General features: G+C 43.9%; 1 protein-coding gene across 4 annotated transcripts; it reads right to left on the reverse strand.

Annotated features, from left to right (window-relative positions):
- Positions 1-266: 266 nt before the first annotated feature.
- On the reverse strand, positions 267-66,441 carry NR3C1 (nuclear receptor subfamily 3 group C member 1). Of its 4 annotated transcripts, none has more exons than XR_014618858.1 (9): positions 66,292-66,441; positions 63,122-64,311; positions 26,624-26,787; positions 22,744-22,860; positions 18,235-18,513; positions 15,433-15,577; positions 8,579-8,709; positions 3,051-3,272; positions 267-2,586 (listed from the first exon to the last, which is right to left on the reverse strand). XR_014618858.1 is itself a non-coding variant. In XM_084295398.1 (9 exons), exons 2-9 carry the CDS (start codon positions 64,306-64,308, stop codon positions 4,507-4,509), a joined length of 2,334 nt encoding a protein of 777 aa, XP_084151524.1. In that variant the 5' UTR covers positions 64,309-64,311; positions 66,292-66,441; the 3' UTR covers positions 3,735-4,506. The 4 variants fall into 4 exon arrangements, 3 of the variants coding, with proteins under 3 accessions (XP_084151526.1, XP_084151524.1, XP_084151525.1); XM_084295398.1 differs by lacking the exons at positions 267-2,586; positions 3,051-3,272 and adding exons at positions 3,735-4,659; positions 5,577-5,734; XM_084295399.1 differs by lacking the exons at positions 267-2,586; positions 3,051-3,272; positions 66,292-66,441 and adding exons at positions 3,735-4,659; positions 5,577-5,734; positions 65,303-65,377.
- Positions 66,442-144,179: the final 77,738 nt, after the last annotated feature.

Below are 144,179 nucleotides of genomic sequence, written 5' to 3' on the forward strand. Positions count from 1 at the left end.
GTTATGAATTCAATGGCAAATTGGGCAAAATTTGGTAAATGTCAGTAATGAATTCTGATTAAAATGTTAATCTGAACTTAATTACCAGAAACTCTCTAACTACAGAACTTAACTACAGCAGCAATTAGCTTTAGTATAAATAATTTTTGCATGTGATGTGCATAATGAACACAACAGAGATGAACTGATTCAGTCATCAGAAGCAATCTTTGTCAGGTACACAGCAAAAACTCTACAAAAGCATTTTGGAGCCATTTAATGAAAAAAGCAGAATTTTATTATATGGTTTCTGTCCATTATTCGGCATTGCTGTAAATGGCTCACATTTACTGCAACTTCTGTACAGATGTGTGGCTTTGTATTACCAGAACAGCAAATTTAAATGAAAAAATAAATGTTCAACAATTCCACACAAGCTTTTACAGTCCAACATTTCACTGAGTAGGTGAAAACTACAGACTTGTTACTACAGAATTATTCAGCATGAATAAAAAACTACAACTTTTATTTTTAAACAGGAGTCACTGGTTTAATTTTTATGTTGTTTAAAATTACTGTGATAAAAATAATGATTTTTTAATAATGCCATACACCGGTATGATATAGGATTTGTCCCCATTATATATCTTTTGTTTAATATACAAAATAGAGTAATGACACACTGTTGACTCTATGCTGTTATGCACGTTAGTTTGGAGGTGGGGGATATTTTCATACACACAGCCTTTCATCAGAAAACAAATGCCTCGCTGTTTTAAAGAGGCTCTATTCCTTTCCTGAAAATTTGGTTCCTATGTAACATCGATGGCTCAGCAACACCTGGTTGCAGACTGGACTAAGGATAGAGCTTAACTAGCATATAATACATACAATCTTTTAAAAAAAACTCACTCTGAAGGTATGACCCTGAAGTCCTCACCCATTGAAGTATGACTATGGGAAACAGGACTTAGCTGACATTCATCCAGGCACTTCCTCCTATTTTTGACCTTTCTTTGTGAAAATGGCAAGGTCATTCCTAAGCTTAAATTGGCACCGATTCCCAGCCTCCCTCCCTCCCTTCTTTCCAGTTGCAAAGCTCCTAATAAAATCTGAGATTTCTGGCATTTTTGCTTTGGGTGATAACCACGCTGCGCAAAATCTACAGTTTATCCCTCTCCAACCCCATTCCCTGGCTTGTCCTATGTAAGGCCATTCCTATCGTTTTTCATGTGCAATGTACACCACGCAGCACGTATGTGTCCTGACCTGCCCACGGGTGTCCCTCGGTCAGATGCATGCACTATGTGATAAGGCACTGAAGAGACAGAAGTCACAATTCTCCCTGCTTTATCCAGAGTGCAGATACTACCCAGTGCTACAAGGACTACTGATACACACAACATGTACTTCTCACTGCTTACTAAAGCACTATACATATTTTTAATTGTGAAGTTTAAAACTTAACAGCATGTACAGCATGAACGCTTTCTTCTAACATCACAGTTTCCTTTTTTTTCCTTAAACCCATAAACTAAAAATGAATATACAGGCACAGAGACCAAAAGGGGCAGAGAGCCTCTCTTCTCCTATGTTCTGCATTTCTCTCAAGATGATAATTTGTTCACGGTCACCGTAGTTACTTTTCTGCTGGCAAAGAAAAAACAAAAAGGTATCTTTGCGTATACAAATGCTAAAACCAGCGTTTGCACATGTGCACGTGCCCGCACACCCACGCCTGCACACGCACAAACTCACGCTTCCACACAAGCTCCAATTGAGCTCCCCGGGGATTAAAGTTTCTAGACATTCTCCAAGTAAGAAGAGTTTTCCTTTTAACTAAAGAACCCATCTGAAACCAAATAGTATGAAACTCCTATCTGTATCTCAAACAGGTCACGTAAGTATTTCCATTGAGTTGGGCTGAAAGGTATAATTGAAGTATTGAAGTTTACCTTAACTGTTACAAAATGTACATACTCTTTACAGATCATTCAAAGAGAAGAGAATGATTACTTTTTTTTTTTTATTAAAGATGATATTTTACTCCAAAGTACTGAATATAGTATCTTTTTAATAGGTATAACATTCAAAAAGATTTAAGAAAGGATGAAAATTTAGTTTCCTATTTCACTTGGAAACAAACTTTTGTTGAACAATAGAAATGTACTAGTGTATTGTGAACAACCTATGCTCTATATTTACATATTGCTGGTACCTGTATGCATATTATTGCCCAATTTTTCAAGCTGTTTTTGCTGTGGTACGTGAGGCTGTATATGAAATTAACCCCGTATGTTCAGAGGTGTATGTATGTAGGCGCACAGACGCATCTTTACGGCTTACATTTTTTGCAGCGGAGGTCTGATTTAGCAATGAAACATGAATGGTAACCAAACATACAGATAGGAGTCTTCCATCCAAGGTCCAACTTGAATTTTTACACAGTGATTTGATAAATGTAAATCCAACCCTAACAACATCCACTGAACACAGGTTTTCCTTCTGAACTGAGTATTTCTTTGGATACTAAATGTCAACGCCTTCAGTACTGCCTCCAGACAAACCACAACTTGTACGGGTTACCATTCAGCGTATTTGTGACCCCTACAAAAAATATAATTACATGTATCATGATAAAGCAATCTGTCATCTAAAAATCATCCTTATTATACACTATACAAGCTATTTTACAATCATTTAATAAATTGCTTTTAAAGCTGCAGTAGCCCTTCCCTTCTTTTCTCAGATCAGCGAATATACCGATTATACATATTTGAAACTATAACTAAATATAAAAATATATTAGGTTTTGTATTTTATCAGATGATTTTTCTCATTTCTATTACACAAATAATCTGGCCACTTTGAGTAAAAATCAAATTTTAGAGTGGCTTAGTAAATATTTAAATTTTGAGATACAGAAAATTGTTAAGGTGCACATAGAAAAGGCTACTACAGCTTCTAAACGTTTTAAAATATAGCTATCAATGGCAACAAGGAGAAATTCACAAGACCTATGGTAAATTTATGGCACGCTAGTAATTTGATATGAATGGATGCAGCCTTACAAAGACAAAGTTCGACGTACAACTCTAAGACCACGAAATCAGTAGCGGAGTTTTCCTGCTCTCCAGGAAAGAAGATGGACCAGTTCAGTGACAGGTGAAGATGTGAAAATGGGTCTCTAACCACACGAGTTTGGAGTCTGTATATCCGGAGTTACAGTCAGTCAGCGCAGCTGCTCTGCTTTATGCTGCATGAAGGTAAACATCTCACTGAAGAAAGCAGTTCTAGAATCGATACAATAAAAACAGAACAAAACCAAACCACTGGGCATAATTACATGTCTGCCTCTTAAGTCACTGATAGTTTTCCATATATACCTGTATGATGATAGGTTTAAGTGTATAGAAAATGTGAGTTTCTCCGCACAGAAGTAAACTTTTCTTAAGCTATGCATATTTTCCTGAAAATTTCCTGATGGGCAGTCAGGACTGATCTTCTTGGCATCAATGCAGCCCATGACTCTTATAGTTATGGCTGTTGCATTATATGCAAAAAATCAGGCTTTTTTTTTTTATATATAAAATAACCTGCTCATTTACATCCAGTTAGGACTGGGTTGATTTTCTATGAATCTGCATATCCAACGCTTTTGCACATATACCAAAAGTATTTGTTTCATTCGCATCTATTGAAATTAGATTTTAGAGTGTTCTCCCACCCACCCTGGCCCTTAAAAAATGCCAAATTTTTATGGTCACTTTGACAGTTGAAAGCTATTAGGTTAGAAAAGCCCAACCCATTTTCACATGAATATACTCAAGGATTAATGTCTAGAGGTCATTTAGGAAAGCTACGAGCTGCCCCACCTTAAAAAACCAGCTGTACAATAGGCATCTTGAAGTATTACAAAAAAATTATGTAAGAAAAAATGAACAAGCCTAGTTCACGGTATATAAAGTTAAAGGAAATTGCTAAAACCAGACAGTAATAGCTATAAAAGGCACAACTTCCCTTTTCTGATATACACTTGTAAACTTTCTTCGGGTTACATGCATAAACCAAAATGCTACCTTAACTTTAAAAAAAAAAAAAAAAAAAAAAAGAAAATCCAAAACGCTTTACTAAAAAAAGAAAAAAAAAAAAAAAAAAAGCCTAGAAAATTGTCTCCAGCCAACTGCAGAAATTAATTAGCAGAATGTTCATAACACAGCCTCAGATCTTGTCACCGGTGGTTTTGATGCATCCATTGATGTTGCACAGGGGGAGAAATATAATTTCTGACAAATAAGATTTATTTTTCTTTCTTTTCTCCCCAGTTACGTATCAAATGTGAGAAATCCGCTGCTTCTATAGCCTAAATCTTGGCCCTCTGTAAACCACATGTAGTGCATAATTACAAAAAGAAACACCGCTGCAAGGACAAAATTAACAAGTCTGATAGGTTTTTTCTTTACAAAAAAAGCAAAAAAAAGCTATCATTTGACGTTTTCTTAAGGCAACCCTTTTGTATTAAGGCAGTCACTTTTGATGAAATAAAAGCTTCTTGATATTTCCATTTGAGTATTTTGGTATCTGATTGCTGATGATTTCTGCCAACATTTCTGGGAACTCAATACTCATGGATTTATCCAAAAATGTCTGGAAGCAAAAGCTCAGAAGATTTTCAACCACCTACGAGTGATAAAGCAAAGAATTACTTTCACACGAATGCATACAGAAGCACTATTAACCTACATCCTTCCTTCTTGCTATCTGCTGCCAGCGTGGTATCTGTTCCGCCACATGCCCCAAGTACTCCTCACGCTTGCAGATAACGCTTGCAGTGCGGGGCAGGCAAGTTCACTTATCCTCAGCTTAATTACTAAGTCTTGTAAATGCCATTCTAATACACAACAAGTGAATAGATCGTGCAAGGTCTTTACTAACACTGAAGACATTTTGTATCAATTCCCATTTTAGCATATAAATGACATATATTTGGATATCTAAACATCATCTTTCGAGGTGTTAGGTAAACTAATAGGAAAAAAAATTGATGTTTTCAAGTTTCCTTTACCTTATCCAGCTTAAACATTACTTGGATTACTTTGTACTATGCACAGTTCAGAGTACATGCTGCAAAAGGGAACAGCCTGAATTCTGAAATTCCTTGCAAAAGCAGACCATTACTAAAATAGCACTAATGCATTATTTTAATGTAATTTCAAACACTTCCCTAGATTCCTGAATAGCCTGCTTTGAGCTAATCCTGCTTTTAAACATTAACATAAATATCTCCCCTACTATTCCAAAATAACTTAAAATTCCAGAGTTTCTCCATTTTAAAGCAACAACATCTTTAAAAACTACATTTTAAATTAAAGTTATATAAATTATAGAATTAATTGCCACGGAGTCCACTGCAAAAGTGCTCTGAAAGCACAAAGTTCACCTTTTTCCATTAGGCTAGTTAGACAGCGGGAGAGCAGGACCACCTCCATCCTCCCAGTCCCCATATTTATTGTTTAAATGAAACATGTACAGGAGATTCCTGCCATACACCCAGACTATTTATCTGGAACTTTTACAGCATTCATTTGAGAACTTACATCATGCATAGAGTCCAACAGTTTAGTCAGTTGATAAAATCGCTGCCAGTTCTGGCTCGAGTTCCCTTCTCTTTTCACTATGGCCTTTCCCAGCTCTTTTATGTATGTCATACGAATTTCTTCAAACAAAGATTGGCTCTTCAGGCCTTCCTTAGGAACTGTAACATTGACATGAACCTTTAAGATATATAATACCTATGAACTGCATCATTATTTAAGCTACATTACATTAGATACACAAAAATGACCAAACGAAAAAGGACTAAGTTTTCATTTAAGAAATGAAATGGCAGCTGAGAGACGAGGAAAAAAAATAGAGGCAACTGAGACAGATGACTTGTTGAACAAACAGCACAAGACTGCTGGCAAAAGAAAATAGTAATATAAAATAACACAGGTAACCTGAAAACAAGTAAAGAGAAGAGAACCAGAGTAGAGAAGTAACACCACCAGGGCCTGGAACAGCCCTGACAAAGAAGCACTGGGGCTGGGGATTCCTGTTCTCACCGTGTGGGAAGCTGTGGGAACCAAGGAGTGGATTCAGTCAATTCAAGTCAAGGTTAAGCCCCCGTTCCTACGTGCTCCTACTCCTACGTGCTCCTACTGTGCAGGTCTTTCTATAGGCAAGGACAAGCAAACTCCAAATGCATCAGGATGCATCAGGCGCAGGGACTCGAGTGGCCCTCAAAGTGCTGGCTTTGAAGGCTTTGATCACCTTGGTGAAGTGAATGAAAAGAGCTACAGGGAGAGGAGGAAACAGAGACAAAGCAGACTGAAAGGAAAAGGGGAGAAAAGAGTGGAAAGAGGCCACTAAAGCAGAATCCCTTCCTCAGAAACTATGACCCTCACTGCACTGTCAGCATCTGTTCAACGTTACTCTGAAGTATTCTATCTGCCCGGCCAACACAGAAGATGACAACGTGTCACTGCCAACAGTTCCTTCACTAATTTATATGGAAAAGGTCTGCGAGGTACATTGGTGTATGAGCTGTGTGTCTACACCTGCACGGAATTCCTGTTTTACTCCTCTTCCTCTTCTCTTGAGAAACACGTACAGTAAACAAAAATCAAAATTGTGAAGTCATGGATTTAAAAAGCTACAAATTTCAGCTGTTCAACTTTCAGAAGTGCCGCAGTGTACCCCTTACACAACATGTGTACTTGGGAAGAAATGTGAGAACGCATTGTCCTTCAACGTAAATACAACAAAGAAGCCTTCTGCTGGTCAATGCCAGCTCTCGTCATACATTACTTGTGAATGGGCTCGATTCTGCTAACGTAGCTCCCTTCCCATTTCTGACATGGAAATTCCTTTAAGGAAATTTCCAATTCCTGTAGGAAAGTTGGCCTGCCTTACATCCAAAACACTTGAGGAATTTTTGGGAGAGATTTTAAGAACTGCTTTAAATCTTCCGTTTGAGCGAAGTTTCAAGCTCTTACAAAACCCACAGCAGCACTGTGAAAAGTTTCTTTTCAAAAGAACCTTTGTCCCAGCTCGGGGCTTGGCACGCGGAGCTTGGCCGGGTCGCTGCCAGGCCGCTGAGGTGAAGGGCCCGGGAGCGCTGCTGCCGGCTCCAGCAGCACAGGAGGTGCTAACGCGGCACCTCGCTTCCACACACACCACGCTGCTGCCCAGTTAGCACCCAGGGGCTCCCAGCACATAGGGGGTTGGTTACTGGATCCTCCTGCTTTCAGGAGGTAAAAGCCCAGAGCTACCAATGCTTTGTGTACAAGAATTAATGCCTATTACTCCTTGTAAACGTCCTTTATATGTTTCTGTAAATACAAACATTCCTTATAAAGACAAGGAACATTTGAGCCCTTGGTGCTATTCAAGCTCCTAAAAATATATACTTTTAATCACGTAAAAGCATTGTGCTGAAAAATCTTTTCTTGCATTGTTGCTTTTACTGGATGCTTTCAAGGCACACTCCCATACCTGTCATTATATTCAAAAAATAAATTATTATTATTATTTTTTTAATTCTGTCTAACAGAAGAAGTGAAGGCTCCAGGATAACTACAATCATCACCTCAAATGAAGCTTTCTCAGCCCTCTGGCTGAGCAGTCCCCATGCAGTGCAGAGAGGCACACAGCTTCAGCTGTTCAGACAGCCTGAAGCGTGCAAGACACAGTCGTCGGCTCATGCCTACCCCTATGCACACACATAAGAGTCTCAGCACTGAGGTCTTTGGATTGCAGCTGAGCCAGGGTTAAAGCTGAGGCTCATCAGGGAGTCACAACAATACAGTGCATGAAGAGGAGAAAGAATCACCAGGTACTAATGAATATGAACACAAAGTAGAAATAACACTATAAAAATATTTACATAGTGCTTCTATTAGAAGCTTTTCTGTATGGTCTAGGAAGGGACTATTTTGGTGCTTGACTTTGACCTCTCATGCAATACAGTCAAAACAATTTTTACTTGTTTTCACTATAGCTCATCTGACTGAAAGGCATATAAAAGCACCATGCAGTACATTATATAAATGGCTTAGATATCTATCATAAATCCACCATTTACTTTTTAGATACAGGTACAAAGTTGCATTTCACAATTATTGTAATATAAAACGTACTTGTATTTAACAATTTTTAAATACCTTCTGGGACAGTTCAGTAACTTTTTTTGGGAGGAATCTGCTTCACTGGATCAGAACTTGCTCATAGGTTTATTTAGTTATTTTTAAATGAGCATGAAGTCATAGCTTTGCCCACTTCTTTGCATCCCGGACTGCTCAGCTAGTCTCTGGTTTAGGCCTCTCTGTTGGAGTTGCAAAGCTTTGAATACCATCTATAATACCTTAGCATGAATGTCTTGTATTTGCTAGAAGCAGAACTTTCTTCAGTAACCCTATAAGGTGAGGTGCCAAGCAGAACATTTTGATTTTAATTTGCTATCAGATACCTGACATGGTATAAAACTAAACACACACATTTCATGGCACTGGCAAGTGAAACTTACACTGTCCACATAGGTATTTAACTATTCACCTACTTGTAGAGAGGAGAAGCAACGTTTTCATACAGAGATACTCTTCGTAGGAGACTTGAAGCCGTGATAGCTCTCGGGCAACCATAAGCATATGTTTGCATTGTTCGTACATACAGGGTAGATTCATTCTCTGCCTGAGAAATAAGCAGAAAAAAAATAGATTTAGAATTTTGAGATGCCTACACACTGAACTAAGTTTCTCCATGCTTCATTCAAAAGTGGTGGGGGTTGCAGCTGCAGATGCCAAGCTAAGTACTTTTATCTGTCTTATAGCAAAAGAATCTTCAGTTTTCTCCAGGGAACTCTCGTGAGTGAGAGGTGCTCCAGCCCCTCGAGCATCTCTGTGGCCCTTCTTCTGGACACGATCTAACAGATCAACGTCCTTCAACATCTCCTGTTCAATACTACAATCTAAATAAAGAAACAAACAAAACGGAATCCAAGTATATTGAATCCAAGTATAAGAAAAAAATGCTTTTGAAATTATTTCCTCCAAAGTTGCTATCATTTTTCAGTTCTCCTTTCCTTATCCCTGCAAGAGCTGGTACATATAATAAAATGTGTAACAGAACCTTACAAGCATGCTGGAAAGCATCTTAAGAAACCCTAAGTCAAAACAAGAAACATGTACCTTTCTCAAGGGGCAAAAAACTAAGAATAATAAGAATTCAGAATGGTTTTCAAAAAGAGAGAAATACAAGCCATTTACACCATATTAAAACCAAGCATAAGTCTAGAATACCCGTCATTTCCAGAGGAAGGCAAGCTGCTGAACCGTGCCTTTGGAAAGGTGGCAGGACTGCTTGCAGCAGTACCTCACGGAGCAGTACCCATAGCTCCACACACGTACGTACATCCCTGGCCTCAAACACCCGCATTGTGTGGGGCTTCAACAACCAAGGAGGCACAGCGAGGGCACAAAGCGCTCACAAGACAACGCATGAGGCAGGAGTGGTCAGTTGTAGGGTACTTGACACAAGGCCACGAGCTTACAGCAGTTGGCTGTTTGGAAACGATCTGCTAACCCCTTTGGGTTGTATCAGAGGGCATCTCACATATTTCCAGTTGGGTAATTCAAACACATTCCATGTCAGGGCTCAGCAGTTTTCCTCATGTAAAAGTATTACCATTTCTAGGCAAAAGGTTAAAATAAATATTTTGAAATGGGTCAGCCTGTCATTTATTTCCATCTGCTGTAAACATAATCATCGCCGCAAGTCTGAGAATCTATATGACGACATTTTGGGCAGATTTTTGGTAATAACAAACCTATGCAAGTGGCATTCCTCAAAAAATGAGAGCAAAACACAGCACGCCTGCCTGCGGGCAGGTCTGAGCCCGAGCACCCGGGGGGCTGCCTGCGGGGACAGAGGGAGGAGGCCTCAGAGACCCCCCTCAGACCCCGACACCCCCCGTACATCCCCTGCCCAGGCCGCATCTGGCACAGAACCGCCCCGACTGCGTGCTCTTCAGGCAAAGCTCTGACCACCGCCAGCCCTGGTCATCCAGAGAGACTGAGGTCTGAAAGCCATACCCCCAAAACAATCCCAGAAACCCCTGATGGAGGGAGCAGAGAATGTGCTGAGGCCTGGGGGGACACAAGACAACTCAGCCAGGGAGAGAGCGCTGCGCCAGACAGCACAACGGGTCAACATATGTGGACAGCAGCCCTTGAAAAAAAAGTAGAGACTCAAGCAGCTGGCTAATGGCAGATTATCATTTCGGTAGTGATCCTGCCCCAGTGACTGCAAACCTAGGCTGATTTGAAACGCTAATCTTTGAAAGTATCTAATCTTCCCCTGCGTTTGTAAATAGAAAAGAACACGCAAGTCGGGCATTAGGTTTAGGATGAATGAGACCCATGTAATTTACACTTGGCGTCCATATGCATGTGTGTGGGATGTGTGTTGATAAAAGCATGTAGTTTTCAACACTGCTGAATCATTCAGTACAGCCCAGTCTATAGAGGGAAAAATGAGCAAATGAGCTGCTGGTATTCTGAAAAATCGGACAATACAGATTTCACAGAATTCGTTACAAAAGAAATGTTCAAAAAATTCTGGGAATAAGAGAACTGATTAAACTTTGCTTATAAAACCGTAATTAATGGTTATTTTCTTTCTGTTCAAATAAGGCAAATACAGGTATTTGGTATGGCATGTAATTTTATAAGGACAAATGTGATCAAGAGTTGACCTCAAATCTAAGAACAGCAAAGAGCTAAGATGACGTGTGATGTAAACATAATCAAATTCCTAAAACATGTAACTTTCAAAAACTTCTTTCTAAAGCTAGGCCACAATGAAAAGACATTTGCTACTTGATGAACGCAACTGTGCATTCCTCACTGTAAGTGCACGTACATGTGACACGAGTGGAGGCTTTGAGCTGACAGAGTCCTAGTGCCAACTGCACTCAAAGTGTGTTCTGAGTCACAGGGCATGGAAAACATTTACACACAGCTACAAAATCGCAGGTTTTTACAGTCTCCAAATACTCTGCGATGGCCTGAAGCCTAGGATTTATTGAGCTGCCAAGCTTTTCAACAACTTGTATCAAGGTTTTATATATATAAAATATAATACATAATACATAGAAACTGCCATCTTGTATAAACACAGCTAAAAGAAACACTTTTCCTGTTTTGAAACATAAAATGTGAGTTCACTGGCTATTCACACACGAATGCATTGAAGCATATTGTTTCTACCCAGAAATGAAGTACAGAAATGCGAATTTAAACTATTTTCCAAAGTCTTAAACTAACTTAAAATACATTTTTGCCCCCTGCCTCAAGAGCCCAGTAACATTTTTCCCACCTTATCTATTGGGAGATGAAAGCCTGTCAATGGCTGCTTTGTAGTGCTTTCCCTGTGCAGAGCTGGGGAAGGAAATGCCAATTTTACACCCCGGAGGCCTAAGGTGCACCTATGGGATTCAGCAGCAGCTTTTCTACTGACTGAAGTGGGAGGCGGAGGCAGCAGTCACTGCCACCCAACAGATGGGTTGTCCAGAAAGGAACACCAAATGCTTCCCCTTCTCCTGCCCTGCTTTACCAGCACCAGCTCAGGCGTCCTTTATCCCATTCCCTCCGTCACTGCTAACACTGGAACTGGCCGGGTCAGCCACTGCCACCCTCCCTGCCTCCTCTGATGGGCATCTGCGAGCTGGAGTTGAGGAAAGAGGGCGGCTTTCATCTCAAGGCTCTGATTAACTGGAATAGTGACGACTTCAGACAGATCAGAGGAAGGAAGGATGACAAACTGACTTACAGTCTTGCAGAAATGACAGCTGCATCATCAGAAGCTCATCTTTTCTGTTTTCTTTTTCGGTTTTGCAAACATGCATATTAAAAGCTTCATTGTACAGGTTCAAGCATAAGTGCATGAAATGGAAACATTGCTACAGACACATGCGGTGAACCCTTCTGCACACAGCAAATGCTATAGGAATTATTTTTGGGGTGAAATGCAGGCTAGGTATATTAAAACGGTAATTACAGATTTAAATATGCACAATTCCATATACTCAGTGAGATATTTATTAGTTATAGCATAATGTGATACTTTTTTGGTAGTGTGAACTCAAATTATTCAACAATTAAAAACTCATTCATGTTGTTGCTATTCTGCAAGGCTGAAATGATGCAGGTCTGCAAGAGGCCTCAGGTCAGGCCTGAAGTTGTTGCCAACTTCTCAGCTTCTTTATACTTCCAGTTAAGAAAAAGAAGTACATCATCAATTTTAGGGATGAAGCTACAGACCACCTCTTGGGAATTACTCTATTCAAATAAAACACAAATACAGACATCATTTTGTTCTAACCCTCAACTGAAACAATGCTTTGAAACTGGAATTAATAGATATGAAGCCAGAACAAATTCCCAAAATGCAGAAGTGTCATTTGCAGATCTTGAAAATTACAAGTTTGAACAACTTATACTTTATCTGCATGCACAGATCTGAAGCTACTGAGCACAAAGCAAAGGTGTGATACAGACACCTTCAGTTAACTGTGAAAATGACCTTGATACTAAATTTCAAGAAAAAAAAAAAGATTCTGATGCATCTGTTACACACAACACCTATGCCTAACTGTATTTATTACAACCGAGCTTTAAAAGGAGAACTTGCTTCCCAGTTATTCCAGGCAATTCACCACAATACTGTTAAATACTACGATTGCTTTTAGCTTTATCAAACAATAGAGCTGTTTTGACTTTTAGAGGATGCTACTTTGCCTACTTCAGTTAAGATGCTCAATGGGTTTTAACAAACATCTAATTCTTACATCACATGGAGCTATCTTATTCCTCTACCTTGGACCTGCTTCTAGAATATCTGAAATAGCTAAAAAAGAGCTTAGAGGCTTGGAGGGCAGCAAGGGGGTGGGCTGTGTGAAAGATGACTGTGATGCATCTCAGAAAACAGCACTGAGTAAATTCCTGCGTGGTTTTTAGGAAATGTTATGTACCAAAGTACTATTTTTTCAATGATGTATTAAGCAGAAAGAGTGGACATACCTGCTCTGTGCATTTTTTTTTCTTGCTGTACATGATGTCCCTCTTGCCCTACCCACTGGTTTAGATTTTAGCATCAGTCATGCTTCCCCCATGGCACTATCCTTCTGGATTTCCCACAGGTACTGTGCTTCTCCAACTTCTTGTAACTCATGTAGTGTTTTTATGTATTATTCATTAATTGTCATGTTTAACTCAGAGGTGGCTGTATTTTATTGAGGAGTAGTACATAAAAAGTTATGACCAGAGAGAGTTTTATGGGCAACCTGTAGCACACTGGAGGAAGACTTAGAAGAAACTGCAGTTCTCTTAGTCAACATATTTTATTGAAAACAAATGTCATTTTAATAAACAGTTCATGTAACAGAACTGTAACTCAAATAAAATTGAGAATTAACACTGACTGTAATAGGATTATCCTTGCCTTTTTTTTTTTTTTTTTTTTATTTTAGAGTATTGGCACATACTTAAGTGTAAAGCTCTGTGGTTTTGACCAATTGATAAAACCACAGGAGATCTGACTTGTAGCAAATTAGATGCTATCATGCTTAATAGTGAGAATATTAATTATTTTAATTGATTCCACCACGTGGAAGCTATTTTATTTCAGAGATATGTTGATCAAAGTTAGTAGAATATAAGCACACAGATGGGCATACATTGCCCTCCTGCCTTTTTTTTTTTTTAAATATATAATTATTGTAAGGAAATTATTTAAGCTTGTAAATATTTATTCAGGCTTGTATATGAAAAATACATTAAAGTGAATAAATGAAAACAAAGAAGTAGTCTGAAATATAAATGGCTAATCACAAAGAAAACGCAAAGATTACTTTTCTCTTTTTCTTTTAAATGGAAAAAAGATTCAGGAGCTCATGTATTGAAGTACAATAGGAACAAAAATATTATGACTACTGCCTCAAAACATGCCAAAGGGGCTAGCATTACCTGCAAAGACAGGAAAATTGAGACATGACTAACACCTTGTCACCTGCATCTCTCTTCAAATTACTGTCAGTGAAATTGTCATGGTGATGAAGTTTTGTGATTGTATGAGCCAAAGGTTCTGCGTAGTTGAACTTAATAGTTTGTCCCCACCAATGGACAATATCATTTCACGAAAAAAGAATGGCAAATCCATAGTAACAGCATCATATTAATTGGAACCGGCAGATGGGCAAACTAGAATTTGAATGGCTCTGACCAGCAACCTCTAAGATTTAGATCTACAAAACAGTTTCAGCAATCAATTCAGAGTACAGACTAAATGTCTCAACAAACTTTATAGATACTGCTAGCATCACTGGAATTGCAAGACCTAAAGACCACTTGGAAAGTTTATTACAAACTGCTCAGACAGAGTTCTGCCTGTTGAAGAAACTGCTGTTTAAAAAAAAAAAAAAAGAGTCAAAGGACACAATTGCTGAAATGGCTTCAAAGTAAAAACACAGCAAGAAAGTCCATCAGGACCAATGCCAGAGCACGTCCTAATGAGAGAGGGTGTGAGACAGAGCATTTGGTCTCCAGACTGAAAGACATAACCTAACCTGATCTGCTGTGCTGCTACACCTTTGGAAAGTAATATAACTGTGCATATTTCTGCACTAAGTGTTTATACCCACTGCAACTCAAATTAAGCCTCCTATCCATCACCTCCACAGTCCTGAATTCCCTTTCAGTCCTCTACAACACAATTACCACACAACACCACTTTGAAAAACACAAGAAAGACAATGTTCAGTGTGAAAAAAAAAGATATCCAATTATTCTAGCAAATTCATTTTTTCTTGAAGACTGCTACCAAAGTTCAAAAACAAAATAAAACACACAAGTTTTTCCATTTGCAACCACGTCTTTTCAGTCAAATTTTAAGCAGGCTCAGATATAAATGTTTAGCTGTTCAATAATTCAGTGGAACTAAAAGGACCATACTATTACTTTTATGCAACGAGCATACAGCACATTATGCAATTTGCAGAACTTATCTCTCCAACCCAGATAAATGTTCGGCTTCAACTTTGTTGGCTTGACTGAAATGAATGACTGTAAGGAATGGTGCAGAGACAGGCACAATATGGAACATTTCTGTACAAACATCTCCCACAAATATTCTGTATACAAATAAACTTAATATCTAAAAGACTGCTCTTTCATTTGACCTATTTAAAAACTAAGCAATCTGCTGTAAGAAAACAATGCTGCAAATGGCAAATTGATTTGTGATCTCTGCAACAGCTTGCTACCCAGTGATTCACCTCTCACGTACAAAACACAGAATGACTGCGTGGATTCTAGTATTCCCCGATAAACGTAGAAAAATGACTCATGTCTTACTTACTCATTAATAATCAGATCTGGTGCAAAGCACAAGAGATTTCCATTTGATTGTTTGTATGATCGCCATCCTAAAGCAAAAGCCATTAGGAACATCCATGAGTACTGCAGAAGGGTCATTTGGTCATCCAGATGTAGATTTCTGAAACCTGGAAAAAAAAAGTTGAGGTGTGATAGTATTTGTAGCAAGAAAGAAAAAATAAAAAATAAAAAATAAAAATAAAAAAACAAATAAGTAACTCTGAAAAGGACGATGCTTATCATCAATATGACTTCTGTACTACCAATGCAGATTCCTACTTATAAAAGTGCATTTCATAATGATTTTTTTAAATGTGATGATGTAACCTGAAATATAACCTGAAACAATGAGAAAATTGCTTGCCATATTCCAATTACCTGATTCAGCCAAGTATTTCTGTATTTTAGATTACATTTTTGGTGGAAGAAAAAAAAATAGAATAAAAGAGGTTCCTTATGTGAAAATCTTGTTGAAGGAAAAAAAATGCACTTTAAAAGGGGTGCAAACACCATTTTCCAACTTCCAAGGTTACATTCAAATATTTGCACATGTAGAAATTAAGCACTGCAACTGCAGGACTCAGATTACAGCTTCTGGGCAATATGACTACATATGCACCTCCAGAGGTTGAACAGAACACTTCAGCACAAGTCAGGCTTGAGCTTGTTTACATATACCTGTTGACCATGCATAACAAACATATCGTAGAACAACAGACAAAAGACTAACAGGAAGAGTTAACTCTTACATTATATATTATATTATTTACATTACATTATTATAATATATATTACATTATATATTATATTATATAACCTTACATTATATATTATACTGGCATCTACATCTATATTTCTTCAAAATAAATTCTCAGCACCCATCTACCAAATGCACGCACACTGCAACTACTGGATTCTTGCAGCCATGTTGTCAGCTACTTTCTGGATGGAGAGAGTACTGGATGGACAATTTTTGATTGGTACTACAGGTGCGAGAAGGGGATGGAATATTACAAAAAGAAAAATCAGAATATGTGCAAGAGCTTATCTGAGACAGATGGTCAAAGATAAATTACAGAAGACAAAAATATCTAATATTCTCTACAATTCATTGGGCGATCTTGTAGAGTTAATGGCACATTTTTTTTTTTAATTTCTGAGAGTAGTGCAAGAAACAACAAATGGTTTAACTTTAAATTTTGTTCTTATTCAACAACAGTTGTACATTGAGCTTACAAAATATATATCACATTAGAAGCAGTTAATGATGGTAGCTAATCTTTTAAAAATACATAGAATGAATAGAGCCAATTAAGATAATGAGGAAGTGTGTAAAATGTGAGAATTAGTCCCTTAAAAGGGCTTAAAAACGTAGGCAGCTTTCTTTTTGTAGTGTTAGTTCCTATCAGATTGCGCCTACATTTAACGAGAAAATATTGTGCCACAGTGAATCATTACTAAAGTCTGAACTCAAGATGATTTTATTTAATTTCATTAGGCATCTGACATCTAAAGAGCTCATTACAGTGCTGTTTCGTGGATATGTTTAAATAGATAGCATTCAATAGATTATTATATAACAAAACTTGTATGCCTAAACAGCTTCAAATAAAAGCTTCTGGTTTTGGAGAGCACAGTAACTACTATTTACACTACATCTAAAATACAAGCAAAGTATTTCTAAGTTATTTCAAACTTACTGGGTCAAATATTGAAACCTTCACTCAAAACCTCCTTGGGAAAAGATTGTTTTGAAAAAATCAATTAAAGGATTTAGCCATCAGTGCTAGATTACTTTTAGTCTTTTTGATGGGATATCAGTAGAAGTACATACAAATTAAACACTCTCATGACAAAACACCTTAGTAATAAAAAAGAAGAGAATAAGAATGTGGTAAAAATAGTTCCTATCAACATAATTACTAAACAGAAGCTTGGAATGTTCATAAAGAACATATGTTCTAACCTGAAGGGTTGGTCTTATTAGTGGAACCATTCAGAAGAGTTTATGAACACAGACAAATATTTTATAAAAATTGTATTTGAATTCGTATTTCAGAATACCAAAGGGTCTCCTACAGCCTTGTCCCAGCAGAAAGTGCGAATGTGAACTTGTCCTAATGAAGACCTCTGCAAAAGGTGCAAGTCCCCATCACAGAAAGCCTTAACAGAGAAACAATTATCTCCTGTCACACCTCTGCTGGTCATACATGTTTGAGTTTGGTCTTCCTTTCCTACTCTTAATTCATTTCCTCTCCACTGAAAGAGAGACCAGTACATAAAACACACTGAAATTTCATTATAAGACCTTTTTAATTCTGGCAGACCTCTTGTATGTTATTGCATTCTTAGGCAATGTAAGCATTGAAGAAGTCTTGTTTGCCTTTTTTTTTTTTTTTTTTAAACAGGTGGTTAATAGTATTGACAAGAAGTAAGAAAAATATTTTCTTCTGTCAGAAAGAAACAGATCTTCAGCTTTCCTTGTGGCCCTGACTTGTCCCCAAAACATACTATGGGATGCTACACGTTATGTCCAAGGCTGAGACATTTCTTTCTTCTGTAAAGCAACTGCTAACTGTGTCTTCAGGTGGGAGCCAAAATAACAAGAACACTTCCAAGTTTCCTAGTGTAATTATGTAGCTATAATGCTTGAGAGAAAATGAATGTTTTGGCTTCCTCTCATAAAAGTTTATTTATGAGGGCTCTGAAGTATACCAAACATGAAGACAGATACTCAAATACAATAAAAAGGCTGCACTTTGCAATTAACGCCCATGTCTCTTACCTGGTATCGCCTTTGCCCACTTCACTGCAGCTACAACTTGCCGCCCTCCCAACATGTTGAGAGTTGACAGGATGCGCCAGCTTGAGTCAGGCAGAGTGCTGTCGTAGCCTGAATACAGAACTTCGGGTTCGATCACTTCCAGCAGGGAAACGAGGGTTGGGGTCAGCTGTGGCAGTGAGGCAGGAACTATGCTCTTGTTTCCAGGAGTCTCAGAAGCATCCCTCGTTCCCGACACATTAGCCTGCTGGATTCCTTTTATCTTCTTCTTTGTTTTTCGAGCTAGGAAAGTTTTGGATGTCACAGGTTAGATAATGGAAAGTAGCCACACACCGACAAAGCGTAACAAAGGAAATGACACTTTTTCCTGCACTTGTAGATCACGCACTTGAAACTTTTCAAGCATTTTTTTCATAAAATTGTAAATAATTTCACTTCAATGCTGATCAAACTAATAAAAAATATTTTATTTTACATTTCATAAAAGTCACATTTATGTTAATGTTTCAACATGCTAAATGATGTCTGCAGGGAGCACAAACACCTGCACCTAGAATTTGTATTACATGCGACAGTTCGATAAGACTTGATGAGACAGAACAACACCTGCTTAGAAAATTCTTGCAGGAGTGGGCTCTTTGTAATTTCCTTACATTAAAGTATAGAAACCATGCAGAAGGAAGGAAAAATACATTTAATGGGTAAAGTTACTCAATCTCTTGAGCCAGGGAAAATATCTTTTTTTTTTTGGACAACTTTTTTTTTTTTTTTTTGGAAGTGCTGGGCAGGAGTAGATTTTTCTTTTGTCAGCTTCCCTGAATATAAATCATTGCTGCATAATTAAACCATAAAATTCATATACCAAATAAATAAAACATTACACAGAGATGTTAACTGTAAACTGGAAGCTGAAGCACCAATTTTATTAGCATATTGTCAATAATGGAGTCTCCTACTAGGCTTTCAGCCCTCCTGGACGTAGCCTGCTAGAACTGAACACGCTATTTAACCGAGACCAGAATGAAACCCAATTCTGCTCCTCCATCTCCACTGGTTGATTGATTTCTGTGCTGCAGCTTCAGAGATAAACCAGTAGCACGTAAACGCATCATGTAAAGTGGTTTCACTTTCAGAGTTTGTACTGATATAGCCAGAATCTTTGATCATCAGAAATTTACCAACTCTGTAGCTTAGCAAAATACAGTATCCCCCTCCCGACCCTGTTTCTCCCACTGGCTAGGACAGAATCTTCAGAATCTTAACTGGCAAAGGTAACAAATTCTCTATGTACTTTGCATAAACCAATTTTTTTTCAGAGGCTTAGATACTGGCCACACCTGCTAAAGTGTTCATGGCGGAATAGCACACCCACTTTTGTGGAGCAAAGAGCTTCTTTTTCTTTTAGTAGTGTACACTCCCCCCTCCATTATCCTTGTTCTCAAAACCAAATGAACTGCTTTGACTTAAATTTACATGCAGATCCCCACAGCTTAACGCTGACACCTGGTATGGAATATTTCCAGCCCAGTAAGTCTGGTAAAACTATCATCAAAAGAAATATCTGACAAGATGAAGTGTTACACAAGAATTTGATTAAGTTAAATCTATACCTTAAGAGTACAAATCTTACACCTTAAGAGTCCCTTAACAAATGCTGAGGAGGAGCAAACAGTTGTGACCCATGAAAGCACCAGTGATACTGTGGGAACAGAAGAAAAGTCCTGGAGGCAAAGCTTCACGCTTAAAAAGAACGTGAAAGAACAGGAGACCTTCAGGGAAATATTATCTGAAATGCTGGCACTACCATGCGTCGTCTTCAAAACGAAGAAGACAGAAAGGAACACGAATTGCCAAGACTTTAACTATAAAATGCAGTATGAAAGGCCAAAAAAGATTTTGAGATGACTTAATATGGGCATAAAAACTAACAATAAATCTTTTCTCTCCAAACACATCAGAAAGAGAAAAGGTGCCAAAGAATGTCTAGGATCAATTAATGAGGAAAGTAGGAAACGAAAATTCAAAGAGATAAAGACTGTAAGACAAAATACCATTATTCTACCTTATAAATCTCTGGTACCTGCAGCTTGATAATTGCACATTTTTCCAATCCCCCCAACTCAAAAAAAAAAAGTAACAAAAAAAATCCCCAAAAAGGAGATAAGTAATGTCAAAACTATGACTGATAAAGCAAATTAGATTAGAAAATGATTAAATAACATGTTTTTGGTGCATAAGGATCCATTTTAATTATTGCTTCCTCTTGTACTGAGACAAAAAAGTTACCATGCAGTATTTTATTATTAAATAAGGTACTTTTCCACCCAATACTTAACAGTGAAATTCACTGCTACAGTTTGCTACAGGTACTAGAAATCTCTGCATATTCAAACCACGATAGGTTAGACAAATTCATGGAACAAACATGACATAGTAATTCCTGAACTACAATCCTGAAACAGTGAAAATAAAGGATTTTTTTTTTCAGTCTGTTCTGTTCTCCATACTGCCTTTCAGCTTTCTCTTCTACCAGTTCTTTTGTACTACCAATTCACCACCTGTTCAGATATACCTGATATATTATTCTTTCCACGGTTCTTTCTTTCTCGCTGCTTCACACTACCTTGGGTTCTAACATTTTTGCTTTGCTGAGTTTCTAGATTTCTTTTCTCTCCACCACGAAAGCAACTTTTTTGTCCTTTTCCAACAACCCATATAACAATATCCATCCTCCAGAAAGTCATTGCTCTCTAGGATTCTGTGCCAGAACTCAGGCAAGCAAACTATAGTTGGAAGGGATCCAAACGACACGCAGAGAAGTGGTAAGCATCTGAGATGTCATTCAATTTTGCCTTTTCTCACCAAAGAAAATCAACTCAAATAACATCTACTTGAGCCTTTCTTGGACAGCTGCACTGAAGTCTTCTTTAACAAGAGTTCACAAATTCATGTAGGAATGGAAAGGCTTGCCGTTAGAGTAATATGCACGATAAGGTGTTTTATTCACATAGATAAACGTATGAATATAACATATGTATTTTGAAAACAACTATGAAGACAAAAATGAGAGAAAAAGGTGTTCTTTTCTACCTCAAAAAAATTGTGCTTTTCTGGGCTATTCTGAGCTCCCTTTCTGAGCTCCCTCACTTGCTACCTGCCGTGCCAACCCAGCAGCAAGGCACCTTCCTTCCTTCCCGCCCCAGCACCAGCAGTAGGTAAGCCAATTACCCTGCTGTTAGCTCCGAAGTGCATGGTTCAGCCCGCTGGCAGTGTCTGCAGGGGCAAATCCCTCTCCAGCACAACACTCATTGACTACCTTGTTTCTTTCAAGGTAATTTCAGGACCCACTGTTGCAGATTTCGGCTGTTAAGCCGCATACACCCTTCCTGCACACAGATCACAACAGTATGGAAACACACAGAACTACAGTCTCCTTCCCCCGAAGGATGGGATTTACTTGTGAGCAATAGGAGGGGAAGCTTTTCAAACTGTGTTGGGTTCTTTGCTTTGAGGGCAGGGGCACATAGAGCCACCTGCAGGGCAGAAAAATTGGTGATTCTCTCATCGCCTGAGAGAAGTAGAAGAGGCAGTAAAGATGAGCTAACAGACTAATCCGAGCACTATCCATCTCTAATACAATTCAGCATTTACATTTTATTGAAGGATATTTTCACTGAAACCAGGACTCTTGTTCATACTTGTATCTGACAAATACATATTTGACATTTTTATTTTATCTGACAATTCTGATGACACAAGTATCACCCTGATAACTACGCTAGTAAATACTGAATTAATCTCTACAGCTCAAGGAAAAAATATCAAACATAAAATGTAGCTGACACCAATAAAAATGTTTTATGCCTTTTTACAGCTGCTACTAAATCTCTGGTTGATGTGGTCTTCAGTTTCTCATCAGCTATCCAGGACTTAGCAGAGGACAAATATGTACTAGTACATTTGTATTTATTTATTATACTATCTTCTCTGGAGAGCTTCTGACAGACATTTAAGAACAAGAATCCACAGCATAAATAAATATAATTTCCTTTTCTCCAGTTTGAGGATGCAAGTCCCGCTCCAATTTTAGATCTATGTCTGGGCATTCCCTCCCATTTGCGGTTTTCAGCATCAAGTCACTTTCCTAAGTAAGAATAAGCAGGCATGACACTTCCCTACAAGACCTCCGTTAGAGTTCTGCTGTCTCAGATTCACTGAAAAAGCAACAAGATCTATGTGCTGACAGGAATAAAAAATAACCCGGTTTTGTGTGCATGACTCACTTCTGCTGAACATACTGAGAGATAGAGCAACTGACTAAGGATAGGAAAGCACAGGAGAAATTTTAGCGATAAAAAACCCCTTACTTTTCATTAAAAAGCTCATACACACCATAAAATGCAGTACTTTATACATATTAAAGTGCTTCTCAAATGCTTTAGCTTCATAAACAGCATGACCTTTATTGCCCAGGACTCTAAAATAAGAAATGGATTTGAACACTGAAGTTACCTTCAAGGTTCATGCCAGCTTGAAGACATTTCCGGTAGCGGCACGCTGGACAGTTTTTCCTCCGGATTTTGTCAATAATACAATCATTTCTTCCAGCACACAGATAGTTGTGCTGCCCTGCAGTCACAAAAACAAAGAAAATCACCACAAGGCCCACAAATAGAATAGTAGATAAGATATATAATAATAGATAAGATATATAATAATAGAAAAGTCATTCGTTCTTTCTGTAACATTAAGGATATAGGGACTATACAACATCTTTACTTGCTGTACTTCATTTATTGCAAAAATCAGATCAGTATCCATATGACTTCCAATACCTACACATCTAGCAGACTTCTAATAGACAGCAATGCCAGTACATTTAGGAAGAAATCCTATTTTCCATTTGCTAACACTAGGAAATTCTATTTGTAAAGCTATTTTTTCCTCTTACATGTCTCCAAGCTATGAGAAAGCTCTAAGCTTCTATCGCATGTTTACAGTTTCCCTAAATGACTTCACACAAGACATAAATAACATTCATAAACTCATTTGGAAAGTATACAGTTCATCATATCTACAGATACCTAGAAATAGCTTTCATCATTTTAGGAGTCAAGAAGCTTCCCTTCCTTCTTGTTTAGAGTCTGAAGTGGACAAACTAAGTTTACCGACATCTTTATGGACTCAGATTCAGAAAAAAATTGATCCTAGAAATATGGCAACCTGAAATACATAAATTAAAATAAGCGTATTTCTTTGCTGTTATTGTTGCTTTGATTTCCCAAGGAAGCCCTGAATATTTTTCTGCATGAACACCCCTATTTTTTTTTTTTTTTCATTTAAGCAGAAGATGAAGCCTTACTAAGCCTTGTATAATCTTTGTGTTCTGCAATAAGTTAGTAAATAGACACAATTCATGGTTCTGCTTACCATTACTGGCATACTGATATATATAAAATACATATAAACATATACATGCACACACACAAACTGAGGACCAAAGAATATTTGTACTCTCGTAGAGTATAACTTCATGTCTCAAAGGTGTTCAACTGAGATCATGATTTCACATGGTAAATAATGTTCCTTCATGTGTAGATATTCCAAAGCCATCCCATTTTTTTCCTAACAAAGAGCTTCATCTCCATGAAAGTATATATATATATATATATATATATATATATTTACTACTTAGCCATTATTGCCTTTTTTCAGATGAAAGCTACATTATTTCTTTGCATTACATTATATTAAAGCTTTCTTTCCACATGAACATTTTGTGAAAAACGAGGAGAAGCTGATTTCACCTTCTGCTTCAATTAGTCTGAATGCTGCCCAAAAGACATGCCAGTTATACAAAAGGATGCATTAAAAACAGGCAAAGATACTTAACAAACAATATGCTGGTAAAAAAAAAAATCTGGTGGTGAGCAAACAGAGATCCTTCCAAGGGAATTTGCTGCAGATATGAGCATTTTACAGAGCCCTGACAACACCACTGTTCAGTGTTGTACTGCCCCCAGCACAAGTATGCCCTTGGGCTGCGAAAGGCTGTGAAAACAGGGAGACTGAAAGATTCTTGGGAACAGGCTGGGAATTAAAAAGGCTGAAGAAGTAGCACAATCTGGAGCACAACAGGAGGCAGAGGTGTCGGAGGGAATCTGAGCAGGGGGAAGGTGTGAGGATCTGAAGCAGGATGAAGGAACGGAGGTGGGGAGGAGAGATGAAGATCTGGGTTGGCAGCAGGGTGTGGGTAGCACGTTGGGAGGCGAGGAGGGTTGGTGCTGGGACTGGAGAAACTGAAGCATGAGGGCTCTGAAGCACCATGAAAATAAGCACCAGAACAAGATAGCTTTTGCTATCCTGGCTTCCTGAAGAAAGGATCCTTGTTTGTGTGAAGACCTGGTATAAATACATAGTAATTGTCCCATCTTCATCCTTCCTTTTTTCCTCTAGTTCTACTAGAAATACACTTTATATTGATTTTCTAGATGCTGATACTTTCTGTTTCTGTAACTATTTCCATCACAGCATACAGGCGTGCTGACAAAGGTAAGAAGAAAGGTTTTGAGGCTAAAGGCTTGATACCAGTGCACAAAGTTTGCTTATCTGTACACTAACAGATGCCTGGCAGACATTAATGAAAAGGATATTGCTGAAACAAATTCTTTCTACATAAATTCTTTATAAGAAAAATACCTTTTAAAAATATATATGTGCATTTGCTCCTTAAAGCGAATATTAAAACTCATACATATATATACTAAAAGAGTTCCTGAAAACGTCCATATCTAATCTTGTATATTAAGGTTGGGAAAATCTTTGGAAAAAATAAAAAACAAAAGCGAAGGTAAACCTTGAGGAATTGCAGTTTTACAACTGCAACCCTGCTTTAGCTATTTACTAGTAATACAGCTGAGACAAGATGTGACAAGGTCACGTCACTGATCAAATAAATTACCGAACTGATTTCTTCATGTATCAGTACTGCCATAACCTGTTTAAGCTTCAGGACGGCAAGACTGTCACTCTGACACATATTCAGCTGCCACATAATACTTCTTCTGGGGGATATCCAGTGACCTTATTTTAATCCAAGTTACAGATTTGGAGCCTGGCTGCAGATGGGAGCACAGCTCCAGACAGAACTAGCTGAGAGTCAAGGACAGCCAAAGCAGCTCTGAATTTCAAAGACAGCTCCGTGCTTTGTACTCGCTGGTATGGTCTCATTACACTTGGGAAACAGCTCCAGCTTGCCACAGAACCGACATCCTTTCCCATGATGAGTAGCAAAACTGCCACACAAACTTGACTTCTCTGACCCTTCAGAGAGGCTCTGCATTTCCCTGCAGTTTCCTATTGCATCATTAAGTTCCCTATTGCTTTGGATGAGTTGGGAACTCAGAGAAATACTTCTTCTGCAGGACCGAGTGCCAATACATCTTTGTCAAACACAGCCCGCACTCTGCTCAAGTGAAATCAAACATGCAAAAATGTTAGCAAAAAATGGTAGTCTGAGTCACTGCAAAATAACCAGCTAATGACTGCATGAAAAAGGCACGAGACAGGAAACCCTGTAAGAGGCTGCAACTGAGAGTTACATAACTTCACCATACAGGAATTGCCATCTTTTCTGCGAGACTGAGAATATAGTCTGCAATTTTGCCTTCTCTCTCTGACACTGAAGTGAAGAGTCCGGCACTGAGGTACAACCTAGTTCGTTACCTAATGTCTGCGTACACAGTCCAACCATCAGAGATGATTTATTCTGCTATACCCCTACAGATTCAACATGTAGTTTTTCATCACCTCTATTTTCTTCCTGTGGTTACAGAGAAATCCGAACCCACACAAATGTCTGTTAGTTACCTCTGTATATATCACACATGACACGTAAGTAACACTCGGTATCGGTGATAGTTCTACAGTTTTTCCTACCATAACCTTGCATAGGAGAGATCAAATCTCACATACAGCATTATACACAAAACAGCTAATATGAAACTCAAAATCAAAAACTTTATGAATTTAATGCACAGACATGTATCTGTGCATAAATAGGACAAATAAACAAAAACAACAGTGAAAGAAAGGAAACAAACAAAAAGCTAAGATAACAATACGTCCTTTTACACTGGGAGTGAATGGGAGCATTTTATAGATGTAAATAGTATCTATGCTTCAGATAATCACACTATTATCAATGTTACTACGAAAAGGACAGTGATATAATGGATGGGGTTTTCCAGCAGGAGTCTAACAACAACAAGGATACCAGAAAGATTATCTAGCCTGGTTTTGGCCACTCTAATACGTAATTGGATTTTATATTTTTAAACAGGAAATTAATAACATCACTTACCATAGATCATATAATCAAAACATGTCTTACCTTCCACAGCTCTTTTGAAGAACACTTTGCAGCTGCCACAAGTAAGCACACCGTAATGACACCCAGAGGCCTCATCGGAGCACACAAGACAAAGCTTGGGAGGTGGTCCCGTAGTTGCTGAGGTTGTGGATGGAGAAGAGCTTACATCTGATCTTATTCCAGGGCTAGAAAAAAAGGTGTCAAAATGCTTATACTGAAGATCTGTGCAATACTGGCAAATATAATATTCATAACAGCAAGAAATGGATTGTCCTTATCTTCAAACACAGCTCTCCACACAAACTTCACTAGCCTTGGAAACAGTTAACCACTGATTTTTGCAATGCGTAAGTAAAGCTGTAAGGATTTTTTTACTGCCTGTTTGACTACATCAAGATTACTTCCCTTGCCCATCTCCGAAGCCAAGTTTCCTGCGCAGTGATCCCAGTCTATAAAATTGACTCAAAGTACACTCCTATTCCATACTGTTTTCATTATGGTTACACTCCCCATAGTCTGCTTTAAGTCCTACAAGAGCTTCCTCTCCACTAGTTTTCTACCAGGACACTCTATACAAGAAACTGTGCAAATTAAGTCGTATTTATATATATTTATAGTAATAAATGATCCTTTCACCCCAGCATATTAGGAAAATAATATATATTCTTAATTTCAGGATCTGGTTTTCCTATATAAGCACACAGGCCATCTCCAAATGAAGGGGTAGTTCGTTAACAAAAGATCATCGTTACAACAATAAACAGCCCATCATAATCACCTTCACACTGCTTCTGATCGTGGGGGCTGAACCGACCATGGTCCTGCCAAGGTTCAGAGGCTAATCTTATCCAGCATGAGCCAGCAATACAGACAAGGCCCAACACCTTTCTTGTTTCGGGCTGCCACAACATCGTACAACCCATAAGGTGTTAAGGCCCATTTTGTTGAGTTTGTTTTCACAAAACTGTAACACATTTAACTGAAATTTCTATATTGTATGCTTAAAGTGATTTTAGAATTTTCTCCAATAGGGTTCTGGCCACATTTGTTTTATGCTGTTGGTGCCTTTACTCAGAAGCATGTTCCCTAGTGTGGACTTAAAATTTCAGTGTGAGCTGGCTTGTAAATAGGAAATGCCTTTTCCTCTCCCCAAGGAAACCTGAATAGATCTGGTCACACATTTAAAGAAAAGATACAGCTCTCAGACATTCACAAAAAAATGTAAATTCCAGCCCAAATTAAAGCACTCCAACGCTTTGATGTCCCCAGCAGCCTCGCAGTGCCTCACTGCCTGCAGCACACGCACCGGGCAGGAGCAAGCAGCAGGAATGCAACCACCCAAACACAGAGGGGTGAAATGCCAAACCAGAACAAGCACATCTACAGAGTTCATGCTCTGGTGGAAACAGAACCAGATGGCAGAGAAAAGGGAAAATTGCTTAAGGAAAGAAAGCGAACCCACCAAAATCCAACCAAACCAAAGGGTCCGAGGCATACAGGGGGCAGGTGGCCCGAGTCTAAGCCAGGTCAGAGGGGGAGAGCAAAAGCAGAAGCTGGTCGGGAACACAGCAGCAGCCAGGACATGCTGGAGTAACCAGTACAGAGGCTGATGGACAGAAATCGGGCTAAACAAGAGGATTAAGGCTGCAACAAGGGTGGAGTGAAGGCTTCAGTAAGGAAGGTTGGCAGTGGGAATGAAGTAGAACCAGCCAACCTTGAGGAAAAGGGTAGAAAAACGCCCTCCCAGGAAGTAACAGCTCTTCCCAGAACTGGGAGAAGAACTCAGATCTGTCACGAGTCCTTTGCTTTCAGAAATTTGTGAATTGCAGCAACACTTCCTCTGCTACATTACTGTACAAGGATGCTGGCAACTGTCATCACCATCATTAAGTAGTCTGTCAACTCAAGCGACACTCATCAATAGATTATAATCCTCTTTATGACCCATATGATGGCTTTTCTATGTTATCTAATTCATTTGGCTTTTCTTAAAGAATAGAAAACTGTAATAAAATATTTAGGTTGCACAATTAAGCTTCAACATTCAAGTACTGGCAGAATGTAATTCATCCCAGTTACGTTTGTTTGATGTCCTTACAAACACACACATTTAATTACACACCCATCCTAATTTTTACTCAGCACGCCTGCTTCCCTCAGCACAGAGGCACTCTAGGAACGAGTAACGTAACGATGGAAGCAGCCATTTGCAAGGCCCCGCTCCTCAGAGGAGGAAACTGGACAGAAGCTACTGGTCACAGGTCTGCAGGAAAAGAAAACTCACGGGTAGGAAGCTGAGGACTCAAATCTATTTCTCCATCTTCTTACTAAGCTGCGTGTGTGCTGGTATTGGATTAATACAAAGCAAAGTTTCTCGTAACAGGCAGTTGACGTGTTCCCTGCCTTCCTAATGGACAGCCCGAGCATCTTTCCATGTGTAGTTTTTGAAGACAACTAATTTAGACACAAAAAAATAAATTCTTCATACCTTGTGAACTTATGACAAAAGCATTTTCAAGAGAACATTAATCAACTGTTACAGAAACTACATTAGTGTCAAACATTCTGATTTTTTTCACCCCCCTTTAATGTTTAATAGGGCTCATTTTTTGTACAAGTATCATAGAAAATGTAATGTGATAAAGGAAACAGATGATACAACAAAACTAAAAATAAATTATTACACATTGATTAATAAAGCAGTAGCCAGCAATCTAATCTGGGCTCCTGGCATATCTTTTCAAGTTGGCACTATCAGATAAGGGCAGTATTTACTAATGGTGTGGAAATCTGCCAGACACCGACTGTCCCTTGGTTGTGCAAAACAGAACTTTGCTTGCCTGAAGCACAGCGAACAGGGTGGATTGCGGCCCTAAGGACTAGTGCGAGAGCTTTACAGATCAGATCGCCAGCCAAAGTGAACATTTACTAACCAGAATAGCCCTGTACCTAAAACAAACTGGTTTGAGGTTTAATATCAATCTTTTACATACAGAGTTATAGGATGAAGTAGTAAAAGACAAATAACTACTTCCGAAGTGGTTGTGTCTCTCTGCCCAAGACACGGGAGAAATTCCATCCCAATACAAGGTAACAGTAAGTTGTCTTTTTGTTATTTGCAGAAATGTTTTAAGACTCAACAAAAGCCTAATGAACTACCATTCTTAAATAAATATATAAAAAAAAAAACAGCCCAAATGAGAGAGGAAAAACTTTCCAGATTTTAATGGTTCCAAAATTCATAAAAACTTTAATTAAATGTTATTTTGGGAGGCAAGTTGTTAGTTGGTTAAGGTACTGAGCTCCACTCTCGTGTACTTTCAGAAGTTACTTGTACCTAAGCTAGTTTTATTTGTTTGTATTTATAGGTACATTTGTTGATCGTCTCCCATCAAGGGGACACACGGAGGGAAAATGAGAAGACGCGAGGAGCAGAAGTCACAGCTACATAAACTAGCCCTGCAGCAATCACCTTGTTTAACTAAGGCCATTTCTCTGTTAATCATTCACCACAGACTTTCAAACCCAGCTCAAGGTTCAAACTTTATTGAAGACGGGTGTGGTGAAGTTAACGGCAGCGTGAGGTTTTTGTTCAGCAGCTCCTCTTCCACCGCTGGGCACTGGTCTCACCGTGCCGGGGCTCCCTGCGGCCAGGTGGGCGCAGCGCTGGCAGGAGCAGCACGGAGCAGGGCAGAAATGCAAACAACAACAACCTCCTGGCACGGTTATCAGAGCCGGGACACCAGATAGGGGCGGTCATGGAACTGACAGCCCGTAATGAATGGGAAAAGTTTGAGCAGAAAGACGCGACGGAAAGCTACCGGTCTTCTGAAGAAACCTTCCTTCAGTGCACTTGGTCATTAGTGGTGAAAACATTTGCTTTTTTCCCCCATTTCTGCTTTCTTCTGTCTTTGCTGTGAATATAAAATCTCCCAGGTACCACATAGAATATACACTCCTATACATATTAAACATGCTAAAACTCTGTAATCCCATTTTAAAAACATGTCACCTTCCTGTTACCGTACATGGTTAAACAAAAGAAATCTCCAGTGAGACGGTGAAGAAAGGAATACTTCCAACAACTAAAATGGTGAATCACGTAAAATCAACAGTTTACAACCCTCTACCAGTGAAAGAAAGCTTCAGACCATCCCCTTCGCCACGTTCTGCCCCAAACCTGTGGCTGTGTGTTGGCGGCAGAGGCGCAGGGCACGGCGGCAGCACCAGCACCAGCGCCACAAACACGGGCACTGCAGCAGGAGGCAGAGCCTCGTCACAAGATGCCTCCTGGCAGCCTTTTCAGCCCCTCCGGACACGGCCGAGTCTGGGCACGTACCCTCACCTCCGGGACAGGGCAGCACGGACGGCGGTGGGCAGCTGTAAAGGGCACGTTCTTTTTTAAAGATGCCATGAAGTTATCGCAAATGGCACGTTACGTGCAATGAGAGAAGCGCTCTGTAAACAGCTTAAAGACCCAATATATTTGAGGGAAGCAGCCGTAAGGTACACAACAGGAGAAGGAACATCTCAGGAAAGCTGCGGGGCTGCTAGGCAAAGCAGCAGCTGTCAGCTCAGCAGTTTTCACCTTCAAAAAAAAAAAAAAACCACCACCAAAAAAAACAAACAACGCCCCCCCAACAACCCTACCCTGAAGAGAAGTTGAGAGGAAACAGATAACAGGAGTGTTTTTGAGGCACACAGACAGCCAAGCTCCTGCCTGGTGCTATTAGAAATTACAAAACCAGAACACCTGCAACTACAGCCTCTAAAACCTCTGTGAACATTTTATTCATGTCCAATTGTCAGCCATTAGGAAAAAAATGGAAGAAATATGTCAAGAATGGAAGAAAGCAGCTGAATGACTGAGGTATTTAAGTTTAAAGCAGTGTAAGTAAGACTGTTTTGTTCTTTCTCCTCATCTAATACTCCACACACGAGTTGCATTCGCTACACAATAAATCCAGACCACAAAGCAATGGGTGCTCTGAGCCTTGGTTCTCCAGAAGAAGTCAACTTCTTATTTAAATAGCATATGCTTAATAGCAAGTTGCTTATCCATGTAAGTAGCACCACCAAATAACAGTAAGGAAACAATTTTCAATGTCACTGCCATCTGGGCCTCTTTCTTATCTTCCAGCAATGAGAACAATGTAAACATTCGGCTGCATACACCAACTGATTACATTTTTTGAATTGCTTACTTATTTCTTTATTAACTAGAGAATTGCTAATTATTTTTGATACCCTCTTAAGCAGGAAAACAGTTTTCAGAGCAGGCAGAAAAGAACTGTTAAACAACTCTACTGACACTACCAGTCCACATTATTAAAAGTGCATTTGCCAACTGAAAATAATTTCAAAAACATATATATATATATATATATTTTTTACCTTTTTAAAAAATAATAAATACTTTACTTACAAAAATACCACGTTGCTGCTGATTTTCATTTCCTAACTCCCAGGGCGTAGTACTAGATTGTACAGAGCTTGCACGATCAAAGGAAGAAGGCAGGGGTCCCGTCCACACCGCCCATGCTATTGCCATCCCTCGCACCATCGGCTGGAGAGCCTCCACAAAACAGTCGGGCTCAGGAGACTGCCCTGCCCAGCCCAGGTCTCTGTGGCAAAGCAGGGACAGCCTCCCCACCACAGCCCTCCAGAGCACCACAGGTCACAATGGTCTCTTCTGTCTCACCTAACTTACTCGTTTAAGTTTAGAGACTGAAAATTGGTATGAAATCATAAAAACCAGTGATTTCCTTCCAGGCTGTCTGCAGTCTCTACCTAGATATACGTCCTTTGCTTCATCTGGCAACCGCTGAGTGTGCACAAAGCTCAAATGCTGTCCGTGGATATTAAATTCATTTTACCTCCAAGTCAAAGGCATCACGGTGTGCTGATCCACACATTCCCTTGACCGCCTTGCTGTGTACACACACAAACCACTCTCCCATAACATTCATGCGGAACCTACATATTCGTAAGCTTTCCTTCCCATCGTGTATTTAAAAAAAAAAAGCAACTGATCTGCTCTGGTAGAAGTAGTGCACGTTGCCAACGATGCCATAATAAATTAAAACCCACTACAGATTACAGTATTTACCCAAAGTCTGTGAATAAAAGCATCCAGTATTACTGTTTTATAGCCCCTTTGAAAGCCAAGATGATTAACACAATTTCCTTTATCACTCACTCAGATAAAAACCGTATCACGAGTTGATAAACCAGGAAAACAGATTTTGAACTTACGGTCTGCTTTTGTGTACCTGCCTGCGACACAACCCACTGCCAAGACTGCACCAAGGCGAAGGCTGGTCGAGAGAAGGCCGTGTAAAAGCTGCCTCAGGACCAAACGCTGCAGCTCGCTGCATTATTTTCTAACCACGTCAGTGATATCACCATGCCTCCTCCATGCTACATCTGCATATGTTTTATAGCCAACTCATAATGGGGTACTGGGACTATAATTCACAAAGAAATTAAGATATGAGATGTACCTAAAGCAGCAAAATCTTACAGTTACCCTCTATGTTCACAGAACCGCGTACATTTTGCTGTTCCCTGTACCACAGCTGATACAGACTGCGTGATTCACTGCTCTGTATAAAGTTGTCTCAAACACTGTAAACAGTTTTGCTCATGTTTCCAACAACTCTCATACATCTTAACAAGGACATTAACCAAGTATCAAGACTGAGTTCCAACCAACAAAGTGGACTCGGGTCCCACTGAGGAAAGACTTTACATTTTCCGCTATGAAAGATTTTTTTCAAAGTAGCAGGTGTGGCTTTACTCATAACTCAGCCCGGATCCCCTCCTGCAGGGCTACATGAACCACCCGGCATTTCGATCTCTGCACAGTCCAGAGGTCTTGCAGAGAGCCTGACTTGCAAACCTGAACTCTGTTTGCAGTAAATACATGAAGAAATAGCATTTGTTTGATTAGAAAAACCAGCACACACACAGTCTGCCGACACAGTAATGCTACCTTCTCCCGTGCTGTCTCAAGCACGTCTCACGGCCCAGGAGCTCTCCTGGCAGCTCTCGGGCACAGGCAATGCCCACGGCTGGCACCACAGCAGGGGACAGCTGCTGGAAAAGTGACACAGACAGCTCACCACCACGCTCTAGCTGACAAAATCAGGCACTAGATATATTAATTTATATGTATATAGCAGAGCTTCAATGACAGAAGTGCACTGTTAGGAGGAGGCTTCTTGGGGAGCCTGTTTGCCAGCATTTCCGAGGCAGCAGTGACCATCACTGAGCATCCCTGCTCCGTTTCCTATAAAGTGCACTTAAATAAAGAGCAACCCTAAGAGCAGAGGCAAATGCCAACTGCATATGAACAGAAGATCTTCTGTGCAGATTCCCGATACAGCACAAGGGAAATAAAACAAGCACAGTCAGATAGCACAGGCTCCCGATGGGCATTGGGCTGTTTAATCTCCGTAACGACCCCACGATATTTCCCCTGGTCTGGGGACGCCGATCCCCCCGCAGGTGGCTGGGTGCTGCCCCTCAGCAGCCGGGTGCTCACGGGGTGCCGCCACTTGCCCCAAAGCCATCGCCTCCCCTCGCTCCGAAATGGCGTCTGCTACCATTTTAGAGCTCACACAGGAGTGAGAAAGAAACACTAACGCAAGTGAGTGACGTGATTTTTTTTTTTTTGGATACTCTCCAGAACGTAAAGGTTTCAAGGGCACAGGCAAAGCTTTCTTGGAATGGATAAATGGTAATTGATGTTGCAGCTGCAACCTTAGCTAGAGCTCACGGGATTTCAAATGTACTGTAGCCTTAAAGTATTTATGGCCAGAATATGATAATTAAATTACACGTTCAAAACTTTCACATTTATTACTGTGCACTACTAAAGCAGCCAAGACGTCCTGCCTTCAAGGGTAGGACTTAATTTCTATATGAATGAATTTATACATATTTTCCAAAAATGTTGACGTATTTTGTTTTTATTGCTTTCATTGTTCTTTCATTATTTCCTTAAATAAAGAGGCAGTAAAAAACAGTAAAACAGAAGCCAGTACCTTTAGATTTAAATAAAACCTTTACATAAGAATATGGAATCAAATCCTAACACACCATCCTAAGTCTTTATGCTTAGCTGGATAACAAAATACGCGTTACATCTTTGTATAGTTTTATAGACGGTTGTAGATCCTCTGAAAACTTCGTTTTCAAGGATTCTGTCTTGCAGAAACATCCAACTTTATACACACACACGCACACTATGTTTAGAAACTAAGGTGCAAGCAGGTGGCTCTGCAGAAGGGGACTGTGCTTGGAAAGACCGCAGGACTAATATGCAGCAAGTAGAAGAAAGCTCGAAAATCTACTTGGAATTTGCTTTATAAAAATGCATTCTGATTTTAAACACAATATGGAATTGTTTCTAGTCCACTTGATCTCTGAATGCAGCAAGCTCTGGTTCTGAGCTCCACAGCCACAGAGAGATGTTTTACCTCTGTGACACTTCCTTGGAAGCAGTTCAGTTTTCAATATTAAAACGCCAAACCTTGCAAACAAACCAAAAGTCAGTGTACCCGCCAAAGAAGTATTATCTGAACAGACGTCCTTTAACATACTAATTTCAGTGCCGGTACACAGAATTCAACAAGACAGGATTCTTGCACAGAGATATTTTGGTTTTAGACCAGACCAACGAGCTTGACTCTATCACGTTTTAGCTTATCCTACATAGTCACAATATATCTGAAAACGTATTTCACTCAACGTATCTCTAAAAAGTAATTTACTCCAGAGGAATCGAACTGAAAATATTGAGCAGGGCTTGTTCCACTAATGACCTCATATGAGCTATGCATATATTGCTCAAGTTTTCTTAATGTGAGCACTTCTGTCAGTCACAGGGCTGTAGTCACAAGCTGCCAAAATGATGCTGCTAGGAAAAAAGGCAAGACATCTGGAAAGCTGACTGTAACGTACATGGAAAAATATTAATGGCACTGTATGAAACGCAGCAAAAGGCTGAACTGAGCTTCAAGAGTCACGGACCAGATATTTTAAAAGCTGCAAGATAATACTTCCATAGTATCAATTGATTCATAAAGCTATAAATAAATTTGGACTGATCATTAGAAGGTTCGTTTGTGCTATTTTAGGAAAAAAACAACAAGACTTTTGGTGCCAGTACAGCCCTTTAATAGTAATCCTGACACCAACTTTGAGTGTGTACACACACTGTTATTCACCACAGTTTGTGCGTTTAACAGCACTGCATAATTATTTTCTGCTTTGCTGAAAGAACAAACAACAAACACAAATGAATTAGAAACAAAACCTGAACTTTTCTAAGAAAGGAAAAACGGAAATAAGGCAAGTGAAGCAGAAAGGAATTTTTCTTCATTAATTCTTTCTACAGAAATTAAAGAAAGCAATTTAAAAGTAGAGCTGATACCAAAAGAACATCAGGACAGTACATTTTTCAGGGCATAGACTACATTTCCTTGCCAGTCTGTATGAACCATTGCACAATGTGTCTTTACGCTTGGCATAGACTTTCAGACTCTTTTGTCAACAAAAATAATACATTTACATGCAGACCAGCTTATTATGGAGCATTAACCAATGTGTTACATTCTGGGCTCTGCTTCAGTGAAAATATATGAAGAAGAGGGACAGGGCTGCGTGCCAATTTTAGGTTTTGGCCTCAGTCCATTTGATGTGGATCCAGGATGACTTGGTTGACTGTTGAGTCATAGGTTGTTCAACTGACATTATTTTACATTTGACTAGTTATTGTTCTTTAAACTTTGAACAGGAGTCCAGAAGCTCAAAAAACGCCAGTGAAACAAACAAACAAAAAAAAGGAAAAAAGCCGAGCTTAAACAAGATTCTTGAGGAAGAAAAATGCTCTCCTTAAATGCTCTATGTTTAGCAAAGACAGCCTAAAAATAAACACACCAAACATTCATCTCACAATTAAAAAAAACAAAACTTGTTATATTACAAAATACCTGTAATGCCCAGTGTGAACCTTAGAATTACCAAAACTGTTCAATTACCAAAACTGCCCCTACTAACATAAAAACGGGAAAGAGAAGCAAACTTTTTTCTCTCCAATAAAATAAAGATCAGTGAGTAAAATAAGTACTGTATTTTTAACAGACGTAACAATAATATTGGTTTCCATTTAAAAAACATAAATGGGTTTCATATGGATGTAATCAGAAATGAATGCCTTATATAAGAAGCATTGCATGAAACAATAGAAATCTTTAGCGAATGCTGATTCCTCCCTTATTTTCAGTATTCTTCTACTCCATTTTACCCCAATCTCAGATAGCAGGTATGTTTTCAGTAGGTTTTGATCCCCTGTGAAGAAAATAATTTTATATACAAATTCAACGCTTTAATAGTTTTCAAAAAATTGGTCTGCAGCTAAAGAAACAGGAAGAACCTCAGTCTCTTGTTATTAAGAAATGCAATGCAGCATGAACAGACTGCCTCTGCTACAATAATCAGGGTATGAGGCTATCAGCTCTTGTAACTTCCAAGAGCATGAAAAAACGAGCATTAAAAACATGGTATCTTGGGTGCTCTGCTGCATGACAAAAATACTTCTGACGACTTTCAGATCTTACAGCTGAGGATGACTGAGATGTCCTTCACAGTGCTGAAGGCCAGAACTGAAGCTCAGTGCCAGCAGAGCAGTAAGAATTGTGTCTGGTGCTGGCCCAGGTGTGTGGACCCTGTTACACACAGTCACAAGCAGTAACTTCACTTGAAAGGGTAAAGATCCTTTTGTACCACATTAGAGAGAGAACAGAAATTCAGGTAGGAAAGGTAAGGAACAAACTGAAAAATTGTTGTGACTTAAAAATCAGAAAGTTGCTGAAGGGCAAAACGCGGCGCTGTCATGCTGCTGAGCTCCCTGAGGGAAAGGCCGAGCCCTCCCACTCCACAAACACTGCCAAGAAGTTTTCTTTCATATTTAAGGCTTCGGTTTTGATGCATTTTACTCTTCATCTCCAGACCTGTAAGTCCACGTGACAGCTTAAAAGCAATCAAACGTGTCCAAAAGGTATTTTCCAAAGCCTTATACGCTTTTTAATGCCTTTAATAGGATAATTTTATTTCATTTCAGCTGGCCTGGGACACCTTTGATGCAGAGAATACATACAAAAGCACTCTTCCCCTCACAGGAACAGGAAGGAAGGTATGTGCTAAATTTGCTTGCTGAAGCAGAATCGGCCATCTCAACTTTTGTTAACGTTTTCAGGAGGACAAGCAACAAGTACCACCATAGACCGGTAAGATGTGCATAGCTGTTGTATGCCACTTTCATGGCACTTTCAGGTCAACTTTTTATTGGAGTGTCGGAATAGCGCTATAATTACTTTTGTCAACACTGTTAAGCAATTACAGATATAATTTCTGCTATAGGATGCATACTCCGTAGGTTATTACCTGCTGTTAATCCCACTTGGCATCCGTCTCACACTTGGACTACCAAGCTACCTCACCGTGTCTCTCCTGTTGCACACTCCTGGACTTCAAAAGTATTTCTTGACCTGGATTTTGTATTTTTATGTTTTTGCCAGTACTTTTAGGTCTTGCCTTCTGTCTCTCTCCTGGATTTCTCATTTTATTTTATCCACATTCATATTATTTTATCCACATTCCTAAGTCCTCTTCCTCTACCCCTCCCCTTCAGATGAAGGAAACTATTCCTTCCCTGTTTAACCTCACATGGTTTCCTGGCCACATTGTTCATCTATGCCTCTTTGTGTATTTTCTCTTCCTGAGCAGCACTGGCAACTCCTCCCAATTTAAGCTCCATCTGTGAATTTCATTAGCAGGCTGTTTACCTCGCTCACATAGCCATCCCTAAGGTGACTAGTAAGGTAATCCTAGGGGCTGTACGGATCTACCGCCTCAGTCTCTCTTCTCTGTCTTAAGCACAGCTCTTACGATAATTTATTATTCCAAGTTTGAAATGGTGGGAATGCCAACATTCTTTTGGAAAATTATTTAAAACCTTCCTGGTGGGAAGCCTTTTTTTCCCCCCCTTTCCTGAATTTCAGAGGTCATTACAATTTCATGCACTCTTATAAAGGTTCTAATGACAACTACAAACCAAGTGTTTACAGCACATCTATCCATCGTCATCGCTAACTTTCACTAACAATTTAGTCACCCTGATTTGGCAGAATTGGTCACGGCATCTCAAAGAGAAGAATTTAACTGACTGTAACGAAGCGTGGTCATTGTTCAAGATTTACTTCATGTACTACGTATTTCCCAGACCAAAATCCGGCAGAGCCAAAGACACAGGCTGGGGAGCACAAAAGGCAGGTTTGCCTGCCAGTTCCTTCAAGCATTTTTTTTTAAACCTGTCAGATGAACAGTCAATCAATCCTCTTTTAAAAATATTTATGTAAAGTGAAGGGGGAAGTAATAATACAAAAAAAAAAACACAACAGCCACGTCAATCAGACACGATTGAGAAGACCCTATTTTGGTACAAGGACCGTTTATTTAAGTCCTAGCTTCAGAATCAGTTTTTATAGCAGCGAGTACTACAGAAGCAAAATAAACTTGCACTAAGAGTCCCATGGTACAGAATCCATAAAGTGCAGACAGCTGTGCACGCAGGAAGGAGCTTTCTCCTCCAGAGAATTTACTGGTTTAGTTTTAGACAGCTGAGCACACCTCCTAAGAAAAAGCCCATGGACACATAGACATTTCCTGCTCTGATGGACAGTCTGGCAGCAGGCAGCGCCCTTCAAACAGTGTATACTGATGCCCTTTCCTGAGGTAAAGTTAAAAAATAAAAATAAAAAATAATGCATCAAGCTCCTTGTGCTACGACCAAGAGCACTCCCTACAAAGACCAAATTCCTTTCCTTATTAATAGCTGAAGTTTAGCAGGTAAAAGAAACTGAAAGGAAACACCTAAAACTCAAGAAACTGCGTCTGTAGCTGAAAATTACAGTAAGTACTTTTTTCCACGAAGGCAGTGTTCAAAACTTAAATTGTTTCAGCTGCAGCACCTCCTACCACCGCTCAACATCAGCGGTCTGAGCATGGCTGTAGTGTAAGCCAAGTCTGTAACGAACCCAACCAGACAGACTGCGGGGTTAATAAAGAAGAGATTCTGACATTCAAAAACTTTTTTTTTTTTTTTTTTCCAAATAAGTACATAACAGTGCTTTTATCTGGAACACTACATTCTAACCTTAAATAAGCATCCGCCACATGGCAGTAACAATAGGTTGTACTGCAACGGCCTCTCCCAGGGCCATTGATCCAATGGTTCAGCAAACCTCAAGCTGCGAATGATTCTCTCTCATACAAAAGCTTTTTAACCCTTGCTACGATTTTCTCAAATGCATAGACAGCAATTAATTACCTAAACAGCTTTATGATCCAGGAAGGTGGTTAGCCTCTGCTTATTTTTAGATGGACACCGAAGCTGCAGAAGCACATCAGCTTCAGACCCGTGCACACAAGCGGGGTTCCAACCCCGCAGGGCAAGGCAGGCCCAGCCCGGTTCCTCCCCCCTCCGAAATCCTCCAAAGCATTTCTCTTTGTTAGTTCTGATTCTCCATGGCCTCTGATGCCATGTGATTACTGCGGAGCTGGACTTGAGCAGTAAATATCTGGACCATCAAAGGCTTACATTATTGCTCGATTGTGCTAAAATCTGTTGGAGTGCAGTCTCTGAAGCAGCGACCACGTCCAACACTCTGCACAGCCCCTACTTGCATGTTTCATGTGAGAAACATTAAACAAAGGTCAAATTGATAAACAAGAAAGTTTGCTAAGAGGAACAAACTGAACATTGATTCCACACTTAACTCTTTGTTTCAGGAAGATCTCCTTAGGGCCTGTGCTCAGGCACGTGTTTGAGGCACTGCTGATGGTCCCACCACTACCACACCGCCAGGCAGCGGGCAGGGACCCTGCTGCACTCGCCCTCCCTGCGATGAAAGGAGCCTTCCCTTTCGTAGGATCATCCCATAGCATGCAAGAGTTTTTGGTTTTTACCTTGCCTAAGGAAGTTTCCTCTATCTAATATGTTAGTGACAATGTAATAGCGGGATCCAGCTGAGAGGGATAAACCAGACGTTAGTCAGAGCAGTGTCTGAATCCTGCAGAACAGAGGAGGTGTTGGTGTTGCAGTGTTTCCAACTGCGGATTTGTAACTGAGATGAAATCAACAAATTAACCACCGCTACTGAAAACAAACAAACAAAAAAAGTAAGAATGTATCCTAGGAATAAAATAAAAATAAAAAAACAGGGTCAAGTTTACATCCAAATTAATTTCACCAAACTTGAAGACTACACGAGGTACTAACTTTAGAAGCAAAGGTACAATGCCCACCTACCTAGTCGATACCATGAAACACTTAACACAGGAATAATTCGATTCTTAACACCAAAGAATAATTCGATCCCATTTCTCTCCTCAGTGTCTGAAGTGGAAAACTGAACTTCTGATAATTTATGCTGCTAAATTTGACATGTTAGCACACCTAAATTTCAATGCGGTTAACTAAGGTCTGAATTTAAATTTTACACAAACTGATATGAAGGAAATATTTAAAGTGTATATATATATGTGTGTGTGTGTGTATATCTATATCTATATATAAAGTTTAAGTTTTATCATCTCATTTCTGATGTTCAGTGGATTATCATTATAGTTTTTCCTACCTGTAGCGTAGACCTTCCTCTTAAACCCTATTCTAATGTTTGAGAAATAAGAATTGATTCTCCATGATTTTCACCTTTTCTTGTTCTACAGCTGGGGACTCTCTAGTCCCAGAACAAAAATAAAGACAGCACCATAATGTAGTAATTGTCTTTAACTGGTACCACTAAAACAATGACAACAAAAACACACTGGCTTCCGTTATTTAAACCACTTCTGTATTTTGGATGCTCCCGTGTTTCAAGAAGCCTGGAATAATCACAGCTTTAACCATTCTACTGCAACAATCCACCCAGAAATACCGAATGCAGTCTGTACAAACCTAAATGTCTGGAGTTTTAATCTTGCTTGTAGATGGCCTGAGTGAGGCCAAGAACTGGAGATAAGCAGGCCAGCCTTTTCAAGGAGAAAATGATAAGTGTTTCCCTGTATTGCTTATTCTTGCAATTTTAATCAAGTCTTGCACCATCTGGCATTTTTCCTTTAGTGCTGCTTGTGAGCTTGCAATTGTAGGAACCTCTCTTTTCCGAGAAAAATCTGCTCTGAGATGAAGAAGATACGCGCTGAAGAGTTAAAAAAGCAAAGCAAGTCCACTCGAGTGTTTTTCAGCATCTCATGATTATGCTGAGCCACAAACCAGGGCATCAGTAGTATTTATAAGCTTTAAAAGTAAAACTTGAAGTACTTGAAGTTGTTTGATGAAGGAGAAAACAAATCCCACAGCACTTCCCACTGTGAGGGAAGAGTGTACCCAGAGATGGATGGGGTGTGCTGTTAGCAGCCCCCGACCAGACAGCGTGCGTGCAAAGTCATGGACATGTGCACAAACCCTGCACGGCCATGCAGCCATTTTCCAAACTCGATGCATTATGAGACTGTAAAGCGTTCATGGGAGTGAAAGCACCACTGAGATTACAGATTGCAAAGCCTGGCAGAGGACTAACTATAGCCTTACCAACATACACTAATGTCCATGCTCTGATTTAGCTCAGTACCTGAAATTCCTTTCCCAAGTTCTCATACTTCAGCACCAGCAGACTCCTTACCGTAGCTGACAGTCACTGAGAGCATTGTGAACTCAAATAATGCAATTCATTCCTTTCAGACAGACTTTTTCAGATTTTTTTTTTTTTTAATTAAGCCAACAACTAAATAACATAATTATAGAAATATTGTAGGGAATGTCATTTACACAAACCAAGGCCTTTAAAGGGCCACAGAAACCGCTAAGGCATCTTAAGTTGATCACGGAGATAGGGAATGGACTGGATATGCATTGAAGTGTTGAGGTGTTAGTATGGAACATTTATATGGGAAAGCATTTAAAATAATAAGAAATACTTTCTGTAAAATCTTCTCTTTCAAAAGCAGCCTTTACATTTCAGTCCTGAATTATGACATCAAAATGAAGTTTTCACACACGAGTTTAAAGGAGAGCTTCTTCCACACCTTTTCTGTGTAGAAAATAAGCATTTTCCTTCACATTTATTTGAGGTAACTAGAAACTAAGAAGGCTCCCATTACCAACCCTTAGTCCTCTAAAAATGTATGCTGTTTTGATTTTCCAAAGTAAGGAAGAGACCCAATATTCTGTAGACTTTTTAGAGCCTTGCAAGAAACTCAGGAAACGCATCCACTTGTTAACATTGAGAATTTCCTCCCCTCGCCGCTGTTCCTGGAACAAGCGCTGTCTGTTCACGCTCAGCCCCATCACGCCCGAGAAGGCAAAACAAGCCCAGCAGCTGCCAGAAGCCTGGCTGCAATTACACGGCAGCATTACCTGCATGTAGACAGGCTTTCTTAAAGAGATATACATTATGCAGATCACAAAAGAGATAAAATTAAGTTGGAAACAGGGTTCTATAGAATAAATAAGTAAATTAACCACACTAATATCCACGTTGCTGTTTCAACTGTATTGCCAAGACGCTCTCTGATCTGCTTTTGACCTCAAATTAAAGGCCAAGACTAGAGATTATATCTAAGACTGCTGTTTAAGAAACAATTACTGTAAATTCCTCATAAAAGAAGATTTTCTTTAACATCCAAATAGTCAAAACTCCTTGGAATATATACAACATTCGGTGAAAGGATACCATTGAAAATCACCTGCACATACATCTATCCCGACTGAAGCTGGGCTGAATAACATACACTTCGTGTTAGGCCCTTTGAAAGCATTCTGGGATTCTTCCCTGTTCTAAGAGCCACAGCCATGAACCCCAATCCACAAGTGGAATTTCCTAGCAAAAAGTATTCTTTTTTTTTAAATTATTATTTTTTTAAGGAATATATGATCATACTTTGAGCAGGGAAGGAAAGAGATGCAGCAGCAAAGCAGCAAATTTCCTGGCAAATCTCTAGTATTACTACACAGGCAAGAAGATCAATTGCAGACATTCATTCAGTCTGATTATTCTCCCACTTACAGCATAGACATATTTAACTGAACATTACATAAATTAGATCACTTAAATATTGGAAGAAATAAGAAGCGACACAAGTGCAAAACGCCAGGTTGCTCTGGCCAGATGCGTCCTGGCACCCAGACCACATTAACTTGTTGAGTACTTTTCCCCTACCTTGTAGTTCAAAACATGTTGGAAATCCTGCTGTGAAAGGTAATTCTCAAAGAGTTACGCTCTCAACTTCAGGAAGACTAAAAGATAGGAGCCACAGCATCAGCCTGGATGCCATGAGGATGCTGAGGAGACAGACACCAGCAACCAAGTGCACCCTGCACACGACAAGCCCCCAGCTATGTGCCTCTCCTACGTACAGAGCTCTCGCAGAGTCTGTGTGCACTGTGAGCACCTCCACAAACGGGTCAAACACAGGTTGCACAAACAAGGAATGGCTCAAGGACGGAAAGGAAATGCACATAAAGCTGCTGCACAGGTCCAAAGATGAACCTCAAGACATGCCACCTCTTGGCCCCCAACTGCAATGCTGTTTCTTAAAGGCTTCTAAGCAAACGTCAAAAGCTTTCCTCCAAAATCCGTTAGTCCTAATATCCGATTACCTCTCCTATCTTTCCCGAATTGTAATATTTAGGCCAGGAAAGATATATAATTGGAGGAAAAAAAAAAAAAAAAAAAAAAAGGGTGTTTTTTCTTTTTGTATTTGAAAGGAAAGGAAAGAACCAAACAACCAAGTAAAAAGGCCGTCTTCTGAGGCTGAATGCAAGTCACAAGTTCCAGGGCAGCTGGAGGCCAGCTGGCACGGAGCCTATTTACAGTAAGTTGTTTACTTGTTGTCTGACCAGTGACAGCTATAAAGAGCGAACCCACGAATCCAAACAAGAACCATGTTTTCTGTTGAGAGGAAAGGAAGAACAAAGTGGGCAATAATCAAAATATTCACCACTGATAGCAACAATTGACATGCTGCTTATTTAAATAACAGTGGGTATGAAATACTGCCCTCCTGTATGTACCTGCAAATCTAACCAGATGCACAGCTGCATTTGGGACACTGTGAAACACACTTGCATGTAGTCCCGGTAGTTGCCTGCTGGTGACATTATGTAAAAAAGGCTCAAGAAGATGAGAACAAAGTAGAATAGAAGAGTTCAGTTGGACAGGACCAAAGACCATCTGCTCCAACTGCACGGCCACGGCAGGGCTGACGGCGAGCTGAGGCATATTATGAAGGGTAAGGGCAGGTGAATTCCAAGGCACCCGTTCTGCCAACTGCAGACCAAGCAGCCACTATCGAACAACACAGGCTCGTGGCAGAGCAGGGCAGTTATCAGCAGAGGGCACTCAGGCAGGTGCAGTCACAGCTTGTTCCAAGACATCGCTTACGATAAAGGGAGGAATGGGGAAGGCTCTGCTGTGACCAGCGCTGCCTCTATGCCCCAATGCAGAAAAACAGGCGTTCGGGCTAGAAGCAGAGGATGCAGCACAGCTTCAGCTGGGCTCAGCAACAAAGGAGGCGCTGGGAGGCACCCAGACACCGGGACACCATCCCCTCTGTGCTGGTGTGGAGCCCCGGGCACAACCCATGGGGACAGGGCTGCAGGGCCCGTGCCTGTCCAGATGCTCAGGATTTGTGTTCGGACATGAATAAGTGAAAAAGTTGACTGGGTGAAACCTGTGTTGTCCAAACGGCTCAATATAGCGCTAACTTTCTGAAGTAACGATTGTTCCAACGTTTGAAGGTTTGGGGATGGTCCTGCACTGAGAACTTACTTCAACTCACAGAGAACTCACAAGCTCCCGGGCCGAACAAAAAGGAAATCACGTGTAATTCCTGTTGGTTTTTAAATGCCAGTTTCTCTTTTTCTCCTCTCTTTCTTTCTTTCTCCTTTCCATGCTCCTTCTCTTCCATATCTTTGTATTTTAACTTGATTTAAAAAAAAAAAAAAAAAAAAAGGCTGCTAGATACCTGACTCTGGCTCTTACCTCCTAGTGTTTTTTTTCCACTATCTGAAATTCTACCAGTACGTTAATTCAGGTTAAAAAACCAACCACACCAACCACAAACTGCTTAGTTTTCAAACCCCTTCACCTCCAAATTTATGAGAAACATTTTTATCTTCTTTATGTACTTGTGAAAACTAGATATAATTCATCTCAATTTCCATTCGTCTTTCTCAGCAATACCAAGAAGATGAAAAAACAAAACCTCAGTTATCTTTTAAGTAAGACTAGGCTCATCGACAGTAAAGTATAAGATACCACTGTGTACTGAAGAGCAATATGCTTTTGTGTGTGTGCACACAAATTTTTACATTTTTCTGCACATTTGTTTATTCATGTGAACTATTTTTATGTCAACAGCTTCCAGAAGCATTAAAACAAACAAACAAAACAGGCCAACTAAATAAAGTAACCCCCCATCTGAGGACATCACATATACACTGAGTGATTTTGTCTTCACTGCATTTCCAGCAAGAAAAAAATAGAAGTGGAGATTTGATTAAACCAGAGATTCAAACCAAAAGGTGTCAATTGCAATGAGTGTTGGAAAATTATAACCAAATATTTGATTCATATATTTGGGATGTAGGCTGGTAACATTTGTAACAACCCCCAAATGTCAACAGTTTCAGGATATACAGACTTTTTTTTTTTTTTTTTTTTGAAGCGCAGTGCTGCAGAAGTATTAATACAAACAGATGACAGACACCTGCAGGAGGAGGCAAGTGGTAACATTCCCCAGTTCACAATCATCCCACTCAGCAACATAAACTGAAAATAACGTTGACAAAGTAACACGAGCACCTGCCATCAGAAAGTTGAAAAAAATCCAAATGCACAGACCAAGAGAGAGGACTGCATGAAGAGCCTCAGGTAGTTCGGGGACATAGGAAAGACAGAACAGCTCTTCCTTGAGCACCCTGAGTTGTACAGAATACTGACTGAGCTCTAGAAATAAGAGCAAGAGATCAAAGCAGTGGATAGAGCCTCATCTCACAGTCATGAGAAGTTCTTCAACACCCATGCTGGCAAAGCCAGTCATTCTCAGGTTAACACCAACGGCTACCAGCGCGCTGCCTGGTCGCCAGCTTGTATTACTCAAGCTTCTCACGTGAGGTGTAAGGGTAAGGCAAAGCAATTCATACCTCGCACTATCTGCGGGATGACTCTTTAGGATTAGGAAGAATTAGAAAAAATGCTCTGAAAAGAAACACAAAGGATTCCAAACATCATTCCCTGCACATACATCAAAAACATTACTTGCTAAAATCACGATTCTGGCAAAATAATTAAAGATCTATTAATTTCCCACAATAAAGAAAGTGACCCAACTTATAGCAGAACACGTGAAGAGGTATTTGGCCAACCCTCTCCAATGGGTGATGGGCAGAGGCGACTGCTGGGTCCCACGGCACGGGGCTGCTGCTCACCTGCTGGACACACTGACTGCACCTCCCAGCCAAAAACCAAACTGCTGTCCAAACACACAACTGTTACAACTGAAAAGATTATAAGCTCTTTCCCAATATCCAACTCTCTCACTTTAACATAAAAACACCTCAGATTAAATGCATCTTTGAAACTAGAAATCTAGAAGCACCAGGAAGCATTGCCAACAAAGAAATAGCAAAATCACGTGCTATATAAAGGAGCGATTAAAAATATAAGATCACTGAATTCTATGCTTTGATATTAGAAAATAAATATAAATAATATTACCGGGATGGCTAAAATATTGTTAATTTATTTTTCTTGTATGACAATATTTGTATTTGTAGAAAGTATTACTAAATATTAAATTTAGATTTATGAAATTTGTATTTATTCCATTAAATTCATATTTATTCTATTAGAATAAATGCACTGCTGTTATGCTGAAGAGAAAGCGGCGAGGTAAGCGAACAGAACTCCAGTTTTTGCAAAAATAGGGATGGCCCTGACTGCTTCGGCTGTGCGTCTGCGGTAGGCAGCACAGAAATAAAAACATCTTCAGCGCTGCTACAGCAACCTGAAGTACGTGTGAATGAGGACAGCCGGGAGAGCTGGGGAAAATTTTTGAAAATACATATGACAGAATAAACTATCTTTATAACAGAAGATTTTTATTTCTTAGACGTCCTTGAAACTATGACTATCATATGAAGAAAGTGAAGGATAGCTTTCAAGTATGTAGAAACCTCCCTAGGCAGCATTTTGAATAGCCTGCTTTACTATAATTATCTTATTTGTAACAGTAAGGGTAAAATGAAGCATGAAAGTTAACATGCGAGGGTAGATGCATAAATGCACACACACACGAAGATACCATTATTAACAACGGGATGAAGAGCCCTGTGCAGGACAACTCCTTACCACCACCACACATTTCCCCAGTCCTTAGCACTACCGTATGGTGCACACTCTTTGCTTATAATTTTTTCCTCCATTTTGTCTGTTTGGCTTCTTGACTTTGGAGACTGCTTCTTTAGCACTGGAGGCAAACATCTGACACAAACACAGGTGTTCTGGTAATAAATTAAAAAATTACCACCCACCCCCCTCAGGCAGAAGCTACTCACACAGCCCTCGGGCTGAGCGCACCAAGGCTTTGTGAAGCAGCACAAGGCAGAGGTCATTCTCTTTATCCTTCCTGATAACACAAAACCTTATTTACTTTTTCAGCTGCTGTTGCACACCGAGCTGATGATTTCACAAAAACTCCAGACCCCCTTCCCTGAGCTGCAGCTGCCAGCTCCAAGCTCTGATTTTTTTTTTTTTTAATTAAGCAACGCATAGGCAATTTACCCTAGACTCATGGTCCCAGCTTTTCTCACACAGAGGCTCCCCCTTCCACTTTCCCGTGTGTTCACTATATTTTAAGAGAGCTTTCCAGTGTGGCACTGGGCTACCCAAAATAGCTCCGTATCAGCTTAGCCCAGAGCCCTCCCTCCCGTTCCCTTTTCAGGTCCCGTCTCAGCACTGACCCCAAGGGAATGAGGCAGTTGAGTTTTTCATCCTGTATAACAAACACTAAATCCTTTTGCTTCCTATTCTTTAACCAGTTCTCAATTCTCCACAAGGACCAGTCTTCCAATTCCATGCCAACTTGAGGTGCTGTTTGTATTTTTCCTTTTTAACTAGCCTTTGGCAAGAAAAACATGTCCAAGGCTCCAAAGGAAAAAAAAAATAATTTAGATTTTATTTTAAAGGTCACCCAGGCCTGGTGACTTGTTAACATCTCACACATCCCTCTGGTCACACACCTCGTGTGTATTTACCTCCGACACAGCCAGCTCCTCCGCTGCCCGTGCGTGAGGGCAGGCCCGCACCCCGCCACCAGCCTCCTCACGTGCCTCACTGCCCCACCAGCACCAGACACACCTGCAGAGCTCGCCAGCTCTTCCAGCACCTCTGCAAGGCACTCAAGTTCTTTATTTTTTATTTTTTAAATCACCTCTCACCTTCCTTTTTACATTTTTACCCTCCATGTTTTATGGGATTTCTGTTCAACACACCTGGGCAAGCTGCTCCCTGTTTTAAAACCCTGACTTGTTTTTTGTTGTTTTAAACTAAGACTTGCTTGGCCTGCATCAGCCTCACCCAGCTTCACGACCAGGAACCTTTCCAGCTAATTCCTAGCACCGCTGCAAACCAAGCCCTGAAGCGCACCGGCTCTCTGCATCCCACCCAACCCTTCAGCACATCTGGCACAAGCTGCTTGAAACGGCAGCGTGGAGTCACAAAGCTAGGGACAAAATATCAGGGCCTGGCTGTGAAACAGCCATATCGGCCAGAAACCTCCCTGGAAATACACGCTATTCGATGTGTCCGAGGGCCCTCCCACAGTCTATAGGCTGTTAGCTTTACAATCCCATAAATATATTGAAATAGTTTATGGTTTAGTTGCATCGTGTTTCTAACAACGTGACGGCAAATCATCATAGCTGAACCACCAATGTGATTTTAAACACTGTCTAGAGGAAGCTACCTTACAACCGGCAGCCAGGCAGGCATCATTCAGCGTGTTTAGAACAGATATCCCAAAGTCACTAACACTCATGTGGAACCCAGCCACCTTTTTCATCTGTAAAAGTTTAAGCTCTACAGAGATCTTCTGAATACACAACCAAACCCCAAAATCTTATCCTATCCTGCAGCAGAACATCATCCTGTGACAGCGGTTTCAATCAAAGAATGAGAACAAGCACCATGCGAGCAAGCACCATAACTCTTTCAGACAACCTTCAAAGTCATTATTTCATCTTCTAACGCACAGATAAGGAAGTATGTGATCTTCATAAAAGCAAAATCATTACAGACAGACTTGAGTAAGAAAGACACAAGTGAAGAAAAAAACTTTGTTAAACTTATTTCCTTCCTTTAATATAGAGCCTAGAAAGAGACTGATGCAAAAAAGAAGCTTAAGGAACAGACTAAAAGAATATGCATCTCCCTCAATACAGAAGCATTAAGGCTTTGGGAAATAAACTTTTCTGATTGTTGACACAGAAAGTTTTAGACCTTGTTGATGAAAAATAGCATTATAGCTTACCATTACTTCTATCAAGTTTTAGGGCTTCCCTCATTAGGTACGTGTTCTGATTCATTTTTTAATTAGAATGGAAGCTTTGAGATGTCCATATCTTGAAATGTGTTGCACACAGGAAGGCAGAGTTAGTAACACTTATAAATCCTTGGAAAGATTCAAAGAGCTGAATGTTGCATTTCCTTTATAGCTCTTCCTCAGTTTATAGTCTTGGGTCAACCAGGAATAGAAACTGAAGTCACTTCCTCCCTCCTTAATAGCATGTTGTGCAAGTTAGCCATGTAGTTTTTCTCTGACAGTTGGAACACAGTAAGTGACACAAACAAGTGCACTATTAACAATGCTCCAACCTTGTGGTTGTTATTCATTAAAATCTCAGATGTCCCAACCTATAACATGTTAAAAGAATCTTTAAAGTGATAAAATAGGTCCACGCTCACCTGACGAACCAGTTGCTCTTGTTTGAAAGTAGTCAGATATCTGGTATGACTAAGAATGCAATCTTGTAAGCATCCCAATATTAACTGCTCACTTAAAAAAAAAAATAAAAAATTGCATGCTTTGTTACTCAAAATAAGGAACTCTGAACATTCAGGTTTTCGTGTTTTTTTTTTTTTTTTTTTTTTTTTTTTTTGTAGTATTTGCATTTTATACCAGAAGTTTTAGCACTGAATTTCACTTTTATTAAATCACACACTTAAGCTGCAAATAAGCTGCCATTTCATTTGAACAGACCTGTCTTCTCTAACTATGGAAAGCTAATTCATTACAAAACTTGCTGGATCAGTTTTATTAAAATTGAAGGTGTCAGAATAGCTTCCTTGTCAGTTCAGAAAACAGCAGATGTGTGGGGCTTAGTAGAAATACGTGTTCAGGAAGGACAGAATTCATTAAAGTACATGAAATCAACATCAAGAGACTTTGCAACAGAGCAGGACTCAGATTTAAAAATGGTTAGTTCCCACAGAATTCAATGGGGCCAAACGACCTCTAAGAAGCCTTGCCTGGACTGTAACAAAATAGAAGAGGTTAGAAAAAATGCTTTTCCTGAAAGATGCTAGCATTGAAGTAGCAGCTCTTTGGCTACAGAGAGCACAAGGCAGACTGTATTTGTGATACAGGATCTCTTCACGTTCATTTTTCTTTTAAGCCTTAAGCTTATCAGGATTGTTTGGCCAAAGCAAATAACACAAAATATATTACAAAGTCTTCCCTTCCCTCTAAAAAGGGATTACACAATTTACAAAATAAATTGGTAAAAAAGACATCCTACCATTCTTTACGAATTAGATTTTAATCTATGTTTGTTTGGAAATCTGAGTAAGGTAGCAAAAGCCAGCTTGCTTAATTTATTTTCCGAGTACAACTTACAGCCTTCTACTTTTTCTTTAGTATTTTATTCCATTTTGAACCACTCTTCTCATAGCAAGTATCTCTTCAACACAGTAATTTACCATATTCACAAGACCTAATCCTGCAGAGCTAAATAAAAACACAGTAACAGCTCTTTTTGACATAAAAAGTAATTAAAAATGGTGCAACCCTTCAACATCATCGTAGTTCTTTTCGTAAGAGATCTACCAGACTCGATCACTGAAATAAACAACCGAAAATAGCACAATAAAAATAATTCACTAATGTATCTTTGGAACTTCCTTATCAAAAATACTGTAAATATATTGAAGTTACAATTTGAGAAGAGTATGGTTTCTTGCATTCCCGAGAAAACTTTTATACAGAGGTGAAGGTTTCTAATGGTACCTATGGTTAAAAAAAAAAAAAAAAAAAAAAAAGCTAACAAGGTATTTTAGAAGCACGCAATGTATATTTCCTCTTCCTCTGGTTATTTGTTTGTGCACTTACGGTGTTCGCACTACCTGGCTTCCAGGAGATGCTGATCTTTGCCTTCCAAACCGGACCCTGCCCCAGCCTCCCAGTGCCTCACCCGCCTGCTCCTCAGCCCCAGTGAGCGTCTCCCCAGCTACTCGTCCCCCAGCCCTGTGGGTCCTGCCCTTCCAGCAAAATGGGGTGGGACCCACATGGGGCATCTTCATCAAAGTACCCCCAGCTGCTGCGGTCTGATCACAGCTGGGTACAGCAGGAAAATGGTGGGGGAGGCAGCAAGCAGCTCTAACAGGTTCCCAGCAGTATGGAAATCCCTAGAAACCTTGCAAATACTTGAGCCAAAGGTTTCCTCAAGAAAACCCTAACTACCCAGAAACCCAAGATATAGATTTTTTTTTTTTTTTAAATACGTATATAAAAAAAAAAAGGCAGGTTTCAGAAAGCCATCCCCAACAAACCTGCAAAAAACAGTATTTGAAGTCTGTTCAATTACAGGCTTAAAGGATTTGTTTTGGGAGGGAGAATGTTTACATTTCTGAATGAACAAACCCTCCAAAAAGAGTAGCTAGAATTTCACATTACTCCAATATTTCCACCATATTTATTTCCTCAAATGAAAGAATTATTAGATTGCTGCATTTGGAATCTAGACTGAAAGCAAACTGATAGGAGGTAACAGCGAAGTTCAAAACAACAACAACATTCTTCCAGGGGCTTACAGAGAATTTTGCCACTCAGTATAATATAGATGCAGACAGACTAGATAACGATTTGAGATCTAAGGAGACTGCATTAGCTCAATCCCCCTTTCACTGGTAACCAATACTTCTTTAGGCTTCCGAGCCTCACTAGAAGCGGGACTTCAGCATGAACAGACATGAACAGAAAAAACAGAAACCTCATTATTTTGCTGCATTTAAAGACCGGAGGCAGCACAAAAGCAAGCACAACACAAGTGTCATTAGCATAGCCAAGGAAGGGTGAGAACAAATCCACTCTTTTGCAAAGAATATTGAAGAAGAGTACGCGGATTTAAAGTTAGCCCGGGTGACATTCTGTAGCTACAAGCTTAATTAGTTGGTTTTCATAACCACAGTAACTCCTTCTGCAGAGCACTGCCTGATCACTGAGTATTTTCATTTTCGTTTCTGCAGGAAGTTTGATAAACCATGAACATTACAATTCCAGCAAAAGGAACTGAGAGAGACAAGGCATTCATATCAACTATGGGGAGAAATTAATGCCATCGACATGTTTGATTGTCTATTTTCCCACTACTAGGTGTGCTCATTGCTCACCTGCTAATTTGATCTTCATTTTAAGTCAAGTTTTCCCAACTGATGCATGTGAATAAAAAGAGCTATTTATAAGGAATTCTATCATTCAGAAAGAATCTGAATTGGTCATTTCATATGCAGTCTGCTATTATTTCTCCAAATATTTATTGTCTTACTGCAATTCCACATTCCCTCACCCATCTCCAGTATCTATAAGCTTTTCTGGATATCAAATTCGGAATCTGTAATTTAAAAAAGCATTTAAGGGTCTATTCTCAGTTAAAACATGAAGTAGATTAGAATATAAGACAATATAAAGCATTTTATGAAAAACAGTCTTAAGAGAAATTCATACCTAGCACAAGATTAACAGAAAATCAACAGGCAAAAAAAAAAAAAGGAAAAAAAGAAAACAACATCCAAGAATAAAGTAAAAGTAATTAAAAAAAAATACTACAGTAGAGAAAGCACAGCTAGGCAGCATGCAAACTGAAATCAGGACATGAAACTATACAATGTGCAATTATCTGTTTTTTTTCTTTTAAATTTACATCTATGAACTGCATTCTTGCATAGCAAATCCACACACATGCATGCAGCACATGCATGTTTTCAGCTCTGATTTGTTAAAAACATTGAGTCAATGGCTTAAAAAAGTTCTGTTAGCTTTCTGGAGCAATAAAGCTATTTTTTTTTTTAAAAAGTGAGAAAAAAACTGCATGGGTACACAGAAGTACTTAACGTGCTCATGGCATAGACATGTTGATTTAAAGCACATTGTTAACAACCTGCAACTTCTGATGGCATAAAAACCTACCGAAAATGGGAGAACTCCGTATCTCTTTTGTGACAGCACACTTACAGATGTATCCATACACCCCTCATTTTTACGTGTTATATCCCCTGTATTTTACGTGTATACCACACAGCCCCTCACGGACACAGCATTACCTGACAGCCAGCCTTCTTCGAAGCCACACCAAGCATCCCTTCCCACACCAAGCATCCTTTTCTCCCCAAGCCTTGGTGAATGCATTACAGATACTTATGAACTGCTGAGGAGCACGGTATGGAACCGGGCTCCAACACAGACTACCGAAGTACAGCAGCACACTGCCTTTAATTCGCCATGACAAACACCGCAAGTGTGGCTCTGACTGGCAGAGAGGCTCCACCATGGAGTAATTGGCATCTGCGCTGCGTAACGTGTTCTACCAGCATCGTTCTGGCAGCAGCTCCTCTTCTGCAGAAATCTGTACTGCAACAGTAACAGACCGTATTACCATGCCATTAGACATTATCACACATACACACCAGGCTGTGTCAAGCAGGTTCTTCAAGTAATAACAAAAATAAACCGCATCAGCTGCTCTTTTCTGTCACAGCCACCAAACTCCCAGCTAATGAGCCAACTCTGCACTGAGGAGCAACCCTTCAAAGCTCGCAAGAAATTCAGGAGGGTCACAGAACTTCAGGTTTGCGCTCTCAAAAGCAGCTTACGATGGCACATGAAGGTTTGGAACACCCAAGGATGTGCCAATGCCACGAGCCCAAGGGCACCAACGCTGCCCGAGTGCAACGAGGAGCGTCCTGCTCCCCTCACACAGACCCCGCAGGTGCTGGGAGCGCCACGCGAAGGCTGGAGGAGTCTGATGCAAGACCAAGAACTCCTTTGCTGAAGATTTTACAGAATTTCACATGGGCCATGCCATTTGCCTGCCCCAATCACCCTGCCAGAGATGCAGGCGTGCACAGGGAAGCCAGGCTCCTGGTGAACAGCAAGGTTATCGCCTTTCAGCCTCCTCCAGCAGCACTTCCAGGAAGCCGAGGCACGCAAGCAAATACTGTGAGAAAGGTACGCACACGCAAAGAAACAACGCTTCCCCCCGTCCTCTGCCAGAAAAAAAAAAAAAAGAAAAAAGAAGTTTCTAATATAACGCAGAAGTCTACCACAACAGAGCCTTTAGGTAAGGAGAGCTCCAAAACTAGAGCCCTGAGCATTACTTAAAACTTGTTACCTAAAACAAAAGTAACCAGAAATGTGAAGTATCTGAGTAAAGCTGAGTAAATTGCACTCGGCTGCTAAGAAGTTCCATATTAAATCTTCTGTGACCATGATGCACGAACGCAATCACCATTTCCAGCTGTTTCCTGACACACGGGGTAACCGTGCAAATTACTGCAAATTGTATGGAGAGCGTACTACTGGAGAAACCCGCTGTGGAACTCGGTTTCTTCACTAAATTACAGCAGCACTGAACTCAATTCAAGAATGGCATTATTATTATTTTGGAACTTGTTTCTCAAATGCAGCTTGACCTCTGACATTTCGGGAGAATTGAGATCTTTGAACAGAAAGTAGAACTTGCACATTACATCACGCCTCCAAAAACACGGCAGCAGCTCACTAGACATTCAGATTTACAGTGCACCGGGATTTAACTTTCCAGGAAGACTTAACATGGAGTGTGAATCCATAGGTACAGATGGAATCGTGAGCTTTAATTATAACAAATTGATACGGGCTATATTAAGAAAGCAGTTGGCTGGTACAGAAATGTACTCTGCAAGATGTCAAGATGGATTTGATAGAGGAGCACTGCTTCCTCCAGAAATTCCCCCAGTTGTAGTGACTATTGATTTAAGGAGCCATTAATATTACACTCCCCGTGATACCCTGGATAAGCAGCGTGGCGTACTGGGATCTAAACTTAATTCTCACTTCCAAGAGCAGCCAGAAAATCCTGACATCAGCTACGCTGCCAAACTCAGCCCCACGTGCAGGAGCTCACGAGGCCGCGGTTACCCCGAGCTCTGCTGCGCTCCGGGACCTCGGAGCCCAAGTGACAGAGACGGCGGCACAGGCCAGCAAGGCAGAGGGATGTGCTTTTGTCACTGTGTGAACACGATCCTATTTCCCGCGATGCAGTACAGAGCTTTAACACACGAAGATGTTGTTTCAGCCAGGGAAAGAAGTCTGGCAGAAAGTTTCTCGGTAGAGTTAGCACCAGCTGAATCAGCTACGGGCATAGGAAGCTGGTCCAAAACGTGACACCTTCACAGCAAAGATGAGGCAAGAAGAAAAGCCTCTGGGAGAGAGTAATTGGACTAAATTGAGCTCCCAGCCCAGCTGCTTCTGGACGAACACTCGCTCACCCCAGCTCGCCGTGCCACACAGCCTCCCGCTGCTGCCGCGGTTCCACTCAGCCTCCTGCCCGTGGGCACAGCAACTTGATTGCTCCGTTTCATTTCTGTCCCAAGGACAGCTGAACCTAGCTGACGCGAAGTCAGCGACAAGGCAACGAGCTGAAAGGAATTACTGTAATTTTGTGTGCGTGTCACCTACTGCAGCCATCCCGGTTCACTTCCATCCCATGGAGATGGGGCTACCAACCCGCAGTGTCTTTGCATAATTTCCCGAACCCAGCATACAGAATGGGATTAACTCCTGGCCTACGAGTATCTTGGTTATTTAGGCAAATACTGTATTATAAATGGGTTTCACACTACGTGAATCAGTCAGAAAACCTGTCGTGAGTACTCCACATAATCTGTGTACCTAATGATGCAATGCTTCAACACTTCAGCAAATTATGAGATTAAATTCATGTATACTGACAGTGTCTGGGAGACAAAGTCTATAAAAATCAAAGAGCTTAACACAACAAACTCTCTGGATCTGTTGTACAAAGTACTGTATGGTTACACATTCTTCCCAGCTGTTATCCAGCTCCACACCTAACTGTTCTTAGAAACACAGAAACAAATCTAAGTTGATTTTTTTATGAATGCATTTTAAAGTTAATTTCTCTATGCTGGAGACTACACACCATCAGATATTTTAATAACACAAAAACAAGGTAATTGTAAAGCTCTTGGGTTGAGAACAGGATTTCATTAATACTTTTTTTTTTTTTTTAAATCTCAACAATGACAACTTTGGAACGCTTTGCAGAACGAATGAATTATGTTATCCCAGCACATCAGTGGCACAGTATCTGCTTAGTCAGCCTTAATGTACCCTTTAGGGAAAAAAAAAATAAAATACAATTAGATCTAGTAATATTCCAGAAACAAGGGGCTTGTGAGGGGAAAAGCTACTAACAAGAGACACACATTCATTTTCTCCCAGGCCAGTGTCCGAGTGCTGAGTCCTTGCCCCCTCCTGTAAGCTGGTGGGCAAGCCCCTGATCTATTGCCCAGCGGCACAAGGACAGACACTGCTCCGGCCAGGAGGTCTAACAAAGCGCCCTAAGAGAACTGCTCACATCACACCTCAGACTAACGTGCCAGCACTGAATCTTGCATTTGCTCCAAAAAGCATTCTGAAAAAATCCAGAAGCCACTGATTACTGAAAAAAAAAAAAAAAAAAAAAAAAAAAGTAACAGCTTATTTCGATGCCTAGCATACCATAGGTAAAAGGCTAATGGAATTAAAAGATGATCTCTTACTCCACTGAGCTTTGTGCATCAATGAAGAACAGGTAAAGAAGCGTTGCGAAAATGTTTGCAACCAGCATACCCGGCGATTCAAACTGGTCAAATAACCCAGCCTCCATCCTCCCGAACCACATCGGACGAACGAGGCCACGAAGGAGCTGCGAAGGCAGCCCCCTTCAGCCCAGACACGCTGGGACCAGCACCGCCTTTCCCACCACCTTTTGGACCAACTGCAGAGCTCTCATTGCTGGAACAGCCCCACCAACTCAGCTGGCTTAAGCAAACGCACCAGGGAACAACTCTGGTGAACCCAGGCACTGAATCTGGGAAGGGAATGGGAGCAGCAGCCTCTCTTGTGTTTGAGGTGTAGCAAACAGGAACAGTCAAACTGTGGCGTGCGCATCGCATCGCTCAGCCAGCGCTGCCAGCTGCTCCTCCAGGATCTTCACTACTCAAAGTTAGGAAGCATTTCAAAAAAAAATTAAAGGAAGCCCCCCAGCAGCCCACCTGGTATGTGGTGGCGGTAAAAGGGAAGCCCAGGAAGAGAGAGGAGGACTTGGCAAGCCTTTACAACACACAGCTAGCTCCAGTTTGCAGTTACAGCTACGCACGGAACGGCTCGCCCCTCTGACTGCCCAGTTACTGTATTATTTTCAACAATACAGTAACTGGGCAGTAACAGCCAAAGTAAGAAGGGATGTTTGCAGCCCCAGCACAGTTCCCCCCTCTGTGTAAAGCCCTGATCTTTAACACAGTAAATAGATGACGCAGGACTTGGTGAGGCGTCTATTTCACATCGATGAGAAGATTCATCAGGAGCTGCCTTAAACTACAGCCTTGCTTTTACTGCCCGCCTTTGAGTACAGTGGGGTTCAACTACTGTTTAAGATACGTAACACACAAATATGCAACGGAAAACAAAAATCAACTTGTGTTTCACAAGCTGGAACTGGGACTGAAACCAAGGTCATTATAGGGGGTGTAAATTAGTAGAAGTTACCAATTTGGGCTGGACTCACAGAAGCCTACTCAGCTACCAGCCAGCTGAATGGATCATTTTAAATGGGAAGAAGTGGATTATATCTGATGTGAGCTATGGTTTATCTAGCTACCTTCACTCTCACAGCACCTTTCACCATATGCTGCGGGACACCCCTAACTCAGGCCCTCCTGACAGAACAGGTAACCTCCTCGCTGCGCATTTCCAGAACGCAAAGCCTGACCCCAGAGTTACACTAGGCTGACAAATCACAACACAGGCTAACAAACCCTGGAGCAAGCCCTCCAAATAACGAGTCCGGGTTTTGTGTCAAAATAAAATGATGAAGTACGGCACGCTTCAGAATGTGCCATACATTGCACACTGCTGAGTCAGACAACATTTAAAGCACCGCGCTCGGCCGCGCCAAGCCACCGGCCTTGGCCGAAAGCCAGCCCGAAACAATGAGGTAAGACAAACGGACAACTGACCTTTGCCATCTCTAGCAAGCGATCCCTGCTTTCCCCTTCCTTCGAGTAAAATGTCCGAGCCCAAAGCGGCTCCCAGCTAGGCAGCTGTGACCCACCAGCTCTCCTGGCTGCAGCCGACCAGCAGAGCTTCCCCCCAAAAAAGACTCTCCTCCTCTTCCATGGCTTCTCGCAGCTCTCGCCCTTCCTTAAACCTCCTTAATGATCCTTATCCCCCACAAGCTGGAGCACTAGGAATGATTTCAAATGTAATACTAGAAGCCGTAACGCTGCCAGTGGGGCCCAGTTTTTGTAAATTCTGGCTGTAGGCTAAGAAAGAAAAAAAAATCCGCGCTGCTGCATGGCTTCTCCTCGTCTTCCACTCCCCCCCCCAACAAGCCACATCTCCAGGAAGTCAGAGGAATAAAAAAGCTGAGTGGTATATGCATTAAATCCATTACTGCAGAGTCCTGCGAGCATGTGGCGCTAAAATCATTCCCCGAAATTTAACAGATTTCACTGGCATTTATGCAGTAAACCACCAGTAATCCCAGGTTAGAGCCAGACACCATCAAAACCTCAAATTCTTCAGCGAGGCATTTACCAAAACCTTGTGGCTTGCTTTGCTCCTCTTTCAGATACTGACCCATTTCTTCTATCAAAGCAAACCTACGGCAAATTCTCGCCATCGGCCTCCTTTCCTGATCCTCCTGTCCACTGATCCCTTGACCTGCTGCCTTCTCATCGATCCAGATCTTCCTTGGGCAGCAGGGACCTCGCCAAAGCCACCCCTGGGAGCCAGCCCCGAGCCTGTCCTGCTGCTCAGGCTCCTGCACACCCGCACGGGCACCGAAGCCTCGCCACGGCCCCGAGGTGCCGCCGGCAGCACCGGGACTTCTGCCGATTCATTCATTTGGAGCAAAGTTCTAAAGTTTGCGTTCTGTGGGCTATCTGCGTTAACTTCAGGATACTTTCCACTTCTCGTGGTGAAACCGATCGTTTTTTTCAGCCCTGACGATCACGTACCTCATTAGAGAGGGCTTGCTGTGCTCTCCTCAGGAAAAAAAAATCACTTAAAAATTGCATGGCAAATTTCAGACTGCACATCTATAAAGAGATGTTACACGCTTTCCTTTAAAGCAGGAAAGGTAAACACTACCTGAACACCAGGAGAGAACTGTAGCTTTTCACCCACACATTTAGTACCTAATTAACATTTCTGAACAGTAAATAAGACCACCAGCACTAGGAAATGCTTCCTACCGGAAACTGAAGTTTAGCAATCCCAGCCCTCATCTCACAGAATCAGTACCATAAAGAAAAAAAAAAACAAAACAACCCCAAAAAACCAACCACAGGAACCCTGCAAGATAGCTCTTCCTTTGTTTCTGGAACAAGCAGTGAGCATGCCAATTTCGTTAAGTCTTCTGTAGGCGAAATAAACAAATCTACCCTGTATCAACTACAGCTAAGTCAGCTTAGACCAAATATTTCTGACACAGTTTAGGAAGAAAGAATTCCTGTTTCAAACCCTAGACTTCACTAGCATCTCAAAGTTATTTTAAAAAGAAGATGGGGTTGCCCCTATCATAAGGAAAAAAAAAAAAAGCGAAAGCAAACAATGTTGGTTTTAGAATTGGATTTGTAGTTTTAATCTATTCATAAAAAAATCAGTGGGAAATTAGAACAGCTTCCATGAACTCTGGAAACAAAGCATTTTTAAGCAAAACTCAACCTGAGCCCCCCCAATCCTTTTACACATTCCTCAAATTGAGGAAAAATAATCCATTATCTTAAATAAGACAAAAGCAAGCTTTAAATACGAAACAGCCTTGCAGGAAGCAGGAACCTGCAGAGGAACGCTGTCAGTACCACGCCGCGGTCGGGGCAGACCTGAGCCTTCAGATGCTCCTTCCTTCTGCCACGGCAGGAGCTGCACCGCGGGTCGCTGCGGGCTCTCGATAGCGCCTGCTATCAGTGCCTAGGCAGCTCCAATAAAAACACATTGAGCACACTCCCCAAAATTGCTTCATAAAAGCACCGATAACATCTAGCACTGCTGTCCTTTTTACTCTAGGATCAGATATATTCTGTACACATTAGGAGCTTGAGTGGGTTTTTCATCACAAGACTATCAGAAACAAAGCATGTAAAGCTGCTGTTTATGAAATTCCCCAAAGCCTGACAAACATTTGTGTGTAAACCGTTCAAATATGACTGCGCTCGGTTCTAAATAGTTCTGTAAAATAAAAACAATGCATGAACTTTACAAAAATTCTCAGAAGTGCTGTTTCCATTCTGTACGTGGGATCTGCTCTGACATTCATCTCCCAACCCCAGAAATAGTTGTTCTTGCTTTGATACGGATTTTGTAATGATTGTCATTAAAGATAAATATATGGGAAAAACACACACAAACATAAAACCAATGAAAAACAACATGGAAGGCGGACTGGTTATGCAAAAGGTAAGTACAAAGGATTTCTACTGTCAAAATAAGTGATAAGGCACATTCAATATTCATACATCAAAATGGGATTTCTCCATAAACTCTGATTGTCCTTCCTGGTTTCCCTACCTTACAGCTTGCTCTAAATACGTCACCAAAGCAAAACACGTCTCAGCTACAAAAATCAAAAACTACTCCAGAAATTTAGAATGAAAGCAAATTAAAAGTTGTCTTCCTGAAGCGCCCAAGGAATGCTCATATATCTCATTTCAGCCGTGGGAAACCAGAGCTAGCAACGTGCAAGGAGACGGGCAGTTAACACTCTGGGGATCGATTGTCAGTGGGACAATAAAAAAAGAAAGTTAAAACAGATACTTCATTAAAAGCCTACAATTACTGGTTTTATGCATTTGGGCTTCAAGAGCCATTTTCTAACACTTCACTGAATCACACCACAAAACTCTTCCTCAATCGAGACCGAACACCGTGCTTGTGCAAGGCTATGTTAAACACGGAATAGCCAAGAAAAACACACCACTAGGCGTTCGGGCTGAAATCAGAACCTGTCCTCCGACTGCGAGAGGAGACACAAACAGCTACCCATTGAGAAAGCTGCCACTGCTGTGTTTACTCCAGAACGGCAAAGTCTTGCACTTCAATATCCGTGCTATTGAATCAGCTGGAGAAAACCCTACTACAAACACACACTCGCCGGATCCCTCAGAACACCCTCCCCCTAGAAAGCCACCCATAAGCAAGCCCTCCTCCCGCTCTCCGTAAGAGTTAAATTTCAGGTATGTTTAAATCTTACTGCAAATACTCTTATCTCTTTAAATGCAGTTATTAAACGAACTGCTGAGTATTTCCTACTTGGAATCTTGTTGTCCATGTAAGGTAAATGCAATACCAAGCAAAGCTAAAACTCTACTTCAGCTTAAATGTAATTCTAGAAATTTACCCAGCAACCAAGTTATTTTTGTGCTTAACATTTAAGTAACACTAGGGGGGAAAAAGAACACCACAGTGATTTATCCTCTAACCCTTGAGAATGAAGTAGCTTTTGTATACACTTAAATACTTCCCTCTATACTGCCTTGTGCGTGGATCCTTCCACCACGTATTCAATTTTCCCCTTAGGACACATTTTAGATTTATTTTTATTTTTTAAAGCCTGTCAGCTCCCCTCCTCATTTCCTCCCTTTCACACCCGGAGTCGAGCACCCGGTGCAAATTGCTGCCGAGCAATGTAAGAACCACACATCGGTGATCCTCCATCAGGCAGCCGCACGCAACGCATGACAAAGCGACGATCGACGCGGAGGGGGAAAAAAAAATGGGAAAGCCAGCTTGCATGCAGTTGTGCTAAACATACTTGTAACATTTTAATAAAGAGAAACAAAAACTAATTACCTTGAATAGCCATTAGAGAAAGCAGGTCTGCCAGAAAGGTTGAGCGTTCCCAAAGGAGCTAAAGTCTCATCCCCTGATCCCTGGCACCTATTCCAATTTTCTGAACCGGCAGGAAGAGATGGAATGATATTAAAAATTGGTTTCTGATCCTGCTGCTGAGAGAGCGATGCAGTATTTAAATCATAGTGATACATTTGTCCCCCAGAGGTACTGACACCATGGATAGATATGGCAGAGACTTTAGTACCCAGCAGATTAGACCCAGAGAAATTTGCCTGACAATAAATTGGGCCCATGTTTTCCTGCTTTATGCCAGGAGTACAGAGTTCAATGAAGTCTTCCTTTTCCGTTTTCACTTGAGGCATTGGCATTTTGGAACTGGGTAAAAGGTCACCACGGTCATTAATTTTAGGTTTAGTGTCAGACAAAATAGGAGGCTTGCAGTCTTCCCCCAAATTTCCTTCCAGGAGAAACGCATCGTCTGCGGATATCGGGGACAGCAAGCCACCGTCATCGAGCAACGGGTCAAGCCTCCACGGGCTCCCATTTGGCTCTTTGCCAGGCGATACTGGTGGCAATTCTAAGTCCTGGAGAATATCCAGGGTGCTTTGGTCTTCAGAGAATAATTTCAAGTTGCCACCATTAGAGCCAACCTGGCTTTGGACTGACGCTCCCGGCTCTAAGGGGACGCTGCGGCCAGCCATGCCGGGGAAATCCGGCTCCAGCGGCACCTCAGAAGATGCTGCTCCCTTTGCGTCCTCTGCCAGGCTCGAGGACTTGTTCAAGCTTGCAATACTTTCTTCCAGGAGCCTGAAGTCCGTTTCTCCAGAAGAGATGCCAATTTGGCCCTGCTGCGAAAATCCAAGGTCATTTCCCATCACTTTTGCATCTGTTTCACCCATATACAGTCCCATGGAGAGTGACACTGCCTTGGAGAGGTCTGGCTGAGGCACATTGTTTACTAATCCTTTTGAAAAATCAGCCAGAGCAGGTTGCTGATTGGAATCTGACTGAGAAGACACAGGGAGAGGAGATGTAGATACAGGGGCTTGCACAGGAGCTCCACCCCTGAAGGGTGGATGAAAGTCCATCACAATCCCTCCTTTGGTACTGATGAGCACATTTTTCCAAGTTTCGTCTTGATCTGACGAGTTAAGCAATTCTTTGGAATCCATTACTTTCAACATTAGCTATAAAAAGATAACAAGCATTCAAAGTTAGCACACGAAGGATATTTTAATAACAGAATTAAAAAAAGTCCAAATCATTAGCCCAGTGACCCTCGTTTAACTACTTGGAGAACGCGAGCGCAGCAAGTCAAGTTACAAACGGATGTGTGCCACATCTTTCCCAAACCCACTGGTTTTGGTTTTTGTTCATAGCTGAGTGGTAACATGATTTTTTTTTTTTTATATAAAGCTTTGCTAAGCCCGGATGGAGCAGTAAGTCTGCCTGCACACAACTCAGAATCGGACTGCAACGTAGGACAGCTTTCTGAACACCCTCTCGAGCTCTGTTAGCCACCTTAGCAAGCAAGGAAGTGTACGAGTTGTTGAAGTACCCAATCCACAAATTTCAGAAGGTAACTTCCCCTCGTATGTAATGCTTCTCAAGCAGGGAAGGAGCGAAGCTATCTACCACGTTTACGAGCTGGTTTCCCCTCTCCCTGCAGGTCCTGATGCATCGCTCACGGCAGGCAGAAGCAGCCCCTAACCCAGCTCTGTATCTACCAGCCAGCCAAAATCCAAACAATTTGCTATTTTCCAGTAGCTCCACAACCTCCACACCTCAAAACCCTGCCTAAGTCCGGCTCAAAACGCAGCTTGTGAGCCTCGAAACGAAGTCAATGCGGTTCTGTAAACAAGTCCACGTTTATAAATAAAACCCAACCCAAACTAAAGCAGGATTTTTATCACCTCCACAAACTTTAGGAGCTCGTCACCCCTCCCCGAAAGACATCTAGCGCCGGAGACAAACCCCGTCGGTTTCATCTGCTTGTGTTTACTACATTTATTTCCAGCAGGGAGCACAAATATTTGGGGAAGGGCTGTAAATTCGTATGCAAACTTTCCGTGCCGCTCGCCCGCTGCCTGCAGCCGGCTGCGAGGGGCCGCCAGGAGGGGAGGGGGCAGCCCCAGGACCCCCCCCCCGGCCCCGGGGGGGGGCACCCCAGGAGCTCACCTCGTCCTGGCGGCCGCCCCGCTCCGCTCCGCCGAAAGCCGCAGCTTTCCGTGCGCCAAGGCGAAGGCTGCGAGAGGCACAAAGTCTCCGCGTGGAAAAAAAAAAAAAAAAAAAGAAAAAAAAAAGAAAAAAAATATTTTAAGGTGGCCCCGGCTGCAGCCGGCCCGGGGGGAACTTCCCCAGGCGCGACCCGCCCGGAGGCCCCGAGCAGGGGGGGGTCTCTCTGCCCCTATTCCCGTCCTAGGGCAGGGGCTGCGCCCCCCGACAGCCGCCCCCGAGCCCGGCCCGCACCGCGCGGCGCAAAACGGGCCCGAGGCCGCCGGCCCCAGCCCCGAGCCGAGCCGCGGCCATCGGGGAGGATCTGGGGGGGGGGCTGGGGGCCGGCCCCTGGCAGCCGGGGGGCCTGGGGGGGGGCTGCGGTGCCCTCGGGCAGGGGCGGTGGGGCCGAGGCTCCCCCCCAAAAGGGACAGGGACAGCGACAGCGGCGGCCCCGCAGGGCTGGGAGCTCCGTCGGGGGCACGGGTCCCCCTCGAGGTGTGCGTGTGTGGGGGGGGACACCCGCAAAGGGAGCCGCCAGACGCCCCAAAGCACACGGCGGCGGGGGCTGCCCCGCGCAGCAGCCTGCTGGCAGCAATGTGTCGGGACCTGTTGAGCCGTGGCGCTGGCACACCCACTTCTGCAAACCCGGCACAGCCCACGGCTGCCTGCGCGCCCCGCAGCGGGCTCCAAATCCCCCCCCCATTCCCCCTGCACCCTCCCGTCGGGGCCGCTCGGCGGGCGGGGGTCGCGCAGCCCCAGCCCTAGCCCCCGACCCCAACCCCTCCGCTTCCCCCCCCCAGCTCAGCCTCGGGGGGGCTCCCGCCGAGCCCCCTCTGCCGGCACCCCCCTGCCCGCCGCGCTGCCCTCGGGGGGCTGCACCCTCGACGCCCCCCCCCCAAACCTCCCCCTCCCGCGGGACCCCCCCCCCCTCCGCCGCCGCCCCTCCTTACCTCGTCCAGGGGGGGGCGCTGGGGCTCCTTCAGCCGCCCACTGCCATCGCGGCCCCGCGGCCGGGGGCGGCCTGGGGGAGCCGTGGGGCGGCAGGAAGGGTGGAAGGGGCGCGGGCGGAGGAAGTAAACAGCCGCCCCTCCTGGAGCCGCGGCGGCGGGCGCCCGCTTCCCCCCCCCCCCCTTCCTCCTCCCACCGGCCCGAGCCCCTGCCCGAGTCCCCGCCCCTCCCTCCCTCTCCCTCTCTCCCTCCCCCCCCCCCTTCCTCCTTCTCTCCCTCTCTCCCTCCGCCGCGGCGCCCCCTCCGCTAATTAGCGCTAATTGCCGCCGCAGACTTTGCTCCCTCGCTGCCCGCCCCTTCTGTCCCTTTTTCCTTCCCTTCCCTCCCTCCCCTGCCCGCCCGGCGCGGCTCTGCCCCAGCCCCAGCCACAAAATGGAGGACGGCGGCGGCCTCGTCCCCTCCCCCTCCCGCCGCCCGCCTCCCCCCCGACGTGCGGCGGCTCCGGAGGCGGCGGGCACATGGAGGCTGGGCGGCAGCGCCCGCTCCGTTCCGCTCCGCTCCCTGCCCCTCCGGGCTCAGCACGGCCCGGCCCGGCTCGGCTCCGCGCCCCTCACCGCGGGGCAGCGCCCGCCGGGCTCAAGCGAGGGGGAACGGTGCGACCTGTTGGCTGAGGACGGCAACTGCAGCCGCCGCTCGGGCTCCCAGGGGCCGCCCGCACGCCCCGTCCCGTCCCGTCCCGTCCCGTCCCGTCCCCCCCGACGGCCGCCTCCAGCCCCGTGCTGCCGGCGGGGCCGCCCCGCTTCTCGCCCCCCTGCACTGCCCCAACTGCCCTGAGCCGGGGGGGAGGCCGTGATCTGGAGGTGGCTCCCCCCGAGGGCTGAGGGGCTCAGGAGGGGTCCCCCCGGCCCGGCTCCCCCCGGCCCCACCGCGCAGCCGGCCGCGGGTCTCGCCCCCGGGCCGCGCTCACCTGCACTGAGCCGGGCGGGGAGAGAGGAGCGGGGGGGAACGGGCCGGGGGGGCGCCGAAAGACGGCGAAAAGTCATGGGAAAGGCGCCTTCCAGGTCAAAAAAGCGCTCGAGATGCGGGCAGGGGCTGGGGTGGAAGGGGTGAGCCCGAGCCCGTGGCCGTCGGAAGGGATTGAAGGGCTTGAAGCCCCCGGAGTAGCCCAGGGCACAGGGCAGGAGGCACTGTCCCGCTGCGAGCACTGAAGGCACAGCTGTGTCCCTCGGGCAGAGTGCCTCAACCTCACCAATCACGGTAGCATCTCCCTAAGAGGCTCCCAGATTGTGCCAGTTTGAGAGAAGCAGCTAGGCATTCCGCAGATCCGGAGCTGGATTTAGATGCAGAGGCATCAGGAGGATGAAGCGCTGGGGGTGCAACATCCGCAGCGGTTCAGTCTGCTCGCTGGTGGGACAACGCTGCCTCACCACTCACTCATTCCTGACAGATTCCTGGACAAGAAAAGCCCAGAAATTGTCACTGAGGAAGTGGTCCAGGAGTTAAAAATACCGATGAAATAAAACAGCAAAGTAGAAAATTCTGCTGCCTTGGAGAAGTGGGGAAAGCTCAGAGGGAACAGGTTGCGCTTTCAGGGCAGAAGTGAGCCTCGCGTTTTTGGCTTTCCCTGGAACTGGAAAAAAAATAGGTGATGGAGGGGAAGGGTGGTGGTTGCCCTTTTATGTTTGTATCGATTGTTCTGATTAAGAACAGTTAAATGAGCTTGGAGATGATGACCAGATAATGCTTGTACCAGAAGTGTGTTGACAGGCTGTTAGCATCTAGAAATAGTTAGTATTGTACCCAATAAATCACTTTGCATAATACAGGTTACGTTAATGAGATAGGTTTTTGTCTTTCCAGCTATTTAAATCCAAATTTGGGTATTCTTGTACCAGGAAGGGAAAGAAAAGGCCAAGTAAAAGCAATGTTTCAAAAGCACAATTATTCTGCCCTTCATTTTTAACTAATGAGCTTTTTTTTTTTAGTGCAACACTGACTTTTGGAAGATACTGATATATGTTACGTGATCTGCAAAATAAATGCACACTGTGTTAATATTTTAATAATTTATGTTGTACATCTGAAAAATGGTTCTAAAAATCTAGATATTCCTCTGCAATCCCCCTTAATCTAATGGATTTTTGAAAGGGATATTTAAAATAGCACTCAGAACTGTCTTGTGCTTTTTGAATGATGCAATGAATTTACAGCTAACAGGAAACACTTCTTCCCATTCAAGGGAAATAGAGAAGTCAGACTACTCACAAAGGCTACAGAATCTTTGCTACCAGGTACAGGAATGTTGCGGGGGACTTCTGTATGAAACAAAGGCAAGAATGTGTCCTAAAGCATGAAATCCTAACATGCTTCTGTGACTATACCTTGCAAATTCACTTCAATTTATTGCTCTGTGAACATTCTACCATAGAAACTGCCTGGCATTTGGCACCCCTCCTACCCAGTGAAACTTTGCTAAACTCAAGTCTAGGGTATGTATGGCAGGACATCAGCCTGCGTAGGAGAGCTGTAACGCCGCAGTATGCTAGCTTCACTCTCAACTTTCTGTAGACTCAGGGAACTTGTTTACCAAAGCTGTTTATTTCTAAGACATTTAGATGAAACATCTGTTTATAAACATGCTCAGATGCTTGATTAAAACTGTTTTTGCATGGTAATGAGTAGGACATTCCTTCTCTGATGAATAGCTCTGTATCTTAATATCATCTTTTATCCAAAAGGGCATGATTTTAGTTTGCTAAACAGAATTTATCTACCAGCATCACACGGTGACATTGTACAAGAGTGCAAAACAGTGAGCAAACAGAGCATCCTACAGGCTTTTCGTGAAGGGAATGCTAAAGCAGACCAGAGTGCGATATATGCAGAAATGGAATTTGGTCAGGGTAGAATGATTTACATTTTTACTCTCATGAAGGATGATTTTTATTTGTTGGTAAGCACAGCAGCACTCATTACAAGGTCATCGTTGGTAACACTCACAGTAAGCCGTATAGCTGCAGCCACGTTTGAATACAGTCAGGTTTGTTCATTGTCTTCACTTGGCTACTATACACGAGAATTCTTACTTTTACATTTGTTCCCTTTAAATACCTTGTATTGAACTGAGCAGAAGAAAAATCTCAGGTATTTTCTGTTTCTAGTACATAAAGCTGGGAAGGGAACAGTGCTGATCCTCGCTACTTTCAGCTACAAAGTGCTACTGCAGGTAACTAGCGCAAAGCCCGCGGGATCGAGGGGTAGCACTGCCCAACCTGCCCGCCTGGCCCTGGCCAAGGCATTCTGGCCTCGTGCGAGTAATGCTGTCCGACTGAACAACCTGAACATACCTTCTCCTTTTCTTTTCCTTCAAACAGAAAAGTTCCCTCAGGTATTCCTACATGAATAAACATGATATAAAACCACTGTCCAGGAGTAACATGGTACCTTGTACGTAACTCAAAAATGCATTCTGCGATGACACTCAGATAAACCCCATCCTTGTTAGTACTAGTCCTCTTCTAAACATACATTTTTTGCAATATAACAACCATTATAATATCACTGTGGCTATTTTACAAATGTTAAATAACTAAAAAAATAAAATTGAAATTCAGTTAAATAACTAAAGAGTTCAAATACAGGAGGTTTTTATGTCTATCTCAGGACATGTAATAATTTTGTATGAATAAGTATTCTATGTAAAAAATATATTTGGAAAACTGAGAGAAGAATTATTGCTAAACAAGTTTTGATTTGAGGAAGATCTAATAAATATCTGGAAAAAAACAGGATCAAAAGAAGGATTGAAATGTATTTTCTGCAACTGAATTTTTCTGACAATAAAAATTTTGGCTGTAAATCAGTGTATAACTTTGAAAGAGACTGAGCAAGGAGGGCTCCAAGCCTGGTGAGCATCCAGCATACCCAGTAGTTCTGTGGAGCCACAGGCAGAGAAGAGTGATACTGAGTTGTCAAATCATAGTTTTTAAAAATATACAAATGGCTGTACATTCCTATGCCACAGTATAATAATACTGCAAAGGTAATAACTTTCAACCTTAACAAATACTAAACACAGACATTAAAATATCTATCTGTAGCCATTATTAAATCATTAAAAAATAATTATGACTCTTACGGAGAAGATCAAGCAATTGATGGAAATCAAGAACCAACTTCAGATCTGCATACAGCATACCAGACCAAATGTCAGAAAGAAACGTCTGAAGCACTGAAGAGAGCTGCCTTGGTTTGCTGGATGCAGACATAAATCTGTCTGTCTGGGCGTTAGTGTGGACAGTGCAGGGAACCCTAAGACAAGGAGGTGATGCCACATGTGACTTTGAAGTGAGCTTGCAAAATGTAATCCACAGGAAGCACATAGGTGAAAAACTGGTTTGCAGTCACACAGGGGGTAAAAAAATAACCCACTCTAAACTCAAGGAAACAACTTTAAAATGATCGCACACAAGGAATTTTAAAATATGGGGAAAATTCTCCAGTTACAGACTGCTGACAAGCCCAATAGGAATGGAGCTGACACATGGGTCCCAGTTGGCAAACATATATCGGCCACTAAGGATCTGTACTAAATCACTTTTAGTGCCAGAAACAGACTAGAAAAAGAAAAAAAAAAAATGAAGTTTTTCCAGATGAAGTGATGTGCTCACGAAATACAATAGCAACAACTTTCTCTGTAACCTTCAAGAAAATAGTGTCTGAAATGGTGCTTGCAATTAATGGAGATCAAGTTCAATTGGTTGGATCTACTTTACATTGGCAGCACAGAGAAGTTTGCAGGCTAAGTGATTGATTTGCCAGTATTTCAGTTAAAGTACTGAAATGGACACAAATGATGCCTTTGATCTCTGAAGCAATCAATAAAGATAAGCTAAAGTTAAAAAAAAAAAAATGCCGAAGAACAAGAGCTACGATATCAAAGGCACTGCAGAATGGAAAGAATTTGGTCAAACCATGAACATGGTATCACCACTGACCAAAAGTCACATTAATGGAATAAAATCTTACTAAATAAATATTTGCAGAGATACCAGGAATTGGAAGATGATTATTCAGAATTATACAGAATAAAGAATTTGCACTTTTGTAATAAATACAATGTGAAGTCCACAAATAACAAAACATAAACTCCTTAACCTTGCTCCAAAGTACCAAAAACAAAGGTTGCATTGCCTTTTCCTATGAAATGCTAATTCTGCATCTGTGCATCTGACAGCTCATGCAATGCCACAGTTTTATAGGAAGACCTTTTCCTCCCTTTGCAATCTGTTGTCTCTACAAAAAGGCAGTGACGTGCCTAGTATCTCAGGCTCTGCGCAAATGCAGATCCTTTGAGATGGTGGTTGTCTCATAAGGAGGTCAGTTTTGTTTCCTATCAGCTTGTAAGCAATGTTGTTTAGTTCTTGAACATACATCAAAGTCATTCAGCCAGTGACTGCAGTCTGTCAATAGTTTCCCAGCTAAGCCAGAAAGGAAAACCATGTTCCCCAGCTGCGGTTTCCACAGGCAGAGGATCACGTTTCCTTACGAATAGGCAGTGAGCAGCATCCTCATGACTGCGGATTTATTTGTCTGAACGGACTCCTGGGCCCAAACTCAATCTAAGTGTGCATTTGCTATTAACTTTAGTAGGTCACAGACTGAGGCACCGAGGGTCTGTGCCATGCCCTCCTTCATCCTCTGCAGGTTAATAGCTCATTGTATTTTTTTTAATTTCTATGTGTTTTTTCCTGACTTTATTCCCTGTGCTGGTCCTTATTCTGTTCTGCTGTACTGCTGTATTTTATGCCTTGATTTCCCGTTGGGCCCTTCACTTCTACATGAACCGCTGTTTTAGCTCCTCCACCATGCCATTTGGGGATCCTTCCTTTTTACACGTATGGGTTGGCTCCACCAGGATCTCTTTATCCTCCCCTTCTCTCCCGAGCACTCAGAGAACAGAATGCTTCCCCCTTCCTCCTCCCACGGCTGGACTCAGATGTGTCCTGCCCCAGACCACCCTCAGCTTCCACCCCTGCTGGCTTTAACGGCGATGTCCTGTGGCACAGGGCTCTGCCAGATTCTGAAGGCAGGCGTTAGCACACCTGGGCTGGTTCAGGCTGGCAAGCGTGTTAACCTGTTACCTGGGAAGAGGGAACACTAAAAGGCTGCATGTGTGCTGACAATTGCAGGGGTATTAAGCATTCAGTTCTGACGTGCAGAACTTTAATCAGGAAGGTGAAGTCTTTTGGCCCTTCTTAGGCTCATGCCTAAACAGAGAAAAAAAAAACAAAAAACAAAAAACAAACAAACATAAAAGTCAGTGGAAAGAGAAAAGAGCACAGAGTAAAACTTTGTGCATATGAAATTGAATGAAATTGAATTCATTGAAATGAAACACACCTCCAAGCTCATTATATCAATACGCACTGAGGAAAACTGAAGTCTGCACCCAACTGATAAAGCCATCCACAGGGTTAAATCTCTTTCTGGCACAATCTGATACCAACTCGCTCTAGTTCCATCAGCAGAGCTTGGGCCTCGGTGTTTACTGAAGCCATAAGAACAATCCAAGTGCTGAATCCCCCTGCCCCGGGTCGATACTGACAAAACATTGAGAGCTGCTTTCGTCTGCAGCTGTTTTGTGTAAAAATGAAATCTCAACTGCAAGTGGAAATTAATCTGAGAAGGTTATGGTCTTACTGAGCCTTTCTAAATGCTAGGATGTGGATCCATAACGGTTGCAATACTAAAATGCTGCGACCAACAGACAATAGAAACACCGTTCAGAAATTGGGGGAGAATTAATTGGGTTAATTGAGGAGGAGGAGCACTTTGAGACAGGCATTAGGGGTGAAGTCATATGTAAGCGCACACAAATAACTTTGTTGTTTTTAAGTTTTGCCGAAACATCTGGCAACAACATGCAAGGAAGAGGAAACTTTTGTTTTATGCATCAAGACCTCTCTATGAAGAAAAGAAAACTTTAGCTAATTACAGGATGCCTGCAAGAAAAGAACCACCTTTGATTTCCACCAATATTTTTTCCTGCAGCACAATGCCTGGTAAGAATCAGCAGCAAGTGACAGAGATCCCAGTGCAGCCCGGGACATGTGGCGGTACCACTGCCCCTCATCCAAGGCACACGAAGGTGGCCTGGGCTCGTCGTGCCATGGAGGCCCAGACACCGCTCGGAACAGCACAGAGCAGAGCCTGGGTGCAGAAATTTGCACGCTCATTGTGTGCTTGTAGTCCCACGGGGCAAAAATACTAACAAAAGGACAGCAGGGAGTGCAGGGATGGGAACATTGCCTTGCTGCTCCCTGAGCGCAGGAGGCACTCAGTGCCGTACTCTGCAGTGCTGGAGTGTGTGTAGTGCCTCGTAGCACAGAGACCGGGGTGCTGTGCAGTCCTCCTGGCTCAGCTGTGGCTTTGTCCAGCTACCTAGAGAGGCAGCTCTTGCTGCAGGATGGAGGCCTGCCCTTGCTCACTGGTCTGGTGAGAAGTCCGGGAATTGCCATGTTTGAAGAGTTAGTCAAGTGCAAATGATAACGAAAATAGGATTTGATTTTCCATTTATGTGCTCCTGTTGGGGACTGGAATGCTGTAGTAGTAATGGTGCCACAAAGGGGCAAATTAATGAACACTTCCAAAGCAGCCATGGCACTAACGTGCTGAGAGTCTGAGCAAATGTGGCAGTGCGTTTCCGTGTCATTCCGACACGGCAGACACATTGCGGGAGTACAGAACACAGCAGATGATACTTGTTTTCTTTTGTTTTAAAGCAAGTCATACCTTCCCATGTTAGCAATTACAAATCATGTTCTATAAATCTGGGGCTTGTTAGCAGTAAAACAGAATTATATACAACTGGGTTTACTACAAAAAGAAATTCGGGATTCCAGACTGCAAGTTTAAAGCTCAGACTCATAAGTAAAAAATGTAAGTAAAGGTATAAGCAAAAGAGAAGTGTTACCACTAAAAATGTTTTATGAAATGTCAGATACCTCTTAAAACATCTGTCTTTACTGCAAGAGATATGACACCTCCTTCAATTGAAAACATAATTCTGATTTCTGCCACATTCAGTACCGCAGATGGGTACAAATTTAGAGTCTGATCCAAGCCCAGGAGTCAATGGGAAGGAACCTGTGAATCGCAGTGCATGCTATGTATGAAGAAAAATTTTAAATCTTTTCTTAAATATCACACACCTGACATGGAGGAATTCATAGGGATTAAGTAAAGAGATGGGACATGAAAATTTGGTGCACAGTCTTGATCTTTTAATTACTTTTAGAAAAAGTGTTCATAGATGTCTGTCCTTATATTTCATGTTCCATCTTACTTATACCCTGTTGATTTTTTTTTTTGTTTGTTTTTGTTACAGTATTTGCATGAGTATAACCTTTAAAGGACTTCAGTTTTAAACAGGCTTCTTCTGTGATGTTAGCTGGGAGAGTAATAAAAAGCTAAGGTTATTTGCTTGCTAAGATTATGCTTGGCATCAGTCTGACATCACAGCAAGTGGTGCCAAAATTGCAGTTCCAGAAATAAAGATAAATTAAAAGAATTTAATTTTATATTGAGAGGTACAATGAGTTGAAGGACAACCTAAATGTTATGGTAGTGCAACACCCTTTAAGACACGTGCTTATTTTGTCACATGTTTCTACATCACCAGGAGCTTCCAGCCCCTGGCTCATATGTGGATCCCAAACCTTTCAGGAAAGCAGACAGCTCTATCACAGTTTCATATGAAATACTCTAAGGAATAGTGCCTCTCCTGCTTTTTATTCAGAAGCAGCCTGCAGCCAGCCACCTCCAGCCCCTCTGCCTCCCCAGGCAGGTGTTGGGGCACAAACCCCTCAGCTTGCAGCGAGTCACACACCTCTGCTTCGGGGCCCTGGGCAGCGCGGGGCACAGCCATGGGGCTGGGGTAGCCGCACCGTTGGGTTTCTGCTCCTTCGAGGTCTCTTTCTAAAATTGGCAATACTTTGGTTTTGTGTTGCATCACAGCTTAATTACATGCTGGGTGAAACAAATGCTTTCTTTTGTTTCTTTTAGGCTGCAATTTAATGCCACTGACTCTGGTACCACTAGAAAGAGCAGATAATTGTTGCCTATCTGCCTGATAGATCTCAGCTCTCTTATCTTGTAGGCCTCCCACTGCCACCCCTCCTCTCATCTGAGGTTTCCCTTCTTTACAGACTCTCAGCAGCTGTTTTCATGCTTTACTTATAATTCGTGACCTTTTCTATTCCTTCCTCAGTTTTAACGTACACTTCCCAAGATGGGCAGCCAGAACTGCGTACACCATGCAAGATCCAGTAATGCAGGGATGCTCTCTGGCTTGTTTTCTCCTCCTTCCCTAACAGTTCCCAACTCACTGGTAGCCTGTTCCTGACAGCCAGCAGCGAGTTTGTGTTTCTGCAGAACTTTGTATCTCCAATAACCCTTTTTTCCTGGGTGCCAATACCTACTTTACAGCTTGTTGCACACATCCATATACATTTCTTACTGCATTTTGTGCTTCCTTATGTGTATTACTTATAATTTACTGGCAGTAAGTTCAGCTGGCTATTCTTATCATCTAGTCATTCTTTGTGGTGAGACACTCCTGCAGCTCTTTTCAGATAGATTTCGGTTTTGCAACTTTGAATAATTTATCATCACCAGCCAACTTTGTCACCTCCTGCCACCTCCTCCTCTTTTCCAAGCCATTTATGAATACCTAGAATGGCACAGGTCCTGTACAGATCCCTGTGGGACTCCACTAATAATCTCCTTTTGCTTTGAAATAATCTATTTCTGCCTACCTTTTTCTTCTGTATTTTAAGCACTTTTTGACCCTTTAGAGAATCTTCTAATTTTCCCTTGATAGCTCAATTTATCTGACATGAATGCTGTACCAAAGTAGCAAGAAGCAGGGAGTACAGGAATGGATTTGACCTTTTATTAAAAAAATAAGCAGCAAATGAAACCCACAGGCCCAGTTCTGCTGGATGGAACACCTGGGAGAAGCTGGAGTAACTTTGGGAAATGACCAGAGCCATGCTGAGAGGAGGAAGAGCCTGAGATCCCTGCACACAAATGACGGCAATTCTCAGCTGACTACACAGTTTGAACAGGAGGGTTTGGCCAAGCAGGCTTGCTTGCAGGATTAAAACTCCCAAATTTGCAAACTCCTATGCAGGAGTGTGTTAGTGAAAGAATTTGGGTTAGAAACACAGCTGTAGAATTTGACTCTCCTGATCAGTGCAAAACATTCTAGAAAATGTATCTCCTTTGAAAAAAAAAAAAAAAAGTTTTTATCAGTTTTTCAGGTATTGTGTGAAACTACTCATTAGTGTGCAGGTAATAGCCAGACACACCCCTTCTGTCACAACAGAAGAGCTTGTGTGATGGTAAAAGTTCTGCAAATGTGGTGATTTATGAGGCTTACCACAGACGAGGAGAAGCTGGCGCTTATTACTAGCTATGAATTATTATAAACATTTCTGGCAGCGAGTTGGTGAGCGTGCCTATGCTTCCTACGCACTCCAGGCAGAGCTGGTGCAGCTCCCAGCCCACTTGCAGCCACAGCCCAGCACCACCAGGTCTGCACGTCCTTCATTTCGGGGAGCTGCAGCCCACGGGGTGCTTTGAAGGATCACACAGAGAGCCACCTACATCACTGCTCTACCAGAGGCGATCAGACGCGAACCAAACACTTGCATCCCATGTTGTCTTGTGGTGCTCTTGCATGGGCTCGTTAGCTGGCAGCCCTGCCATGTCACCTGCACACGGAGGGAGCGCTCATAAAGCTCTCAGCATGCGTTTGGCTTGTCTGGGAAGGGAAACGCTAGCTGCCTTATGGTTCTGATCAGGGCCAGTTGGGATGTGACAAATTTCTGGAGTGCAAAGTAAAACAAACCAGAGAGCGAATAACAACAGAGAGGAGAATAAAAACAAAACAAAATCAAAATGGATACAACTGAACATGCTTTCAAATGAGAGCTTCCAGAAGATTGCAGGACAGTAGGATCAAAGTATGGCATAACTATCAAACTGTTTTCTTAAACCTAAACATACTTGGCCCTTGCAGCACACTATTATTAGATACAGATTGTGCATATGTGTGTGTAGGAGGAGCTTGGGCTTTTCCTGCAGCTGCGCTGAGCCTCGCAGGGCTGTGCAGCAGTTCTGTGCAGTCGGTGGCAGGCCCGGCTGGGCACCGGCACGGAGTGCTGCGGGGCTCCGCGCCTCCTCCCCGACACCAGCCCCACCGGAGAGCTGCTGGAGCCACGCAAGACAAAGGGCTACAGGGAAGTGGGAAAGGGAAGAGAAGATGAGCAGAGCAGGGGAGTGCTACCGAGTGAACACACGTGGCTGAGAAATATGGAGCCCCTTCTGTCACAGCGCTGCTCCTGGAGACGTGGGGTGGGAACAGCAGCAGCTGAGCAGCGGTGCCAGTGCCCGTGGCCCCCAGGGGACAGCACGGGTGGGTGCCCTCTGGCCACAACAGTTCAGGGAAGGAGAGAGGGAGAAATTTGCCCCCTGCCTTCTTCCTTCAGATGTATGACTCAAGAACTGCCCTGTTGGTCACACGGCTTTCAATTTAAATGCTGGAGGAATATGCTGAGTGGTTAAGGCTGAAGGGAAGAGGCTTGGTGCCTCAGCTCTGCCTTCTGAAACCTGGCATTGCCTCGTAAGGCTGATGTAACTCCTAGTCTGTAACTGTGAAGCTCTTTGTGATCGGCAGAAGGTAGAGACTAGAGAAAGAAATTAATAAAACAATAAATACTAATCTTAGAATGACTTTAAGCCACCCTTAAAGAGGAAGGAAAGAGCAGATTACGCACCGTAACTTATATATAGACTCCTGTGAAATTACAGGAATTGTCAGAGGTTAACATATTGCCCCCAAAGGCTCTTCTGTGCTTATGCAGAAAGTTGTATTTATCCTCGTCCATTACTGGAGTAACAAGGCACAAGGCTTGAAACGATTGCAAACGAAAGAAAACGGCATTACGATATGGTCTCCTCGCCAAAACACTGCCTGGTACAGCTAAACATGCGGCCCTGTGAGCGCTGAGATAAAGAGATGGGAAAACCAGAGGCCTGAAGGCAGCCGATGCCACCACCGCTCCATCTGCGGGTGGTGGAAGCTGGCCGCGTGCCCTCCTCCCCGTGCCGCCTGCCCGACCTCGCTCGGCTCCGCCGCAGGGCAGCGATCGACGGACGGGTGCCCTTCGGTGGCTCACTGACATTCGTGCAATGTGGAACCGGGTTTGAGAGTATGCATTCCTCTCCTCACCCAGAATGAAAGTGAAACTCGGCGAGTTATTTCGGTCCTCGCCAAACCCGAAGCGTGGCAGAGGGACCGGCTGTGCCTCCAGGCTGATGGCAGCACAGCGAGCGGGTCCCTTGCTAGGATGCTTGGCCACAGGAGGCATCTCCCCGAAGGGACTGGTGACTATTTTTATTGAGAGACCTTTCTAAATAACTGAAAAAGAAAACAGGAAACCGCAGCACTGTGGACTGGAGCCCGAAGTGTTCTCACACATCTGCTGTTACTGGGGCGGCCACCATTAGGCAATGGAAACTAATGGGGATGCTCGTGAGAAGACGGAGTAAGTGCATTTAATCACTGCGTCCTTTTACCTGTACCGCTACCGGTCAAGTGGGACGATCCCTCAAATTCATGACACTCACATAGGACAGTCCATGGGAGCTAACATTTCAGGTAACGTTCCCAATTAGTCATTAAGAAATAGCCTTATTATAGTGAATGGCAGGTAAGAGCTAGAGCGTACCCAGGGCAAATTGCCTGGGCAAGGGACAGAAATTATGGGTTATATTAACCAGAAAAGCAATTTGCCGTCAGTGCCTTCACAGTGCATTGTATACCCTTGGCATTTTATAAACAGTTAATAATAACTGGTCAGGAGAAGAGTAACACAAATCAATGTACAAATTCAATTAGGAAGAGAAAATAAAAATATTATGTGAATTACTAAGCAAACCTGATACAGTTTAGCCTTGAGTTCAACATTTGTTAGGTTTGGATGAGAAGTTCTAATCAGATTTAAAGGAGGCTTCAAAAAATTAGTAGCAGATGTGAATGAAACAGATAATGATTTTCATTCTTGATTATGTGACCAAGGTTATAGATAGTGGGGAGGGCGTTCAGTGAAAATAATTTGGCTGGTGTGCTTGCAGCTTTTCTGGTAAAGATTAATACCTTACAGCTTTCTCTCATTTACCAAGGTGAAGAGTGATCAATTCTCAGTTGATCTAAACATAGATATAAAAATTGACAGCCTCAATTTCCTACTACTTTCCTCAAAATTTAATCAGTAAGGATGATGTGGTTTGCTTCTGTTGAAGGACAAAATATCTTCTGTGGAGGGAAGCGATACTAGGGTTATCCTTCAATATGAGAGGATGCTAAATCTTCAATCTGGTACACGAAGACCTGCATCTTGTTTAGGTGGCCAGTAAAGCAAACTCACGGCCATGTAAAGGGCATAAGAAAGGGAGAAAACACAGGCCAGAGTCACAGACAGGGCCGATCGCTGTGTTTTGCTGACATGGAGCCGCACACGCTGAGGGTTTGAAGTTTTAAGCTACCTTCGAACCCACAGTGCCGGGCTCAGGGAGCCACGCACGGCACCAGGACCTGCTCTGCAGCCCCAGCTTTCCTGCTGCAAGGATCTGTCATAACTGCAGAAAAGAAAAATTAAAGAAACCAAATGTAAACAACAAGAACATGTACAGCAGAGTGCACAGAGCCTTGGGGGAATCTGGGAACTGTCAGCTGGCGCCTGGTTTCAAAACCGGGGCCCAGAGTTAAATGAGTTTCTGAAACTATTTCAATCTGCATGTAAAAGAAGAGGAATTTGTTGATTGTTGCGTTTTCCTATAGGCACAACTGACAGTGACAATCGGGCACACTGGTAAGACACCATCGCATATTTTCTGATGCTCCTCCCCAACCCAAAACAAGAAAAAAGTGATCATGAAAAACCTTTGTGAGACCATGAAATGGTGGAGGAACCACGATGAAGGAGACTGGTGAATTTCAGAGAATTATAGTATCATTTCTGAGCATCTACATAGTCCTTAGTGAGCATCATTAGTTTATTGTGGTTTAAATAATTAATCTGGAACAGGACTGCTACTTCTTATCCTCTTTTGAAGAAGTCTCTCGTGATACACTTAGATACATGAACGTGTAAAAGCCTGTGAGCCCTGCATGGCGCTGAGGAATTCATGTCCGGAAATGGTCTCACATTGACAGGATGAGACTGACCCCTGCATTTTCAAACCGCTTTATATGATTTTACTAACTGCAGATTTTCAGATGCTCTGTGATTTTCTGAATGCTCCAAACTACAAGAGAACTTTTGAATATTGGTACATAATTCAGATCATCATTTATAACATGGCCAAGCTAATAAGTTGGAGCACAAGTGATATAACTTTCTTTTCCCCTGCAGTTTCAGATTTACTTAGTTGCATTTAGGACCTTTAAGCATTGGAGTGAAGAGAGAATACAGAGACAAATATGTTGTTTGTTTTCCCAGTGCCAGATAGATGGATTCAATTTTCAGATTCCTTAAACTGCCAACATTGAAAAGTTGTAAAAAAAAAAAAAAAAAAAAAGAAAAGAAAAGAAAAGAAAAAGAGGGGGGAAGCATTTGTTTTAAAGATCTGTCATGGTTTCTATAAACTGCACAGAATTTTTTTGTCATTTATAACAAAATTGATGTCACATGTACATTCTATCACTCGCATCTGATGATGTTACTTTAGTGAGAAGTTCAAATACGGTTAAAAGAAGTGCATATAGATTTTTTCTTCTTTTTTTTTTTTTTTCCCAACCACCTTCATTTTCACCACAGGGGCAGCTCTACCCCAGACCTGGGGATTTTGTTAAAAGGCCCCTTCGTATTCATGTTGCTCCTCAGTACAGTGGGACTCTGGAGGCTCAGCAGACACCCACGGGGTATCAGTGCTAGGGGGTTTGAGGACTGCCTCGTGGCGGGGCTGGGCAGCTGCTGGGATGTTCCCAGGGCAGGGGCAGCCTGGCTCCAGCAGTGCTGAGCTCCCTGCAGTCTGCCCTCACCTCAACCAGTGCCGTCTGACAACGGGGACGGAGCCCTGCATGTTAACATGTTACGTCTAAAAAGAGGCAATTTTTTCCCTTCGGCACTGAATACTTTTCACAGCTGTGTGCTGTGGAGAGGCAAAGGAGAAATGCTTCGGAAGCACATAGAACAGAGAGGTCATTTCTGTTGAGCTTTTTATTTCCTGTCTTTAAGTCTGAATTAATTTAGATTGCAATTTTTAAACAACACTTGCAGCCAGTGAGAATTGGACAAAGTTCCTCTGCTTCCCTGACACTTTTCCACCTTAAGCAGGGATAAACACATTCTTCTTTATTTTCAAAGCTCCTCAAGATGGTAGTTATGCAAGTTTCCCAGAACAGATTTCCTTCACCATGCACAGAGGGGTTAAGCTGCAAGCCTGAAAGTCACTGAGCAGGAGGGCTTCCAGGACAGCCAGCGAGTCAGCTCATTCCCAGCCAGGAAAGAGATGAAAGACCAAATCCTGAGCTGTCACCCCTGACAGGCTTGCTTAAATAGGACTGGGTCAGGCTAATGGCTGGCTGTCAACAGGAGTGAGTGTTTATAAAAAATGCTAAAAATAGTCTACAGTATGATATATACACTCATGGGATAATTTGCAAAGCGTACAAAGAACAATTAGGGCCACAAAATCCATCGACTGCAAGGCCAATTGTGATCATCCAACATGGTCACCAAAAGACCACAGGCGATCCAATTTCTGTATTGCCTAGGGAACAATACCTAATTTTAAGTTCGTGTTTTCCAGTGGGAGAGACTTCTGCCCAGGCATTTTAGCTCTGCTGGGGTGAGCTTCCTTCAAAATGAAACGTATAGGCTCGTCTCAGGGGTAGTCTGGCTGACCTCTAGGCACTGGATCTCGCTGCTCCTTGCTTTTGGGACAGAAGGCCATCCATTTAGTAACCTGATGGGGAATCCAGGTCCCCTTCTGAAGGCTACACGTTTCATTGCAAAATGATGTGAAATGATATAGCTAATCACTAACAGTTAACAGTGTGAGTTCTGGAACAAGCTCTGCATGTAAAGTGTTGGTTGATGTCCTAGAGCTGCTCCCTGCTCTGGAAGGCCTGGAAAGCATTTGTGACTTCCACATTACCATATCTTCACATGGAAACTCTGCAAAATGTATTAGCTGTTGTCACCCAGTCCCAATACTGAGTCCGTTTGAGAAGGCATCAGCACCCAGAAAGGTAGCCTGTTAGTAGAACAGTGGTATGTACTGGTAATAAAAGTCTGCCTTGTTTCCTGCTATCTGTTAGGAAACAGAGATAACCAGCTTTGGGTTAGAGATCATCTACACATTGGGAAGTCACAGCCAGGAAAAACGAGAATCAATAAGAAGCAACGAGGTAAGACACAAAACAGTTTTCAAAGCAGTTCTGAAGAACTGGCCTACTTAATACAGTCTTTCCAAACCAAAGGTGACTACATTTCTCACTCTTTCTCTTGCTGATACGTCATGAGATTAATTTTCCACTTTGCCTTTAATCTTAACTCACAAGGACTAAAACAAAAAGTTGTTTTATGCACTGGGTAATTTTTTGCAAACAGTATTTGAGAAAATCTAACTAGAGCAAACCCTATCTCAGCTTCCTCTGGCACGCATCTATCTTTTTTTCGGTTTCATTTCCTTAAAGGAAATAGACTCATTCTGCTCTGAGACCTTTTATTCCTCCTGGGCGTATATGCCACAGAAAAGTAATTAATATGTAATCACAGACTAATTAAATATGTTCTTTTATGTTTTGCATTTATAAATCATGACTAACAGCCTGAACTCTCAGGTCAACGGACATCTTCATCGCCTACTGTTTTCTGTATTCCTGTTATAGTCATATGCTTCATTTTATTCACTTTCAAAGTACTATGCTATGTGTTTCAGATAGTCAAGCAATAGCGCTCACTGATCCGTACAACTCTTCAAACAGAAGTGGAAAAAGAAGGGCCAAAGACAGGACGCATCACCTGGAGATCCTACAGCCTAAGCGCTGTCCCAAACTCCTTCAGAAAGACTTGCTGAACCAGCACAACTCCTTATCAAGTATTAAATCAAATGATGATGCACAATAGTTTACCTCAGCCTAATTCCCTTTTTTAAGCGTATTTTTTTTTCTTCCTAATCTCAGGCACTTGGGGTAACTTTCCATTGCTCTGCCTGGATTCCAGGAGGGCCAGGCCTGCGCACAGAGCCCTCTGCCGGAACGTGCCTCGCAGCCAGCATGTGCTTTGCACATCAACAAGATTTCGGCAGAAAAAAATAGGAACTTCATTGCCTTTCTGTCTTTAATACACAGATGACAAGCTTTTATAAATCAGTGTCCACTTTTTGGTGTTTGTTTGTTTGTTTTTAGAGCTTGCTTGCCGCCGGTTGGAGTGGTGGAGGCTGCGCTCCGGCTGCAGTTACGCCGTCCCCTGCGGCGCCTGGAGCTTGGCCTCCGTGAGGAGGCTCCGCTGGGCATGCCGCAAAGAAAAAGCAGTGTAGCTGGCTGACTTCAAATGAAAACACTTTATTCACAAATATTCTTTGTAACCCGTCGTGCATTTTAAAAAGAAGTTCTCACTAACAGTCTACCGAAGTCTTGTGTGAATCACTAAACTATCACAACAATCTGGAATAATTGGCAGTTTTCCACTTGAAAAACCTATTTTACTTAGCTTGTGTCTGCTGGGTCTGAAAAGAACTGTTTTTGTACAACATCCAGAATTCCAGGAAAACCTGCAGTTCCCATTACGCAGTAATTTCTCAGTTTCCAGAAACAATCTCCCACTAACCAGATAAGAGTCTTTTTAATAATTCTGCTGGTGGTGTCGCTTTTACCTTCTAATGGTTAATCTATGTAGCAGCTGGTTCATCCTCCCCTTTCTAATGAAGCTCTGCAATGAGGTTAAACACCTCCTGTTAGCCTCTGGCAGCTCCCCCCAGGCCACACGCTCTCTTTGAACCCCCTGTCTGCCCACGAGCCCCTCTCCGCACTGCCCCGCGGGGGGCTCACACCGCAGACCCCGCTCCACTGCCCCACGGATCCCATGCCTGGGGGATCAGAGCTATGGCTGCAGGCAATGGGAAGTCTCACAGAGGTGCTCAGAAAAGGCAAAAAGGCAGGAACAGATCGAGTCCAGTTTTGGAGGTCTGGACCCCCAGAACAGAGTAAAGATAGGGGCAAAGGCGTTGCTTCCTTCTGTGAAAAAACTCAAGGGCCATGCGCCCCGTTACACAGTGATAGCAGTCCTAACAGGCCTGGTTTAGAACGCACACAATATGTAGGAAGCAGCAAGCTAGTGAGAAAATTATATCTTGGAATGGTTCGGGTTGGAAGGGACCTTAAAGATAACCGGTTCCAACCCCTGCCATGGGCAGGGACACCCCCCACCAGACCAGGTCGCTAGCCCACGGACTTGGACAGGCTTTGGTCATTGCCTCCTGCTGCCTGTCCATGCCTAACTCCCCATGCTGTGAACCAGGAGCCCTGGGGCCACCCCCAGTGCCCAGACCCTGTCTCAGGCTGTGGCGGGGGGTGGCCGCAGGGTGGTCACCCCCGGTGCTGCGAGCTCGCCCCCCCTGCCCCGTACCTGGCTCCTGCGCCGCAGCCCATCGCCGTCCCTGCCCGTGCCACGGCTGCTGCCTGCTTCCCCGTGTGCCCAGAGCAACTTTCCACTGAAAAGTGGAAAAAGTGTGGGCAGCAGCAGTGTGTGTGTGTGTGTGTGTGTGTGCGTCAGCCCTCGTGGGGGTCACTGCACGCCCCACCACAGCGCCTGCTGCCGCACGGCGCGCACCACTGTGGTCCTTCTGTCCTCCTAAGCACAGAGAGTGTTGAACGTGTAAATACGGAATGTGTTGAACATGTAAATACGGAATGTGTTGGGCATGTAAATACTTGATTTGTTACTGTTTTACTTGGGGCAGAGGTTTTTGTAAATAGTTCTGGTTCACTGGCCAGCACAGAAAACCACAACAATGGATTCGTCACCTACGACCTAGTTTGGTCTCTGTAAATTACATAATAGTAGCAAATTTCCACCATCCGGGCAAACTGCTGCCCTGTGGAAGTCAATCAGAGCATTAAGAGCACTTAATATTTTTCAATGTAAGCTTATAGATTATTTGAAAACTTTCCATACCAACTACGGTGCTAAATTAAGTACAATTGTATGGGACTTTTCTAGAGGACATCTCCATTCCTTACAAAAAAAAAAAAAAAGGATGACAGCACTTTGCCTTTCTTACCCTCCTTCTTCCCTTTGCTATTTAACCCTAACATACTAGATGGAGCATCCTTAATTAAGATAAAGCTGAGGTTTAGGCCCAGGGCTCTGCTAATTGCCACGTGCTCCCTGAAGGCGCGGGTCCACCATGATCCAGTGGCACTGTGACACCGGGACCGTAAAGCAGCCGCAGGCGTAAAGGTGGGATAGGAGATGGATCTATCAGATCCAAGGCTTTTTCTCTCTACAAACAAACTGAGCACTCCTGAGCGCACAGGTTTGCAGGACCACGTGCTTTACAGCATGGATTAGGTCAGGCAAGGGAAGCAGAACTGAAACTCTCCTCTTCCTGCAGCGCAATGATGGGGACACAGCCTCTGCACCGAGGTCGGCAGGATGCGACACCCAAGGTTTTATCCTGCAGAGGAGCAGCCAAGGGCAGGAGACCCGTCCTCAGCCTCACAGCATGACCTTGGGCCAGGCTCTGTCCTCACAGAGTGGAGGCACAGGGCACCCTACGGCCACCACGAGCCCACAGAACAGAAGTGACTGCAGGTGACGTCTCCTGCAAGACGCCCGCGAGCAAGGTGAAAACGACGGCGCCTTCTTCAGGCTGCGCAGCCCTGCAGCCTGCAACACATCCTGAGCAGTGAAAAGAGTTAATCGAGAGAAAGTACACTAGGGTCACGGGGAAGGAACATTTGGACTACAGTCATTTCATTTATGAGAGTTTAAATAGTTGCTGAATGACATTGTGAACTACTAAGTTAATTGCCTAGCTGACCTTTGAGAAAATGTGTAAACTACTTAGCGCAAGAGCGACTGAAAGCCCAGACCGAGCATCACTCCCACTGCTGCATCAGCTCCGCCAGGGCTGGGCTGCAGGAGGGGCTCAGCCCCCGGCCAGGGACGGCCTCATGGAGCTGAGCTGGGGCTGGCGGCCCCGGCAAGGAGCATCACAGCCTGCGGACAGCAAAGCGCTCGGAAAGAGATCCAGCGCTGTGATGCAATGAAAAACAAGCCAACGGCCGTCAGTACAGAGTTACAGAGCCTGAGGGTGCATTGTTAAACGGCAGCTGTGAAAATCAAGAAACAGCACCTTTAGGTTCCCTGACCTTGAGCAAAGCCAGCAGCTGCCCAGGGGCTGCCACAGCTCACCAATGTCTGCTGCGAAGGCTGGGGAAGTCAGGGCATGGCTTAGAGAGCGCTGTACGCAGCCCGTGCTGGCTCTGTGGCCACCTTCCAGCAGGGCAGCACCCGGCCGGGACCGACCTAGCCCCTTGCCTGCAGCTCTCCCCAGGGACATCGGGGTCCCCTCCTCTCTGGAGGTTTCCTATTTTCCCCCCAGCTCTGACGATAAACATCCCATCCAAGCCATTTCTCAGGAATAGGCTGATCTCCAAATAAAATGTTAGTGGTTTGAAAAAGTTCAAAATTCCCACCAAAGATACATTTTCTTGTCCAGTTTTATTTATTAGATCTTCCTTTGCTTTTGCAATTGTAGTCCACAACTCCCAGCCTGAGGCCAGCTCATACTTCTTCTCCTTGGGGAATTGGGTCTCCAACAACTGCCACTAAGATAAGGCCTAAATACCTTCACTTCCAGTAACGCTTCAAGCAGTGCTGCCACAGGGCTTTGTTAACTAAAAGCTGCACACCATCAAAGGTACAATGAAGAAAAGAAGCACAGTGAAAGAACTGGACATTTTCATTTACAGTTTCCACCAAAATTTTATCATTTTCTATGACATGGATTGTTTTGAATGAAACAAAACTTCAACGTTTTAGCTAAAAGAGTGAGGATACTTTCAACTAGGTGCAGCTGAGAGTGCAAAGAGTTAAGTCAGCTCTTAAAGTAGGTCTGCAAGGTCTCAGGAGAGTGTAAATCGCTGGCAAAACAATTCACTGCTGTTCAAGTAGAATTATATAAGCAGATTTATGTGTGTATAATCAGATAATAGTGCCAAATACAAGGTGCTCTTGGGCTATTGGTATATACAGCGTGGATCCCCCAACAGAAGCAGTGTGATACAAAGGACCCATTGGTGCTAATGTTCTATGCACTCTGTGAAGTTACAGGGAAAGCTTTTTTTTTTTTTTTTTTGGTACGGTATTTAAATATTTCTAAAGCTGCAAGGTAAAGAAAGCCTAACTGAATTTAAATTACTATTTAAATTGATCAGTTAGTCTAATACATTTTCTTCCTTTTTTTTTTTTTTTTTTTTTTTTTTGATTTCACACTGAAAAAGCTTTGGTCACGTATCAGTAAACAGGGGTTACTATTGCCTTGAGCCGTAGTAATTTATGAATCAGAGACATACATGGTTTATTCACTTATTTTCTCTGATTCCATCAAAAATACATATTTGCCATGGCAACCTCTTCATTACATGTCAGGATACCAATTCAAATATAAAAGGCTTCTCTTCAAAAGCTCTCTAAGGTCACTGCTGCTCTAAAATCTTTCAGGGACAGAATGTACACAATTCATGGAAAGAGGGGCTTTTCGATGTATTTTAACAGCCAACATGGTCTGTTTCTGCAAAAGTCATATACTAGAATTTTTCCTTTGGTAGGAGTTTGCCTGCTCTTCCTTCCTTTCCCCCCAACTTATAGTAGGAGGAGGATACTTGTAAAGGCTCTTGCCTAGCTAAGTTATAGGTGCATATATGCACATGTACCTATATTTAAACATGTAATACATATTTGTGTGTATTCTAAGGGTTTAGAGTGATACTAATTAGACCTGGAAAAAAAAAAAAAAAAAAAAAAGAAGAAAAGAACAGATGATTTAAATTAGTACCTTAACAAACTTTATTTGTGGTGGGAATACTTGATAGAATCTAGATATTTGACCTAGATCTCAGATTTGTTTTTCCTTTGAGGAGCTGCAATAATTGAAATCCATATTTGCCAAATCAGGATGTTGTCAGCAAATCACGCGTGACTGGTGAGCTCGAACCTGGCTTGATGCACAACTCCTGCTTCTGCAAAGACCTTTTCCAAGACGTGAAGTTATGATGAATCATGGTAATAGCCTGTCAATGGGCAATAGCCCAACAAGATAAACAAGAGGAGACTTAACTCTGCAACTGAAACAGCTCCTTCTACAGTGCACACTTAATTGCTATACGCTTACATAGTTTTAGAATATAGACAGCCCAATTTGGTTTCTTTGAGAAAAAAACAAAACATGGTATCTCAAACCCTGCTCTCACGTAAGTCACAGCCCGAGCAAAGTGGTGATTGCTGCAGCATCTCACAGCTGGGGACATCAGAGAGGAGGAACACAGAGCTCCCTTGGCACCGCGGGCCCTGTAACAGACCCAAGTACTGCACCCAGACACAGCAGTGGCCTTCACATAAAAAGGCCCGGCTTCTTACGATTTCTAAACGAGTTTGCTTTTGACTTTTCCTTTTCTTTTTCTTTTTCTTTTTTTCTTCTTTTTTTTTTTTTTTTTTTTTTTTTTTTTTTTTTTTTTTTTTTGCATGCAGCCCAGAATGACAAGGCATTCACAGATGACACTGCTGCTTCACACGGAGGCGGTCGCGGGGCAGCAGTGTGCAGGATCCATCCCCGGGCGGTGCAGAGCTGCTCTGGGGCTCGCACAAAGGCCCCAGCTGCCCGCAGCCACAGCCGCACCCCGGCCCCGAAGTTCAGCTCGCATTCACAGTGCATGAGTCTCCATGACTCATGCCTGACCACTGATACAGAGAACATTGCTCCTCTCATGCAACCACTGCATATTTGGGCACTGCTGGGCTTTGCTGCCTATGAGGAGCTCTTTTTGTGTGTGTGAAATATCCTTTCTGTGGGGCACAGCTGCTGGGGCTGCGATTAACACCAGGAGTTTACCAGCTAACCAGCTCCGAAAGGAAGCAACTGGCAGCAGAGACAGAGGGATGAGCATTGCCCTGCACGCTCTGGACCAGGGTTCAGATGGGCACGATGTTTGCAAGGGGAAGAGATCTGTGTAGGGAATGAAGTAAAGTTTGGGAATAGTTTGGTCTCTCAGAGCAGCATCGCACACACAGCCGTTACATGATGGCACATCCCAGCCAAACACCTGGTATCTGCTCAGGAGTTCAGCCAGTGCTGGTTTGGGCAGAGGTGGCTCTGGGCTGTCTCCTTGGGGTCACCTCTGCCTTCACCAACACAGGCTCACACAGCAAGAGCTCTCCTCGTGTCACAGACATCTGCCGCTCTGCCTCTCGGAAGGGCTTGGCCACCAGAAGAGCATCATTACATCCACTAAAGTGCAGTACCCATTAGGTTGTTAAATATTTTAAGGAAAGGGGCACAGAAACACTGCAATAGCAAGCACATTATTGACACAATTCTGCACTTAGCTTTACTGATCGCCTTGGTGATTGCTGCACATCCATTTGGGAAGCCAGCCTCTTCATGAAGAGGGAATCTCAGCTTGCTACCCGAGCTTACCGCTCTGTGCGGTTCCCTGACGTGGCTCTCCCCCTGGGCAGTGCTCAGGAGAGGCAGCTGGGCAGGCTACCCAGCCCATCTGCTTTTCCCTTATGTGCCCGGTCTGTTTTGACAATCTGTTTTCCTGAGGTAAATGCTAGCTCACAGCTGAGTCCCAGCAGCAGCCATGTCCCCTCGCAGAAAGGCAGAGAGCAAACGGCAGCCGCTGCCAAATCCAGGCTGTGTCCAGCTCTATCCGGGGCACAAAGCAAATTCAGACAACCCATCCTCATAGAAAGGGACACTGAACCTGCAATCACTAACTCATGCAAATGTCCTGAGTGCTGTTACTGCCACAAAGGAGTGAGCGGATTTATCTGACAGAGCCTGCAGGAGCAGCCCCGTCAGCTGGGGAGCCTGAATTCCCCAGCCCCCAGATTTTCCTGCTCACAGTGAAATGCAGGTTGGAGAACAGCCCCATCTCCTTCCCTGTCCAGTGCCTAGCACGGGATTTTTCCAGCCCTTACCCTGGTGTTTGGTTACTGCCAGCCCATTTACCTGGGAAGGAAGCACAGTGATGTCTGAGGTAACGTGCCTGGGTTTTGTCATTTGCTTTGTCTTGGTAGTAAATCACGTTCTAACTTCCCCAAGCCAGAATCCAAGAGAAAACAGCCTACAATAGTCATGAACATTTACAGAAGTTCAAACAGTTTGTAGAACACACATGAGCAAATCTGTGATGAAAGGCTAAGCCAGTTAAAAGGAAGATGTTTTTGTTCTACAAGACTACTCATTTAATAAGAAACTTCTAAAGAAACTGCTCTTTTCATCTTAGAAAAAATAATATGCGTGTCAGTGCCATCATACTTTGCTACTGAAGGGAGGCAGACAGTTCTGAACGGGATGGGAGAGCAGGAGCTGCTCTGTGCCTGCCAGCACCATGCACAGGAGGAGGTGAGACAGGTGCCTGCTGTAGGATGCTTTAGATCTGAAAATAATATTACTGGGTAATGAAAAGAGTAAACATAATTACGACAGCTCTCAGTGCTTAAGAAGTTGTTTCAGGGATGGAAATGTCAACACCTAAGAGCATCATTAAAGCAACGCGTTCACTGAGAAATGTTCCACAGCATTCAGCTGCTTGAGCTGTGCTGCTTCTCCAGACCAAACTCTTGTCCAACAAACTTTAGCAAGGATCTCACCAGGAAATTAAACTGGGCATGACATCTGTATCGGGGATTTTGGATGACATGTGACCTGAAACAAAGCAAAATTAACTTCTTGGCCAGGTGCAGGATGCGTGGACGGGAGGGATGTGCCTTGGGCTAAGCGGGGTGTGCGTACAGCCCTGCGTGGTGGCACTGCCTGCAGGTGAGCTCCTGGCACAGTGCTGGGGGGCTGTAAGGCCCAGCTCAGGACCCTCTGCTATGGCAAGTACATGAACCATGGGGAAAACTCAGAAGCCCACCCGTAAGAGTGAAGCTGAGCAAACTCCTCTGGCTGCCAGGCTGTCGGTTTCCATCTGGCCCCACCGCCAGCAGAGCTCTGGCCAGGCACTCACTGCTTTGCCAAGGGGGGTGGCCAGGGGGCTGCAGGAAAGGCAGAGAGAAACGTGCACCAATCTCCTGCAGAACGTGAGCAAGAAGAGCCTTCTGCATGGCTGCAAATGGGGCTTGTTTCTCACAAGCTCTTTGAGACCTCGGTCTGTTTTTTAATCTTTACCATATTTCATGTTTCCTTTCATCCCCCCCGGTCTCCCTCAGCTGCTAAAGCTGGATCTATTCTGGATTTCTGTTTCTTTTGCACTTACGGATTAGCTTGCAATGATGGAGTTGCACTGACAAGAACCAGAAAGCTGGCCCAGAACATGTCTTTAGTATTTTTACACACGCACATTGGGATAAAACATCTTTTAAATCTAGATTATCTATAAATTTGGTCTTTGGAAAACAAGCCCAAGTGTTTTTAAATAACATCTCTCACTGGCCTTAGACTAACATTAATTCTGGGATATTGAAAAAAATATTTTAAAATGAAACCTGACTCCATGTTGCCAACTTACTCCTTACTGGCAAAGAGCCCAGTCATAGGAGCAGTAACGAGGCATGCATTACTTAGGCATTTCCCAGTGTTTTTCCCTGCATTTCTTGCAGTGACAAGAAGTGAATAGGGTGACAGAAGACCCCCTGGAAGCCCAGGGCCCATGATCCCTGTACAGGACACAGCACCACACCAACCTCGGGCTCCGCTCTGGGTACCACTTTGCAAAAGCTAGTGCAAGTAAACCAGGCCATTAGTCTTTGCTATTTTAAATAAGGTTAAATGATGCGTTATCCCCATGGACTTACACCACTGTAGTACCAGAAGATGGAGTTGCCCACATGTGTGGGCTAAGCTGTGAGGACAGGTCCAGCTTCTGCCATGGGGTGAGGGAGGCGGCGCAGGGCGCTGCTGACCACTGCAAGCGTGTTTTAACGTTTGTTTCTGGAATAATTAATCTTTGGCACATTAGGAAGTCACTGAACGGAACTGGGTTAGAGAGAAATAATTGCCTTCCCATCAAAATGAATACAGATGTATGATTAAGAAGACATGGTATTTATATAATATTCTCGTATCATATAAATAGAGTTGCTGTGTAGAGACAGAGCCTGTGAATCACTCATTTGGTTTATGAGACTGAATAAGCTTTGGCTCTATCAGTATCATCATCACTAAAGAAACGACTGACACTGGGAGAAACTATTCATCATGAATTCATTTAACAGCATTATTCTTTTCAATTTAGACATAAACCAAATTGTGTTTTTTCAAATTAAATCCAAAAATAACTAGTTCTAGGTTAAGCGTGAGATAACAACAGATGCCCTCCTAACACTGATGTTCTGAGCAATGTCTTACATTCCTTATAAGACTTCATCTGTGTCTGAAGTCAGCAGGACTCTGAATCAGGCACAATTAGTAGTTTGAACAACCATGTTATTTCTAAAACGTTCCGCTTTTCACATAAGCCCATCTCCAGGGCGATACTACACAAAACGCCACCTTTCAGGATCCAAACGCTTTACCAGCTACTGTGCAGGCAGATCTCACGCTGTAAGAAGCAGGAAAAAAAAAAGGCAAAAGCTGTACACACTCGCCTAGAGGTGTATTTACTTCTTGGCTTTATAAATAACCACACTGGGATTTGAGTCCTAATAACTCTCCCCCAGAATTATCTTCCATAAATTCTCAGATGTAAAAGCCCACAGGAGGGTAAGATCTGAAATACATTTCATTTACTCATTCAGCATAAAGGCAGGAGCTGCAAATGTGGGAGAAGTTCTGCTTGGCTCTCGGCTTGCCTGCCCCGAGCCCCTCACCCAGGGCTGGTCCCCAGGGACCACCTTGGCTCTCTGCACCTGCAGACCACAAAGGGGAATAGAACACAACCAAAGGCCGTTCCATAGACGTACCACAGCTAGTGTCACCCAAACCAGCCCCACCAGAGTGAAAACAGCCTTTTCTGAATGAAACAGGATCCCTCCCCCTCATGTTAACCCCTGCTGATGCTATGGGAGCTGGGGGCCAAGGGCCAGCTGTGGCCACGGAGCACAGCCTGCCTTCCATCGAGCATTGGAAGCTGCTGAGCGTGCTGAGGATGGCTGTGAGGAGGCTCCCCTCGATTCGTGCTGTGGCTCTGTCTCCTAACCCAGGTGCTCCCACGGCTCCCCCACCCAGGCAGTGGGGTCCTGCTGCGGGTGCTGCCGCTCCCCGGACGGCGTCCTTGTATCGAGTGGGAAGTGAACGCGGTCCTAAATATCAACCAATTTGCCTAGAGCCAGTGATTATTGTACGAACTGCCTGCCGTGTTGAGCTCTGTATTGCTAATGGTCTGCAGCATTAGCTCCTATTGCAGCATCCTCTGCTTTCAGCCTAAAACATTTGAGTTTTGGCTGCTGTCCTGCAGCTTGCTGCACAGCGAGGATGCAACACGCCTTACTAAATGGTCACAGGTTTGTTGCAATAGTTTACTGGTAGTTTGAGAAAAGATCGAGTATGCTAAAATATTTGAATGGGAAACTTTCATCATAACAGGAAACACAACTGCAAACTGACCTCTGAATTTCTCTAATTTAGACTTCCTTGAGTGATCTGTTGTTTCCATTTTGACCACTGTCCTATTTTGGCTACAAAGTTTGAAAAGCCTGCACAGAGATGTTGTCATTGCAGTGGCTGCTGCGTGGAGCACAGCTTCATGGCTGGAACTGCACCGGGCGAGGGACACAACGCTTCCCAGTCACATCCAGTTACTGTGCAGGGCCACCCGGCAGCCAAAGGGCTTCGTATTCCCTCTCCGCTTTCGTGCTGGCAGGAAAATCCATTTTACTCAATTAGCATCGACCAGAGCTGTTTCACCACTGCCCTCGCTCCTGTTCTCCCTGTGAGGAGCCAGGGGAGGGTCAGGCGCCAGGGGCTGCAGGAAGGTGCCCGCCTGATTCGGCTCTGGGCAGGGAAAGCCCTGGGCATACAGCTAAATCTCAGGGTGTTCTAGAATGATTTTCTTAATTAGGCCTTGGAATTTTGTTGAACTGATTTCTGGCTGCCTGGGATTGTTATTCATTACAAAAAATATATCTCTAAATCTCCAATGACTTACAGTACAGTTTTATTGACTTAATATTTTTGTATACATTGCCTGACTCCAATAAGGCTGCAGAGGGAATTACAAGTCAGGCCAGAACATATTTCCAGTTAAGACAAGCATAAGGACTTTTAAAAATATATAAATTCAATATTAAATGCATCATTTAAAAAGGGACTGCAATAATTAGCTGAGAGGGGCGAAGCTGCAGAACAATAGCGGGTAAAGAATTCCATATCCCACTATTGTTGGAAGGGCCTAAAGAAATGAATGCTTGTGTTCCGCTAGAACCCGAGTTATTATTTTAAAGAACATCCAGAAATAATTAAACAAACATTCACATACAAGCAGACTTAAATACGATTACGCATACCTATGCGGTCGCTGGAGATTATCAGCTGGTGCTGGCACGGCTCTGCACGAGCCCCCTCTCGATGTGAGGGGCTCGGCTGGGGGCACCGCTCAGCCCCAGGGCTGTGCCCCCCCCAGGGCTGTGCCCCCCCCAGGGGCTATGCTGATCGAGAGCTCCCAGTCCCGCACAGCCCAGGGTGGTGGTGCTGAGGCTGGAGGGCTTCCCTTGCTGTGAGCACTTAGAAGTCATCCCGACATCACTTTCAACAACGGGAAAGATGAGCATGAAGATAACAACCAGTTTTAGACTACCAAAAATAAGCTTGAGCATACTGAAAATAAGGTTACAAAAAGGTGAAGCAAAGCAAAGCACGTTATCAACAGCTGCCTGAAACTTCTGCCCTGCCCTTGGCATCTGCTCAGCAGCCCAGGGGACATGGGCTAAGGGAAAATGCTGGCAGCACTTCCCTGCAAGAGCCTTGCTGCAGGGAAAACACCGAATCTGCGGGCCTGACTCACACAGCACTGTCAGATCTGCAGGATGGTGCCCGAGGGCACAAACCACAAACACCCACCTCGGCTGGGGGCTTTGTGCTCCCGGAGGGCTGGGCACAGCGCGTGGGGCAGCGTGCCCCTAGCCCCCTGCCCCAGCCACTCAAAGACACGGCCTCCAAGCTCTTCACAAGTTACTCGAGGTGCACGAGCAGCACAGGGGAAGCAGAGGTGCTCTTTTCATCACGTTACCTTCAGTACTTGCAATACTCCTGAAGGAGCTATGGGCATGCCACATGAATCATGCAACGATATATTCACCAAATACAGACGTGAAAGGCCCCTGTTGTGCACAACGGCCATTTCATATGAGGACATTCACTTATTTTTAAGTAATTGAGGGGTTTCTCCAAATTAACACTGACAATTGATAGCGGATAGCTAGCAGAAACAGGAGGTACCTATCCCAACAAGCCTTTTCCAAGCCAGAAGCCTGTACTGGCAGCAGAGGGGCAGCCAGCCCGTGCTGCCCAGCACACCACGGGGCTGTTTTTAGCTACCACGGACCCTGCAGGCCCTGGTTCCTGCTGGCAGGTCCATTCGCTGAGTACCAGTAACAGGCAGACGCAGCTCTGGCGCTCCTGTCCCCGGGAGCACCCGCAGATCTCACCGCTTTCCGGCCAATGCTCTGAGGCATTCTTTTAACATGGATTTTACTTGTTCCTAAATTAATCTTTGTGCTGCCTTACACTGAGAAAATGTCAGTCAACTGAAGGAACTGTTTGCTCAAATTGGGGAAGACAGCTTTGTAATGCAGAACTTAAGAGAACAAGAACGCTACCCTGAGCCCTGAGGACGTTGCAGTATCTAGGTGCAGAATCTCAGTTCAGAGCCTTTAGTAACGGAGAAGGGGAAAAGTCCTCCTGAGTTCAGAAAGAATCCACCTAATTAGTGAACACATTTTTTCCAGACAAAACCAGAAATTCATTTCTCGATGACTAGATTGGAAGACCCCACGCACAAAAAGTACTTTTTCAATAAGAAAAACAACCACAGTATTTTTTTCCTCACTTTAAAAGAAGTTGATAGAAATTTATTGACTGGCCTCATTTCTAAAGCTCGCAACCAGCCAACACGGAATAAACGCGCTATCATCCAAAGTTTCTCACACATGGCACGTCACGTCCTATTTTTCCTCAACGGAGGCTTGAACAGAGCAGCACCAGCGAGCACTTCCCCAGCGCAGGCACCCGAAGAGCGAGTGAAGGAGTTAAGCCGTGGGGCAGGCAGCTTGCGCAATGGTTTCTGACAGCGCAGGGAAGCCGAGTGTGTTGAGCAATGCCCGCTCTGCCCACTGGCCGACTGTGGGGGCTATCTCCACCCAGGCAGCCGAGGAAACGAATGTCAGCTTGCTCCCAGAGGAGCGAGCATCGCCAGGACTGGGCAGAAGCAATGGGGCAGGGGTTTAGGGTGCCGAGTGCCACCCCGCCTCCGCGAGCACGGGGAGCTCGCAGCACCCAGGGTCCTTTATGGCACAGTGCCGAGGGGGACTTGTGGCTTTGAGTCGGCACCAAGCATCGGCTCGCTCACAGCTTCACCAGGGCAAGCTCATCTCTTCAGGCAGCTTTTTGGAACAAATATAAGTCAGCACAGCTGGTTAGTGCTTGGTACTTGTTTCGGGGTCTCTGCCAAGCAGCTGTAGCATTCATCACTTGCTGCTCTAGGAGCAGCTTTACCAGACCGCAAAAATTACAGCTTGACTCGAGCAGTTTGCAAAGCCCTGCCTAACTAGCTGTCCTCAGCACTCGCTCGCATCGCTGCTTATTCACGAGACCTGGGAATTTTCTGGATGAATCTCTGCCCCCCTTGGCACCAGCTCTGCGGAGAGCACCCGCAGCGTGCTGTTACCAAGTCTGCCACTTGCATTTTTTCCTGTTTTATTTGGTCATTGGAAAAGGAAAGAGAGACATCAGCATGGTTATCTGAGCAGTAGGAACAAACTCCATGCAGCTGAGGAGACTTATCCCCTTTACATCTATTTTTGTTTCTGCCTCCCAGCAGTGAAATGAGTCAGCTTCTCTCTCTTTTAGCATATAAGTTTTAATATATATATGCACCTATACGTAAAGGAAAGCTCACTAAACACATGTACCTGTGACTGACCCTACCAGACTTAAAAAGAGAGGCGTGAGGGAACCCATGCAACATGCAGAGGAAGGACACAAGCTGTGGTTTCTGGGATGAGCCCTGGGAGCACGAGGCCCTTGTTGAGGTCTCCTCGATGGGGCTGCTCTGTGGGTGCGTGCAGACGGGCTCGTTGGAGCCCCAGGCTGGCGGCCCCGCCGCGCTCCTTCACGGATGGGTGCAAGCTGCTGGGCAGCCTCAGGTCTCCCTCGGGCTGGGTTCCAGCATTAGACACACAAATCAGCATTAAAAACACAGCGTCTTCACTTCACCCCCCTCCGGGAGCGCAGAAGGCAGCTTTTGTTGGCAGGACGGGGCCGTACGGAACAATATAACCTCTGTCTCCACAAGGATTGTCTTCACCTCCTTGGCTGAGCCCCGGGTTCTTTTTTTGAGGGGAGCTGTGCTCGGGCCAGAGCTCAGACACGCACGTTGCACAGCTGCCTCTCTCCCTGCTCGGCAGCTCTGCCACACACCTCCAGGCCGAGCAGTCCCAAATTCTGCCTCTGGGCCTGGATGTGGCCACTGGCAACCAGGGGGGCACCAGCAGGCGCTGCCCCACTGCTCGCAGAGCCCCCTCCTGCACGCTCCTCCTGGCCGTCAGGTAGCCACCCTCACTTACATAGCACAAACTCTTCTGGCAAATAACTCCGAGTGCAGCACAGCACTTGGGGTGCCCAAATGTTCCTGCAGACAGAGCTACAGCAGCTTACAAGGGGATGGCTTCCTTCCAGCACTGCCTCTTCGCCCCTCAGCACCACAAGCTCAAGGGCAAGCCCGCAACCCTGCCTGGAGGTTCTGCAGCGATTTCCTGCAGCATGAACTGGTCTTTCAAAGAGAAATCAAGCCTCCCAGAACCCACACCGAGCTCCCCAGCACACACCCTGAGGCACATCAGTGCACCTCAGGCTCCATGAAGAAGCACGGTGGGTGCAGGAGGGCATTTCTGAGGCGGCCTCCTTGCTCCCCCGAGCTTGGGCTCAGGACCCCGTCCAGCACCAGCTCCGAGCCCAGCTTCAGCAGGGGAAAGGGGACAGGAACTGCCTCTACCCAGCGGGCAGCATTTTGTCCTCCCCAAGTCCAGCAAAGAAACGGACTGCCGTGCTATCAGCGCTCTCCTGACACTCTGGTATTTGGGATGTGCATGCACATTCATAAGTTACAGTTTTCATCCTCCCCCCTCACCCCTCCAGCACTCAGTTGTGTCCAACGCACATTAAGACTTTGAAATTTATTTTAAAAGTTTTCCAGAAAATGACATTCTTGTGTTCCAGCCAGGCCTACTCAAATCTAGCAAATACAGTATTTTGATAACATGGTGAGGGCTTAGCGTGGTTGGATGAGTAATAAATTGGCCAAGAAATGAAACTGATTCTAAAACTACCCTTTCAGGAGAAGAGCCTTTTGAAGAAACTCTTCGTGTTCTAAAACTTGAAAGAACGACTTGAATTCCTTACCACTTTTATAGCTTTATACAAGCAGAGAGAAAACTAGTCTTTTAGGGACGCGAGGATGATCTCCTCCACGGAAGCATGTGCAGAAGAGCACATTCACTGACCTTCCCAAAGAGGGGAGCAGAGGCTTTGCAGCCTGTCAGATGGGGGTGTCTGAGTGCTATCTTGGAAAAAAAAATACTGAAGATAATCAGGGAAAAAAAATAAGTTGACAGAAGTAGTTTGCATTTTGCTCAGCAGAGCCTCCACAGTTTCAGCCTGCTGATCCCAGTACCAGATATTTCCCATCAGAGCCCACACCGCTCACGTCCCAGAGCTGCACAGTAAGCCAGCAAACCAGGAGGGTGCAGCAGGAGGTAAGGGGGCCACAGGGAAGATTAGGCTAAAAGCCTTCAGAACTACAAAAACCCATTTAAGCAGCAGAAGAGGGTTACTGAGTAACATTTATTTATTCTTCACTGTGTGAGGAGAGGTATTCTGCAAGAGGTTATCTACCTCAAACTTGGAGGGGGAGATACCTTCCATTTCTCTGCCCCCTTCAGCATACACTAAGATCAAAGGCGCAGATGAACGAGGGGCTCTGAGACAGGTGCTTGCCCTGAAGGAGGGCTCTGAAGAACTGACAGAGAACTCCCTACAGAGCAGGATCAGCAGGAATGGCTCCACGCAGCGCCCTAAGAACCTGCACCATGCACTGGCTTCAAACCCTCTTCCTGCCTCTGCTATCTGTGGATAGCTGTGACTGGTTAGAAGTTAAATCCCATCGCCTTACAGCCCACACAAGCCAGGGATGCTCAGCTCCAATGCCTCCATCTGACTGCGGTGCTGAGCACAGAGGGGAGCGGGACTGAGGCTGGGCAAGAAGGGCTGGGCTGAGCTCTGCTGACCTGGTGCCCACCACACTGCCCAACCACGGGGTCTGTAAGCCTGCAAAGCCCTAAAGTGCTCCGGGCTCCACAGCACACAGCACTGAGCACAGAGCAGATGAATTTTTCTGGAAGATGTACAGTATACATGCTTGTGTTTGCCAAAGGATGAGGTCATTTTGGAAGGAATTTTATTTATTCAGGAAATATTTCTGGGAATATTTACATGTCAAGATTACATGTTTAAGTTCTTTGACAAAGCAAACTCTGGGCCACATGCTTATTTTCTAAAGAGATTTGCAAGTATTTCTTCAGGTTTTCCAGCACAAAAAAGGCTTTTACTGTATCATGGTTCTGGTGGCAGATGCCGTCTCCTCATTTCAGAGGCAGGATCTCAGCCCTGCATTAAAGACTCCAGCCCTCAGCTGACCTGGAGGCAGCAATTTCTTTCCAGTGCAAAGAAGAGGAAGTTGCTTCAGGCGCTCAGGCTCAGAAAGATGTATGCAACCAGACCCTCTGCATCAGCATGGAGATGTAAATTCAGCAGTGCTCCTCCATGGGAGGGGACTCCCAGACCCGCCGGGGTCAGCACCTCAGGTCAGAGCCCTGGGAAGCTTTTGTTTTGTGCACAAAACACAGCAAGACTGGAAGACAGCCACAGGATACAACACAAGCTCACCTTTGCTCAAGGGTCATGGACAAGTTTCTGGAAGAAAAAGAAAAAAAAAGTCCATCTAGAGTTATGAAGCATAGGAACACCACCCTGGCTTAGGGGAACCCTGAGCTATTGCTCAGCAGTCGGCACATGAGGGAAGCATCACCTTGCATCCATCCTGCCCTTCCCAGGCACCCACTGCTAGCAGCATCCTACAGGGGCATCCCCTTATTTGTGCTAAATAATAAGCAAGAAGTTATTTTAAGCTAAAAATGAAGATAGTGTGAACTGATGATAGTATGAGTCGACTGTCATTTCCCAACATGCTGTGATACCTACTCTACTCTTTCTCAATTATTAAGAAATTTGAGAGGCTGATGTCTAATTCCCAGAAGTGCAGAGGAACTGTGGCACAGCACAGTCTTTTAACAGATTCAGTAGTGTTATTCCTGGAGTTCTGTATAATACTTCTGAAGTTATATCCAGATCTAAGTCTCCACACTCTGCCCAAAGGGAAAAAAATTAGGCTAATTAAATACCAGAACAGAATATGACTGCGCAGTATGAGCGAGAGTATTCAGAGAGCTTAGGGCAACAGCATCTTATCTGGTTAATCATAAATCACACTCACTGGCATGAGAAAAACACACAAACAATTCTTCAGGCTCGGAAGCTTTGGATTCAACCTCCATTCATGGCTCAGCTTCACCAAGTGCAACTCTACCTTATATATATCAATCTGCTCAAGGTATTCATGGAAATCTCTCTCTGTTCTTCTTTGAATAACTAAATAAAAACAATCAAACAAAAAGACAACCCACCAGAAGACTGCCATGTTTTATAAAAACACAAATTTTTGCTTTGCCAGAATATTCTTACTGAAGTAAGAAATCATTTCCCCTTGAAGAGCTGCAATTCAGGGAGAACCTTCCACACAAGCTACACACTAGGAGGCTTCAATGAGCCTCCTTTCCTTTCCACGAGGCCCTGAGAAGTGAATTTCTCTCTGAACCCTTTTATTCCTCTGCTTCAACCCTGGGCCTCCCGCAGGGTGTAAGGATACCTGTAAGAAGCCCTGCCGAAGGCACAAGGACCACCAGCCCATGAGAACACAAACAGCATCTCCACTGCTTTATTTGACCTAAGCAATGGCCTGAGCAGAAACCTCGGTGCTCTCAGGACGTTTCTGTGCAAGCATCTCACACACAAATACTTTTGGTAGTGCCTCCTACCTGTTAGCTGGGGTGCTGCTCCAGGCCCGTGTGCTTCAATTTGAAGAGGTGCAGCTGTCCACTAAGAAACTCAGCTGGCACAGATGACAGCTGTATTTCCTTCATGTCTTGCAAGCCCGAGAGAGAGAGACATTTGGAAAACATACTGGAAAGGCATTTACTCCTAGTATATAGATTTTGTGCATTTTACAGTGAAAACACCAGTTTGTTCTCAACACTCTTGAAATTTTGTTCAGATTAAGCAGCCTGAGGCAGGTTTGCCAAAAGAAAAGACACCTAAACAGGACCCACTGGGTGCTGCCCCCCGTTCCAGCAGTCAGCCAGGGAGCATCAGGTGGCAGCAGGGGAGGAGGAGCAGAGGGATCCTGCCCACACACCCCCAGTGCCCCCCAGCTCTTTCCCTTTATTTAATCAAGTAAAGGTCAGGCTCATAGAGCTCTAAGGCTTGAAGATGATTTTCCCAAACTGGTCAAGACCAAACCAAGCTTTGTAACCTCTTTGCTAACCCAGTGTACAGCACCTGGTTAGATCCTGCAAAATCAGGGATACCTGTCTTAAAATTGTCTTACAAAAACATTTCAGTGAGTTTACTTGGGTGGCTGGTTCTACTACCCAAGCTGGTAAGTACACAGACATGTTACCTCGTTTTCCCAACCAGCTGTTTCCTCCAGCTCTTCAAGTCCCTGCCTGCAAGTCCTCCTGCACTTGAACTCTTCCCAGCACCCTTTCCCCCAGTCTCCTCCCTTGCCCCCTGCAGCAGAGCACTACCACACACTGAGCCACCCTGCATCCACAATCCTTTTCCACCTGAGCTTAATGCCTTATTTTTATCAGCTGACCTTCCAGACCTTGATTGCCCTCACCTTGATAACCTTCACCTCTACCTTTGCAGCTGCATTTCACTTCACTTGGGCTGGCCCAAGTGTCTGCCCTGGAGGTAGAGCTTCTGCATGCACTGTCATAGGGAAAAACACTTTCTTATAAGCAAAGCGTGTATTTATAATCAGAATTTACTGCCAATGTTCATTAAAACAGCAAAAATGAAATAAAGGAAGTCTATGTGAGTATTTCTCTTGAAATAGCCCAGTTGATATGGCTGCGGGATGTCGACACGTGTTGTGGTTCTTCACGCCTCCCTCACAACTTATTGACCAAGAAATAAAACGAGACTGTGGAAATAGAATAAGCCAGAATGTTTAAAACCAGTTTGAGATTCTAACTATTGCCTGCGTGCTCATCAGCATTATTTATGGGATACATATGAAGATAAATACAACAATATATTCTTGGAAGAATATAATTCTGATGCGATTGGGGATGCTAAAATATAGGAGCCCTGGGATTAACAGCCTGAACTAATATCACAATTGTCATCGCATTAAGAGGATCTCAGGAGACTGGAATATTGATATAACTATGGTGTGAAATCAAAATATTGTCATTTATAAAGGGAAAAAAAATGTTCTTGGCATGCAAACAGCTAGTTATGCATGAGTGTAGCACATACAAACCACAATGTTAGAAAAGCCCCAAGAGATGTGATAATTCTGCAAATATAACTATTCAGTATATTCAAATGAAGAAAAATCCATCTTTATCACACTCCTCAATCAGTTATTTAAATAATTGTAGAGGCCTTTTATCCCATCTATTTTTCCTTTGATGTTCCTTATTTCCTATCACACGTTTGTGGTAATTGAGCCACATGGAAGACCTTAATGTTACCTAAAATACATCATCTACTTGACTGTGAGGGACAGTAAACGGTGGTCATTTGCTACCACAAACAACTTCATTATAATTGTCCTTCAGCATAGAGTTGAATTGTGAATGTTTAATGTTTAGTTTCTCTTAAAAAAGGAACATTAAGTTTTGCCCACACAATCAAATCCTAAGAAGTCCACAAAACAACATTAACCAAACTACTTCACCCAAAAGCTCATTTTCACATCATTTCACCACTTCATAATTTGTAGAGAAAAGAACCAACTATGGAAACGAGATGCTTGTTTTTCTCGGTTTATTCGAAAGCAGGCATCTGTCTGTGCTCTTATCAAGCTCTTATCAAACAAGGGCCAAAGCTACTCTACTGCAGCTCACGCCTGTTACTTGGATGGCTCATGCCCCAGGAATCAGGAGGGTAGTGGCAGATTGTCACGCCTTATGTGCACATTTTAAATACAATTAGCAAAGCATCTGCATCCCAACCAAGATGCTCAGCACAGAGGGCAGTGACCTCTGGTCCCCTGCGTATTTAGTGGCCAAAGTCACGTATGTGCACAGGTAGTGCACAGAGGTGCATGTTCAGATGTGATGCTTTCTTTTATTTATTTTGGAAGATGTGAATCTATAATGAATAGAGCTGACAAATAAGCGAAGAAAGAAAAGTAAGTGCTCATTTCTTCATGACTTGAAGGTAAAAGGAGTGAAGAGGTATTTTATCTGCTAATACTTAACGCAAACTAAAAGCCTAATTATTACAGTCATCAACATCCTGGATGAAATCAGGATTATATCAACTATTTTATCTGTATCGCCTCATCTTGGAAAGGAAAACTGATTTTCAAACTCTGATTTTTCCATAAAGAAAGGCCCAGTGGAGCCGGGAAATGCCGAGGTCTATGGATTGCATAAAGTACTCCAGCTATTCCAGTGCTCGCTCTCAGAAACACATCGTTGTAAGTGGAAATGCAAATACCGTATGCTCTTATTGAGGTTGCAATTAATGTATTTGGGAAGGGAACCAATGTAAATTATTTTTTATAACAGTGAGCCTTTATATAAAGTTGGACTATTTAAAAGCATGCATGCCATATAAAGGCAGAGAGGGAAGTGTCAAGCCATATTTATGAACAGTCAGGCTTGAGTAGATTTTCATAAAAACCCTCAGTAATGGTTTCTAATTCTGAGGCTCAGCTTAAGGGCCTGGAGCTTGTGTCTTCTGAATGGCCAATGAAGCATCTTTGAAACTTGTTGCACTCCTGCTGCGTTCTGCAGCCTGAGCTGGCACCGTGTGCTGATGGTGCAGAGGGCTGCGGGATGGCTCAGGGGCTGTGGGATGGCTCCTGGGCTCAGGAAGGCTCAGGGGCTGCGGGAGGCTCAGCGCCTGGGCAGGCAGCACCATGCGGGTGCCTGCAGGGCACACGAGCTGCTGGCAGGGCCAGTGGGCAGCAGCCCAGGCAGGGTGTACCAGCTCCAGGGTGGCTCACATTGCCTGCGCCCAGGCCTGGAGGCACTGGGCAGGTCGGGGAAGGTTTTAGTGAAACCAGTGTTTTACCTGGCTTTAGCTAGACCTGCTGTACTGCATCTGTGTCGGATAGAGTTAAGAAGCCACACAGCTTAGGTCCAGGAATCTGTGTCTGCACCTGCAGAGGCTACCAGGTAAAAGCATCAAAGCTTCTTGTGGTACAGGGAGCTCCTCTCCTCCTGAGGCTGCTGCAGACTTTGCTGCCGTCTCCAGGCTTTTGTTCCAGAAGCAGGGTGCAGCTCGTGGCGGTGGTGCTGAGGCACTCACCTGCACCCCATTTCCTAGGATTTCCCGGTGGCCTGGCCATTCCCACACAGTGCCGAGGCTGGGAGCCCTGCTGCCTCGTTCCCAGCACACAGCTGTGGTCCGGCAGCATGGGGACCTGCTGGCCTTGTCCCCTGGGGCAGGTCACCCTCCAGCTTGGCAGAGAGCATCTGCTCTCCTCCTGCAGCGCACCCTCTGGTTTGGCTTTGTTTTAAAGGAATCCAGCGCGTGTGCCAGGACGGGACAGCTCCACGATGGGCACCAGAGCACAAGAAATGAGCGAGGGGGGAGATTCATGGCCGGAGGCACCCGGTGTCCTCAGCACCGCTGCCTGTGCCCATCCCCTGTGCAGCTGCCCCTGCGCTCCCACGTCCTCACTGCCGGCGTCCGAGCCCCCAGCGGGACACGGGGACCAGCGGCTGTGGGGTGGGAGAGGCCACCCAGAAATGCAAATCAAAGCAGCAGATGATGCGTGGTGGTACTCTTCATGTTGAAATATGTTATTAATATTAATAGAGTTACATTTTGATGAAATGTGTTTTGTGTAAGAAGGATTAACTGTACTCGGATTCTATTGGCTCATTGCAACACAGCGAGGTTTTAAATTATTGACTTTGCAGGCAAAGGACAATTCCCATGCCTCTGCCCCTGCAGGAAGGGACAGCACGGGCTGGGGCAGTCCGAGCTGGTGGACGTTCCTCACCGTGCATCGTGTATATGGGGACAGGCAGCCGTGGCTCTCCAAAACACCGGCATCGACTTGCCAGGATATGAGGAATAGGTATTAAAAATTTCATGCATCAGAAGGAGATGATTAATTTTCTTCCAACTAATTAATGAAATGAAATACTTTTCCACCCACCGAGTTGGAGTCCAGCAAGATCAGCAAAAAGGCTCTTATTGACTTCAGTGGACTTTGCACCAGTGTCGTTTCGTGGTTCGCTTCAGCAGAATGATACATTTATATTGGGAAGGGGAGGTTGTAGGATTTCCTAGGAACAAGATCATTTTTCAGAAAGAAGGATGTTTACCTACATTTTCTCTGCTGCTAAGGCAACTGAAAGAGAGCATTGTTGTTTTGTTTTTAATTAAAGTTTTTAGCATTCACCTCAGCCACCGTATTGACTTTTTAATATATGAATAAATATTGGAACGCACGTATGTTTTATACTGCCTGCTCTGCATTTATTCAGTACACCTTACAGGGCTCTCTCCAGTGATCTGAGTTACACATTTCCAGCAGCATCCTGCCACATAATGAAACATAAGAAAGTAGGGCAGAACCCCCACCGCATTAACCCACTGCCTCCTGACATGAGTGTGCACAGTTCAGAGCACACCTCATCATTAATACTCACCGTGCTTATTTAGAACGAGGAGCCTGCAGCATTTCTGAAACATCCCATGAACGTTAATCCCCTGAGTACCCCCTAACACAGCCAAGTATCACTCGCTTTCTCTCTCTCTCTCTTTCTTTCTTTCTTTCAGAACAGGAGGCCCATGCCCAGACACGGTATGGCTCGGGCACTGCAGAGATGGGCTCTGCATCAGAACTGCTGGGAGCAGCGCTTGGGACTCCCACATTTCATGGGCCAGGGGTCTTTGGAGAAAAGGAATTTTTGGGTCAGAAATGCCAGTTGTTCGAACCCCAAACAGTCTGGAGACACTTTCTGGCTGTGAGCAGGGCTGGCAGTGTTCCAGCATCGCCCCCCTCCTGCCCGCTGACCTTTCTCAGGAGGGCCCCAAACCTGCCGCAGCCCCCGGGGTGCTGAGTGGCACCCGGGCACCTGCAGCCCTTGTCTTCAGCCCGAGCTGGCTGAATATTGGCAGCAATGACCCCAACACCTACAAATAACAAGACATGCATGAACAAAGGGTGCGAGAGTTTCAGTTTCCCAAGAAATGGGTTTTCCCTGCACGGGGCAGACCCGGTGCTGGCAGGGCTGGGGCCGTGCTGCTTGGTGCTGGGGTGTGCAGAGGACGGGCAGGCTGCACCGGGCTGCTGCTAACCAGGGGATGAGCTGCCACAGAGAGCCAGACGGTGCTTGTGTTTAAAGGTTAATTAAAACAGCAAGGCTGGCAATGCACGGCACACAACAGCATTCACGTGGCTCTTTTCCCTTTAAATACTTTGCATACTAAATTTAAACTAAGTTCCCTCCTTGCACACACACAAATAAATAAATAAACTTCATGAATTAAGTCAACCATAATTCCAATTAGTCCCAGCTGTTATTTCACCATCCTTTACGGCCCTGTCTGCAGCACTCAGAAATAGGTTACACATGGCCTCATGCAAGGAGACATGAAATAATTGCTTCAATGTGAATGAAGAGTAACTAATTTTGTTCATGTATTATTCAGAATGACAGGGACATTACTGTAATAATTCCTGACTTATTCAATATTCTGGAGAATGGTGGAGAAAAAAATGCATTTGCAGCCACAGGAAATGGAATGAACTACGCTGGGCTGAACCTCTTCCTCTCCTTCCTATTTATTTTTAACAACATTTCCAAATCACACTTTGAATATACTACTGTCATAGCTAAGATTCATTTTGACTGCAGGTATAAGGAGAACACTTCTTGAGGCAATGTGACCTACTACTGATGCAGCGAAAATAGATGATGTCACTGAAAGATAAATGACTTTTTCATATTTCTTCTTGCACTGTTTATCTCGTAAAGAAAAAAAGGATTCATTTGATACTTCAGTTAGCAATAAATTTGGTAAATGACTCTAAAGAAATCTGTTTGGGGAAGACACCTTCATATGTTATTGAACAGATTTAGTTGTTAGCTATCTATGCCCGTGGACATTGTTATTTCACACAGCCTAACTTTAAAAAATCTTCATTATGATGAGTTAAAAAGAAAGCATTCTGTGACTAGTCATTATTTAATAAAGAGAAGAGAAAATTAAAAAAAAAAAAAAAGAAATGACAAAACAGGGAGAAAAATAAAATGAAATTCAAAAAGAGGACAAGATGTGAAAGATTATAGTGTGTGGGCTTAGACCAACATCCGTATGTCACCTTTTAATAAGAAAAATGATAGAAATCTTAAATAAGTTTCTTTGTATAACCCTCAAAAGACTGATCAAATGATGACTTTTTCTTTTTCTTTCACCCCCCTTCCCCCCATGTATGAACTAAAAAGAAAGAGGAGCAAAGAATGAATGGAGACTCAAGGTACAGTTTTGGTTATGAAAGGTAACATCAAAAGAAGTATCTAGAAATAGTGTATTTGTGATGAAAAATTCTAATTTCCATGCATGCGTCAATGTATTTACACACGAAATCCCACATCAAACCCCACAGCTGCAGCGGCCATAGCACTGTTTCTTTTTCCTGCCTTGATTTCAGTAGTCAAGTGGTTGGGCTGGGAGCAGATCAGGAAGTGCAGAAGGACACAAAGATAAAACATACAGAGTCTATTTACAAGTACTTCCCTTTCCTCGCATCCTTATCTACTTTCAACAACCGTTATCGGCGCGGAACTCCCGCTGCCAACAGAGGCGGCGGGCGAGGACCGGCGGGGCTGGGAGCAGGGCGCTGCCGAGCAGGGAGGCTGAGGATGCTTGGGCAGAGGGCTTGGGAAGAAAAAGGAGAGCAGCAGGTGCCAGAATGTGAGCAACTGTACTGGAAATGCAGAGAATTCCAGCAAATGAGTAATTAGCTAATGAATCAAAGGATGCACAATTCAGTTATGTCATATGTGTAGGCTGGGAAAAGGTAGATCTGAGGCAACACCTCATTGCTCCGTCGTGAATGTTCACATGAGAACCCGAGCCCGCCTCAGGCTCGGCTCCTGGCTGCTGGCTCCCAGCTGACCTTGATCAAGGCATTCAGCAACAGCAGCGTGTGCAGGAGGAGCACGCTGGAGCTGATGGCAAAAGAGCCCGACAGGAAGAGTCTCCAGCTGCGCAGCTTGAGTGTTTAGCAGGAGTTGGTGCACAAGGGCCCTTAAAATCCTCGGTGTGTGGCAGGTTGTCTGGCCAAAACTAGCCAGCAGAAAACAGCCAAAAAGCTGAGGAAAAACAGAAAACAAAGTCCCTTCCCTAAATCTCGGTGTTGGAGAACAGTTTATAAGGCATCAGAAATCAGTCTGAAAAGCACCACTTTTGTTTTAAGAGTAGATCCATGTAGCTGACAGGTGCATGCCAGCACCTGCACCCATGTAACGTCAGGTGCCAGACTCCAGCAGTTCCCGGTGACTAATTACAGCCTTTGCAATTACCGCAGTACTGGTATGATTCTTGAACACAATAACATTCTGTTCACTGAATGCTGAAAAATTACTTTGCTTATAGCACTGCTTTCCACAGCCAAACAATAAGGAGATTGAGGGTGACCCATATTTTTTCCCCAAACACTCAGATGGCCCTTCAATTGGGAAAGGTCAAGAAACTCTGCTGTAAGAGAATCCATGGCTTGTAAGATCTCATTCCCATCAACAGGGCTTGCTCACACAAATTCAGTATTAGCTCAATGCTAGGAGTTCACCAGAAGTTCTCTGTGTAAAATGAGCAAGCTGCAGGCAGGCTGACCCTGCAGGACTGAACGGTGTCCCACAGACAGACCACCCAGCTGTGAAAACTTTCTGAAATTTCTTTTCTGATGCATTTCCCAGTCACAAGCTTTTTACTACAATTTAGGGATTGAAGTAATGTGTTAAAACAGCATTTTGTCTTAAAACCGAAATAAATTTATATATTGTATGAGTCTTGGAAACAGAGCTAAGGAAAGCGCTACCATGATAAAAATCTCACACATCGGCCATCCTGAGGGCAAACGTAGGTAAATATCAAGTTACAAAACAGGGATACAAGTTGTTGACAGACTATTTTCTGCTAGATGCATTGTCAGTATTCTCATTCACATTTCTAATGCTGCATTGTACCTCAGCGTAAACCTGGTTTCAGCAAATACTGAGATTTCTCTTTCTTTTGTTGAATGACTTACTGGATACTATAGAAAATGAAACCATTTTTAAAGGTCAAGTTCTACTTACACAATTTCTATCCCCTCTCTTTTCAGAAATAACCAGTGATTTTAAAGGTTTCTGTTTTGGAGTATTCTATGCTATGCCCCTCACTGAGACACGGGAGCATCAGCCCTAACTTATCCTGGGCTCAAGTGTCTCTTTGTTGGGGCTCCCCAGCCTGAGCTCACTCCCAGCCTACTTCTGCCCAGTCCCTCTGCTCCTCCACACACTGTGCTCAGCAGTAGCAGGGAAGGAGAGCCTGCCCATCCCCATCCTATCCCATCAGCATCCCATCCCACCTGCGTCCCATCCCACCCCAACTCACCCAGCCTTGGATGTTCGCCGGCTCCCAGACCCCCAACCTGTCCCACCATTGCCTGGCACCCAAAAAAACCCCACGCACACCCCATCAGTCCCTACGCTACACATGTGTCAGTTACCGACCCCAAATATCGCTCCAGCCTTGTGCCACCTCCTGAGGTTCTGCAGGTGCTAACTGAGGGCTTCCACAGTCCTCCAAAGCAACCACCAGCACCAGCCCTCGGCTGGTTACTCCTAAAACCTGACCATAGCACGGACAGAGCTCAGCTCAAACTACATTTTTCTACAGCTTGTACCTCCTGGAGCCAATCCATACTGCCTGTAATGTGGGACGATGGCTCGGTCCCAAATCTAACCCTTATGTAAGCTAGCATATACCAGTTGGCTCCAACCTCAAACATGAGCGTGTGTTGGGTAAGGAGTTAGCTATGCAGGACAGCCTGTAAAACGCTCCGAGTACAATAGGCAGTTTTGCTGTAGCACTCACTGAAAACAAGCCAGAAATTCTTCAGAAATGTATATGCAGTTGTTCTCAGTTCCCTGGCCTTGTCTGAACCTCTGGTGTCCGTGGAGGGATGAGCCCCCAGCGCCTGGGACAGCCCCGGCTGCGCCGTGGCCCCGCTGGCTGTGCTGTACCCATGTGGATGAAGGGGAGTGGTGGGCTGGGGCAGGGATTGAGGCTTCTTTCTTCTGAAGTACAACAGAAACTTCTTCATGAGCAGCATCAACAGGGCTGCATTTGGGCTGGCTCCATTGTGGCACTGCTCAAACGCATGTCATGGTAAAGCTCCAAGCTATCACCCTGTCTGTGACTGCACCCTCCGGCCCTCCGCACATGGGCTTTGAGAACTTTGTCACTGTCCTGATCCGGGCAATATCAGTGCTCATCTAACCTTGTTTCCCCACTTGGCTGCTGAGAACATTTTATGGATTTGTCAGGTAAGGCTTTATTCCTTTAAAAAACAGATTAGAAAAGCCATCTGGAATATTTTTTCAAAATCAACTCAAACTCCTCCAGCTGTTGTGTGACCTCATCCTTTATTAATTTCTGCAGACTTGTATTTACCATTGAGATCAACCCTACAAGTGTATAATTTCCTGATTTCTTTCCAGCTACTTTATTAAAGATTGGGGTTAGATATTTGCTCCCCTCGAGTCCCCTGATAACCCTCCTTCTCCTGCAGGAGTTGTTAAGGAGTAGATGATGTATCACACATTCCTTTATAGCAACAATAATTGTTCTGCTTCGGCAGCGACTGTGGCTTACATACTGCAGTTTTTCTGAAATTGTTTTCTTCTTTCTCTTATTGCTAAGGAAGATATTGGCACCAAAATGTGATTTGAGAGATCATGTTCTCTTATTTTTCTCCCCTTACCTGGAGCCAGTGCAGATGCTACGTTTGTGATGGCAGTGCTGACATCTGTGTAGCTGAATCCAATGTCATAAACAGGAAGCAGAAGTGACAGCGGCAATTTCAATAGGGGTTTTTCTTCTGCTGAAGCCATTATTTCCCACAGGCTATATAAATCACGCCATGTCTAGAGCGTTCAGCTCCAAGTCTATGGCAATCCTCAGCTACACGGATGTGCCCCAACCCCTGCTCTCCCTGGCAGTCTGGCTGTTTTCCCTGAGGCGTGTTTGGAGCTAGCAATTCTTTGTTTCTGAGGAGGAAAACGGGGTGGTCACAGTCATTAAAAAAACCCATAAGATGAGTTTTGCGCCTGTCATGGGACATCTGTTTCTACAGAAGAAGCTATTCATAAACACTTCAAGCACGGGTACGGTTTCGGTACCCAAATGCCAGGCCTGGTTTCCTGCCCCAGATGTCTCATTGCACGCTCCGGGGGTGTGGGAGCCCCCTGCAAGCCTCCCAGCCCCTGGGCATCCTTCCAGGAGGCACCTTCACGCCTGCTCCCTCTGCCAAACCACGGCTGCCCACCTCCTGTCGCTGACCTCAGCCATCATCTTTTCAGCTCGAGAACTCAGACTTTAGCACTGAAAAGCCTTGAGCAAAACCTCTCCTCCACCCACTCTGCTACATCCGACATCACCCTTTGAAGCAAGGGTAAAATTTGAGCACAACTGTAGTTCCCCTCCTTTTCTGCTGCAGCAGCACTGCGCTGGCACAAGCAGAGCTGAAATGACGCTGTGGCTGGGCGATGCACAGGCTCAGTGGCATGGGCCACCGCAGCAGGAAGCCCGTAGCTAAAAAATGCAGAAATGGACCCAAATAAAGAAAAACCTTGCATGAAATACACAAAATCTAAATTTGGATGAGAAGTCCTAATGGTCACGATATTTAGAATTTACAGACCATTTATGTTCAAATGTCTTATCTCAATGTATAATTCCTCATCTTTTCTACAGTACCAACAATTTGGCAGGATACCATGCACTAGCCCAGGGCAGATCTTAAAATGGCAGCATAATGGCATGACTAGTGGTGTAACCTGTATTTATGACATCTACCTTTATATAATTGCAGCTGGCATCCACAGAGGTCCTCAAGCAATTGCAGAGATGGTCACCAACCAGAACTGTTCCTGCTCTGCTACCTCTGGCTGGCACAAGAAGGAAGAGCAAAGCCAGGCCTCGTCCAGGCCAGCACCTGGGGGCAGCAGGGCTGTGTAAGGCTGGGGGGAAGGCAGGTGCTGATGCAGCTGGAGGCTGGTAAATTATTTTGTTGTCATTGCATTTCAACACCTGGAACTCCTGAAGTTTTTTTGTTTGTTTGTTTGTTTGGTTGTTTTTTTTTTTTTTTTTTTTTTTTTTTTTCATTCTTTTTTTCCCCCTGTAGTTCAAATTCCACAGTGCATCACTGAAAGCTCCAGGAAGAGGAAGTCCTCCTCCTCCTGCAGGGCAGGGAACCCCAGCTCACACCTCCAGCAGGGAGCAATGGAGTTGGTGTGAGCGACAGGGGCTGCAGGAAAGCATCACTTGTGCCAGATGAGCTGATGAGTGAGGTCTGTGAGGCGTGCCAAGCCAGAGCTCCACGACATCCGGAGGCAAACGTCCTCTGTCTCTGGCTCTGCAGAGCCCTGCCCTGCACGGCCGCATCCCCAGCAGCCGTGGCCAGCACGGGGAGACAATGGGCACCCTTGGTTCAGGCTGCACTGGAAACATGGAGGTGGGGTTTAACGCATCAACCGGCATAAAATAAATGGGTGGTTTACAAATATTTGCATCCTGTAATTGTCTTTAGGAAAGATCAGCTGGGTTAAATCTCACTGGGGCCATTTTTCTGTGAGGAACAGCAGAATTGTTAACAAGTTTCATTTCCACCACTCAAGCAGCTAATGTGCAATCTCTTAGTCTGATCACACTTCTGCTTCCAAATGGCACTTCACAAGGGAGCACCTCTAATCTGACATGTTCTTTCAATATTTTCTATGGGAAATGACTTTCCAGACTATCTGAAGGTTGCTGGGATGACTCTCGCTGTTATGAGATGGTCCTCCTGAGCGACAGGAAGCAAAGCATACAGCTCGTAGTGGCGAGATGGGGAAGAGAAAGCAAAGAGCTGGAAATTAATGTGGATTTGGCTCCTAATCTGAGAACTTCCTGAGAACAGGGAAGGTGGCTGAACAGGCTTGGGTCGGAACGTTTAAGGTCTTAATGTTTTTCAGTAAGTTTCTATTACATGATAAAGCTACCTCTTGACTTTCATTTGAGGGTTAATTCTGATTTTAATGAATCAATTGCAAACAGTTCCTGAGGCTGGTCTCAGGTGGGGAGCAGTGAAAGTAACACAGCATTACCTGACACTTCTGGCTGTAGAACACGAGACTTTCTTGAAAGATAGTGACTTAGGGACATGATCAAATATTTAAATCGTCTTCTCTATCTGTTCTCTGTCTGCTAGGAGGTACTTTTTCAACATTTCAACCACATTATAAAGGGCTGCAAATGAAGAAGAGAAGCAAAAGACTGGGAAAAGGGGGAGGACAATATTTCCCAATAGGTGACATTGACTTGTCAATATTTTTGCATTTAGATTCCAAAGTCAGAGGAACATCAACCTAAACTTCTGACTTCGGGAGAACTTGGTTGCAAATACTGCAGCTTGAGCTCAACATAATTTCAAAACTCCTATTTTACATTGAATTAACAACCTTCAGATTTTTTTCAGTTCTGATTTTTTTTTTTTTTTCTTTCCAGTAAGCAATAGGAAAAAAAGATAATTATCCTAATAAGTACTAAATACTCTCACTTCCCCTGCAGGCTGATGATCACCATTTTTAACACCTTCGTATATTATGGACATATTTAATTGATACAGAGCTTCACAGCTGTGTGATAAAGCCTGGTCCCAGTGATCTCCAACACAGACAGGGCTTTCAGCTAAATGTTCTGTTCTAACTCTGTACATCTTTGGCTCAGGCAGGGACGTGTGTTGTTGATGTGGCTGTGGAAACACAATGTGAGGTAGGGGATGAAATACCAAGGGAAGATTGGAGGATTTTAATAATACCTATTTTTATATCTGCTAGATGCCAACCATCTCAGTTAACAGAATATAATTGGAAGAATAGATTTAGTAGTTTTCTTTATTATTAGGTCTTGATGTACTTCTGTCAACTCCAAAATACTCATTACATGTAATTAGGGAGAAGATTAGAGTGCTGTTAAGATGCAGAAAAATGATGCAGCTCAACAAGGGCCAGTGGACAAAACAACCCACTTAGGAAAATGTCTCAAAAGTGCTGAGCAGAAGAGAGCGTTTAAAAAAAAAATGATGAAGATGAGAGCTGGTGCCTAATAATGAAGATGAGACTTTGAAGTGGGAAAGAGTTGATATGCGGAATCAAAGCATTTGATGACTATCCCACTGTCTAAAATGAATCCCTTGTGTTTATTTAGATGGTTGAAGTAACATTAGTGAGCTAATTCCCAAAGAACCACCCTCTGTCTTTTTCATAAACTCCCACCCCAAATGGCATAATTAATTTCACAGTTGTATAGAATAATAATAATAAAAAAATCTATCCTTTGGGAAGTAGGTGGTAATTTCTATCTGATAGAAATTGTGATTAGACACAGCATATAAAACTTTCGGATAATTTATTCACCAGAAATTGCCATATTATAACTATCAGGGGGCTGGTGATATGAAACTTAACAAGCTGATATTTCACTCTGATTTCCTTGAGCATGGTCCAATTTATTAAATCAAAATTGTAGATTAGCTTTAATATGAAATAAGATTTTTGTATTTTGGAGTAATGTATGTCAGAACTCATGGAACAGATAATGGCATAGCTAATAGAAATTAAGTTGTATCTAGAGCTGAAAGGCAGATAAAGAAGCAAGAGGAGAAAATTTATGAAAATTTCTGTGAAACTAGAGGATAAAAGACTGGAAAAGAGACCAAGCCTGTGCCTGCACCACCGTATAAAGCAGCACACTCTAGGGCATCACCAGTGTGGCGATCTATTTCTGGTTCTATCAACTCCCCCTATAACATTAGATGAATTATTTCAGAACAGAATTCCTTTTCCAACTGATAAAAATTAAATAGCAGAAGAGCTGCTAAAAGGCGGCCACAGCTGTGCTGCCACAGGCGGGGCCACGCTGTTATACAGGCACCGCGATGCTGTGCGCGATGTCCGCTTTGGGCGGGCTGCTGCCCCCAGATCCTAGCAGAACCTGAGTAAGTTTGCATTCAATTTTTCAACGTGCTTCTTTTTGTTTTGTTGCTCAGATTGGGCTATTTTGGGAGACCCCTGGGTTTGCTTGTTCTCTCGCCAGAGCGCGGCCGGGTGCCCGCGTCGACAGCAGGGAGCTGGGGCTGGCTCTGCCTCTGCCTGCGCTGCTCCTGGCCCAGCTGAGCACCAGAATGGGCAGAGCTGGGGGCAAAGGGAACGCTGCCTCCTAGCACATCACGGCACGGCTGCCTGGGGACCCTGAGTGTCCTTTGCTATCCTTCCTCAAATCTGCAGCACAGCAGGCACCATCTGGCTCGCCTGCCTGCAGCTGGAGAGGGAAAAGCACATGGGCTCTGCAGCGGCAGCACAGGGGGAAGCAGAGTGTGATGGTATCAATGCCAATCACCACACCAGGGAAGCAGGGCTGGGAATGAACCAAAATGCAGGCGATTAACCCCAGGACAGGTTCAGTGGGGCAGCGGTCGCCTCGAGGTAGTGCCAATGCCCCCGAGCCTGGCGCTGACCTCTGGCCCCACAGCCCTGCGGGTGGATCCTGCTGCAGCCCAATCAATCCCCACTTGTTTATAAGTATCTGTGACTCACAGGCGTTTTTCCTACTCCTTAATTGCCAGTTTCCTGAGAAACCATTTCAGTCAGCCAATAAGATGCAGAATTATGACTTAGTGACTAGATACAATGGGGAAAAATAAATACGGCATTATCGGTAAATTGAACAGCGCTTTTCTAAGTACATCACGTATTTATAAACAACACATAGGTTTGCAGAAACTGAGGAACACCTGCTCTTGCGGAAGGAGGTCTCAAAGACCTTGTCCCGGGTTGCAGCACCTCTCACCTCTGCCAGCTGTGCCCATGGGTGCAGGCGGTGGCGGTGCCTGGGGACAGCGCTGCCTGCCCACCGGGGCAGGGTGCTGAGCCTGGCACTGCACCCCTTGCGGCCCCCATGGGAGCCAGCCCAGCACCGGGGTGGCATCGAGCTGCCCAGGGCCTCTCCCCTGCATTTCTTAATCCTGGTTTGAGTCCTGTGCATGCTGGCTTCCTGAGAGCCCTTATGGATTGGTCCTGTGATTTCAATAAACAAATTTAAATCCTTGAAGAAACCCAGTATGGTGGTGTTATTTTTATTTGGTATTGTTGTAAAAGTGAGGCACAAGATCTAAATGACAGAGATAAGACAATTTCATCTTCAGTATTAGTCATTGCTCAATTACAGCTTCATTCAAAGCCATTAATTGGGAGAAAGAAATAAGCCTGTGAAGTCACAAAGAAACAGCATGCTGTTTCCTTTATTCTCTTAATAAATGATTGTGTTTGGGAAGCTTGAAAGTCGTTTTTAGCAATCATTTGGTAAAGCCACTCTAATAGCTGTTAAAAGGCTAGGAAACACAATGCCAGTTAATTTTGGGTGATATCACAGGGAACTAGGGGAAGGAAGATAAAAAACATAATGGCACACAAGAAAATGGGAAGCTGGAGGAGTGCGGCACCAGTGCGTTAGGTGACTCAGAGAGGCAAGCAGCTGGAGGGCTGCGTCCTAGCAAGATTTCCCCCAAGAGCTCTGGCAGCTGATGGGCCATGTCCAGCTCCCCGCGGCTGGGCGCCGCCTGCCCGCATGCCCCAGGGTACGAGCACCTTCGGAGCCTGAGTGTCTGAACACAACAGCGGGCAGCGAGAAGCCTCAGCTCCCTGTTCCTGCGCTGGAACCAGGCAAAGATTCCTCTCCTCCTCCCCCAAACCAAATGCATCATTTTTCTGCAGCATGACACTCAGCCTTTGTTTTTGCCCTCAGACCTGGAGCCCAGGCTGTGGTTCTGATGAAGACCAAAATAATCTCAGCTGGCCAACATTCACTGTTTGACATTCCACCTGTTTGAAGCAAAATTGAAAATGGTATTTATGATGAAGATTAGCTCATGGCCATTAAGTGGTCTGGGCTGAAGATGGATGTTTGCTGTCAACGTAGCTGTGGTGATTTATCGCAGCTGAATGTTTCCCCAGCTATATGAAGTTACTGCCACAGAGCTCTGCTGGCAGATGAAATCTATGGATGTTCCTGAGCTGCATATTTGCTGCTTAAGAACTGACCCCAAAATGCTTCTGCAGAGACAAGAGGGGAGAACTTGCACTTTCACTTGTTATTTGGTACTGGAGCAGTATCAAGCAGCTGGGAAAAAGGAAAGGAAAAAAGCAAAGCAAAAAAAGGAAATTGTTTCCAAAATCTCCATCGGTTCAAAGAGTAAGGGGTTTAAAACAAATCTGTCAGAATCAGGCACTGTGACAGGCCTGAAGCATGGAAACGACCCTGAGATGAGGGCTGGAGAGGGACACATCCTGCTACAGACCCACCAATGGTGCTGGGGAGTCAGAGATGAGAACGACCACCGAGGTGAAGGGTCCTGTCTGCCCCTCTCTGGGTTGCTGTTTCTCGCGATATTCCCCTCGCCTGTCAGGTGAAGTCACTGCATTGGAATGGAAGGATCTCTTCCCGCTTCTCTTAAAACCCCTTTCTGTTTAAGTGTCTGGTTTCTGGTGCCTGACCATTGGCAGTGCTACTGTGAATTACCATGGGAGAAGGAAACCAAGGGAAGAGGTTTTGGTCACATCGTTTGGATCATTTTGTATGAGAATTCTGAAAAAGAGATGTTTCCCTTCTTATCCACTGCAGATTTTTGGATTTTTTTGAAAATCTCCTACCACATTTTTGTTTCAGAGTAAACCAGATCAATCTGTCTGAAGAGGGTTTTGCATCTTTACATTTACTCCAGCATAAAAATCTCTTATCCCCTGCAGAAGAAAAAATATTGGAGTGAAATGCTCAGTGCTGAGCAGACAGGCACAAACCTAAAGATGGATATACAAGTTCAAACCTTTCAAACCCAGAAAGTAAATCAAGATGACAACAGTCCCAAAACATCAGAAAACCTCAAACTTATGGAAAACAGAAAATCATAAGTTAAGACATTTCTAGCTCAAATCTCTGGAAACTACGAAATGTGTTTCACATTGCAGGCAGGCGAGCGGCAGCAGCTCCTTTCCTTCCTTTGGCCCAACTCTCAAAGACAGAGGTGGGACATGAAGAGCAGGGAGAAGCCACGGGGCAGTGCTCAGGGAATGTGCTGTGGCCTTGTCTCATCCTGCAGGAAGGCTGGGAAGTTCATGCTGAAAGCTGGGCAGCTTCAGGGGCTGGCACGGACATCTTAATGAGTGGAGAGGACAGCATGGTACTCCCAGGACAACTCCTGGAGCCTCCATCCTTTCATTAACTTGCAAACACATACAATACATGCACGCTGAGTCCGCATCATGCCTGTTGGATTTTCCCATACCAGCCAGGAGGTTTCTGCAGCAGTTACGTGCCGAGCCAGAGCTGGCCCCAAGTCACTGCCATGCTGCCAGGGTGCATTATCTGCACAATACCCCTCATCAGCCTGCAGCACCCCTGGGCAGCCCCAGCATTGGCACTGCCAGGTCTGTCTGGCCCCACAGCAGGGCACCTTCCCGCACCCCTGCCCGCTCAGGCAGGACAGCGCTAGGGCTTGGATGCTAAGTTATGGAGAGCTGCACGCCGTATCTAAATAAACACCTCTGTTCCTGGAAAATGTTGTCGAAGGGGATATTAAAACTGTCTCTTCCAATTCTGCTCAGGGAATCTTTAACCAGTATGTCAATAAGGCCACATAATAATAATCAGATGTTTCAGCCTGGCCCAGATAAATTAGCTACGGGAGAGCAGCCAGTCTGCTTTCATTCATGGAAGTTAGATGCCAGCCAGTAATGAAGAATGATGATAAAAACCAAATCTCTTCAGTTTTATCTAAACCTTAAAATTAGGAACCAAACCAAAATGCATGTTCTTGGGCAAAGTCTTATTTAGTTAGTTTAGGTTTGGTTACAGAGGTTGGAATAAAATGCACGCACGTATTTACTTAACATAAAATCGTGTTCAGCAATGTTGAGGAAGAAACCCCTGCTGTCACAGCTTCCCAACACCTTTCCCAAGTGCTCAGCTCTGCGCCACAAACCTCAGCAAGACCAAGCACGAGGGCCACCTGCTTCCCTACAACTTGACTTGCATGCACGATGGGTTTGGCCTTCCCAGTCCTAATGCCCCCATGTTACAGATGTTCTACAGCGAGACGGAGACAAAGCTCAGTCCAGAGCAGATCGGTGTATTCACTGAAATCGCAGGTTGTGAGGCTTCAGTTTCAGACCTGAGTATGTCTGAAATAAATCTTTGTCATTTCACTCTCACTACTACAGGTCATGCATAGACTGGAAGAATGCACACCTGCAGGGAAGGTCGTCCTTCCTGGGGCATCATTTCTCATGCAGCACATCTCCTATCACTAATGGAACTTTTATTAGCACCTAGACACGAGTAGTTAAAGGCTCACTAGGCAACAAAGCCTCGCTGTAGAACTGAGAGGAAATTGAGAAGAATGGGCTCTGGAAACAATACCCTATAAGATCTTGAAAAGAAAATCCATTAAAGCAATCATAGTATTTTACATGGATATCTAAGCTTGTAGCCAAATAATAATTATAATGACATATACTGGCAATCATTTATTCAGTACAAATACACCAGAATTTGTATTAATCTCATTATTTGATTACATTCTCTCTTTAGACCTAGATTAAATACAAACAAGCAAACAGAAAGGGATCATTGTGAAATTCTAAGCTTAGTATAAACTCACGATCAATCACTGAGGTAATTCGAGCAATTCAGGTGCACCAGCCACTTAGAATTATTTTACATTTTCTGCAGATGGGAAGAGTGAAGGGTTATATTTGGAATAAATGTTTAATGAACATGGCAATTTCCATAACCATGCCTCTGTTACATTATTACCCTAACTGCTCCCCGTTGCTCAATAGCATTTCCTTAGGCCTTTAAGAGGTTACTGTATTTAAATTAACTTTAAAAATCTAATTCTTTTCACACTTCTCACATCATTTTGTCTCAGCTTGCCTTGTACAGATGGAGTATGAAGCCATTTAACACTGACATCAGAGGATGGACAGTAGCTGTCACTCCTGACACCTCAGGAGAGTATTATGGGCTTTGCTTATGGAAAGGGTTGTGAGCGGTGTGTGCAGCAGTACTCTGCTCGAGTCTGCTCGGACCTGAGGCTCACCACTTGACACGGCTCGGTTAGCTGCACTGACCAGCTCTGCAGGGACAGGCCAGGTACTAGCCAACTGCTCGTCCCTCTCTCCTGAAGCATCCTTTGGATGAGCTGATATGTACTCGGAGCCCTATGAAGCTCTTGTCAGCTGACTTCTACCCATCCTCGAGCCCAGTGCTGGACACATGGACAGCTTTTGCAGAAAGCTATATTAATAGAGAAGATTTAAAATCGCCATAAAGATTCTGGTAGTGCCTCAGTTTGATTACTTTAGCAAACATAATTATTTAGTAGATGTACATTAATATTATTTGTTACTGTTTAACTGAACCCTGAAGGACCTGATCCTGTTCTTCTGTTACTTCTGCATGGGGTGGCCTCCAAGATTTCATCCCATGTACAAACACTGACATGAAGTGAATGCAGAATCTGGCTCTACGTTTAAATTATAGCTTGCAACAAAAACTGTCTTTTTGGCATTTTGAGGACTAGAGAGAGCAGCAGTTTTAAATAATCATCCATCACACAGGAAAACATTCAACTGTAAATCTGAAGTAGAAACCTTAAGGCATGAAGCTGCACAAACATTTTGGCTGAAATCCACCATTAGGATTGTCAGAGTAAATATTAAAAAGAGTTCTGTATGAAGCTAAAATATCTGTTTACAGATTTCTTTTGCTGAAGCCGCATATTGTACAATGAAATGAGATCTCCAAAAACATTTTTGTTCTAATAACTTTATAAACTCTGCTATATATTTTATGGAATTTAAATGTATGACTAGTTGGCCCAGAACTACTTCTGCAGGAGATTATTGGGAGAAAACATTACCATATGTCAGTAGAATGGCAACATCCCATAGATACTCAGGAGGATCTCAGGTTTAACCCAGCTCTTATGTTTATAATGTGGCAATATTTCCATACTTCGTATATGGGTACCTCTGCTTATATAAACAATATTATGGCAACGATTGTCAAAGACACTTATAGGATTCCAATGAAAATAAAAGTAATTTTCTTCGTACATATTTTCAAAAAAGCATGCTTCTGCTAGCACAGCTCTGCTGGTGAGAGATCACAGGCCACCATCCCTATGCCCAACACAGCTCTACTGGAAAAAGTCGGTAATGTAGACCTGGCCTAAATGATTTCGGCGTGTTTGCCTGGGTGGTCTCTCCATGCGGCGCCATTTAATCCCGCAGAGCTAGCCTTCCTGCAGCTTGCGTGTTTTCCGTGGAGAACTTCAGTGACCAGGATTTCAAACCATTTGGCCATCACAAAGCATGCTCAAGGGGTTTACAAAATCTGTCGGACATTTGGTGTTCATTGATAGAGTTCTCAGAATAAAATTATTTTCCTCCTGTGAACATCTGTGCTTTCCTCTTCACTGCTAAGTTCAACGCTGCCCCTGATCTAGCACAAAGAGCCACAGATCTGTGTGGCTATTGGGATCACTGGTTCTCACATCGCCCAGAAGCTACCAGCCCCCAGGCTTGGGCAGCATTACAGACCTACGCCTCAGGAGTGACCTTCCAGTCTTACTGTTTAGTATTTTACCTAATGTTTTCATATTTAGAAATAAAATTGTGCCTGTTAATGAGGCAAAAGCAGTATTCTGTTACAATTATGGTCCTGAGTCCAGCAGTACCCTAGAGAAAGGAGATGCTCTTCCTGCGAGTGAAATCCATAGGGTCACTGCATTATTGTGAGGATGCACAGAGGAGGAAGGCTCACAGTCTCCATGTGAAGTTATGGTCCTCAGGTACTTCCTTGCACGACTGTGTCCAGCACAAGCAGACTGGGGGAGCAAAGAGAGTGATGAAATGGGAACAGGGTTGAGCTGCTGCTCCTCATGAGACCAGCTGTGCAGCTTATAACTGAAGGCCCTTAAAGAGTCTTTGACTGCAAATTCATAAAGCAATATGTAAAAAGAAGAATGAATTTTACTAACATGTGATTTTAGGATAATCCTGGGACATGGGATTTGCTTTTTCAAATGTGCTATTTAAATATGAGAAAACAGCTTGAAAATGAGACCTCAGAAGACCAAAAAGCTCAGAGGCGGTTTGAAAACTATTGCGTTTCCAAATCAATTTCATGACTAAGAATGCAGAGAGGAAAGACCTGTTTTTTGAGTATGGCTGTCAGTGCAGGAAGACTACTGACCTTAAACTTGCAGAGCAATATTGGGGTTGAACCTGAGAAGCACTCTCACTTGGGGCAGAGTTTGCCCTAGCCACAACCACATAGCCTCGGGAAAACCCTTCTGCTCCTGAGTGCCTGGAGGCAGCAGTGCAGGCACTGGTGCAGCTGTGGGCAAGCAGGGCCACGGGGCACGGCGCAGAGCAGCTTTGCACAACATGCAGACCAGCTGCATGGAGCCCTGATTTGGATGTACCACTGCTGTAGGCACCTGGTGCTAGGAGCACAAGACGAAACAAGCCACATGCCCTCTGCATTTTTTTCTACTATTTTTTGAACAGTTTCCACACACACCCATATCATTCCGAATGTTCTTACTATTATAGATGTTCACATTGTATAAGTGTGATAAAAATGACAACAAACTGCTTAACTGAACCTTTGTCTCCTGAAGGAATAAATTAATTATTTTTTTTCCTGCTGCTCCAGAGCACACCTCAGCACAAGAGTGGCCATTTATGTTCAAACACACAATGTACGGACAGCCGTCTTGTGGCTTGCTTTCACTATCAGAAAAGAGGCTTGTAATGACTAAAGAATAATAATCATACAAACATCACCTCAGGAAAGCACTTTAGGAAAGGCTTTGTCATGGAAGCACTGTAATTGCACAGCTCGCATGCTATGCTACACAGGCACAGAGCTAAGCATGTATTTGAGAATACTGAACAGCCTGGACAATTGGAATGACTTTGCCTATAAAATAATAATTGCACAATGTCAAAATGACAAAGTAGTAATTTGTTAATACAGTTTCCAGCAAAGATATGAAAAATGTATTTGCTAATAAAATAGGCATGGGAAAGGATTACAGGTGGACAAGGGCCTGGCGAGACACAGGGAAATTGGAGATCCATCATTCTCTGCTTGGACACTGGGGGTATTTCCAAAGCAAGCTGCATGTTGCACAACATCCCTTACCAGGCTGAGCACTCCGGGACACTCAGCGGTGGGCCCACCATCTGTAATCTCACTGGCAAAGAAAGCTGGGCTACTGCGGAAAATACCTGCAAGAACTCACCACATTCAGAGGGCTGCCCAGAAGGGCCACTTCAAACTCTTGAGAAAGCAACACCCAAAGGCGAGCAGCAACGCCTCTGGGGATTTACAAACGGTTCCTACTCCCACTAAATGCAGATGGCAAATCTGAGGAGCCACTTCATTTTGAAAGGAAAAGAATTAATTAATTAATATCACTAATTTGTATTTGTTCCTTTTTAATCAAGTAAGGTTAGCGACTGGAAGATGTTTATGCTATTTATTTGACCTTTCTGTGCAAATTCCAGCAGTTCCCTGAAGACAGATTGTTGATGACTGAGGTTGCAGACTGCTTCATTTTGTTTCCCTGGATAAATAGCTCTTGCAAATGGCCAATGAACAGGAAAGAAGAACTGCGTTACTGTCATCTTCGAGTCCTATATGGAGGCTGGACTTGAACAGTCCAGGCAATTCTTGCTAAAAGCCTGTCTTTTAGCATTTCCATACAAAGTGATTCCACTTCTTAATTGTGGTGAGACCTAGTACAGTAAATTAATCTGTGTTTCTAGAAATAATTGTTGCTAAGAGCTGAAAGAGGAGACAAACAAAAGTCACGTTTCTTGTTTTCTGTGTAGATTACCCATGTTTAAAATACAGCTTGTTTTCCTACTCAGATTAATTAAAATTCTTCACTTAAAGATTAGGATGGCCATGTAAACTGTCCATGGCTTCTCAAAAAAGCAGAAATTAGAAGCACATATTGTCACATGTAGCTTTCAGGCAGGGATCTGTTCCAACCTCAATACCACCACTCTGGTGCAACTATAAATAAGCATTGGCAAAGTCACGTAACCAAAACCAACCCTAATTTACTCTCCCTTCCAGCTGTGGGGTGGGGGGGCAGCTCCCCAGTCCCAGCCATGGGATGGGCTGGCCCTTTATGAACATTTTTACAGCACTGCATGGTGCTTGTTGAGTTTTGGCACAAGTTGACCATGTAAGTTTTAGATTTTAAAGGAAATGACAAAACTGAAACCATTACATTTCTACTTCCTCTGAAATGTCAGGACCGCTCCTTGGGAAAAAATAATTCTTCTGTCTGGCATCACTCTTCTGTGACATAGAGCCCAGAGCAGGCTCTAACCACTGTAAGCAAGGGGCAAAACGTGAACATAAACCTTATGCACGGTCTTAGAGCCCAGCGATGCCCCGACCTAGCATCAAGGTAAGACATTTACAACACTAGAGGTGAGCAGCTTTGGGAACACGGTTTATGACACCGAATTTTAGATCAAAGTATTTGTTGTCCAGCCTCACAACACACTGGAAGAAGCTAATTAAAAGGGTTCACGCAGCGCTGGGATTTACAGAGAGCAGCAGGGGCGGGTGGCTGGGAGGGGAGCCCAGGCAGACCCCGAGCACCTCAGGCAGCTCCTGTCACCACAGCGGGACGGAGCGGCCTGCTGTGCTCATTAAGTGCAGGGGCACCGACCTGAGCTACTATCAGGGCAATCCCATCATTTTCCTGCAACACCGGGCTGGTGCAAACCACCTGAAGTGGTGGTCCTATGCCTCGGGGCTCCGGCAGAGGGGCAGCCCCTGCGGGTGTTCGGCACCCACTGCCAGGGCCCTGCATGAGGGCTGGGCCGAGACCAGCGGTGCAGGCAGCGGGCTGCTGTCAGCCTTCAAAACCTGCCCGGTGTTCCCTGTGACTGTGGGGTAATGAATTGTTCCTCTGGCCCAAAGTGTTTCGTGCTACAGCTCTGGTTGTGGGTAACCATAGGGAACATGCAGCGTGCGTTTCCCACTGGGAGCTGTTTCTAATAACAGATGTACTCGCCTTGTTGCACAAGCCTTGGGTGCATGTTACAGAGAAGGGCTGGGAAAGACCAGAGCGAGTAATGTCAGTTTTCTTTCATTTTGGTGTTTCTATGTGACCAGATTGATTTAGAGTAAATTAGAAAACTGGAGAACCGTGCTTCTGCGTGCATGTATCTACGTGTGAGAGAGAGAGAAAAATAAAAGGACTCAGAGGAAAAAGCAAACCCAGGCCCTGCTATCTGCCCGAGAATCATTTCATCCACCTTTCTCTGGGTCCACCCAGGGGGGTTGGTGCCCAGGCTGCAAACCTTGCTCACTGGGGTTGCTCCACACCCCCAGACTTCCCATTTGTCCAACACATTGAATTTTGGAAGAAGCAGAGTGGTGCTGACCCTTCCAGCATCCTTTTAGTTTGGAAAGAAAGACCTCATGAAGAGAATCGTTCTTTATCAATGCTCTCCACTCCCAACTGCAGCTGGGTACAGAAATCCACACATTATTCAACACCTCCTCGTTTCCCTCCCCAGACAGCAGCGGTGCTCTCTCCTATGCCTCCTCATCCCAGTATGGTTTTGAATAAAGTGTCACTTCCTAAGGGAAGATAAAACACCTCTCGGTGTGCTTTTCCATGCTGTTGCTAATGATTCCACCAAGAAGCAGCGCAAGGCGCTAAAGCTCTCAAACAATTACTGCAGCAGCACGGTGCCCTTTCCGTGCAGCCATACCCGAGGACACGTCTCGCCCTGCTGCCAAGGCCTGCAGAGGAGGGAGCAGAGCAAAGCAAAGGAGCCTGCAGAAGCCCCATGGGCTGAGCACAACACGAGGCTCGTGCCTTGGCAGGCGGGCAGCAGAAAGGGCTCTGAAGAGATCCTTCAGGCGGCCATCAGGTAGTGGAGGTGGAGGACAAGGCTGCTCTTTTTGGTGCTTGGCAGAGGGCCTGGAGCAGACGAGGAGGGGGAGTTTTGCTGAGGGCATCGGGGCAGCAGCAGGTAGCAGGGCAGGTACAGGGGCTGCCCCGTGCTCCCTCCCCACCCTCATGGGGCCGCTGGCTCAGAGGGACCAAGGGCATCGCTTGGGGCACCAGAGGTACCGAGCCACAGGTGAGGCTGCGTTCCTCAGAGCACAGGGCAAGAGCTCCTGCAAACTTCTTGTGGCTTCTCAACCAGCTGAAAGAACTGGCTTTAACCAAGAAAAAAAAAAAAAAAAAGGAAACGCAACAAAAAACTGTTGACTAAACACTGCAGCCTTTCTTCCACATGTATGAGCGTGTATTATAGAAGAGCAAATGGCTTAATTTGTACCAGACCAAACAGCATTTGCCTGTGCCTTGGCTGTCAGTCTCCTCATTAGAGCTACTTCATCAGTACCAACACGCAAGCACCCGGTGTTTTAATGCCACCCCAGTGGCGTGACCCTATCTTCTTTACCTTGTTTCAGCTCGTTGTTTACCTTGGCCCCAAATCCAGATCTCAACCGCTGCTGCTTCCACCTCGGCAGCACTTCTGCCCTCTGGAGCCCCCCAAATGCCCCCCGAGGATCCCCTCAGAGCCAGTCCCTGCAGCCAGCAGCTGCAGTGCACACACTGCACCAACCCGTGCAGTGTATTTTTATTTGTATTCTGTATTTTTTTTTTATTTGTATTCTGTATTTTTATTTTCATTTTTACACAAATCTGCAAACAGGTCAGGAGTTCGGGGCAGTTGCTGTTGAGCAGCACACTGGTGAGCTGGCAATGCTGCAGCAAGGTTTCTATTTTCTGATGTAAGAGGCCCCTCCAGCTCCTAGCAATGGGAGCATCTCTGTGCCTCACGAGCAGCCCAGCTCTCCCCAGTACACGTGTGGGGAGCGAGTCTGCAGGCAGGCTGGAGAAGGCCCTGGCCATGAGCTTCAGCCCCTCTGAAGTCACCGCTTACTTTCTGTCACTCTTCCATCACAAGGAGCTCGCAATATATGCCTCTGCTTTGTGTGTTTTCAATTAAGCACAGTCAAATCTTCCATCAGTTATTTCCGTTGGCAGCCCCTGCGACTGTCCCAGATTTCTCCCTGCACACTCCAATACTGGCACAGATGACAACTCATTTTTCACTTGAGCAAAGATCCTAAATACACTTTACATGGTGCAAAGTCCACAGTTTATCCTCAGCTAAACATAAAATAAAAGAATGACCAGAGAAAATGATGAGAAGACGGTAGCATGCTCATTTGGCTTCCAAGCAGACACAAGCACCATTCAAAACCTGGTTTCTTTTTAGCATTCCCTTTCACCTAGGATGAAAGAAAAGCACCTTTACCAAGAAAGTGCACACTACTTTCCACACAGTAGTACAGAAGTGGATTTTTGGTTAGATGTCTTTCAATTGCCCAAATGAAGACATTAAACAAGTTAAGGATTTCTGTTCCTTGGAGCTGTCACCAAGAGAAATGTAATGGCTCTGAAAATAAGGAACAAGTGAATCGCTCCCTTTCTTGCAGTAGATTAAATATACGCTATCCAAAAATAGCTAATGTACATACTTTTCTCTGGAAAATGGAGGCAACTTCCAAAATCAAAGGTGTCAGCCAGGGATAGAATTGATGCTGCAGAGGCAGCAGAGCCAGTCAATGGAGCTGTGAGCAATTTTCATAGCAAAGCCCTGGCAAATGATCTCCAGTTTTGGATATGATCACAAACCCAAACCTTGCTCAGGCTCACGAAGCCTTCAGCCAAGCTAAGCCATATAAAAGCAAGCTTCAGTGGGATGCTGCCTAGCTGTGGAGCTCAGTCCCTAGCAGGTGAGGACGAATTAAGCGGCTCAGCACTTTTCCAAGGCTTTCATTTGGTCCCCTGCAAGCACCTGGCCAGGGGAGCAGGTCGCTGCGTCCCTGCACACAGGGAAAGGCAAACACATGTTTTGCTAACCTTTACCACAGGGCTTATGGAAAGAAAGTCACACATTTGTTAAGCATGGCAGAAATTGACATATCTCCAGTATATGAGAAAATTTAGTCATTCATGAAATATCTTTACAGCTGGAGGGGATGGTAACTATTTCCAGACAGGTTGGTGATTAAAAACTTCCATTTTGCAGAGGCATCTTCAGCCTGCAAAGAAAGACCGTGGCTGTCTCAAAGAGCTGGCACCAGCTCCCAGACACTGCAGGTTTTGGGCTTTGGGCAAGTCTCTGAGCAAGGAGACCAAGCAGGGCAGGAGGATGGACTGGAGACTTCTGAGGTCCTGTCCAACCTAAGTTATCTCAGAGTCTGTAGGGATTCATCCCTTTCCTCAGCACTAATAAGATATATATCAGAACAAAAAGCTGTGCCTTAATACTTTCTTTGTTCTTGTTGCCCATTTCTCACCCAAGGCTACAGCTTTTAATGGCCACATGATCATTTCCACAGCTGCTCGCTGAGATGTCACATAAAGAGCATAATGAATTCCAGGGGGAAAAATATACAGCAATGAAATACCATGACCGAGAAATACATTAAAAGTCTGAATCAGAAGAAGTGGTTTCAATCAACCTTACATCTGGTTTCATCATTTCTTTCACCATATCTGACTGCCTTTTTCTGTTCCGTGATGCCAAAGTCCTAGCACGTCCATGTCACGAGACGCAACGTCCCGACACGTCATCAGCTCCAGGTCACTTCTTGCCCTTTCCTCGTAAGCCTTTTACCTTGAGGCATGGGGAAAAGGAGACATTCTGGAGAGGAGTCTCAGGAAAAATAAGGGGCAATAAAGTTGTGTGTTTTTTTTTTTTTTTTTTTTTTTTTTTTTTTTTTTCAGCTGGAAAGATTGAAATTAGCTGAAGCTAAATTCTGAGAAACATTTAATGCACGGCTACAAAGCTTTACAGAGCACCTCCCGTCCTTTCCCACAAGAGCTGAACGCTACCTTAGTGACCCGGCAGCAGACATCTTCTACTTGTGTTTCCAGTTCAAAGGCCAACAGGCATTCAGAAGAAACACGGCCGCTTCTTTCCGGTGTCTTTAAAAGCCATTTATAGCAAGCAAGCAAGCCATAGAGAAGAGTGGCTGGGCAACGTGCCCAGTGCCTTCTGCATGAAACCTCAGCTCTCTGAGCACCACTGCTGCCTGTGCAAGGATGCAGATGTTCACAGAGCAGGTGGTGGTGTGAATCACCTGCACATAAATAATGAGTAGAGAATATTGGGAGATGCTGATTCTTTAGCTTTCTCAGGAGTTGGATCACCAGGAACATGGCTGTTTCTTCTGAATGTCTGTTTGCCTTCACCAAGAGGTCTGCAGCCAGGTGGTGAAGCACTGGTGCCTTGCTCCAGTGGACTTGGCCAGAAATACTGCATTAAACATTTGAATTAGAAATGGGGAGCTGTTTTCTTATCCTGAACTTAGGTTCTTCTCTGCATAGACCCCCTATGTGTAACCTGCGTTGTTAACCGAATGGAGAAAACTGGGGTCCAAATGTAGCTGGGTAACCACAGAACTCAGCGGACCCCAGGCTTTTTTGAAAGTCTGACTTTGTAGGTAGCAGGCATATTTTGCACTGGTCCTCCTGCTTCCTATGGCAATACAGGGATGGCACTAACTTACTGGACATAGCCAGTCACTAAAAAAAGTGAGAAGAGTTTTGCACAGGAAGCATTGCTAACTGCACACTGCTCTGCAGACCTCCGGGACTGCGAGGTTGCTCGTTGGTGGGAAGCGAGCTCTGCTGTGCTCACGGGATCTTGGCTCAAAGTCCACGAGGGTCACAGAAAGAGCTATGCTGGATTCGGTGAACTTACAGAGGACTTGATTTAGATGTTTTTAAAGTTACATGGCTATAACCTTTATGTGCTCCTCCCTCATTTCTTGGCCTGGCCGTGGTCAATGGATTTCATTTTCTGAAAAGTATCCTCGCCTGGAAAAGCTGCCGTGAAATAAAACCCAGGGTGGTTTTATTTGGCAAAAGCTCATCAGGCAAGCTTTCTACATCCTAAAGCCAAAATCAGTTGTGTGGTTTGCATAAATATTCTATTTTAATTCCAACCTGCAAAGTCACGGGGATTTGGAAAGTAACTCAAGCTCTGGCCCATCCCTATCAGGAAATATTAACCGGTGCAGCATTGCAGGTTTCACTGGGTATTGTCTTAGGCTTGCAAAGCCGTCACTGAGCAGGTCTACCTTGTGCCACCCAACGGCCACCTTCTGCCAGCCAAATATCCACCGCAGACAGAACCCTCTTCCACGACATCACAATCTCCTTTAAATAAATCATGTCCAAGTTTTCCCACTTCCACGCATGCACTGAGCCCACCTCAGCTCGCGTCAAACGTTGGCCTCCCACCAGGGATGGGTTCAGCTCTCGGAGCTGGCAGCCATCCGTGACCACCAGCTCCCCCGCCACCAACGAGGCGCTGCTAATGAGCAGCTCTGTGCCAGCCCGGCAGTGTTCCCAGGGAGCTGCCCGGGCTGCTGGACAGCTCAGCCTCCTGCGTCTGCCACGGACAGCGAGAGGGTGACGGCAGGACACCGACAAAAGTGCGGCAGAGGCTTTGTGAGCATTTGTCCCTACTCTCAGGGGAAACCGATTTGGATTCTGAACAGCAATACCCGAGAAGAGCCCACATAAAACATCTAAAATGAACAATAAATATGTTTAAAATAAGGCTCACAAGGCTTGTTCTAATTGGGAGGTTATTTGATTATTCTGAATATTCAAAATGCCTGTGCATATGCATTTTAGGTGTGAAAAGCAGTTTTTTAAGATTGTCTCTCTGTTGTCCATCACTGCAGCAAGAGAAACAGGGAGCAATCTGAACGTTTTACAGTCCCTTTTGGATGCAGCATAACGCACCTTAATGCACAATCCTAAAATGCTGATTCCGATAATTAAAATCTGTATATAGATCTGGTCACTGAGTATGGAGAAGCATATGTAAAGAATGACTAATACTATTTCTTTTTTTTTTTTTTAATTAGAAAATGAGCAAATTGCAAATTTCATAAAGGTTTTAAAGGTCAAAGACACCATCAGCATTCTGCATCAGTTTTGCTGTTAGTCAGTTCACTCATGTATTTAATAAAACAGCCCTCAAGACAACATTTCAAGGCAGTGCATGCTCTTCGCCCGCACAATGAGTCATTTTCTGAATGCTCAGCTCTTCCTTTAAGTTCGGTTGAATAATATTTGCTTAAAACTCTTTCTAATTCTTATTTGTGGAAATAAAAGGCTTGGCTCAGCCTTGATGTGCAAGGTGGCTGCAGCTCTGCTCCTTTCAGTATAATTGCTAGATTTTGGCATCAGCGGAGAAATGGCAACTCAGAGTAGCTGCGAGCTATACAACAAAATTAAGCAACAGGAAAGAGAAGGAAAAATATTTAAATATTTAGGGAGGTGGAGCCACATCCTCAAGAGGCTTAGACCTTGACGTGTGATATAAATTACAAAGTGTGCTCAACTATTTGCACATTCAGTTGAAATTTAGTGAAAAATTCCCTTAGAAAGGGGGGAGGGAACATTTGGTAACACTGAACCATTTAAGTTCAACTGAAAAAAAAATTTGGAAAACATACAAAACAAGAAAAGAAGAAATCGTCCAGTCCCTTCTCTTGCTCCAAGTCAGGATCAATTATAGCTAAATCATTCCTGATAATATGTGCCAAACTTATTCTTAAAGACTTCCCATGATGGAGTTTCCTTAAGCTGTCCTGGCAGCCCATAGCAGTGCCTCACTATTTTAATCATTAGCTAGGTTTTCCTGATGTCTAGCCTAAATTGCCCTCACTGAAATGGGATGTTTCATCAGATTTGCTTTCTTGAATAGAGAGCTTGATTATATTAAAAGAGGCCTGCATAAAATATATATACATAATTTGTAAGAAACTGTTCCATTAGAAAAAAAAGGTACAGATGCTCACTGCAAACAAAGGAGTGACATGACTGTTGCCAGGGCTCACGCAAGATACGAGAGAGTCCAATGAGGCAAATTGCTGTTTAGAGCACAATTAGCACATGAAAGAAATAGATTGCACATTCTGGAATATCCTGTAGCTTATTAGGTTACTGTTTGGGCAGATGAGTTTATAACCTGGCTCGAAGAAAGCAGTCTGGGAAAGGAGAGCAAAGGAATTTTGAGACAGTTCTCCAAGTCAGTGAGAGCAGAGTCAGCAAGGTCAGCCCCATATCTGGAGGCAGAGGTTTTGCCCCCGAGCTCCCCCCCTTTCTCCAGAACTCCTCATGCTCTTACCCCTGCCCCTCACTGCCTCCTGGAGCTGCAGCGTCCCAAGCTACTGGGCACATTTCCCCTGCCTGGCTGAGGGCCTGTCAAATGGCTTTTGGGGGTACAATTTTAGGAATTTGCCCTTTCCATCCCTTGTGTGGGGTATAAAGCATCCAAACTGAAAAGGGAATAGTGCCTTGGGCTGGCCTACACTAACACACAGGGTCACAAGAGCAGCCGGACATTAACTGTGTGACTTCAGGACACAGAATGACGACACAGCAACCGCATCCAGCGGCGAGTGCAGGCAGCCCTCCTTGGCATTTCCACCAGCACTTTGGTGGAACCCCTCTTGCAGCTCCCCAAAACAGCCTTGTCATGGTTATTTGCCAGCCAAGAACTCCAGTAGGGAGGAGATGCTGCCAACCACAAACCTCTCTGTGCCACAGCTAATTTTAGAGGAAGACAAGGGGATGTGCATGCCACCAAGAACAATAATAGATACAGCAGGGGTATAATGAGGATAGCCGTTGGATTAAAAATAAAATAAAATAAAATCAACCCAACGACAAAAAAAACACAACTCAAAACTGAACATGGGAATCAAACGATGCTTGATATCTGATTGGGAGAATGGGCACGGCTCCAGGCTGGGGGCTGCGAGGCTGAAGTGGCACCTCCAGACCCCGCAGTCATTCCTCCAGATCTCCGCCTGACCCGGCAGGGCTGTGTGGAGAGGGCTTTGCTGCTCTCATTTCTCTCTGATCTGCTCGTCTCAGTCCTAAAATGAGTCCACATTAGCATGACAGGGTGCAAGCAAGTGCACACAGATGGTGCAGCGTGCAATAGGCTGTACAAAGTACTGTAAAATAGAAATCAATTTCCTTACAGTTGGTGGAAGCGAGCCAGGGTATAACTACAGCAAATGAGATCAGAATTGGGACCACATTATTTATTTACTAACTACAACAATTAGGCAGTGCAGAGAGAGTTGCAGTGTTGTTTTTTTTTAATATATATATATGTATATACAGTGATCTAGTCCAAATCTTCAAACAGCTGAAGTAAAACAGACAAATAGTATTTAAATCAAGGATTTAAACAAATGATAAAATGTAATGATTTAAGTATTATTTAATGCTTCTCAGACTCTCCCTATTGTTTAGTGCCTTGCAGGAGACAGTTGCTCTCACGCACTCAGACACTGAATACAATCCGCTTTGGTACTTTCAAAGCAGTCTAGGAGAAGAAAATTGCAGGAACATTTTCAGGTTAATGAGCAGAAATCACAAAATTCAAGATGAACATGACACTAATCACTAAATCAATGCGACTCGGAGCACAATTCCACCCCGCAAGTCTCTTCCTCTCGTTGTGACAGCGCACGACCAGCAGCGAGAGGCACGTTCGTCACATAAATTCCATTTTCTAAAAAAGAACGCGGACTTCATCAAACCGTGCAATAATTATTCTTGCCAGCCCCAACGACAAACACTCGGGGCAAACTGCGAGGGCCTCAGGGACAGCTGGGGAAGCATCCTGCCTCGTTTCCACCGAGCGCCGCATGCCTTGGCGCTTTTGTTTATGGCAGATTATTTGCTGCGGAGCCAGACAGCTTCCCGCAGCAAGAGGCCGAATGGATGAAGAGCATCCGTGGCAGAGGCTCCCTGCTCCCCGCTTAGCAGGGTTCTCGGCCCCGGGGCAGTCGGAGGGGCGCAGGGCCCCCCCAAGCTGCTGAGGCTCCGCTCCGGGGCCCGGGGGTGCCCCCGCCACGGCCCGGCCCGGCTCCCCCGAGCTGCCTCCGAGCGCTCCGCGGCGCCGCCTGCCGGGCCCGGGCCCTCCCTGCCGGGCCCAGGCCCCCCCCTGCCGGCCTTCCAAAGCGGGAGCGGATATTGGGGGGTCTAAAGGCCGGGCAGAGCTCTGCCCGGTGCAGGCCGACCCCCAGGAGAGGGGGATTAAGTGCTCATTGCCCTCAGGATGCAATAGGCTGTACTCAATAGGCTGTACTCAGCCATCTTCCATCCGGGCAGGTTTCACTGCGATGCCCGCGCAGCTCCCCTGCCTTCTGTCGAGCCCCCAAACACTGCCAAGGGCTGCCTGGCTTCTGCCCCTTCCCCAGGCAGGGGAACCAGGAGCAGTCCAGCCCTCGCCCGGCAGCACCCCCAGTGCCCGCTGCTCTCCTCAGGGTGCAGGAGGTGGTGTCCCGTGGGACTCGTGGTACACCACAGCTACACCTTCGTTTGCCCCAAAGCAGTCACAGTTCGAACAATTAAAACACTCCTACAGAGGGTTTTGCTCCCCCAGGCATGGCTTTGTGGCAGGTCCCCCTTGGGGCTCCATCTGGGTGCCCTCTCCCACCCTTCAGTCCTGCAGCACTGGGCCTGAAAGCACATCCCTCTGTGCACCAGGGCATGCGCCCGCCAGCATTCACCCAGTCAGAAACTCTCCCCCAAAGGAAGTAGGATCAAGTCCGTATATCTGGTGAAACAGATATCTTCGTGAGGGAAGAGCTGAAAGCAAAAGCGAGTCCTGTCCTGTGTCATCCTCAAATGGAAGGTCAGAGCTTCCAAGTCCAGAAAAGGGAGTAAGAGGCAGTCTTTGCACTGAAGGCCACTTTCTGCCACATTCAAACACAAGGCACCTGGCAAAAACACCAAAGCTCATCTCACCATTACAGGGGTTAGAGATAAAAAGCCAAACCCAGCCAGCACGGAGTGGCCCACAGCAGCCCAGCCGTTACAGCGTTGGGTTAACTGCTCCTTAAAGCCTGAACACAGCAGTTAGAGCAAATAGGAAATTGTTCTAGGGGACGGGACCATAGCATAATATTTTCTAGCTGCTAAGCAGACAGCTGACACTTCCAAGTACTCTATATATTTTGAAAACATTACTGAATAAGAGGTATTTTCCATGAATATTTTTTGCATCCTTCCCTCTAACCAGCAAACATATTTCTCGGGTCCTTTTACTACTAGAGAGGGTCTAGTACTGGAGAAAAGTCAGTACTTGCAAATGCAAATATTAACACAAGCAGTTTGGCTTATATTTCTTCTTTTGGCAACACAACATGAGTTTTTTCACCTACAAGCATAGCTGTTACAGTCTGAACAGCAAGTATTAAATATCAGTGGAAAAATGCTCAGAATGAATCCAGTGAAATAAAAAGGGGAAAAATGAATATCCCAGTATTACAGGAGAAGGAAATTAAAGTAAATTGGTAAAATTAGAGCAGCAGAGCTTGAGTTTCATAGGTTAGAGAACAGAAGACACTTTCCAAATTGTTAAATTTCTGTGGGTCCAGCACTGTAGGTTGGAGCAGCTGAAATCTTTCTCCCATTGAGTACATTCTGGTCTTCTTCAATACAAGGTGCATGTTTTTTAGTCTGTTTAGTCTCTTCTTAGTCTTATTCAAATGTGTTTTTGAAGCCAAGCGTGTCTACTTATGTACAAAGAGCCTTTTGCTACTATTATTTTCAGTTTCTAATTACACAGAACCCATAAAAAAATCTTCCAAGGATAAGCTGAAAGATTATTTTCTTTTGGAGATGCATTCTGATTATCTGCTTTTCTCAGAAATCAATCAGTTTCCAGCTGGTGCATTAGGAAGCTTAGTCCCTTAAGTGGTAAGAAATTGTCAGGCAGGCAGGAGGGCTCATAAGGGCGAGCACACAGGCGCTCCTCTGCCAACCTCTGCCACCTCCAAGAGCTGCGGCTGGCCCCAGAGGCACCTTCCCCATCCCGCAGACACGCTGTGCATCAGCCTGGGCTGAGAGCAGGAACCTGGCACACACAATTTGCCCAAGAACCAGCATTATAAACACAGCTTCCTTTGTTCCTAACTGCACGGGGCTTAACGTCCAACACGGCACAGCGTGGAGCAAGGAGATCTCGCAGCTCAGCACAGCCTGGTTGGCTCCTGGCTACCTTTCCTAGAAGGAAATTGGCCCAGTGGCAAGTCACACGTTTTCTAAAGCAACACATAAAATCCGTTTTTACCTCATTTGCTTTTGCCAGCTCCAGCTTCCAGCTATTGGTGGGTCTTAAGCTTTCATTCCTAAAAAGCCTGTTAAAGTGTGTGCCAGACCTTGCATTATTTTTCTTGTTCATTCCTGTTGTTGCCTCTAGATTTCTAAACATTGTTTTAAATTTGAGGACCTTGGAAGCCTGAGAGGCCCCGGTACAACCCAAAGGCCTCCCCACACTGTGCTCAGCCACTGGGATCTGCCTCGGCACCACCCCAGGGAGCCTGGAGCACAGGCACATCGCTATACTCGATAGGCAAAGCCATGCTCATCACCTCCCTGGCTTACGGTTCAAACTTTCTGCAAAAAAACTTAGCACACAAAATCCCACAACAAAGTGCTGGTTTGGGTGACCTGGCCCAAACGTACCAATGGGGAAATCCCAAAGGACTCAGGTCCCCAGAGAGGAACCAGGAGCCTGTGCCAAGGGATTTAGAGGGGAGACCCCGTGCTGTAGAGCAGCCTCTGGGCGAGCAGCAGCCAGCCACATACAGGATGGACAGACAGACACTGCTTTTATTTTGTGCCATTTGGCCCCATGTTATCTTGGGCTCTGCAGATACAAAGAAGCCCAAGTCAGAAGCAAAGCAAAGCTGCGTCCCCAGCCCTGGCCTCCTATGCCCCTTTCTGATAGAGATGAAGTGATGTTGAGAGTAGCATTTGTTTTTCTTAAATTCTATTTGATTTTGACATTTGTAGTCATATTACTTTTCACTGCAGGTTTGGTGCATGCATTATGAAGCAGCTCGCACACAAGAAGGCGGCACCCCCAGCTCCGCATGGATGCGGGCAGACACCAGGAGCAGCACCCTGCCTGCTTGGCCTCTCCAGGGAACAGACAACAAGTCATTGCTGGCTTTTTTTTTTTGTTGTTGTTGTTTTGTCCTTATTCTGCTCAGTTGCCAACTAAGAGTCACTATTTCTTCAGCTCTATTTAAAGACTTTGCTTGAAGTTTCACAATTCCCACCCTCCTCACCTGCCTCAGTCTCCCAGGTGTGCTGAAGAGCTGCACCCAGAGCATTGCCTGCTGGCATCTGCCCTGCACATAGCCCCGTTACCTTCTCTCTCCATTTTAACCTCACTTTCACCTCCCTTTTCAGGGCCCAGCCAGGACAGGACAGAGCAGAAATACTTCTTTCACCTTTCAAACAGGAGCACAACCTCATGCAATAGCTGCAAGGTCTCGTGGGCCACCACAGGGAGAACACTGATGTCAGCTCACTGAGCAGTCACCTGTCCAAAACAGGCTTTTAACAAAGCCTAAAATCTTGCCCCTCATTTGAAGTAAACATTGCACTTTGTTTTTAATATAATTTAACTTAATTTGGAAGAAAGAAAACCTGGGAAGGAATACATTCATAAAGCCCTAAGCCAACAACTTTTTTTTTTTTTTTTTTTTTTTTTTCCTCCCTTCTTCCTGTATATCTATTTATGATCAAATAAAGAGCCTGGAGTTTTAAGATGTAATTTGAAGAGTTAGGTTCATGGTCATATAGAAGAAACATGCTTTTCTATTGATTTGCCACTGTTACTCATCTTTTTACTGTTATCAACAAGACAGGAATAGAATGAACAGACAGCTAAACAATAAGGAAAAGTTCTGCAGCTGCTTAAAGCCAATAACATAACTGTATTATTGACGAGGTTATCAAAATGTCAGATGTGCCAGCTCAGCTGGCATTCTTCTCTGCCTTTTTATTAAAATCTCATTACAAAGTAGAACAGGCAAGCTGGGCAAGCAGAGAGTTTAGCATTCTGTTCATTTTCTAAAATAATTGTTTAGAATGTGGTTTTAAAAATTGGTTTTCAATCTGCATCTTTACATAAATAAAATACATACAAATTAATGGCTTCAGTGGTCTCCCCCTGTCCTTCCTCCCTTTGCAAGGGAGGCTTCTCTTCTGCCTTAGAGGCAGAGATACGTGTGCTGTCTCTCTCCCCTGTGGTCTTAACAGAATCAGCAGGCTTGTGAAAGAATATTTGATTTCTGGGCTAAGTTTAAAATGTGTACTTCTGCTCTATACAGACTCTCAAGACAAACACAGGCAAGATGTAAGATTGATGCACACATTGCTCCTGTCCACTCCAGAGGTTTCTGGCATAGATACGAAGCCCTGCGTCATTCTGCATCTCTGGCAGATTTTTTTATTTTTTTTAAGCAATGCCTCATCTTACAACATGAAAGACCAGCTCTTCTGACAGCTGCTTTTGCTTCTCAGCCAAAAAAGATGAGTGAAACCAAGTTCACCAGCTTTATCTAAAGAAAACCAACTTTAACTGCTCTTCTGCTGTTCTACTAACCCTATTTAAATGAGAAAAAAAAAAAAAAAAAAAAAAAAAAGAGAGAGAGAATCAGCTGAGTATAAAATGAAGACAGCAGTGACAACAAAAACACATTACACCTCTGCTGCCTACTGTGAAAGTCCTAAAATTTGCGGTTCCCAGCACAGGTTTGTCTGCTGTGATCTGTGGCTCCAAATGTGGCATCGCCTTGGCAACATTTTTTATACTTTGATTAAGGAGCAACTGATGCAATATTTCAGGAGACAGGGAAAAAAAGGTTTGATACTGAGAAAAACATTCTGGCTGTTCTGTATTGTCCTTGAGGACTTCACTGTGTGCCGTCACTAACTGCTTAGCAACAGATTGATAGTGGCTTGCAAATCAATCTTTTCAGAGCAGCAAGCGCAGTATACAATGCTGCGTGTTCCAATTCAGGAGATGCTATTGGGAAGCTATATAAGCATCAATTATGGTTTTTTAGATGTAGTTAATTATAGAAGGGAGAACTCTGATCACAAATCAGCTTTCCTTACTCCCCCTTCTGCCTTTTAAAAATCACAAGAAAATTACTATAGATTAGCAAATTAGAAATCGCAAAAATGTAATTATCCAAAATTAAGATGAGTTGGCAAGCACTGTTCCTGAGTGGATATGTGCCAGAGAAATGAAGGAAAATAAAACTGGCATCCTTTAAAAAGTTTAAGTTTAATTTTAGTTATTTTGCTGGGCCCTTTTTTGTTGTTGCTTACATATAAACTTCTTGTTGTTGTTTTAAGAGAGTTCAATTCGCAAGCATTGGCCAGGAGCTCCCAAAAATGTACACAGACATCAAAACAAACAAGAAGTGGACAATTAAAGTAATAAGGAAAGGAGAGAAACGACAGAGAGCAAAGCTGTGAAAATAACACGTGTCCACTGGGAGCTTTCCAACAGGAAGGAGCAGCACACACATCGTGACATTCGGTTTATGAAAGGATGAAGATTTGAAGCACACAAGCTCTATCTCAAGAAAACCACGTGCCCCTCCCTGATTGCGGGGGCCTCGGCCCATGGAGTGATGGATGGGAACATCCCATCAGCACAACAGGCTTTCACCCGACTGCTGCTAACGCCACCCAAGCTGGGATCCAGACGGATGCCGAGACTGCAGGCAGGCAGAGAGCTATTTGCACATTCCAGCACAGATGTCTCTGAACAATTCCTTGATCTACACCAAAACTTATCTCAAAGTGTTAATAAAGTCACACAAGAGGAGCTCGTAAGTGACATGAATCTGTATACCCAAGTCTACATGATGAGCTCCTTTGTACCGTTTCAGTAGTCAGGCAGATCAATATTTTGGGTGCTGCACACTGGCTCCTTTAAGGAAACATCTCTGTTTTTCAGCTGCGAACCCACTAAAAGCATAGAGAGAAAGCATCCTGCTTCCTTCCTCAAGGAAACCACAGCATGACCCAAACCAAACCAGCGATCAGCAGCTCAGACATACTTCTGCCTTTGGTTGCGTGCTTCTGAGAGTAACGAGCAAGTGTGATAAAAGTGTTAAAAAAATAATAATGATGCAAATGAAAGGAAGAGAAGCCAGGGCATGGCCGGTGCTCATGGGGTGGATATGGTGATCTCTGTTGCCCACCAGTGCCTACAGATCTGCATACTGGGAAGTCAGAGAGGGAATTCAATGCTTTGAGCGCATTTCCAGAACTCTCTAAATGATCAGAATTGACCTTCTGAGAAGAGGATAACAGGGATAACCACCCAAAAGATCGCAATTAAAAAAAAATAATAAAAAAAAAAGCCAAATCCCAACTGAATTCCACAGCCAGATAAGCCCCTGAAGCTTTTGAGAGTCTTAGAAAATCCGACAGAAGTCAGACCTGTGGTGCACGAAGTCTCTTTAAGGAGCTGCTGCGCAGGAGCAATACAGCTCTTCACATGGCTTCCAGAACGAGCTTTTGCCACCAGTACACCCCAGAGTACTGACTTACACACGTCCTTTCAGGGAAAGCACTACACCTTCAGTACGTGATCTCTTCGTAAGTGATGCATTTGTCATTTAGCACATAATAGTCCTCTCCCTACATTGCTTCAGTGACTTTGTTAGAAGTCTAGCACACAATTCAAAATCTGAAAGAGGGCTAGTTCATCTGCTACTCTACCAATGCAAACAGCTTTATAAAATAAACATCACTCAGAAAAGAAGTCTATATTTATCTTGCAATGGTAGAACAAGTATCTAAATGCTATTATCATTGCTGCTATCAAGGCAGGCATGCTAGGAGCAGAGGGAGGTTCATGGTGGTACTGATGAAGGTTTTCTCAAGCAAGATCAGCCTGAGCCAAATCTCACTTTGCAAATCTATGCTCCACCTCCATAAACCTCTCAGCAGTTTAAAATAAAAGCGGCTGTATTTGTGTGTAGTAAAACGAACAGTCAGTCTCTGAACTGAGCGCTTGCCTAAATTTATTGCAGTTGCAAAATTCATCTGAAAATCAGGCCAGCTAGCAAGATTTCTCACTGGTCTTGCTTGTGGTTGAGTAAAAATGACGGAAGTGGCATTGAGACACTTTGGATTCTTCAGGTACTGGCTAAGACTTCAATGTGTGAACCCATAGATACACCCCATGACCTTTAATTCCTGAGGTTTTTATTGATTGATCCAAATTCTGGCTAATTAATAGTTTGTTTGAAATACATTAAGAAATCACAGTGCATTACCATAAAGGAATCTCATTTGTGTATGTGCATTCAAAGGGAATCTCATTTCTCTGTTGGAGTTTTTCCTGGTTCAACACCTTGAAATAGAGATTAAAAGCTTCCCTTTCCTGGCTGCATCTTATCAAGCACAATTTCATATCTCTGTAGCCTTCTACAATCCCTCAACCATATTCCTTTAAATTCTGTGCTAATTGAATTTAAAATTAGTCCCCAGTGGGGACTAAGTAGAAGCCAAGTAATTTAATGGTCAGACAATTAACAGCTCCGTATTAACTAGATCTTCTGAACAACAAATGTTTTTACTAGAGCAGGCAGACTGTCATACTGGGCATGTTTTTTCTTTTCTGAAGAAGCAGTGAGAATCACAGTTCAGTGCTATCAGCGAAAAATGCCAGTTTCATGGTTGAGGAATGATTAGATGTTGAGGTTTTTGTTATTATTATTTTTATTTTTATTTTTAAACCCCAGACAGAAGCAGCTTTGTGGGCTCCCTCAGCTGGATTTTCTCTTAGTAACTTCTTGCTCAATTTTAATGTCCAATAACTGCATCTGTGCCCTTTTTGAAGTATGTTCCTAGCAGCCTGGGTAAAACATTATGCCTTCTGTAGCAGGCAAATGTTTGGCCATATCACAGCATTAATTCACATCAGCTTTTGAAACTGAGTTTCCATCTACGCTGAACATTTTGGAGCCATGGAAATGTCAGCATTTTTAAGAACAGAAGACATCCCACATGGATGCAAATATAACTCCATAGCAGCACCTCACACGGGTATGTAAAACCACTTCTAAAACATAAAATAAATCCTTCTGGAGAGGCTATTACTAATAGCTGCTTCTACAACAGAGGCTCGCTTACATCTCTAAGGGTCTGTAACTTATGGTACCTTTCGTTAATTTACCTACACTAGTGGAAATCTAGTATGGTCTTCATTTTGGAAAACATCTCCACAAGAATAGAAGAATTTATCTAACTTTTTCCCCAAACGGTTCCCCATTTTAAGCATCACTTAACTGTATTAACTTGCAGAAAAATACCTTCTTTTACTTGTATTTAGATATGTTTAAACAAAATATTATTTCCTAGACTGTTACAGCTCTGTATTTGCAGTGCACAAGACGCTGGCACTGCGATCGATGGTCTGCTACCCACACCGCTCAGGTGGGCCAGGCCTGGCCGAGTGTGTCGCGATGGCTGCAGTGTGTCAGACCAACAGTAAGCCTTCGATTTCCAGATGGTCCCAAGCATTTTATTTTTGGTATTATTATCTTGCTTTCATTATTAGCTTTGTTTACAGGAAGTAATAAAGTTAAGACTTACGTGGAAGACGCTGTGGGGTGAAGGTCTTACAGCTTATAGTTATCTGAAGCACATTACACAGCCTTTTCCCCACCTACTCCTACAGAAACATCACATTCCCTTCCTCTACTCCCAGAGCATCAAAAATGCCTTCAGAAATTCTTT

This window comes from Netta rufina (genome assembly GCF_964035555.1).
Source record: "Netta rufina genome assembly, chromosome: 14".
Classification (NCBI taxonomy): Eukaryota; Metazoa; Chordata; class Aves; order Anseriformes; family Anatidae; genus Netta; species Netta rufina.

Excerpts from the sequence above, each read along its gene's own strand:
- NR3C1 (XM_084295398.1), bottom strand. The coding sequence starts at position 64,308 with ATGTTGAAAGTAATGGATTCCAAAGAATTGCTTAACTCGTCAGATCAA. Across the intron at positions 26,788-63,121 it reads TTCTCTAATGGCTATTCAAG|CCCTGGAATAAGATCAGATG; the intron begins GTAATTAGTTTT and ends CTTTTTTTCTAG. Across the intron at positions 8,710-15,432 it reads CCAGATCTGATTATTAATGA|GCAGAGAATGAATCTACCCT; the intron begins GTAAGTAAGACA and ends CTTATTTCTCAG.